Source organism: Panthera leo, chromosome F2 (assembly GCF_018350215.1).
Source record: "Panthera leo isolate Ple1 chromosome F2, P.leo_Ple1_pat1.1, whole genome shotgun sequence".
NCBI lineage: Eukaryota > Metazoa > Chordata > Mammalia > Carnivora > Felidae > Panthera > Panthera leo.
This window is the reverse complement of record NC_056695.1, coordinates 6,456,833-6,570,429: the sequence shown is the minus strand read 5'-3', so window position 1 is coordinate 6,570,429 and position 113,597 is coordinate 6,456,833. Positions and strand designations below refer to the sequence as shown.

General features: G+C 41.9%; 1 protein-coding gene, 1 non-coding gene and 1 pseudogene across 4 annotated transcripts; 2 read left to right on the top strand and 1 right to left on the bottom strand.

Moving 5' to 3' along the window:
- Positions 1-762: 762 nt before the first annotated feature.
- On the top strand, positions 763-111,229 carry ATP6V1H (ATPase H+ transporting V1 subunit H). Of its 3 annotated transcripts, XM_042924201.1 has the most exons (14): positions 765-1,006; positions 2,584-2,732; positions 8,973-9,075; positions 15,347-15,436; positions 20,011-20,124; positions 20,803-20,907; positions 23,995-24,048; positions 37,512-37,609; positions 45,035-45,227; positions 59,931-60,109; positions 62,478-62,603; positions 66,484-66,585; positions 83,232-83,345; positions 110,880-111,229. In XM_042924201.1, the coding sequence occupies exons 2-14, from the start codon at positions 2,620-2,622 to the stop codon at positions 110,938-110,940; spliced, it is 1,452 nt and encodes a 483-aa protein (XP_042780135.1). In that variant the 5' UTR covers positions 765-1,006; positions 2,584-2,619; the 3' UTR covers positions 110,941-111,229. The 3 variants fall into 3 exon arrangements, with proteins under 3 accessions (XP_042780137.1, XP_042780136.1, XP_042780135.1); XM_042924203.1 differs by lacking the exon at positions 83,232-83,345 and having other exon boundaries at positions 763-1,006; XM_042924202.1 differs by lacking the exon at positions 23,995-24,048 and having other exon boundaries at positions 764-1,006.
- On the bottom strand, positions 17,781-18,603 carry LOC122211246 (annotated as a pseudogene).
- Positions 39,803-39,906, top strand: LOC122211364. Its single transcript, XR_006198660.1, has one exon. It is a non-coding gene; the product is annotated as a U6 spliceosomal RNA (small nuclear RNA).
- Positions 111,230-113,597: the final 2,368 nt, after the last annotated feature.

Below are 113,597 nucleotides of genomic sequence, written 5' to 3'. Positions count from 1 at the left end.
TTGTTAAAGCAGCAATAGAAAAATAATACATTATATCCTGTTACTATGTGTTTATTCACAGTGCTTTAAAACTTGGCCGAAATTTAACATTTTTAGTAAAATGTCTTGGTTATACATCCCTCTGAGTGCTAATTACATATAACTGACTCTTTGCAGTACTGAGTAGTATTACTCATTATCTTAAGACAAACAGGGTAGTTGAGGCCCGGACTGGGGCAATCTTGCTCAAGTCAGGATTGTCAAATTTGCATTTTCAGTAAACACAAAGTTTTTAGTATAATTGCAAATACTACGTGAAATATTATTTGCTCAATCTGCAACCCGAGGGCAACGTAACTTTTGTGACCCACGTCTCAGCATCAGTTTCATATTTACAATCCGAATAAGAATGCCTGCTTCATGGAGCTGTTAAATCCACGTGGAAGTCCATCTATTTAAAAGCATTAAAGGAAATATTTCAAAAGAACGGCGGTTAAGATTAAGTTTCGGCCTGATTCTCTGCCTTGGGCTGGGGGCCTCGACCGCCCCCAAACGGGGCTCGGGGTTTCCGGGCGGTGGTCCCCACGTGCCCACCTGCTCCCCTCCCTCTGGAGGGGCCAGCCTGGGCACAAGCTCTGCGTCCCTCCGGGGCCTGTGTCGCCGGTCGCGCGGACTCCGCCAGCCCACCTTGAGCGAGGCCCCCCCGCTAAGCGCAGTGCGGCTCCCTGAGCTGTTTTGGATCCTCCGGGCTTCCGGCTTCCGCCTTCCGGGCTGTCACGTGCCTCCGCTCACGTGACCGGCCCTGCTGTCATTCCGCTGCCGCTCCGGCTTCTTTCCACCTGGGCCGCCCTCAACGTCTGCTGGGTGCGGGGACGTCTGCCCTTGCCGGGGCCGCTCCGGCTGGAAACCCCGCTCGGCTCCGACTCGGCTGGCGCCCCCAGCCGGGCGGCGCCCCCGACGGCCCACACCGCCGCGTCCTCCTCCCTGCCGCCTTCGCGTGCGTTGTCGGGTCCCCTGGATTCGCGAAGTAAGCCCGCAGTCGCGCCGTTTCGTCTCCCGCCCCGGCCGGAGGGAGGCGACCCCCTGCGCTTTCCCCAGCTTCTCTGGCGCCTGCTGCTTTCTCGCCGCGCAGGCCCGTCCGGCCCTCTTGCGGCCCCGGGCTTCCAGGTTTCTGTCCTTCCAGGCCTCAGCTAGGTTTACGGAACTGGAGCTTCTAACCCGCGGGGGCAGGAATGGGGGGGGGGGGGGGAGGACAGGTATACTGTATACTTTCCCCAGGATTGGGCCTCGGCCTCGGCCTGCTGCAGGTTCGAGTTGTTCGGGGACCCAGAGGGCCATCCGGAAGCACCTTCACCTACCCCGGGGGAGGCCGCTGCGCCTGAGTCCGCTCGGTGTTCAGGGTTCCAGCCTGACCCGGCCAGAGCCAGTTTTCCCTCCGTCCTACCTGTGTGTATTGCTTGGGTTGTTTAGGCAGCAAACCCTCAGATGTAGAGATTAAGTTCCAAACTGACTAAGGTTATTGGGATTGCAGAATAGAATTTTGGGTATGGTTTTAGCTTCTTTGTGGCCGTGGCAGCGAACGTCTGTTTTGTGAACCAAAACCTGTATATTTCGTATCGAGAGAAAATCAGGCCTGAGCATTTACGCGTAAATTTGGAAGGGAGAATTACGTGAAAGCTCATTATTGTAGGTGGTTGTCACCAGACCAGAATCCCATTGTTGCTTGTACCTAAATTGTAATTGGTATTTGTTCCAAAACTTCCTCCCCAAATTGATTTTGAAAATACTCTGAACTTTGGTTGAAGAAAGAAAATTACATTCCCACCTTAGGGTTTTTATTTTTATTTTTTTATTAAATTTTTTTTTTAAGTTTATTTATTTTTGAGACAGAGAGAGACAGAGCATGAACAGGGGAGGGGCAGAGAGAGAGGGAGACACAGAATCGGAAGCAGGCTCCAGGCTCTGAGCCATCAGCCCAGAGCCTGACGCGGGGCTCGAACTCACGGACCGCGAGATCGTGACCTGAGCCGAAGTCGGATGCTTAACCGACTGAGCCACCCAGGCGCCCCCCACTTTAGGGTTTTTAATTTGAATGAGTAATTTTACAAGGCACTTGTAGCAGTTTTTTTTTTTTTTTTAAAATAATGATGCTTCAAAATGATGGTTAGTAAATGTAAAAATAAATGGTCTTCTCTCTACCGTACAGGTTCTTATTTTTTTCCGTGTCAGGAGAAACTTGTTCCCAGTCGTATACATTTAATCTGTATTCCTATTTTATTGAAGCCAGACTTCTGATGTTACTTTGAAGAACTTAAAAAGAGTTACTTTGAAAAACCTTGCCGCAAGATTAGTGCCAGTAATTAAAAAACTTTTCCTGGAAAAGTAAAAATCTTTAGAGAACACTTTTATGGAGCAGGGCGTAATTGGACAAGTTTTGAAATCTAATGATTTTCATACTTAGGACATCTAATATATTTAATGTTTGAGTTGAATGGGGAGAATAAGGCGATAACGATGATGTTAATAACAATAATAATGATAGCAGTAGTTGTTAAAAAATGGTAACACCTCGTATTCTCATGTTACTTTGCCTCAAAATTGCAGATCTGCTGAAAAAACATCCAAGATCATAACATTTAGATGACCAAAATGGATATCCGAGGTGCCGTAGATGCTGCCGTTCCGACGAACATTATTGCTGCCAAGGCCGCGGAGGTTCGGGCAAACAAAGTGAACTGGCAGTCCTATCTTCAGTAAGTACGGATTGGCTGTGAATCAGGGATAATCATGTGCTTTTGCATCGGACTTTTTCGTGATCATGCCTCAATGAGAGACATGATGGAAAAATACCACCAGACATGGAAGGAAACACTTCCTCCTTAGAAGTCTTACCTGCCGTAGGGAGACAGGATAGTGTGGTGGAAGGAGCTAGAGGCTCTAGCAGGGGAGCAGAGCCCCTCAGAGCCGTTTTGATCTTCCGTGTCTGGAAAGTTGTACCTTTTGAATGAGCGGGAGAGGTGGGAGGCGTGTTCATGGGATTTGGAGGGGGGAAGGGGATAGCGGGCAAAGCCTGCCAGACTGGCACGTTGTGCCTGGGTGATCAACGTGGGGAAGCCGGTGTTGCAGCGTGGCTCATACAACTAGTAAAGGGTGTAGATGTTTGAATTCCAAGACCTGGGTTTGAAGTCTGCTGCTTCTACTAGTTTGGTAATCTTAGGGGAATCGTTTAACTTCTTTGCGGTTCATTGAAGTAAAATGAAATGGGGAATACGGATCTCGCAGAGTTGTTGCTGAAATAGCATATTTAAAGGATTCGCACAGTTGAATATATGCAATAGTGTGTTGAATGCACTCTCCATAAATTTTAGTTCTTTTCCCTTCTTTCTTTTTTTAAAAATTTAATTAAAAAAATTGTTTTTAATTTACATCCAAATTAGCATCCAAATATAGTGCCACAATGATTTCAGGAGTAGATTCCTTAATGCCCCTTACCCATTTAGCCCATCCCCCCTCCCTCCACCCCTCCAGTACCCTCTGTTTTCCATGTTTAAGAGTCTCTTATGTTTTGTCCCCCTCCCTGTTTTTATATTATTTTTGCTTCCCTTCCCTTGTGTTCATCTGTTCTGTGTGTTAAAGTCCTCATATGAGCGAAGTCATGTGATATTTGTCTTTCTCTGACTAATTTCGCTTAGCATAATACCCTCTAGTTCTATCCACTTCCCTTCTTTCTTATACGTATTAAGATTTAGCATGCTGGTGTCCCGTATTTATCTGTAAAGTAAGGGTTCGTTTTTTCTTGACCATGTTTTATCGTATTGACTTCATATCTGTTTTGGTATATTTATAACAGTGATTTATTAAGGAAATTCAGTTCAGATTTTCAGATACGTTTTGAAAAACAAATCGAGGAATCTTTAGTTTTATATTTAGGAGTCTGCTGTAAGAGGGACATACGGCATACAACGATGATGCACTTATTTCGGTTAATTTAGTCACTCATTAAACATTTATTGTCCACCTTTCAAGTTTGAGGCCTATTTCGAGGCTTTGAGGCTTCAAAAAGATAAACTTATAGTCTGGTAGGGAAGTCAGTTATAGAAACAGATCATTTGGTATGTTAACTGAGAGAGTAGAAAGGTGCACCGGGAATGATGGGTGCACAGAAAAAGGACAGCTAATCCTCCCTCCAGGAAGTTTTTCTGCAGGGAATGTTCAAACATAGGGAATTAAAAGCAGCGTGCTGGGTGGGGAATAATACACGTTTTGGAGGCAGGCAGTGGGGTGGGCTGAGGCCGGAGAGGCAGCCGGGAGCCAATTGTGGAGGCTCCCCAAGGAGCACAGTTTTAAAATCCCTGTTGTAGAAATTGGGGATGACCGATGTTTGTAAGTGGGAGTTGGATGTCAGGTTGCCTTTTGATTGGATTGTTCTACTGAAAAAACGTAGAGGGTGGATTTGTGGAAACAAACCTAGAGCTATGATGAGGCTGTAGCCGTATCCAGGCTGTTGGGATGGATAGGATTGGATAGATTTGAGAAAGTCTTTGCGATCGATTTAATCTATGAGGGTGAAAAAGAATCTAGGATGATTCTGGATTCCCACTTTAAGGGACTAGATTATTGTGGGGCAGGAGGAGGAGGGACTTTCTGATATTCTCTCTGTTCATCTATATCTTTATAATTTAAATTTAAATCCTGTGTGAAATTAGGATTTTGAGCTCTGTTTCCTAGTTTTAGTCCAGAGTGTGTTTGGACTAGAGAACAAGGGGTTTCATGTTTATAAAGCTTGTCCCTGTTTATAACCTAAATAGAATGGTATTATTATTAATCAGAAAGCACTGGCTGACTGGCAGAGGTTCCCTAGCATTGGTATCTGGAACATTTTTAGTTCCAGGGGGATATTTAATTGCTTTCTCTCTGTTCCTCCTTTTCAAAGGCCTCTGTACTACTAAGTTGTAGTCTCTCTCATTCTTTTTTCTGTCCTGTATTCTGCTGTCCGTCTCGTGTGTTTCTTTTATAAAACCCTTTTACTTTGTACGTCTGTGCACAAAGGTTCACCAAGTGTTAACTGTGTGCCTGCTGTTGAGCCCCACCGCCCTGAGACGTACACTTCCGTCTGCAAGTTCCTCCCTAGATCACGTGGCTCATTAACTCCCTTCAAGTGGGTGTCTGCCCGGGTGGCCTCAGAAAGGACTTCACTGTAATCTACCCAAAAGCTATCCTTTCCTCTGTTGTCACTTTCTAGCTCCTTACCCAGCTAAAGTTTTTTTCATAGCATTTAGTGTCCTGGCATTGTGTGCGTGTGTATGTGTGTGTGTGTGTGTGTGTTAAAAAATTACTTATTTTTGTGTTTGTGTGTTTTTTGTTTTCCCCACTGCAGTCCAGGCTCAAAGAGGGATGTTTAATTCACTGCTGTGTCACCTGTTCTCACAGGTGCCTGACACACAGTAGGCTGCCTGTTGATCTTGGCTGGTTACATCATGAGTGAGCAGAGTAAATATTGGGCAGTGGTGGAGACAAGTGTTTGGGAAAGGAGTACCTTACTTGGCTAAGTCACATACTGTGTCATGTTACTTTCATGGCAGCACTGTGACCTAAGGTTTTCTATCCCTGTCTTACGGAAGAGTAGATAGCTATTCAGATAGGTTAAATAACATGTACATACTGATGTAGGTTTTAACTAGTTGATTAAAATGATTTTTCTTTCTTTCTTATTTTTTGTTTTTGTTTTTGTTTTTTTTTTAGAGAAAGAGAGTGTGAGCAGGGGAGAGGGGCATAGGGAGAGAGAGAGAGAGAGAGAGAGAGAGAGAGAGAGAATCTTAAGCAGACTCCACTCTCAGCAAGGAGCCCAGTGCAGGGCTCCATCCCACGACCCTGAGATCTTGACCTGAGATGAAATCAAGAGTTGGGTGCTCAACTGACTGAGCCACCCAGGTGCCCCTAAAATGATTTTTCTTGAATGCCTCTACCTTGGTGCCAGGTAGAACTGCCATTCAAATTTGCAGTGACTGATTTGAAAGGAGTAATGTGGTCAGATGTGTGCTTGAGAAAGCTGGCTGGCACTAGTAAGAGAGGTGTGGAGGAGGGGTGGATTGGAAGCAGGGAAACCTTTGGTGGGTTGTTACCTTAAGGCTGAGCTATTCCAGAGGCAGAGAAGTTGAGAGGAGAGCGGTATTAGGACTGGTGCCTGAGTGGTTGTGGGTCATTAGAAAAGAGACCCCCGTTCCTAACTTGCTAGGTTATGGGACTGTCAAAAGAAGATTCAGAGACAAAAGAATTTAAGCAAGAAAAGAAAAAGGTTACTTACAAAAAAAGAAAGAAATTCAGACCTCGGAAGAAGTGGCTTACTGCAGAAAACCTTATTTAAGTGGCAAAGAAAGCTGTGAAATGATAAGGTCACCAAAGGTAACCTTCATTGTACAGTTTTGTCATGGTAGAACACCACAACTTTTTCTCATGATTATCCTATATACAAAGGTTATAATACGCTTTAATTCATTAGCATGGCAAAATCTGGGGGTGAAACTGTTTTAGCTGGGAAGTTCAGGCTTATGAAAAAGACCGTATGTATTTTGGGGCCAGAACTGGACCTTGTTATCTTGGTCTACCCCAGGGTACAGAGTGCCTTTTTTCCTGCCTGGTGTATGAAGTGCTTAGCCACAGGGGAAACAGAGCAAAGTGTCTTTTTTTTTTTTTTTTTTTTTTTTTTTTAAATTTCATCATCCCATTAGCCAGGCTGGGATGGAATGTGGGTAGGGATATATGTTAGTGACCTCTGCTGTGCCCCTCAGGGTCTAGGGTGCTTGTGTGCTTGCTCTGTGGGAGGAGAGGTCCCCATGTGTAAGTGGGGACCGTGGGAGGTCGGCCTGGGCCGCAGCTCAGACTGGCGCAGCTCAGACTGGGCCTGAACTCAGCGGCACGGAGGGTAGCGGGGAGCACTCAGGGAGGGTTCAGGGAGCGCAAATGAAGACAGCCCCCCACAGGGCCTGAAGCACAGGGTAGGAGACAAGGAATCTGTGAAGAGCACTAATGAGAAGTGGCCTGAGAAGGGCAAGAAGAATCTGGAAGCTCAGGACGAGAGGGTCAAGAAATGGCCACATTGCCACCTGCCTCAGAGATCTGGAAAGATAAGGACTGGAAATTCCCCTTTGGGTTGGTAAGGAAGGGATTGTTGGAAAAATCCAGCAGGTGAGAATAGTTCACACACACACACACACACACACACACACACAGAGCACGTGTGAAAACAAAGTTACAGTGCTTGCAGCTGAAGAACTGAGGGGCAGTAGATTCCAAAGTCCAGAGGCAAGTGAAAAGTATATAAAATAGTGTTTAGTAATAGTATATATAAAACCCAGAAAGGGATAAAGTAAAACGCTGAGATTTTGAATACTCAAAAGTCGAGATCTTCTTTGGAGGAGGGTCGGGTTGTGGGGAGGGGTGTCAGGAAGTATGAAAGTTCAGCTCCCTTGTCTCGGGGAGGGCCCGGCTCTGAGGACCTCACCTTCCCAGACTCCCCTGTGTGCTCAGAAACCCGTTCTCTTCAGGACTTTGCCTGAGTCTGGGCTGGGCTCCTAACCTTTCGAATCCTGTGGCCCCCCCCCCCCCCCCGCCCCATCCCTGGTCTCCCCTGGGAGCGCCGCCTCCATTAATCTCCTGCACCCCAATCTCCGTGTCGAGCCCTGCCACCAGGAAGCTGGCCCAAGACTTCTGAAAAAGGACTCCCATTTCTGTAACTGTGCGTATGGTGAAACCTGCCTCAAATTCAGTGTTCCTTGGTTGGCCTTTTGTGGAACAGTAGCCTCTCAACATCCCCCCGGGGGCAGGGGGTGGGGAAGGGCGGTTTTTTAAACCACTCAGTTGAAAGACATCTATTGATGCTATTTGAACGGCAAAGCGTATTACATTTTTTTAATTTTAAATTTGCATTTCTGTCGCGCTTACGTACGTCAGGTGGTGCTTCTCGCTTTCATAACCGCTCAGTGGATTCGGGCAGGTACCATTACAATGGCCATTTTATCGGTGTGGCGAACATTGGTCAGAGGGATGGCGACCTGCCGAAGTTTCACAAGTGCAGTTGGAACTCTTCCTCAGACTGGCACAAATTCCACACTTTCCCCACCAGACTGATGGTCCGACAAGGTCGGCGTGTGTCCCGAAGTGCCCCGTGTCACACTAACAAGGATGTTTGCTGACGGATCTTTTCACAAGGAAGGGTCAGACGGCGGTTTGCTGTGGCACGTTTGTGTCGTTGACGAGTGTGTCTGTGGCGAGGCTGGGTTGGAAGGGAAGGTGACGATGGCTCCGCGGTGATGATACTGAGTGTATCTCAGTGTGACTCTCTTGATTGGAATCTCACCGAAGGAAAGAAGTTGGGAGAGAAAAGGAAGATTCCAAGGACTGAGCTTGGAGAGAAGTCTTGCGCTGCGAGGAGCCACTGAGGAAGGAACCCCTGAAAGAAGTGGGAGGAAAACCGGGTAGTGTGGGGTGATTGCTGTTAGGACAGCGTGTCAGGAGGGAGAGGTTAGTTTTTGAGAGGGGGGAGGAGCTCGTTTTTCCGAGTCTGGAGGGAACATGAGGAAAGGCCGGAGGCAGTGATCGTAGAAGTTCGTGTAAAGTGGCTTCGGTCCTGATGGAGTGGACAGCCGAGTGAATTGTGTGGCTGGGAGGGGGGTGGGGTGAGACTTCGGACGGCCAGGCGCCGCTCTAACCACCTTATGTGGGTTATTTAATTTCATCCTCAGATCAACCCCTACTGGCAATGTGGACGTTGTTTCCATTTCGCAAGTGAATTCACTCAGGTCCAGAGAGGTTGCGTGTTCCATACCTGGTGGAGCTAAGCTTGCACCCGGGTCTGTGTGATGCGGGGGCCTGTGCGCCCACCCCGGTGGTTAACCACCGAGGAGAGAGGAGAAAGATGGGGAATTCCTGTGTCCCTTCGTCGCAGTGGCAGCTCAACTCTTATTGAAAAAAACCAACTTCCTCTTACTTCCTAGGGGGCAGATGATTTCTGCTGAAGACTGTGAATTCATTCAAAGGTTTGAGATGAAAAGAAGTCTTGAAGAGAAGCAAGAGGTGCTCCAAACTGAAGGCAGTCAGGTGACGGATATGAACATATTACGAACACCTTCCTGTGTCACTGAAAATTCGAGAACAAAATTTTAATGACTTGGTGATATTTCCTTGTAGGTGTGCGTCATGATTTATCTAAAAATCCTTTTTTATCGGAAGACGTTTAAATACTTTCCAAATCCTCTTTTTTGGAAGACATTTAAATACTTTCCAGTTTTGTTTGTTCATTTTGGGAAAATGTTATGTCGGGTGTGTTTATTCAGTTTATTCCTCCACCCTTTTTTACATGTTTTTCATGGCACTTTCCTTATGGTTCCACACATAGGGTTTTTCTTCTTAATTTTTCTTTAAATTTAGTTAACATACAGTGCAATATTGGCTTCAGGAGTAGAATTCAGTGATTCATCACTTACATACAACACCCAGTGCTCATCCCAACGAGTGCCCTTTTTAATACCCATCACCCGGGGCGCCTGGGTGGCTCCTTTGGTTAAGCGTCCGACTTCAGCTCAGGTCATGATCTCATGATCCGTGAGTTCGAGCCCCGCATCGGGCTCTGTGCTGACAGCTCAGAGCCTGGAGCCCGCTTCGGATTCCGTGTCTCCCTCTCTCTCTGACCCTCCCCCATTCATGCTCTCTCTCTGTCTCAAAAATAAATAAACATTAAAAAAAAAATTTTAATACCCATCTGGCCCATTTCCTACCCACCTCCCACCGTTAACCCTCAAGTCTCTATTGTTAACAGTCTCTTGTGGTTTGTTTTCCGCCCTCTTCTCTTTTTTTCCCTTTTTCCCATGTGTTCATTAATTTCACATATGACTGAAATCCTATGGTATTTGTCTTTCTTTGATTGACTTATTTCATTCAGCATAATACATTCTAGGTCCATCCATATCATTGCAAATGGCAAGATTTCCTTCTTTTTTGATGGCTGAGTAATATTCCATTGTGTATATATATCACATCTTCCTTATCCATTCATCAGTGGATGGACATTAGGGCCGTCTCCATAATTTGGCTGTTGTCAGTAGTGCTGCTGTAAACATTAGGGTTCATGTACCCCTTTGAATCTGTGTTTCGTATCCTTTGGGTAAATACCTAATAGTGCAATTGTTGGATCATAGGGTAATTCTATTTTTAGTTTCTTTTTCTTTTAAAAAAAATTTTTTTTTAATGTTTATTTATTTTTGAGACAGAGAGAGACAGAGCATGAACGGGGGAGGGTCAGAGAGAGGGAGACACAGAATCTGAAACAGGCTCCAGGCTCCGAGCTGTCAGCACAGAGCCCGACGCGGGGCTCAAACTCACAGATTGCGAGATCATGACCTGAGCCGAAGTCGGCCGCTTAACCGACTGAGCCACCCAGGTGCCCCTCTTTTTCTTTTTTTTAAAGTTTATTGTGAGAGAGAGAGAGAGCGCGCGCGCGCGCGCACACACACACACACACACACACACACACACACACACTGCGCGTGTGAGTGGGGGAGGGGCAGAGAGAGAGAATCCCAAGCAGGCTCTGTGCCCTGAGGTGGTGTCTCATTGTGTTTTGATTTGTATTTCCCTGATGATGAGTGATGTGGAGCATCTTTTCATGTGTCTGTTGGCCACCTGGCTGTCTTTGGAAAAGTGTTCACGTCTTCTGCCCATTTCTTGACTGGGTTGTTTGTTTTTTGGGTGTTGAGTTTGATAAGTGGATAGATACTGGATACTAACCCTTTATCTGATATGTCATTTGCAAATGTCTTCTCCCATTCTGTCAGTTGCCTTTTAGTTTTGCTGATTGTTTCCTTTGCTGTGCAGCGTTTTTTATCTTGATGAAGTCTTAACAGTTCGTGTTTGCTTTTGTTTTCCTTGCCTTTGGTGATGTGTCTAGTAAGAAGTTGCTGTGGCTGAGGTCAAAGAGGTTGCTGCCTGTTTTCTAGGATTTTGATGGTTTCCTGTCTCACATTTAGGTCTTGCATCCATTCTGAATTTCTTTTTCTGTATGGTATAAGCAAATGGTCCAGGTTCATTCTCCATGATGCTGGCCAGTTTGCCCAACACCATTTGTTGAAGAGACTGTCTTCTTTCCATTGGATATTCTTTTTCTCATTTTGTCAAAGATGAATTGACCGCATAGTTGTGGGTCCATTCCTGGGTTTTCTATTCTGTTCTGTTGATCTGCGTGTCTGTTTTTGTGCCGGTACCATACTGTCCTGGTGACAACAGCTATCTAATGTAGCTTGAAATCCAGAATTGTGATGCCTCCAGTTTTGTTTTTCTTCTTCAGGATTGCTTTGGCTACTCGGGGTCTTTTGTAGTTCCATACAAATTTTATGATTGATTGTTCTAGCTCTGCGAAGAATGCCGGTCATATTTTAATAGGGATTACATTTAAATGTGTAAATTGCTTTGGGTAGGATAGACATTTTAACAATATTTGTTTTTCCAATCCATGAGCATATGGAATGCTTCTCCATGTCTTTGTGTCCTTTTCAATATCTTTCAGAAGTCTTCTATAGTTTTCAGAGTATGGATTTTTCACCCCTTTAGTTAGGTTTATTCCTACATATCTTATTATTTTTGGTGCAGTTGTAAATGGGATCATCAGGGATATTGGCCTATAATTCTCCTTTTTAGTGCGGTCTTTGTCTGGTTTTGGAATCAAGGTAATGCTGGCTTCATAGAATGGGTTTGAAGTTTTCCTTCTATTTGTTTTTTGGAGTGGTTTGAGAAAAATAAGTATTAACTCTCCTTTAAATGTCTGATTGAATTCCCCTGGAAAGCCATCTGGCCCAGGCAGGAATCTTGCTTGTTGGGAGATTTTTAGTTACTGATTCAATTTCTTGCTGGTTATGGGTCTGTTCAAACTTTCTATTTCTTTCTGTTTCAGTTTTGGTAGTTTGTGAGTTTCTAGGAATTTGTCCATTTCTTCCAGATTGCCTAGTTTGTTGGCACATAATTTTTCATAGTATTGTCTTAGAATTGTTTGTATTTCTGTGGTGGTGTTTGTGATGTCTCCTCTTTGATCTCATGATTTTATCCATTTGGGGTCTTTTTTTCTTGATAAGTCTGGCTAGGGGTTTATCAATTTTGTTTATTCTTTCAAGGAACTAGCTCTTAGTTTCCTTGATCTTTTGTACTGGTTTTATTTTTGTTTCTATATCATTTGTTTCTACTCTGATCCTTATAAATTACCCTTCTTCTGCTGGTTTTAAGCTTTATTTGCTGTTCCTTTTCTGGCTCCTTTAGGTGTAAGGTTAGGTTGTGTATTCTGCTTCCTGAGATAGGCCTGAATTGCAGTATACTTTCCTCTGAGGACCGCCTTTGCTGCATTCCAAAGGGTTTGGAGTGTTGTTTTCATTTCCATTGGCTTCCATGTATATTTTAATTTCTTCGTTAATTTGCTGGTTAACCCATTCATTTTTTAGTAGGATGTCTTTAACCTCCATCTATTTGAGGGCTTTCCAAATTTTTTCTTGTGGTTGATTTCAAGTTACATAGTGTTGTGGTCTGAAAATATGGATGGTATGAGCTCAATCTTTTTGTGCTGCTGAGGGCTGATTTGTGACCCAGTATGTGATCTATTCTCAAGAATGTTCCAGGAGTGCCTGGGTGGCTCAGTTGGTTAAGTGTATGACTTCAGCTTGGGTCATGATCTCATGGTTCATGAGTTTGAGCCCTGCATCAGGCTCTGTGATGACAGCTCAGAGCCTGGAGCCTGCTTCAGATTCTGTGTTTCCCTCTGTCTTTGTTTCTCCCTCGCTCATGCTCTGTCTCCCTCTCAAAGATAAATAAATATTTTTTTAAAATTAAAAAAAAAAAAAAAGAATGTTCCGTATGTACTTGGGAAGAATGTGTATTCTGTTGCTATAGGATGAAATGTTTTGAATATACCTGTTAAGTCCATCCGGTCCAGTGTGTCATTCAAAGCCATTGTTTCCTTGTCGGTTTTTCTGCTTAGATGATCTGCCCATTGCTGCAAGCAGGGTGTTAAAGTCCCCTAGTATTATTGTATTATTAATAATGAGTTTGTTTATGTTTGTGATTAATTGATTTGTATATTTGGGTGCTCTCAAGTTGGGGGGCAAAAAATATTTACAATTGTTTGATCTTCTTGATGGATAGACCCCTTAATTATGATATAACGCCCTTCTTCATCTCTTGTTCCAGTCTTTATTTTGAAGTTTAGTTTGTCTGATACAAGTATGGCTAATCCGGCTTTCCTTTGATGTCCATTAGCATGATGGATGGTTCTCTGTCCCTTTACTTTCAATCTGTAGGAGTCTTTAGGTCTAAAATGAGTGTCTTGTAGGCAGCATATAGAGGGTTTTTTTTTTTTTGTTTTTTTTTTTAACCCATTCTGATACCATATGTGTTTTGATTGGAGCAGTTAGTTTATTAAAATTCAGAGTAATTATTGAAAAATATGAACTTAGAGCCATTGTGTTGCCTGTAGAGTTGGTGTTTTTTGATGATGTTCTCTGTTCATTTCTAGTCTTTGTTGCTTTTGGTCTGTTTTGTTTTGTTTTGTTTTTTCTCTATTCAAAGAGTCCCCCTTAGAATTTCTTGCAGGGCTGGTTTAGTGGTCACAGACTTCTTTAGTTTTTCTTTGGCTGAGAAACTCTTTATTTCTCCTTCTATTCTGAATGACAGCCTCGCTGGGTAAAGGATTCTTGGCTGCATGGTTTTCCCATTCAGCACGTTGAATATATCCTGCCACTCTTTTCTGACCACGCTTCTGTGGACAGGTTTGCTGCAAACCTGATCTGTCTTCCCTGTAGGTTAAGGACTTTTTTTCCCTTGCTGCATTGAGGATTCTGTGTATTTTGTGGATTTGATATGTCTTGGCTATGGTCTACTTGTTGAATTTAATTGGGAGTTCTCTGTGCTTCTTGGATTTTGATGTCTGTGTCCTTCCCCAGATTAGGGAAGTTTTGCTCACGTAAACATTCTGCCCCTTTTTCTCTGTCTTCATCTTCTGAGACTTCTATGATACAAATGTTATTCCTCTTTAATAAGTCACTGAGTTCTCTAAGTCTTGTATCGTGATCTTTGGCCTCTGTATCCCTCCTCTCTTCAGCTTCACTATTTTCCATAATTTTGTCTTCTGTATTACTCATCTGCTGATCTGCCTTGTCCATCCTCGCCGTCATGGCATCCATTCGAGATGCATCTCTGTTATAGCATTTTTAATTTTAGCCTGACTAGATTTTAGTTCTTTCCTCTGTAGAAAGGGATTCTCTGGTGTCTTCTATTTTTTTTCAACCCCAGCTAGTATTCTTACAATTGTGGCTTTATTTTTAGTTTATTTTTATTTTTTGAAAGAGGGGGTGCAAGTGAGTGAGGGGGGGAGAGAGAGAGAGAGAGACAGAGACAGAGAGACAGAGAGAGAAGCAGGGCTCATCCAAAGTGGGGCTTGAGCTTATCTGATTCAGGACTAGAACTCAGGAACTGTGAGATCATGACCTGAGCCAGTCAGATGCTTAACCGACTGAGGCACCCAGGCTCCCATAATTGTGGTTTCAAATTCTATTTCAGACTTTGTCTGCATTTCCGAAACATTTTTTAGAATAGATTCCTAGAAGGGCAATTAAGTTTCAAAGTAAGTATTATTTTTAAAGTTGCTTAACTGTTTTGTTTTTGTTTTTTTTTTTTTTTTTTAGAAAAAATTTTCCACTTTGTATTCTTACTAGAATATGATGCAATTCTGCTGTCCCTCAGATTTTCTGATATTGGGTGGGGGGGCTACTGATGACTGAAGGAGCTTATACACAACTCAGCCCGATTCTCACAACAATCCTGGGAAATCTGTGAGGAGACATACTGATGGCTACGTTTTTTGTTGAATTCCAGAGATTGTCACACAGTTGGTAAGATGTAGGATGGGGACAGGTCATAGCCTTCTGATTCTAATCCCTAGTACTCTTGTCGCTGGAGTCTTCTGCTTCCCAGTAAATGCAAAAACAAAACAAAAATAAAAGCCAAAATCAATGATAATTTTTGGTTGTCTTCATAGCTTCATGTTTATGTTATCATGGGCAATCAAGAGTTATCGTTGCTAGGTCTATTTAAAAGTAGTAAACGTTTGGAAATGTATCCCTAAAAATGATCACAACTCTGATGCAAGTCATAGTATGTTCCTCCCCTACTTCATCACAATATTCGTAAAACATGTACATTTTCTATAATTGAAATCTTTTAGTTAATAGCATTTGTGTTATAGTTTGTGCAAGAGAACTATTTTACTGAAATTCCATTAAAATGCTGTGTTTGTAGTTGAAAATGAGAGTTCACATTACTTTCATTTTTTTTCCAGTGTGCTAAAACATTTATAAATTTGATGACTCACATCTCCAAAGAACAGACAGTTCAGTATATACTAACTATGGTGGATGATATGCTGCAGGTAGGTATATTCTTTGTTTAATCCATTTGGTGACTTTGTTGTTTTATATCCTGCGCGGTAACAACATTTTTGTACGGTTTCACTTATACCATGGATTTCTTCTGAGTTGGAATTGCTAGTAGTGTTAAAGATGGGAATGCCTCCACACAGGCTCTTTTTGTTGTTTTTCAGGATGTCCAGTAATTAATTTGTATTTTTTTCATAATACCTCGGAGTTCTTTGTTCAACACCAGTGATATTGGGTAAATCATTTGAGGCTCTCTGGGTGCTCTGTGTCCTTCCAGGCGATGTGGCTTCTTCTCTTTCAGCCATTCAGCAGATTTCGGTGCCCCTGCCGTCCTCCAGGCCAGTGCCAAGCGCTAGGGGTTCAGCGCTGAATGTAGGCAAGGTGCTTCCTCTCAAAGATCCTGTCTCTTTGGAGAGCATTTTGCTTATCATCTGAGACTTTTCCAGTTGTGTAAAGTTCCTATTTACTGTTTTACTGTCCCCGAACACAGAGGGGCCTCCCTTATTCATAGTTTTGTATGTTCCACCAGAGTGTAGTCTAGATTGAAATTGTTGGTGTACAGAGCAGTTCTTTTCGAGAAAGGCCACCTGGGCCGCTAAATCCAGTGCCTGACCACTTCTTCGGGACTTGAGGAACGGTGCCAGTGTGGTTGCTTGTGTGGAGCATTGTTCTGTCAGTTTACAAAGAAACACTTACTGATGGCCTGCTATGTACCAGGCGCTGTACGAATTGTTAGTGAAGGTACACAAGTTAAGAAGAATGGTGCTGTCTACCTAGAGCCCTCGTTTATAGGAATGTAGTGATTTTATAATGTGGGTAAGGGTCAGTGTCCAGCCTGGGCTGATGCAGGCCTGTCTGAGAATGACTTCGGTCTCTCTCAGTGCTTTTTTCTTCCATAAAGTTAAGAAAAATGGGGAATGATGTGGTGTGCCTTGGTTATCCTGCTTACAGGATAGGATTGCACCTAGAATGAGCAGGCTTGAGTTGGCATGCAGGCTTTGCTTTTATTTATATGTGTATACGTATATACAACACACACATGCGTGCACACACAGATATCCTCATTTTTTATACATATATCTGTAAATTAGAAACCAGGAGTTCACACTCTCTCCAGTTTGATTTCAGCTCAACACCAGAGTTCATTCGAGTCTGCCCTTCCCACGTTCGTAACTCTCTTCTGTGACAGTGAGATCGTGAGCTCCTCTTATTCTTTGTGTATTTACTTGTCTGTTCCGCCCTATAGCACAAGGAAAGGAGTTTCAGAATTGCTGACCCATACAACTGTGAAAAATGAGCCCTTTAACTAGAGTTCAGTATTTGTTTGCAGTACTTTTTCTTTAAGCTGAGAATATGTAGTCAGAGTATTGTATTCAGAATAGTTATATTATTTTTCTTGAAATACAGTTAGATTCACTTGTGTTTTTGGGTATTCTACTTATCTTTTTCTCATTCTTGTTGATTTTTATTATTTTTGATTATGTAAAACACCAACATGCTTCCAGAAGTCAAAACTATATAGAAAAGATACAATCAGAGAAATGTCACCAAACCCTAACTCCCCATCCCTGCATTCCCACCTATCTCTTGTTAGGTAACCAGTATCATAGATTTCTGGTTTTATCCTTCCTGGTTCTTTTCTCCCCTTGCAGAAATAGTCAGATACATGTAATACGTTTTTTTTTCCCTTCTCTTTCTTCTTTTTTTTTTTTTTCAAATGTTTATTTTCAAGAGACAGAACATGAGCAGCGGAGGGGCAGAGAGAGAGAGGGAGACACAGAATCCAAAGCAGGCTCCAGGCTCTGAGCTGTCTGCACAGAGCCCGCGTGGGGCTCAAACCCAGGAACTGTTAAGGTCGTGGCCTGAGCAGAATTCGGACGCTTAATGACTGAGCCACCCAGGCGCCCCATATTTGTGTCTCTTTCTTACAGAAAACATGTAGTAAATATAATCTCTTGTATTTTGCTCGTCTCACCTAACAGAATATGCCAGAAATCATTCCATGTCAGTTCATAGATATTTCCCATATTGTCTTTTGGTAGCAACAGAGTACTGTTTTGTTTTGTTTTTCTTTTAAGATTTTATTTTTAAGTAATCTCCACACCCCGTGTGTGGGGCTCAAATTTCCAACCCCAAGACCAAGCGTCACACGCTGACGGCCAGCCAGGTGCCCTGCAACGAAGGACTCTTTTAGTGGATGTACCGTGGTTTACTTAATAATCTCTGATGTGATGGACATTGAGGTTGGCTCATATACATATTTATTTTGGTTTAATAAAGTTTTTATTATTTTTTTCATTTTTATTTTTTTAAGAAAGAGAGAGCAAGTGAGCAGGGGAGGGGGCAGAGGAAGAGAAAGATAATCCCAAGCAGACTCCACTCTCAGTGTGGAGCCCGACACACAGCTTGATCCCACATCCCTGGGATGGTGATCTGAGCCAAAAGCGAGAATCAGATGCTCAACTGACTGAGCCACTCAGGCGCCCCTGAAGTTTTACTTTTCAAAATGTCCATTGGTTTGGGCCACCTCATGAATCTTCACCAGCAGCTGGGACATCTCTGACTTTGGTGTTTCTGGTGTAAATTACTTGGGCTCTGTTTTGAAACCAGTTAAGAAGTGCTTTATAAGGAGCCCTTGAAGGACTTCCCTGGCCAGGGAACCACGAATTTCAGTCTCAGGTAACAACTAGGGTTTATAACCTTTATAGTTGGGAAGTTGTTTGGGGTCTGTCATGTGTCAGACGAGACAAGGTTATTGGGCATGTCCCGAACTTTGCCTTTGGACCACGTCTTTTTGGCTTTGCCTTCAGATTTGTTCACTGGGTCTTTGTCTTTCTTGGCTAACTTTATGGTATCTTCTTCTTCTCATTGTCCTTGGGTGGTATCACAGAGCTGGGGGGAGCACCCTCGCTAAGATGTTGGACGAAAAGTGGTTCCAACGTTTTGTAATTAGAAATAATGAGGCCCAGAATAACCTTGTGCAAATGTATTTTCAGATGGTCAGGAATGTACTTCATGGTAAATGGCTAGAAATAGGATTGCTGGGTAGAAGAGAACTACATACGTAGTTTTGTTAAGATATTGCCGTATAATTCCATTTTGCAGTCCCACCTACGTACGAGAACACCTGTGTCTCTATAGCCTTGCCAACAGAGGGCATAGTCAGACTTTCACATTTTTGCCAGTCAAGATGGATCTAAAGTTGAACACCTTCAGATGTATAGTTTTATTTCTTCTCCTTGTTGGCCTGTTTTTATGAAGTGTATGTGGAGGGATGAGACTTAGGTAGCTGACATTATCCTCGGCTGTTGATTAAGCATATTTTATAAATTGATTTTATTGGTACAATTTTAGTAACCTTGAGAAATTTGCACATGACCCCTATCGTTTGATTTCTTGTGCTGTTTAAAAAATACTGTAATTATAAATTTTATCCTATTTTTAACCAGTCATTTCATTCTTTAATATTTCTGGGTAGAATACTTTCGGACAGAATTGCTTGCTTTTCCTCATGTGTTTAGTGTTGGGCACATAATTTTGAAGGTGACGTTGTTTTCTGTGCTCAGCTATCAACAGGAATTGTTAAATGCCTTTGAGAAGAAGGGCTTTTCCCATATTCTCTTAAAGGTTTGTAACTTGAGTACCTGGAACAGTGATGAATGGAAGATGCATTTTTAAGCAGGAATTGAAACCACAAAGGACTAGTCAAGGGAGATGGGTTTTAAACTTACTTAAAATGTAAAAAATAGTGTCTCTTCTTTCTGTATGTAGGGTCCTTGGTTTATTTGTGTGCCAATGATAATTACTGTTTTAACTTGAGAAATAATCCACTAATGGAGTAAATGATGACTTCTGCAAATTTTGAATCCCTTGATAAAATCATTATCATACCTTGCAATTGTTATTCCAAACTCTGATGACTCATTACTTAAGGAGATATTAGTCTGCTCCCCAAATAGGTAGGTAACTGTAAGCACAGACCAAAATTTAAACCAATGTGTTTAAAAAGAACTAAATGATCTGAAAATTGTTTGTTTTTTTGTGATTTTACCAAATATTGCTACTTGGCAACCATATTCATTTAGTGAATCAGAAAGTATATTTCAGCCAGTGAAACGTACAGAAAACTTAGGTGAGAGGTAGCGTTTGCATGATTTGAACTAAGAATTAATTGTTCCTCAGATCCTGTCTATCTGCCTAGTGTTCCATGCTGTGTTTTGCTGTCTTTATCCGCCCTGCTTTTCTGTTGTGATTGTCAGGAGAACCCCAATTTTATTGGTGTGGAGACAACATTGGGAAGTGCAGGTCAGAGGTTCAGGCTCAGAAGTGTAACTTAAATTGCTTTTCCCCGCATGGGTGCGGTCTGCTAGCTTGGCTCACTTGACTTAAAGCTAATCATGATAATTAAAGGTATTTTGAAGTATCTATGCCTGCCCTGTCACCACCTCCGACCCGTAATAGCAACTGGCAGAAGAAGACACACTGTTGGGACCCAGAACGAAAAGTTGAGAAACAGTGCACAATAGATGCATTCTGATGAGTGATATCATTTCTTTTCTTGTTTCAGGAAAATCACCAGCGGGTCAGCATTTTCTTTGACTATGCTAAGCGCAGCAAGAACACCGCCTGGTCCTACTTTCTGCCCATGCTGAACCGCCAGGATCTCTTTACTGTTCATATGGTAAATTTTGAATTGATTAAATTTCTGATCTGGGGAAGAAACACTCTTGGGCTATTTATGACTTAGTAACCTCCCAGTTCCCCCGAGGAGTAACGGCTGTGATGTTAATTTTTCAAAGCAGTGTTTCCATTGATGTTTAGTAATCTGGGGGTATCGGGAAGACAGAGGAGATGGGGTTGCTCTGAGAGAGTTAAAGTTTCATAGAGTATTTGTCGAGCTCATGAGCATGAAAGCCTTTGGTAATTGCATGAGCAAAGAGCTTTTGATTGTGACAGGATTAACCACATTTTACTACAGAAATTAAATTTTGTTTAGTTGTTTTTTTTAATGTTTATTTTTGAGAGAGAGAGAGAGAGAATATCTTTATTTTTTTTTATTATTATTTTTTAATATCTTAAGCAGGCTCCACGCTCAGCACGGAGCGTGACGAGGGGCTTGATCCCACGACCCTGGGATCGTGACCTGATCTGAAATCAAGAGCTGGACCCTCAACTGACTGAGTCACTGAGGTGCCCCCCAAAATATATTTTCACAAGTGAAATACAAACTTATTTTGGAGGAGTTGGGTATTAAAAAAAAAATCTTGCAGCAGAATGGTTATAAGAGTCCTACTTTTTAAGGTATATGATGTGATTTTTAGAATCAACATGGCATTCAAGTACATTTCTTATTTTTCAGGCAGCAAGAATTATCGCAAAGTTAGCAGCTTGGGGGAAAGAACTGATGGAAGGCAGTGACTTAAATTACTATTTCAATTGGATAAAAACTCAGCTGAGTTCACAGGTAAAAGATACTTTTTCTAGTATCTTTGAAAGGAATGTGACGCCCATATACAGATTCTTATGGTAATTGTATAAATGGTAAATAAAAAAAACGTTATATTAAAATAATGCCATTTTGAACTACTCTTAGGTATGATAGTATGCTTCACTTTTTCTTTCTTTGACCACCTTCAGCTCAAACTTTTCTGTCTTTTCTGCCACTTGGGGTTTTCCATTCATGCTTTTCAGTGGATGAGGAGGATCTTCCTTCCCGGGGGCTAACCAGCATCACACAGGCGGGGGACCGGAAAGGACTTGCGCGGCTCCAGAGGGGGGACTCATGTAAGGCTTGCAGCAAGTGGAAGGAAACAGTGTAGCAGGAGACGGGGTGCAGGCCCCGAGGCTAAGACACTTCAGGTGCAGCTCCCACGTCTGCCGTGGGACCCCAAACCTCTGAGATTTGTGCGGGAAATCTTGGATTTGGGGAGAGCCCTTCATTAGTTTGTAGCTGGGATCGTTTATGTCCTTCTGGTCACAGGGTCAGGGCAAGCTGTCGTCCAGTGACACCAATAAACAGAATGGCGCCGGGTGCCGCCAGGGACTTTTAAACTGCAGACAACCCGTTGCAGATCAGGGGTCAATCCAGTTATTCTAGTCTTGCCCAAGAGTCCATACAAGGCTGCCAGGCGCCCCCGGGTAAGCCTGGAGCTGCCGGGTCTAGCTGCGAGGTAACCGTTACTGTGGCACCTTCCCAGATGCACCGTATCATCGTGGGATTGAACATTTGGGCCTGAGGTTAGACGTGAAGCCTGCTTGTGGCCATCTTGGTTGCTTTCAGACCTTTCTAGCTCTACTTCCCCACGGAGGAAAACAGCTTGCTGGTTGAATGACGGGAAAAATGAAAGGTTTTCTGTTTTTGTCGTCATGGTTCCCTAGAACAGGCAAAAGATAGGACACTTATGGTGGCTCAGTGGTTCTTTCCTTTAGGCTTCAGTGACTGATAGCAGTGATAAGAGGGAGACTGGGAATGGTTCGCAGAAGAGGGGTGAAGCGAAGGTGGGTGGGGGAGGAGTACTGTGGGGAAGAAAGGGTAGAAGAGAACGAGATTTTGGCGTGGGGGTGGCTCCCGTGAAGAATGGGACCAGGAAAGCAATACTGGCAGTGTATTGTCTGTGTTAGAAATAAAGGTCTATTTGAAATAAAGTTTTGGAAAGTTGTAATTCAGATTTCAGGTGACATTTTAATAGATTTTAATTTGAGGCATAAGAGAGAGACACGATGACATTTTCCTTGGGTTTATTTTTTGTCTTATCGTTGTTTGCCTTTTTGGGGAAGTCTAATTAATTGCCTTTTATATTTGGACAGGGATATTTTGGAGTGTCTTGAACACGATTAAGTACTTTTTATATCAGTAGCATAAATTTTAAGTCTCTTTGGCTTAACTTTTAAAAGTATTTTTTCTAAGAGCCACAGATTGGCAGATTTTACTGAATTTGTGAGGTATTTAAAAAACACACTTAGAACACGAAAAATAGGTGTGCAAGGATGAGATTTTAAATTTCTAAGCGTATGGCATTTGGGATCCGAACGCTTAAGCTTCCCCTCTCCCCTCCCTTTTTTTTTTCTTTTTTGAAATTAGTCCTTCCTTTGAACAAACTTTATTTGTTTTAGCGTTAGCTTTATGGTGATGATAGTGAGGCTCTATTGTAACTGGATTCATAAAATGAAAATTGGTAGGAAGAATGTGTACTGCAGTTTGCCACTAACATTTTGGGTTGCTTCATGCTAGATTTTTCCTCGCAGGAATAACATTTATACCGTGCCTCGCAGATGATTTGTCGCTTCTGGAATGATTACGGTTATAACTGCGTCCAGGAAATATCCTTATCATCGCTAGTGGAAGCAAAATATTTCAGTGTCTAGAACAGTTTTCATTAGAACTAAGCTTCTTGGTATTAGATGAATGCTTTTCTTTATCTTTCTGGTTCATTCTTCTTTATCACCTAGTCTTTGGCTTTCTTTGGTTATGGTATCGCGTTTCTGCTTTGCACGTCCTGCTACGAGGTGACTCTTCAGAGTGCCAGGCCCCGTCTGGCTTTGCTTCTCAGAGTCTGGTCACTCCTTCTGCTAGGATCTGAACTGCATTGTCTTTCTTGCCACGGGCAGACACTTCTTCCACAGCCTTCTATCAGGGTCCAATTACCGACTTCTTGTTTAAAGAATGAAACAGGATTATTTGGGATTCTATTTGCTACTTTGCTTAAATGTCATGTGATGGCACTGTATCTGGAAGGTCTCTTCTTTTCTACCATCGTCAGTGTTTTCTCTCTCATAAAAAGGACCACAGTTTCATAATTTTAATAGAAATACATTTTCAAAAGTCCAAAATAGTTGCAAGTTTGGGTTTTTGGTTGACTTCATAGTGACATTTAGGAACTTTTTTCTTTTTTGGTAGTTTAAGCAACGTATGTAGATTGGAGGGCTTCATGCCTGGCATTTAGTACATAATAAATAAAATTAGTTTGAATAAAACTGAATAAAAATATCCTTTCAGAAATTCATTACCACTTTTCTCTTGCACATTTAGCCTTTGACTTTCTACCTTTCCTTTAGTCATTTCTGTAAGTCATTTAGACATTATGTAACGTGTGAATTTCTGATTGTCATTATAAACTTAATAGCATTGCTGTGGATAATCTAATTTTAAGTTCTGTGTAGTATCTTCCCATTAATTAGGCACCTGTTTTGAAAGCATTGCCACAGAAAAGAGTGTAGGTAGTTCAGCTTAAGACAATCATCTTACCTGAAAATCAGTTCAGTAAGTAAATCCTGAGACTTGGAAATTTGCACCAGCTTCACTTAATGAAATTTAGCTGGAGCTTAGTATTCAGTTTATTATTGTTCCTTTTTTAATTATTAAGTTATCTGGGAGAGTGTAATATTTAGAGTATTTCATGTCGCCCCCATGCTTTTTATTAGCTGATGATATTCCATTAAGTAGGGTTAAGAAAAAGAATTATGAAATTTGCTTAGCTCCCTTTTATAAGCTGATAAATTCAGATAAAAATTAAAAACAAAACTAAGTAATAAGTTATTTATTTCATAATAGAAACTGCGTGGTAGCGGTGTCGCTGTTGAAACAGGAACAGTCTCTTCAAGTGATGTAAGTATATTCCTTCTTAATTCACTGGCCTCCTAACACCATGAACATAAGTTATTTTGAGTCATTTAAAATTTTAACGATGTTTTCTAGCTCCGCAAATGTACATCTGTGGATTTGATATCGCCTCCGGTTAGGGTAGTAGCATTGTAAAAATCATATGTGTGTGTGTACATAGGCACACGCACACCATTTATAAATATTTATGGTCTCTTGGGAGACTGGAGACTTGTTCTTCCTTGTTGCTCTTCTTTTCGGGTCGCTTCATCTCAGACCTGAGAATGAAAGCAAGAGTCTGAATTCAGATCCACAACTGGAGTGAATAATTGTAAAGTTGCTGACGTCAAGCTTCAGTTGTCTGATAACCTCTCCAATATCTGTCTAACGGATACGTGAACAGCATGTCAAGCAGTGGAAAACAGTTCAGTGATGGCTTTGAAACTCGTTACTTACACTGTGTTTCTCAAGGCTTTATGTAGGGCTACGTGGTGGCCAGAACCCCCACCCGCCCCCTTGTTTTTTTTGGCCAAACTCGCCCCACATTTTTGTAGAGCCAAAAGGTTAGAGGTTAAAATGAATCCCGTCTCCCCAAGTTTCCTTCTTGATTAGAATTATCTTCCCCACTTGGGAACAGCTTATCTTTGTTGTACTCAGAATAGCTCGAGAACAGGCAATGAGTTTGGACAAGTAAGGGCCGGCCTGAGTAGAGCCGGTTGAGACAAAGGGACAAAGAAACTTAGAAATGTAGGTGAGGTGCGTCTGTCTTCATCTGTTGGAAATATATCTGGGGAATTGGGAAAAATCTTTAGAGGACAGTGTCTACAACCTGCCTATAGTACCTAAATGAAGCTCTGTGGAAGCCATCTAATGTTCCTACTGATTACCAATACGCCCATAATCTGCATGGGATGTGTTTGTGTGCCCTGAGACTGTAGATGGTAGCGGAACCCATCTTCAAAGCCAAGAGCAGGGCTTCTCTTGGGGCATGGGTTGAAGGATTTGACAAGTAGCATGTTAGGCCAGAAAATAGCTGTTAGCCTTCTGAAATGGAATCAGAACGAGGTGAGCAATCTTGTGGTCAGAGTGGGGTAAGCAGGTGCTAGGTTAGAAGTCCAGATATTCTGCCATAAGCGCATGTTTAAATTGAGAGTCTTTATGACTTGAATTTCTACCAGTTTGAACTTTTGAAAAGTTATTTAATTCATGTGTTAGACTTACTGGTAAGTTTTTTTAAAGGTGTTTTCAGAATCACGTATCTTACAAACTTACTTGCTTGTTAATGTGTTTGTAACTTATTAAAGCTTACACAATGAGTTGCAAGCTCCGGTGACATGGCATTCTCATTTTGTTCTTCTCTGTCCAGTGTATTGGGGGAAAAGAACTAATTAATTCAGTTGGCAGCATATTAGTCAAAGTGGTTTACCTGGTAGACTCCTCTCCATCCCTCCCTAACAGAATTAGCATCGGGTAATTGTGAGTGAGGAGAAGAAGGCCTTTGATTTTGACCTTTTTCCCTTTCATACCCTTCAGACTTGAGCACACTTGCTGTCTCTTCCTGAAAGTTCCTACTTTTTCAGATGGCTATCCGCTTGGAAGGCAGACTTTACTAAGTTGAGCATAAGGTGTTGACCTTTCGTCTGCTACTTGCATTTTAATAGGGGAATCTGGGTTGGTAACTAATGTATATTGAGCTCTTACTATGTGTTCAGTACTGTTTTGCTCATTGGGCATTTACATCTCTTTGATATTCACGCTCCCTCTCGGATGTAGGTCTTACCGTAAGCCACACTGTATAGATGTGAACAGTGAGGCCGCACGGAATGGCAGCACCGTCTTGCCCAAAGTCATTCAGCTAATGAGTGACAAAATTAGGAAGAAAGGAATTGCTTGCCAAGGGAATTCCTTTTGAGGCAGTGGAAGGGGAATTGGGTCTGGGGGCATTCTCCACGTTGCAGAGCCTGCTCAGACTTGTAAAAATATGGGTAGTGTATCTTAAAATCCCTTTAGGTTTTGAGCATAGAAAAGGTTTGGGAAATTGCATTACATGATATTGCCACTTGATGTCAGTATAAAACACAAGTTTTACACTTCAAAATGTGAACTCCGAATGATCTAATAGTCTTCTCTCTTAAAATGGCCACGGAAGCCTCATCTTGAGTTATAAGTGGATTATTACAAACATTTTTGTTTAAATGACATCACATAAGTGGGCTTGCCTTAGAATGCATTATGTTGTTTTTGCCCAAATATGAAAATGTTAACCAACATCCGATCTTACACACTCACCTTAAACTGTTCGGTTCTTTACTGGCTCTTGAAAGTGAGTACTCAGTCTTCTGTCCTTCTGAGGGAGCCACACAAGCCATGGAAGTTGGTTGGTGCTGATGTCCTGATAAAAAGGCACATACTGTGATCTGTCACGAACGGCAAGACTTAGAAGGAATCTGGGAATTTCGTGTTTGTTTGCTCGTTTTCTTTTGCCTCTGTCTGCCTTCACTTGCACCCGTGTGTGAGGGAGCAGGGTGACTTCTCATTTGGTTCTGATCTCTGGCTGTTTTGTTGTAGATCCGTTTAGCATTAGTTATTGCTGGATGAACATTGTTTCACTGGTAGGAGTAAGTAACTGCAGGAAGTTGATGTGTTCTCCTTATTCCTTATTTCATCTTGCCTTTTAATGTTCTGGATCCATTCTGTCCACCCGAACTCTCCATGATGATGGAACTGGCCATCGTGGGAGCCACCGTGTGGCTCTCGAGCGCTCGGAAATGCGGCAAGCGCGAGTAAGAAAGTAAATTTGCAATTTCATTTAGTTTGTTAACTTTTTTATCGAAGTATACATCACATACCATAAAATCCACCCATCTGCGCAGTTCAGGAGGTTTTAGTATATTTACAGAGTTGTGCAGCCGTTACCACAATCTAATTTTATAACATTTCAACCCCTCAGAAAGAAACCCTGTACACGTTAACAGTCATTCTTCATTCCTGTTCCTTGCTCCTACCCTCTAGCAAACACCAGTCTACTTTCTGCCTCTCTCTTCCTCTTCTGGCCGTTTCATAAAATTAGAGCGTACAGCCCGCGGTTGTCTGTGACTGTTTCTTTCACTTAGTGTAATGTTTTCAAGATTCATGCATGTTTTAACACATATTTATAATATTTGAGAATGAGAGAGACGAAATTTAGGGTTTTTTTTTCCGGCTTTTGGCAAGATTTCTTAAATTGTCTTCGGTGGCGGTTCTAATATCCTCATTAATATGAAATTCGTCTTACTCTTGTAATTTAATGCTGTGCCCATGTGACACTTTTCAGTCTTCCGCAAGAGGTAGAGTACTCGGTTTAGTTCTTCACCGCTTCGTTGTTGAGCACATCAAGAGTATCCCCGAGTAGCTGGAATGAGTCAGGAATTCCCGTGTCACGAGTTCGTACAGTTTGGGCCTCTTATTTAACTGCGGTCTGCTCTAGCTGGCGAGTCGTGAGGTCTGTGAGGACCCAAAGTAATTCACAAAGGATGTCTGTGTAAGTTTGACCTGAAGCGGATCTTGGAGGATTTTCGTTGTTCAGTTGCCTTTTATCTTCCTGCCACCAAAATAATACATCTCATTACACACTGGGGACCGTTAAACTGTATGCACAGAAGGAACGTTAAGGAGGGAAGATAAGAATCTGGGCGTTTTGTTTCTCTGATCATATTTTGGAAGGATTATCCAGAGGTATATTCTGGCAGTACAGAAGAAAATTGAGTGGTAAGGTATTTCAGTACAAGACTTCCTTGTACAAATCGTTGTCAAAGCATAGCAATGATTATAACAACAAGTAATCTAAACTTGTACGTTAGATGTGTTCTTGGAAGTTGTATACAAAGCAATAATTTATAAAGTAATATTTTCTCAAGTTCATAATGATTTTTCTGCATAGTAAGGAATCTCATTGGATGCCTAAGCAAATTAGGTTGAAAGCAGTGCTTGAAGGACGTTGAGAAACTTGTAAATTAATAGTGAATTGTGTTTTTTTGGTAAAACTTAAGTCTAAGACTAAATTATCTCAATTTGGGCATTAATTTAATCTAGGTATTTTATGAGTATTGACTAGAAGATCTTTTTGCATAAGCCAACTTCAAGAGAATTTTTGCCCTTCTGTATTTTAGTTCCTGCATATGAGGGTAATAAAAATATACCTTACCATTGTTTTGTGCCTTGCAGAACTGATGTGAGTTCAGATTTGAGTAGCAGATGTTTTCCTTTTAATTTGTTAGGGCTGATATTTCCCTTTACTGATGATAAATCAGTTTTGAAGAGTTTAAGTGATTTGCCAAAGATAATTTGGCAAAATTCTTGATAGGCAAAGCCTCTCCCCTTTTCCTTTCCTTCCTTTGTCTTTTTTCTTTTCTTTCTTTCTTTTTTTTGTTTAAATTGTGTCTTAACTTACACAAAGTGAAATACACAGATTTAAAAATTTTTTTTTTTTTTTAACGTTTATTTATTTTTGAGAGAGAGACAGAGCATGAACGGGGGAGGGTCAGAGAGAGGGAGACACATAATCTGAAGCAGGCTCCAGGCTCTGAGATGTCAGCACAGAGCCTGACGCGGGGCTCGAACCCACAGACCGCGAGATCATGACCTGAGTCGCAGTCGGCCGCTTAACTGACTGAGCCACCCAGGCGCCCCTGAAATACACAGATTTTAAATGTTCAGCTAAAAGAATTGAAATGTCACATGTCCTCGTACTCAGCACTTCCCTTTAGCTCAACTCTTACCAAGGTTGTGGTTATCATGGAACCTAGTACCATAGATTAATTTTGCCTAATCTTGAACTCTGTTGTAATGGAATTGTATTCAGTATGAACTCTTACGTATCTGAATTCTCTTGCCAATATTGTGCCAATGAAATTCATTCATATTGCATTTAGCAGTGATTCATTCTTTTTTTTTTTTTAAGTTTATTTATTTTGAGAGGGAGAGGGAGAAAGGAAGAGAGAGAATGAGCAGAGGAGGGGCAGAGAAAGTGGGAGAGAGAGAGAATCCCAAGCAAGCTCTGTGCTCCATACTGAGCCTGATATAGGGCTCGATCCCACGACCCTGAGATCGTTACCTGAGCTGAAATCAAGAGTTGGATGCTTAACAGACTGAGCACCTAGGTGCCCCTAGCAGTGATTCACTCTTTTTATTGCTGTGTAGGAATGTATTAAATGAATATTTTCTATTCTCTTGTTAATGGATATTTGGGTTATTTCTAGTTTTGGGCTGTTGTGAGTAATCTTGCTGTGAACATTCTTGTACATGTTGTAAAGTATATATAAATTTAGTAGATACTGCCAATCCGTTGGGGCGCCTGGGTGGCTCAGTCGGTTAAGCGTCCGACTTCGGCTCAGGTCACGATCTCACAGTCTGTGAGTTCGAGCCCTGCGTCGGGCTCTGGGCTGATGGCTCAGAGCCTGGAGCCTGCTTCCGATTCTGTGTCTCCCTCTCTCTCTGCCCCTCCCCCGTTCATGCTCTGTCTCTCTCTGTCTCAAAAATAAATAAAAACATTAAAAAAAAAATTAAAAAAAAAAAAGATACTGCCAATCCGTGTTCTAAATCAATTTACGTATCTGTCAACAGAGAATGAGAATTCCAGTTGTTCCATTTCCTTACTGACATTTGACATTGTGTTGTGTTATTTCTTAAAGCGAACGTCTGTGATAGAGTTAAAAATCACACACATAGGTGCACGTACTCGTTTTTAGTTCTATGAGGAAGGATTCATGTAATTGTTATGAAGCATTAAATACTTTTCGGACTGTTGAAATGGGCAGTCCTCCATTTCATGTAAAACTGGCTTCTGGAATTTATTTCAGTCAATTTTGTGTTTGAAAAGTTCAACTTAGTGCTTCACCAGGTCTGCTCTGGTGTACGTTTCACTGTCTGTGGGACAGATGCCTTTTACTGCAATACAGATGTGTTATTTCAAGTGCCCATGATTCCAGGATTTAAGTGAATATTATCTTTGCTCTTTCTCATTTAGTCTGTACTTAAATCCCAGCATTATAGGGGGGCACCTGGGTGGCTCAGTTGGTTGAGTGTCCGACTTTGGCTCAGGTCATGATATCGCGGTTTGTAGGTTTGAGCCCCGCGTCAGGCTCTGTACTGACAGCTCAGATCCTGGAGCCTGCTTCGGATTCTGTGTCTCCTTCTCTCTCTGCCCCTCCCCCACTTGTGCTCTGTCTCTCTCTGTCTCTCAAAAATAAATAAACGTAAAAAAAAATAAAAATTAAATCCCAGCATTATGAAGATGAATATTGAAAATGTATCTATAAACATTTTATAACATTAGTTTTACTTGGTACAATCTCACCGTAGTTTTTATGTTTATCTTTTGTTGCCAATTTACTTTGTAATTCCTCAGTTTTCAAATTAGCTTGTAAATCTGCAGAGTATGGATCCCTGAGACCATATTTGCCAGGAAGGTGAATTTTATCAGTTGCTGTTTTCCCTTTGCTGTGATTATTCCACCATGATGTAGGAGAGTTTGCATTTCAGCGACATTGGAAAATTTACCCAAGTGATATTCTCTTAAATGTGTTGAGAAGTAAACCTATTTCTCTATACCAGTGAGGTTTGCTGCAGTGAGAGGGCTTGTTGTGGCCAATTCTCAGCCCGGGATGTCTGGTGTAGCACAGAGAACTCTAGCTTAAGCATAAGAGAGTGGACTCCTAGTGCCAATCCAAGATTAACTCACTATTTTAATTTCAACAAATTATATCACCTTTTTAAGCCTCATCTTGAAAAATTGGTATCATAGTATTTCCCTTTTATTTTTAATTTTAATTTTTGTTTGAAAGGGCTTTGAAAAATACATGGGTTAATAAATTGTTTTTATTAAAAATTCTTAATTTCTTTTTTGACAGTTTTTTTTTTTTAAGTTTACTTATTTATTTTGAGAAAGAAAGAGAGACAGTACAGGGGAGGGCTAGCAAAACCCGACATGGGGCTCGATCCCATGAACTGTGACACCATGACCTGAGCCAAAATTACCTGGCTTAACTGACTAAGCCACCCAGGCGCCCCTACCTTAGCAATTTAAATGGCAACTATTATCTGCTTAAGTGAGTGCTTTTATCATAAATATTTTCTAGTAAAATAGGATGATATAAGGTGCAGCCAGAATTGACTAGCAATTCATATTAGTTCTTAAATTGAGATAAAATACTAGACAATTTCATAAGATCCATACTACCAAACAGATTCAGTTTTGGCTCCAAAAGGAAATAGAATAATAGTGCTATGTTGTATGTATTTCTGCAGTATTGATTGTTATCAGCGTAAGATTTTGGCCAAACTTTCAGTTACTGAACCATCTCTGTTAGAGACCCATTCATTTGGAATTTGTGCAAGATAGGACGTTTGTTTGTATTTCCCGTTTGTTCGTTCAATCCAGAAATAGGTATTGAGGTACCTGGGTGGCTCAGTCGGTTAAGCATCTGACTCTTGATTTCGGCTCAGGTCATGATCTCATGGTTTGTGAGCTCGAGCCCCGTGTTAGGCTTTGTGCTGACAGTGTGGAGCCTGCTTGGGATTCTCTCTCTCCCTCTCTCTTCTGCTTGCTTGCTCTCTCTCTCTCTCTCTCTCAAAATAAATAAACTTAAAACAAAGAACCATGTATTGAGTGCCAACACATACAGTGCATGGTTCTGAAAGAGTAGCACTGAACAGGATGGGCAGGACTCCTGGCTTCACAGGCCTTCATTTTACTCAGGGAGGACAGCATTAGACAAGTTAATTAGGCTCTTTGATTATTTTAGTACCCTTGTGGCAAGGCTTGTAGGAAAGGAGCACGGGTCCACGAGGGTGCGGTGGGGCGGGGGGGGTGGGTGGTGGTCTCATCTGGGGCCAGTTTGCTCAGGCTTCCTGAGGAAGCAGGAGATAGGCCTGCGCCTCCAGCGGAGGGAAGCGTGTGGAGAACATCGCAGGGGAGGGAGAGCAGGCGGGGAGATAAGGCAGGTCCAGGACGTTCAGGGCCTTAGGGATCACAGAGGGCTTTAGAGCTTCTCCTTGACAGAGGAAAGAAGCCATGGAAGCATTTTAAGAGGGGGAGTCACATGGCACAGAGCAGCCATGGGAAGGAGGCCAGCGTGGCACCAGACCTGGTAAGCAGTGCTTACCAGAGCGTCAGCACTGCTCCCTCGATGGCTGCGTGCCTTGCTTGTTTACTTTCCTGGGCTTCTGTCACTTGTCTCCTCAGCATTGGGTGCCTCCAGAGATCCTGTGTAACAGAATGGAATTGCTGGGTTGTAAGGTGTATGTAAATTTAGTAGGTGTCGCCAGTCAGTGTTAAGTCAATGTACAGATCCATCAACAAAGTATGAGAATTTCCACGTCTCCCTCTCTGCATTTCCTGTTTCCTTTTCTTAACAGTATTTTTGTTGCATTGGATTTGTCAGATTCCAGTGCGCTCTGTAATTTACTGTGTGTGTGTGTGTGTGTGTGTGTGTGTGTGTGTGTGTGTGTGTGTACACTTTTCCTCTTTCTGCATTGGACTGTAAACTCCCTGATGGAAGGGATTGCGGTCTGTTTGTTCATGGTCGTGTGTCCAGTGCAAGAACAGTGTCTTGCACATAGAAGGCACTCAGTAAATATCTGTTGAATGAATATTGAGTATAGACCTGTAGAGTCTTTCTGGGGAATAGTTGAGAACTTAGAAAGATGGAGGCCTTATGTCCCTTACTGGTTTCTGACCGTGCAGGCAATCTGAGGTTGTAGCTGTCAAGCAGTTTTTCTACAGCTGCAAGGGCAAATGGGCTTCTTCGTCTTTGGTTGGATTCTAAGGACAAATACATGTGAAAATAAAGTGGAATCCCTTCTGCTTATCAGATAATATAAGCAACCAAATAGACGCTGTTGAATTAGGGAATACTTCTTCAAAGTTGAGAGAGCACAGGGGGGTTAAAATCTTTATGTAAATGGTTAAAAATGCAGTAGATCTCTATGTATAAGATTAAATGGAAGAAGAAAATTACAAGTGAAAGTTATAGTATAATCTTATTTTTTTTTTTCAAAAAAGAACGTATAATGCATAGAAACTTTCTACAGTATTACACAGAATATCTACTAACTGATTACATCGTAGGAATGGTACTGAGGGGTGAGAAGAGGGATGTTTTATTTCATGCTTATTCTGTATTGAATTTTTAATCATAAATATGTACAAAGAATTTCATGTAAAATTCAGGTCGATACAAGTCATATTAATACACAAATATTAATGAGATTCTGTACTATTTGTCTAGTTTATAGCTGTACCTAGTACCCGGAAGCAGCTCACATAGTGATGGTGCCTGTTACCCTTGGGTGTTCCAAGCATGGGGTCAGGGAAGGTCAGCTGGAAAAGCGAGGCTCTGGTACTGCTCCAAGGGACGGCACGGAGATCTCTTCCTCGTTTGATTCTCTCTTGTGGCATTTCTGTGTGGAAGGAGCAATCTTTGATTACCTCAAACACTGCTTCATCAGTGTCTGTGATGGTGGTTTGTGATATCGTTCTGCGAGATAGACTGTTTCTCTGACTTTCGCTTCTTGTTCAGTTTGTCTTTGTTTGAAATCTTTTGACATTTCAGGGTTTTCTAATTAGCAACTGCAGCTTTTTCAAGAATACTTTTTATTTATTTATTTTTAAGTTTACTTATTTATTTTGAGAGGCAGGGAGGAGCAGAGAGAGGGGAGGGGAAGGAGAGAATGAATCCCAAGCAGGCTCTGCGCTGTTAGCATGGAGCCTGATGTGGGACTTGATCCCACGAACCATGAGATCGATCGTGATCTGAGCTGGAATCAGGAGTCAGATGTTTAATTACTGAGCCGCTCAGGTGCCCTGAGAATACTTTTTAAAGTCCTGATAGAATAGGAAATGCCAGCAGAAAGAAAAATATATACAGCAGGAAGGTCAAGATTGTGTTCACATTGAACCGTATGGAGGACAGTAGTACATTTCTATAATTATCACAGAAATCAGCTTAAGGGAAATGACAGTATGGAATTTGGGGGCTTCTATATTTTGTCCTTTTTTAAAGAAACAGTATCTTGGTAGGCAGAAAACTAAAAATCACTTCACTTGGACAAAATATATGTTAAAACTTCAGGTTCTTGGGTGCCTGGGTGGCTCGGTCGGTTAAGCGTCCGACTTCGGCTCAGGTCATGATCTCATAGTTCATGGGTTCGACCCCGCGTCAGGCTCTGTGCTGACAGCTCAGAGCCTGGAGCCTGCTTCGGATGCTGTGTCTCCCTCTCTCGGCCCCTCCCCAGCTTGCGTTCTGTCTCTCTGTCTCTCAAAAATAAACATTGAAGAAAAAAATTTTTTTTAAACTTCACGTTCTGCTTTTTTCCTCTTAAAGCCAAATGGTGTGCATGTGCGCCCCCCCCCCCCCATACTCACACAAAGGGCAAGAATAGAGTTTTATGTGTGGCACAAGGAAGCAATTAATTCCATCTGGAGAAATGAGAATACAGTAGTAGATGCAGAAGCAGACACGTATTGAATATTGAATGACAGATACCACCGAAAACTCTTTCGTACATGAACTAATGAAATTATACCCACATTCCATGGGATTTGTCCTATTACCACCATTTTATAGGTAGGAAGCTCATTCAAGGTCACGTGGCTTGTAAGTGGCTGAGTGTGATGGGCTGGCGCGAGAGCCTTTGTTCCTAACGCTCACGCTGTGTGTTACCGCCTTCCGTTCATGGCGGAGGAGTTAACAGTTGGTCTGAGACTTGGCAGCAGGTGAGCCAATGCAGACGGAGAAGAGAATGGGGAGAGAGCTGTGCAGTCAGTAGTCAGAGGTAGAGGTCTGGTTCTCAGGTGAAAGTAACTGTAGAAACTCTTAAGGTCACTGGTGATCCGAGCATTATTATTGTCATTATTAGTGGGTGATAAGATACAAAAGTAAAAATTTGGTGACGATTCTTTTAAGAAACGTTTCTGTATTGGGAGATAGATGCAGAGGTTGGTACAAAGTTTAGAGACTTTAAGGTGGGAAAGGATTGAGTATATTTAGAGGCTGAGGAGAGGAAACCAATCCGAGAGACCGAAGGTGTAGGAGAGGGGTCTGATGGACGACACATCACGTGGGAGGAATGGGATGTACATGTTGGCTGGGGCTGAGGGTCATGGACAGGAAGTTTTCCCGTCTCCTAGGCGAGAGAGGGGCAAGAATGGCTGTAAGTATAGTTCAGTTTTTGGGGTGAGATGTTGGCAGCTGGTGAATCTCTAAGTAATGGTCCATATATTTTCTCATACTGCTGAGAGTGAGGGAAGAGAGTGGGACAGGATAGCGGTGAGTGTGTGAGTGGCAGAGAGAACAGTCTAGAATTGCACGACGGCTTTGCAGGATTGTATGATTTTCTTTAGCAGTATTGAATTACCTTTGTCTGGGACTAGAGACGGTGATTTGTTGGCTTGATCGAAGCCTTATTTAGAAAAAAAATGGTTGAGTAATTTTTATACATGAGAGTAATAGGACAGTGTAAGTGACAGATAAGGAAGTGATATAATTTACTTTGTTTAATTGAAGGCAATAATTCAATCATCTGCCAATGTTGCCTTGACTGTATACTTTGAAAGTGATTTCGGGACTGGCATTTGGACTCCCTCATTATGTGTAATAGGCGTGAGTACAGTTTTAGAGCCAGGATCTTTAATATGCGCATTTATAATGTGAATCCGGAAGCTGTATGACAATGAAGAATCCATATTTGAAATGTATCATGTATTTCAATGTAGCATAGTAAATGGACAGGAAAATAGGCTTACAGTGAACCAAGAAATTTTTGTGTTGAGGGGCGCCTGGGTGACTCAGCTGATTAAGCGTCCCGCTTCGGCTCAGGTCATGATGTCACGGTCCGTGAGTTCGAGCCCCGCATCGGGCTCTGTGCTGACAGCTCAGAGCCCGGAGCCTGCTTCAGATTCTGTGTCTCCCTCTCTCTGACCCTCCCCTACTCATGCTCTGTCTCTGTCTGTCTCTCTCTCTCTCTCTCTCTCTCTCTCTCAAAAAAAAACAAAAGCCAAAAACCAAAAAAAACATTAAAAAAAAATTTTGTGCTGAGAGGAAGTTGATGATAAATGGAAGAGGAGAGAGTGCCCTAGGTTGCATTTTTATTCACTATATGTGGAAACCTTGCTTAGGCTATCCCTCTAAACAAGAAAAATGGAATTCATCTTTCAAAAAGGATTACTACCTGCTGACTAAATTGGAAAAATAACATTTTTTTCCCATTATGGAAGATTATTTTAGAACTGAAAATTCACATTTTTTTTTTTTTTTTTTTTTGGTCATTTCTGTTAATGTTTTGAGTTTTCAGGCAAATTGTATTAATGGATATATCGTGCTTTTGGGAAACTGTTCACTACTTTTAAAATCTAAGATAACATTTTCTTGATATCCTTTGGTACTTCCGCCAAATGTACTTATATCGTTGTGTTTTTGTGATCGAATGCCTGGAATTTCTTTGAAGTGTTAGGTTTTAATGGACTTTGTTTGAAAACACAGAGCCTAGTAGCAGCGTGTATATTAGGTTTTGTGAATTTCTATAACATCCGTGATTCTCTCCATTTTCTTTTTTATTAGCATGTTCTTTAAGGCTAGAGTCTGCAGTTTCCTCTGCTCTCTCTGTTCTTCTAGATGGGGGGCGGGAGGTTCATGGTAAAAATTTGGACAAGAACCCAGGCCGGGTGTTGCTATTAGCTTTACTAAAATGGAGGTGCCTGCATTGTTCCTGGGGGTATTATTCCTGTCTATTTCAAGTTCCAGATTTAACCTCAGTTTTTCTAGAACAGTGCTGTGGAACTGATAGCTGTTAGAAATGATAGAGCACCTTTTTCAAACGTTTCGACTTCTTATGTGCTGTATGGTGGTTGTTTTTTTGAAGTCCCCATTTATTGCATTTCTGTGCAATGCCTGGCTCTATGCTAAAGGCATTACTTAAGTTAGTCCTAACAACACTCCTTCGGGATGTGTGGGGTGTCATCCTCATTAAGGACAAAGGTATCGAGTATTGGGAAGGTTCAGTGACTTACGTCCGTTTAAGTACAGGCCCATCTCCGAGCGTAGAGTTTTATCTTTTTAACCTTATTCGACATTTCTACGGTTATGAAGAGCAGTATCGTCTCTACGGTGCCCCGTTCAGGGCTGAGTGAGACATCGCGAGATAACACTTACCAAACCATAACAAGGAAAGGGTTACTTCTTTCCTTGATTTCCCTGTGTGCTGAGTAATCTTGAGCTATGTAGGTTTAACCTGGCAGAGAAAAACAGCCTCATCTCTAGGAGGTAGAAAAGCAAAAACGAAGGTTGGTTTTTGAAGATATGTTAGGGACATTTGGATGTTCTGATGATAAGAACCTCTAGCTAAAAAAAAAAAAAATCCGGACTTTCCGTGTATGCACGATCCACGCCTTTAAGTGCTTGTCAACCTGAAACCTTGTCCTTCTGCTTGTGTAGAGTTCTCAGTACGTGCAGTGTGTCGCCGGGTGTCTGCAGCTGATGCTTCGGGTCAATGAGTACCGCTTTGCCTGGGTAGAAGCGGATGGGGTGAGCTGGTGAGTGCCCTTTTGCTTTTAACGAGTAACATTTAAAAGCTTCCCTCCTTGACATTTGCAAAGAAATTAATGCACTGAATCATCTAAAGGGAGTTTTTTGTTTTTTTTTTTAAGGCTGTTTAGCAGTGGATTATGCTAACCTTCATGGAAGTCCGTAACTCCTAAATGAAATGTTTCCCCTCTCCCTCACTTGGTCTGTGCTATTTGTAAGAGGTTAAGGACTCTTAAAAGCCTGATGCTTGACAGAACAAATTCTAGGTACTCAGAATAGGAAAAAAAAAAAAAAAAAAATTATAAAATATCTTGTGGTAAATGCAGGCAAAAATCAGCAAGAAAAGGTCTTATCCAGAAAAATGAATGTGACCCATTCTTTGTAATGCTGTGTAATTAGCCCATTCTCTGTGGGGTCCTAATTTGCAGGCTCAGAAACCTGGAGGGGCCGCCCTTTCAGGTTAGCAAATGTACTTATATGAGAACTCCCCCCAACACCAAAACAAACAATGCTCTTTTACTACCAGAAAGTCCATTTATTTATTCATTATGGGAGATCTCATGCTTTTTTTTTTTTTTTTCTTTAACGTTTATTTATTCTTGAGAGAGAGAGAGAGAGAGAGAGAGAGAGAATCCCAAGCAGGCTCCATTCTCCGCATGGAGCTCGATGCGGGACTCAGTCTCACGAACTGTGGGATCATGACCTGAGTGGAAATCAAGAGGGGGACACTTAACTGCCTGAGCCACCTGGTGCCCTAACAAATTAGTAATCTTATATTAACATGTAAAATTTCAATCTTTTTATACTTTTTTAGCCTTCAGTATGTCAGGAAAAACAGTCATCACAATTTGCCATGTGGACAATTTTCAAAAATATATATATTTGGTCATTTTATGGATAATTGGTAGACTTATGAATAAAGCAATAGTGAAAAACAACCATTTGAAATTCTGTAAGAATTTTTTCATGGTAAGTCTTTTTGTAGTAAGTGAATTTTGGTGCACCAACGTCGTAAAAGATGAAAGAAAACCATCACATATCCTTTTAGCAAAATGGAATGGTGCAGGCTCTTGTTGCAAAATATCGTTGGAGCCTTTCACGTTGAACAGCTAAATAGGTGAGAATACCCTATTTCCTTTCTTTGTCCTTAGAAATATATTTTCACTTATTGCCTCTTGAGTTTGAGAAAATGCATTTATGATACAGTCAGCTGAAAACTCACAGTTTGAGGTTTCACGTATGTGACCAATTTTATCATCGTTGTTAATAGAATGCCGTCTGTCTCTGCTTTCAACTTCTGATTCATCTAATAATTACGAGACGCCTTCCTCAGGTAACTGCCATTATGGATGGAAAATAAAAAGTTCTGAATTCTTTGAATTTGCAGTGTTCACACAGTGTCAGGAGACTCAGCGGAAGGACTCAAGGGACCCAGCATGTAGTCATTCTCACGGCTGGGATTTATTTTTAGAGACACAGTGGATCAGGCCGCGTCTGGAGGAATCCATGTTAGGCTTCCGTATGTTCTCTCCCCGCAGTAGTGGGGGGTCGCACGGCCTACTTTTTCCCCAGTGGTGAAAATGTAGCAACATTTGTGTGACGTTTCTGCCCAGGAACCCCTGTAGAGACTAAGCACCTGTGGTTTTCAAATTTTTTTTAATGTTTATGAGAGAGAGAGAGAGAGAGAGAGAGAGAGAGCGCGTGCACACAACAGAGCATGAGCTGTGGGGGGGAGGAGGGGGTCAGAGAGAGAGGGAGACACAGAATCCGAAGCAGGCTCCAGGCTCTGAGCTGTCAGCACATAGACGCGGGGCTCCAGCCCACAAACCACGAGATCATGACCTGAGCCGAAGTTGGACACTTACCGGACTGAGCCACCCAGGCACCCCAAGCACCCATGGCTTTTATTGGAGGTTTATCAGACACCCTCTGCCTACCACGCAGCAAAATTCCAGACTCCAGAATATATTGTTTAGGTGCAGTGAGCCATCTCTGTCATTTAGGGAGAGTTTTGTATCAGTGTAGGAAGTTGTTTACCACTAAAGTTCCTGGAAGCCAGCCGAAGGCTGACTGTGGACGCGGACTTTCCTAAGAATAGCAGTTTCAGGACTACGATGTTGCTTTTTTTATTGCGCAGAAACCTAAAGGTAGACTACGGAGACGGTATTTCCAGCCTTTTTACCTTCGTTACGAACGATGCAGTGCTCGCCTCAGCAGCACACATACTAACATAGGAGCGACACAGAGATCAGCTTGTCCCCTGTGCAGGGATGACATATAAAGTTGGAAGAAGGATGCAATATTCGGGGCAATGCAGTAGAAAGGATAATTTCGTTATTATTATATCATCTTCCTAGGTGATTGCATCATTCTCCGATTTTCTTTTTTTTTTTTAATTTTTTTAACGTTTATTTATTTTTGAGACAGAGACAGAGCATGAACGGGGGAGGATCAGAGAGAGAGGGAGACACAGAATCCGAAACAGGCTCCAGGCTCTGAGCTGTCAGCACAGAGCCCGACGCGGGGCTTGAACTCACAGACTGTGAGATCATGACCCAAGCTGAAGTCGGACACTCAACCGACTGAGCCACCCAGGCGCCCCTCTCCGATTTTCTTATATTTTAGTCTTTAATTTATTTTTAAGCATAGTTGGGAATAATGAATGTATAATGATGCAATAATATTTAGGATAATAAAATACTGTAATTGTTCAAATTATGGGCAACATAAAAGCACTGAGATCCCGTAAGCGCATCTTAGGTTTATGAATGGATCCAACAGACCTGTATAGTGATTGAAGAATAAATTGAATTTCATTCTGTTACATACAAAATAGATTTTTTTGTTCCCTGGAAGATCTGGAAAACAGAATAAAAGTCGTGAAACAGCAACTTCTACACATAGTTAGAATTGCTCAGAAAATAAACCCAAATACCGAAGTTAACCAAATGTGGCTGTTCTAATTACTGCAGTATTTCGGAGGACAGTAAGCAGTGTTATTAACTGTTTCCGTTAGCAACAAGCACAGGGACACATACAGTGTAGAATACTCTGTGTTCAGCATGTCCAGTTTGACATACTAATGACTGCTAATTAGATTTAAAGTAATCAAAAATAATAGAGACCTTTAGGTTGAGAGCGGGCGTTAATCAAGGTATAACATGTTAACTTGCTGATAGTGTAGCAATCTAAAAAAGTCATTTAATCTTTTCACCTTTAAAGAAACAAACCATGTACTTTCTACTTGTCCATTTCTTTTGTTTAGAATTGAAAGGTTTCTTTGTTTCTTTTCTTGTTTTTGGAATTCCTCAGATCACAATTAGGAGTCATGTGAGGAGAAAACCTCAAGTATAGCCTTTCTGGAAGAACGAACCATAAGAGACTCTTAATTATAGGGGACAAACTGAGGGTTGCTGTAGGGGAGGTGGGTGGGGGTTGGGCTAGATGGGTGGTGGGTGTTCAGGAGGGCACTTGTGCTGGGCGCTGTGTGTTACCTATAATTGATGAATCATTACATTTTACTTCTGAAACCAGTATTACTCTATATGTTAACTATTTAAATAAAAAGTTGAAACAAAACAGAACTCCAGAACATTTTTTTCTATATAATTTTTTTTTATTTTTTTGTTAAAAAGCCTATTATGTGAATGATACAACACTATTTCTGGCTATTTATATTCCTATGTAAGACCAAAAATATACTTTGCATTATCTTGCATATTGACTTCACTAGAAAGTCTGAAGGTTACTATTGATTTTTTAAATACTGGAGCTAAAAGAGGGCTTTTCTAGGACAATTGCCTCCACAGATTCAACTGGAGTTGAAGTATTTTGTAAGTGTAAAGTAGTATATAAGAAAGAATGACATAAAGGAAGGTAATTTTTATTTTTTTTTACTTTTTTAGGATTAAAAAAAATTTTTTTTAATTAAAAATTTTTTTAACATTTATTTTTGAGAGACAGAGACAGAGCGTGAGTGGGGGAGGGGCAGAGAGAGAGGGAGACACAGAATCTGAAGCAGGTTCCAGCCTCGGAGCTGTCAGCACAGAGCCCAACGCGGGGCTCGAACTCACGGACCGAGAGATCATGAGCTGAAGTCGGACGCTCAGCTGACTGAGCCACCCAGGCACCCCTAAGATTTTTTTTTTTTAAACATCAGAACATTATTAGGTGATGCTGTGTGATAAGGTGTGAGGTGCTCGTGGGAGTAAAGAGCATCAGCCAGCTAAAAGTGCACAAGTCAGCCAGTAAATCAGCTGTTCGGTCTCCCTAGCCCTGCACTGGCTTGATTTGTTTTTTAAGCCTTAATTGAAAACACAGGATACTAAATAATAATTTTGGCCTCATGGACCTTGGCCTTCTATTTTGGATTTGACAGTAATTTGTATTTTTTGGACTCTCTGCGTAATGGTGCACTGTATATTATAGGGAATACAAAGAAACGTATGTGGTCTCTTTCCTTAAAAAAAAATTATAATCTAGTTGGAAAATATTAAATAGCAAACCAAGGTAGCATTTAGGATCCTATAGCATCATTGAGTAACTTTTTCAGTGACTTTAAAAATAATATTAAGCTCCTCGGTTTGAGAGGGGTAGTTGAGAGATGGGGATTTGTACCTATCCATTCTTCAGGCCTCTGCTCAAGGGAGAATCCTTCCCTTGAATCCACTCTGGGAATCCTGCCTCCCCACTGGACTCTGAGCTCCTTGAAAGCATGGGTAGGGTCTGTTTTTGCCCCCCATTATGTCTCCCACGCCTTGCACTGTACCTGCCACGTAGATTTTCAACAGATGTTTGTGAAATTACTGTATTCAGGTTTATCTTGGGCCTTTGTGTCCTTGGAGTCCCCTTAGCATGCTCTTGGACCTCCGTTGTCTTTGGAGTTAGGGTTCCCTGCCCCTAAGGGAAACCCTTCCTTACTCTGGTAAATAGGAACTTTATTTTGCTTCATTGGAGTTCTTTTGGTGGTTACTATTTGGATGTAGAAGACTTACTTATTTCTTCAACACAATCATATACAGTGTAGACACATGTTGAATTCTGAAATTTCTCTGCAGCATTCATCATTGTTGATTGCTCCTTCCTTTGAAAGCTTTCTGTCTTTATTTCAGCGACAATGCGAGCTGTTTTTAAGCCCTCTGGTCACTTACAATTTTTTTTTTTTTTGAGATAATTTAATATCAAGAACTTGTTAATTAGTTACAAACTTGTTAACTAGGTTTCTGAAAACAAATAAAAGAACTCTCAAGTGTCAGAGACAGTGGAAGGTACAGACACAACCCCTAAAGTTGGGGAACAGATAAGAGATTGGAATTCCTAAAATTTATATGCTTCAAGGAGTCTGTGTAAACTGAAGTTTAAACCAGGGCTTATGTCCCTGAGCGCAGAGGAAGGGCCTCATAGGTCAGGGACCTAAATGGCTGGTGTTGGTATCGCTGAGGGTGTGCAGTGAGGCTGTGCGGCCAGCGCTGTTGCAAAAGGAATTCAGCCGGTGCCACGGAAAAAAAAAACGGCTGCCGCTGCCCCGGTGAAGAAATGTAGCTGGAGTGTTACCCCCCCGGGAGCAGGGAGCCAACAGGACAAAGCCTCTTCTTCCTCTGTCCTGGCGGTCAGCCCCTAGCGGCTCTTGCTGGCAGACCCAGCTGGCAAAGCAGAACTGTGGCTTCAGGTTCCAGCCACAGCGTCACGGAGCAAAGTGTGGAAGGCTTCCTTTCATCAGTGGAATAATCAGAGGGCCAAAGGAAGCCGGGTACTGGGGTACTGATGGGATAAAATGACTTATTTTACGTAAGATATTTTATGTGATGTATACCACTGACATCAGTATTAAACAAAAGCAAGTCTTAAATAACAACTCAAAGTAGAAAAGATGTGAGGGATAAATCACGCATGAGAAAATGAAGGGCAGTTCAGCGAATTTCTAACTGTATAGGAATCATAAAGATGGGAAAATGGCACAAATACAAGCCTTCCACTAAGCTAGCAGTTGTAGATTGTAAAGTCAGATTTTAAACATTTATTTATTTATTTTAATCGACTTTTTGGAGCACTTTTATGTTTACAGAAAAATTGAAAGTGCAGAATTTTCTTATCTACCTGCCCCATAGTTTTCACCGTTAAGAACGTCTTACATTAGTATGGTACGTTTCCTTCAGTTGACGAGCCGATATTAATATACTCTTATTAACTAAGGTCCCTGTTTACATTACGGTTCAGTCTTTGTGCTGTACGTTCGGTAGGTTTTCCTCTTCACCCCTTAAGGAGTTCCCCTTAACCCCTCTGGTCATTTTTTAATGATCTAATCTGGTAGTTTCTCTTCTTTCTTGTTTAAATGTAGGCATTTCCTGTGGAAATTTCCTTAGTTGTTTTCCTCGATGTAATCTCTTTCATTTCCATATAGCTTTCCCAATTTCCTTATCAGTAAAATGGGAGGTTGAATTAGAAGCTTCTGAGGTTTGGGGCACCTGGATGGCTCAGTTGGTTAAGCTTATCAGACTCTTGATTTCGGCTCAGGTCATGATCTCACGGTTTGTGAATTTGAGCCCCTCATCGGGCTCTGTGGTGACAGTGTGGAGCCTGCTTGGGATTCTCGTTCTCTCCCTTTCTTTTCACCCCTCCCCTATTCACACCTCACTCTCAAAATAAATAAACTTAAGAAAAAAAAAAAGAAGCTTCTGAAGTTTTACCCCCAATTGGCTGTGTCCTATTCAGGCTCATGACCGTTTTTTTTCCCAAAATCATCCTGTTTTCTCTGTATGAGTCTCTTAAATATTTTTAAAGCTAAAAATGAACCTCTTGGTTATCCAGACTCAAAATCTTGGTATACCTTATGACTTCACCAAGATGTACAGCTATTTGTGTTACCAAGTCCTTTTGATTTTAACTTCTTTAATGTCTGTCCGTCGGTTTTACCATTTCCTCTGCTGTATTATTGCAAATTTATGTTTCATTTCTTATTGCTTTCCAGCAGCGAGTGCTGCTGAATGCTGAAATCTTCAGAAAAAAATTTTTTTTTTTTTTAATTTTCGAGAGAGTGAGTGTGTGCAAGCAGGGGAGAGGAACAGAGAGAGAGAGAGAGAGAGAGAGAGAGAAAATCCCAAGCAGGATCCAATCCCGAGCCTGATGTGGGGCATGATCCTGCAACCCGGGGGTTGTTACCTGAGCCGAAATCAAGAGTTGGACACTCAACTGACTGAACCACTGAGGTGCTCCGGAAATCTCGTGACCTTAGGGAAGACTTAAGTGAGGCTGTGCTGGAAGTGTCCGTCTATAAGTAGGCGCCTAACTTGCTTGTTATTTCTGGCAGAAAAGAAAACGAGGCCATAATTCAGAAGGACTTGTTCCATTAGTGCAAAAAAGAGAATAGGCGATTATTTCTTCTCTCTTGTTGCACTGTTGCAGTAAATGTTTTCTTAATATGTGTTCCTTTTCAGCATAATGGGAGTTTTGAGTAACAAGTGTGGCTTTCAACTCCAGTATCAAATGATTTTTTCAATATGGCTCCTGGCATTCAGTCCCCAAATGTGTGAACACCTGCGGCGCTATAATATCATTCCTGTCCTGTCTGATATCCTTCAAGAATCTGTCAAAGAGAAGGTGACAAGAATCATTCTCGCAGCATTCCGTGTAAGTGTTTTGTGGGGTTTTTTTTTTTATGGTGTGTGTGTGTGTGTGTGTGTGTGTGTGTGTGTGTGTACGTGTGAGGCATTTTCCCTGTGGAGTATATATTTGAGGGCTTTTAGCAGGTGGGAAAAAACTGATTGTTCTCTGTGTAGTTATCAAACTATGGGTGTTGGTGAACATAGAGGCAAACCTCACTAATGTATATATATTGTGGGATTGAGGCAAAGCCATATAATAGGATGGGGTTGGGGAGAAGCCATTTAAATGGATACAATATATGAGATATAAAAAGCTCGTGGGAAATGTAATTGTATGATGTTCATGTGGACGAAATCCTCTTTGGTTGCAGTGTGTTCCAAGAGACCGTTGAGGAAGTTTTTTTCTCTTAAAGGGCCCTTATTTTAGTATAGAGTTGTAGTTCAGATTCTGGATATAATTATATATATATGTATATAAAACTCCCTTGAACAGATGAGGGAGTTGAGAACGAGATGGGGAGCTGAGCCAGACTCTGAAAGCTAGGTCTTCTGGCGGCCAGGCAACTTAACACTGAAATAACGTATTGTTAATTGCTTGCCCAGACCCAGTGCATTTGCTGTCGTAGTTGTGTGTTGATTATTTTGTTGGTCACCTTAGGATTTGTTGGGCTTCTGAGGGATAGCTTGGCCAGGCCTAGCGTCTTTTAAGGATGCCACTGGAGAGTAATAATAATGGGCTGTTCAGAGACTGCTTACTCTGGGCCATGCATCATTCTAAGACTTTCCATTTGTTAGCTCATTTAGTGCTTCCTACTGCCCTGGAACATGGCGATTATAGTTTTTATTGTTAGTATGTTGGTCTTCTCATTTTACAAATGGGGATACTGAGACAGAGAAGGCACATTGCTGGTGGACATGCAAATCCAAATTAGCTTCGCGATCTGCTTTTAACTAATATTTGCTCTTATGTTTTCCTTAAATAAACAACAACAAACCAAAAATAAAAAAGGAGTACAGATGTATTACATACACTTAAAAATAGCATACACATTACATTTGCCAAACATAGTTACTAACATCTTTCAGATTTTTCTAAGCACACAGAGAGAAATACATAATTAGGTGTGTAATTTTGTTTTATATTTAAAAATAAAATGGCATCGTATTATAAATATTGTTCTGTGACTTTATTCTTGACCATCTGTGATGAATATGTGTTCATTTTCATACACATGGTTCTCCAGTAACTTTTAATGTCTGTATTCTGTGTTGATGTAAAGTGGTTTCTTTAACCAGTGTCCTATCGACGGGCATTTGAGGTGCTTCCAGTTTCTTTTACGTGTCTGTCCACTTCTGTTGGATATAGTTCATTTTTTTTGTTTTAAACGTTTATTTTTGAGAGACAGCGAGGGGCAGACAGAGAGAATCCCAAGCAGACTCCACACGGCCAGTACAGAGTCTGGTGCAGGGCTTGAACCCACAAACCCAGGTCACGTGAGATCATGACTGGAGCTGAAATCAAGAGTCAGATGTTGAACCAACTGAGTCATGAGTCACCCAGAGGTCCCTCTGTTGGATATATAGCTCTCTAGGTGGAATTACTGAATCTAATAATAAACGTTTACAGTCTTGATAGGTAACATCAAATCACCTTTCATAAATTTGCAAGTTTACATTTCCATCAACTGTATCTTGAGGGTGCCTGTTTTTCCATTCTTCCACTGGCATTTAATATGATCTTTCTTTTCATTGTTACCAAAGATGAGGTGAAAAGTGAAATCATTTAAAGTTTGTATTTTGTTAACAATGAAGCTGAGCATTGTTTAATACTTTTTATTAGTTATTGATCTTCCTCCTATAAATTGCTTACTGATAGCATTGGTCACCTTTAAAATTTTTAAACCTGATGTGTAGTAACCCTTTTCTAGGTGTTTGTAGTTAATAATAATAATAACTAATGTTTATCGAGAGCTTATTTTGTATCAGGGGCTGTTCTAATTGCTTTCAGTGTGTTGCTCATTTAATCTCCCAAGAACTCCATGCAGTGGGCGTTAGGCCACAAGTGGTTAAGGAATTTGCCAGAAAAGCTAGGACGCGGCAGAGCGGGACTTCAGTCTCAGGCAGTAGGACTCATGCTCTTAACCGTCGTGCTAACCTGTCTTTGATGCTGAGGATAATAAATGTTACAAGTTATTGGGTGATTTGCATGCGTTGACTTATTTAATCTTCATTATTATCCAATTATTTTATTACATGTGAGGAAACCAAGGCTTAGCAAGTAAGTAAGCCTCAGTTAGTAAGCATTACGATTGGAATTCCAGCGAGTGCTGTCTGGCTCCAGAGTCACTAACCACTCTGTCATCTCCTTTTTCTCTTTCTTGGCGCATTTTCTCAGGAATCTTTAGCATTAAAAGAAAGGGAAACCACAAAAAGGAGAACTGTAGGTCCCACGAGAGAGGAATTGTTTCCCTATTTGAAAATACATTCTTTAAAAAAAAAAATTTTTTTTTTTAACATTTATTTATTTTTGACAGAGCACGAGCAGGGGAGGGGCAGAGGGTGGGGGAGACACAGAATCCGAAGCAGGTTTCAGGCTCCGAGCTGTCAGCACAGAGCCCGACGCGGGGCTCGAACTCACGAACTGTGAGATCGTGACCTGAGCCGAAGTCGAACGCTTAACCGACTGAGCCACCCAGGCGCCCCCAGAATACATTCTTTTTAATGTAGGAACTGTTCTGTGGCCCTTGAGAATTTACTCTTAAGAAACGGGAATGTGGTGCCTCACATTGGCTGTGCCATTAGGTTTTCTAGCAAACTGTTTATGTGAGTGGTCACGTCCAGATACGGTAATAATTCTTCAGTCAGAGCAGGTTGTATTAATGAGACTCTACTTTGAGGTGTTTTAGTAGCTGAGTTGAATGTACCTTTTCTGCTGCTTGAGTGTTTCATCATCCATATTCTTATTTCTCTAGTAAAGATGAAAAATTCTAGAATTAGGATCTTCCAACAGTCTTCTGTTGGAGGTGGAGGGTGAGAACAGGAGGTTTTAGGAGAAGCTTCAGAGAGGAGAAGGCTTGAAGAGATTTTGGAAGGATGCCTAGGAGTGTTTTAGTACAAAGCTGGAAAGAGGTTGATAAATGTTAACAAATAAAGAAACTGACTTCTGGAATTGTCAGTAATTTGTTCTTGTAGGTTGATTATTGCCCCCTGCTCCCACCCTGAAGTGAATGTTAAAGGAATAAATGGAGTACGTAAGTCTGGCTCTTTTTTTTTTCTTTTTTCTTTTTTCTTTTCCTGTGTGAGAGAGTGTGCTTAAGCTGGGGAGGGGCAGAGGGAGAGGGAAAGGAAGCATCTTAAGCAGGCTTCATGCCCAGTGTGGAGCCCCACGCTGGGCTCGATCTCACAAGTGTGAGTGAGATCATGACCTGAGCCGAAATCAAGAGTCGGTGGCTTGACCTCCTGAGCCACGCAGGCTCTCACAGTCTGGCTCTCGAAGATACGATCCTGGTTTGTGGCCACCGGCTCTCCGAAAGGACAGACCTGCTCTGTAAAACGGAGCGTTTGCTCTGCTGCTCTGTAGTACCCTTCTAGGCACCGGCCTGGTGGGGCCAGCACAGACCCTTCGGCCCCTGTCACTGACTCACCCTAACGTGTGTTCATACTCTGGGGGCGTCAGCCACCAAAGCCCAGGGCCTCTGAACGAGACTCCTTGAGATCTGCTTGTGCTACTTTATTGTGCGCTGTGCCTCCTTGGATGGACGTGAGGCAGGGCTGGCTGCTCTTTTAAATTCTGTTCATTTTGGTCGAATATGAATTACATCCTTTCAACTCAATATATTTATTTTTTGGAAAGCTTAAAGCTCCTCCTATTTGATTTGTCTTTGTTTTGATCTTCTCCCTCGTTTTTCCTTCTTCTAGTTCTGCTGTAGTTACAGGAATCTTTGTTTTATTAAACTTCCCTATTCCAAATTAAGCACCTGCCATGTAATAAGCAAATGGAAAAAATTTGATCTTTTTCCTGTTTATAAAAATAATACGGTGTTATGGTTAAAAAAGATGCTATGGAAAAATATTAAGAAAAAAGTGTAAATTAAACATAGTTTCACTCTCAGATATGGAAGCCTCTTGTTAATACCCGTAACTTACGACCTTTGTTCCCTTCCCACATCGGGGAGCAACCCTGGATGCATTGCAGTGGGCACCCAAAACCCGAATGGTTGGAGGGGCCCGGATTCTCCTCTCTTCACGGTTTGGGCAGATCGCGCTTGGCACCAATTTCTGCAGAGAGTGCGTGCACTCAGGTTGGTGGTAGTGTGTGTGCCCAGCATGCACAGTGGAGGCCGAGTTTGCTGGGCCGTCGGGCCGGCCTCTCTGCCTTTGGGAAGTTCGCTTCGCGTCTCCATGCTTCCGCTTTGTTCGTGTGTCTGGTGAGAGTGATACCATCTGTCTCCAGTCTCTCCTCGGGCTTTATGCTCATATGATAATGTCCTTTGAAAAAATAAATGTGGGCTAAAGAGCAGGCCCTCAGTAAGTATTGTGACCATATGACGGACCGAACAAAACACTGAGGTAGAAGTAGAAGAGCCTTCTATAGGAGTAGATGGGTGGTATTGAATTCAGTGATCTTTTTATGGGTTTCTTTATGGACTGAGAAATTCCTTTTAAAGGTTTTGGCTGCTTTGCTTGGTTCCCATATTTAAAAGTATAACAATAAAATTCTACAAGAGAATATCTGCTTGCACCTAATTCTGCATTGACAATGAACTCACCCTAGAGTGTCCTACATTTCGTCTTCATGAGTGTGTTAAGATTACTGATTATATTAGGATTTCATTTAAATAATCCGCTTAACAAAACGCTGTGGGAAGCAAGACTACAGGGAGAGAGTCCCAATTTTCTGTTAGTGCACGGGCTTTTTTCTAAATTGGAAGCTGTTCCTAAACTTGTCATGAAAAAAGTCTTTTTAGAAAGTAAGATATATTTGGTGTTGCTAGATTGTTAGGAAAGTTAGTACCCTGACTCAATGTCTTTGCAATTACATTGTCAGAAAGATGTCTTGGATTATTATCATTATTATTTTTCTTTGTGTGACTTTCTTTTATGTGAAATGGGTCAACAGCTGGCTAAGTAATTAACATGGAAGTGAATAGTATTTTTCAGTTTATATCTACCTATCCTTTTTTGTATATTTTCTTAAGTTAAAATATTTACTGTTCCAAATGTTGATGATCGTAAACATTTATCCTAAATTATTTCTTCTGATCATTTGGGGATAAGGGTGCTTGTCTCTTTAAGGTAAAATACAGGTGTGGGAGAGAGAGCTGCTGTAGAGGTCAGGGTCTTATTTTAGCTGCTCTGTTCCACAGAATAGATTTCTATATTGATTTTCATTTTAGACCATTATTGTGTAAGATAAAAGGGTCATTGGAAGCAGCAACCGTTAATATTGTTATGTCTTAGAAGAGAGGTGTTAGTTGACGTTAGTTGAATCCTACCTTTGAGCTCCTCCCTCTGTCTCCTTGTCCCTCTCCTTCTCCCACCTGCTCTCCTGTCTCTTCCATGAATTATTTATTCACCTATCAAATGTTTACTAAAGGCGATTATGTAATAGGCAGTGTGTTGTTAGTTACCGAGTGTATAGAAGGATGAGTAACGTAAGATGCGTTTTCTCATGATTTCGTTTTGTATTTAAACGCTCATCTTTATGGAGTGACTTCATGAAGTCACCATGAAGAATGTTTACAACATAAAAAGCTCAAAAAGTCCCAGAGAACTAGAGAGCCAGACTGAGTTTCTCAGTTTTGTTTTGTTTTGTTTGTGTGTGTGTGTGTGTGTGTGTTTAAACCTAATTTGGGACTTCGGTAGACTGATTATCTGCTTTTTATGGAAATTGGAAAAGTACAATAGTGTAGCCCTTTTTCTGATTTTCCTTTCAGTATGGTGTATTAGGGAGAGTGTATGCTCTGGGGTGGATGGATGTAGGCATGAATTTGGCACTACGCTGTTGGGAGAGTGGCTTGAACTCTTCGAGCGGATTTCTCCATCTGTGAAAGAGTAATACTTAACTCACTTCAAGATTAGGTAAGGATTCAGTGAGATAACAGGAGCCCGGCAGTAGTAAGCATAAAGTTTTGTATTTATTTCCCTGCCTTTTCTGCCGAGGAAAACATAGAGTGATAGCAGTTTGCCTGTTTAAATCATCTACCTCTATAAATTGCATTCTTGCTAAGTTAGTGTTGACCGTGGGCAAAGATCCAGTGCTGACCTGTTTGATTTAGAAGAAGCGGCATGGGGGCACCTGGGTGGCTCAGTCGGGTAAGTGTCCAACTTCGGCTCAGGTCGCGATCTCACAGTTCGTGAATTTGAGCCCCACGTCGGGCTTTGTGCTGACAGCCCGGAGCCTGGAGCCTACTTTGGATTCTGGGTCTCCCTCTCTCTCTGCCCCTCCCCTGCTCATGCTCTGTCTCTCTCTCTCTCTCTCTCTCTCTCTCAAAAATAAACAAACATTTAAAAAAAGCGGCATGAATATTTTATTGATATGTAACACGATTTAAAAATTTTATTTAAATTATATTTACAGTTTCAATTTTGTACCCACAGCATATGGAACTAATTACAAGGGTGATTTCGGGGCTCTGTCTGATTTTAGTTTCAGATTATGTAAACTAGACCCAATCTGTTGGCAGGACTATTAGATTTTTGGTATATGTGCTGCCGAAGCGAGCACAGGACTATTAGATTTTTAGACCCTGCTGTGCTAAATTTGGGACGGTACAGTCATTAGGAGAATATGCAGAGGGCTGGAAATCAGAAGAATGTCTTTAGATATCCAGAACTTTAATGTACACAACTGAGTTAAAATTAAGTCACTAGAAAGGACATAGTAAACCCATTTGACTTAGACCATCAGCAGGTGAAAAAATGACGTGTCCTTTTTTCTTTATCATTCTCAAATTCATAAAACCTTTAGTCATGTATTTTTTTCCCACATCTTGAAACCCAGGCAGGACATTTTCGTGCTGAAGGCTTTAGGAAGCTTGCCGAGCTGCTGTGAGCTGAAAAAGTCTAGCAGCTGCTAATTATTTTGTTTCCCATTTGGCTCGGTGGATTTTATTTTTGAAAATGTCAGTCTCACTTATTCATAGTAGGTGCTGGACTTCAGGTCTCTGCAAATGTTATTCTATTGGTTAAGTTGATTTGTCAATCTTTAGTTCCTAAAATAAATCAGTATGTTTTGAGCTAGTAACTGAAAAGACACCGAAGATCATATTTGTGGTCTAGAGTTCTACATATATTGTGAGTTTTATTTCTCTTTTTGGCTCTGCTTAGTCAAGAGTCTACGTAGTGTGTCAGATAGTAAGAGAATTTATATTTTTACTTACCTTCCTGTGCAGGCGGTTCATAGTTGGAACCCTTTCGGGGAGGTCCACCCTAGTTTGAGTGTGTGGGGTGCTGTTTCGCCCACAGCTTTGGCGTGGAGGTATCGCTATCAAGAAATCTTATTCCCTTGGGGCGCCTGGGTGGCTCAGTCGGTTAAGCAGCCGACTTCGGCTCAGGTCATGATCTCACGGTCCGTGAGTTCAAGCCCCGCATCGGGCTCTGTGCTGACAGCTCAGAGCCTGGAGCCTGTTTCGGATTCTGTGTCCCCCTCTCTCTGACCCTCCTCTGTTCATGCTCTGTCTCTCCCTGTCTCAAAAATAAATAAAACGTTAAAAAAAATAAAAAATAAAAAAATAAAAAGAAATCTTATTCCCAAGTCTGTACCTCATTCCCTGTCTCAGGAACTTACGTGTTACTCAATAGATACCAGGTCTGGTGAGGTATAGTAAGATTGAGTCATTTTTTCATCTTGGGCTGAATCTTTATGCAGTGATACTTCAAATATGGTGTGCGTGTGAACCGTTGGGTAGCTGCGTACAGAAAGGAAGAGTAAGCAGGCAGAAGCTTACAGTACCTTGACGGAATAGTTGCATACCTGTCGAATTTAATAATACAAAATTTGAGATTGCGTTGTGCATGTCTTTTTAAATTCATTTTTCTGGAGATTCATTTTTGTGTTTTATACAAGTATTTGCACTTCCATGGCTGGAAGGTCAAAAGCAAACGTAACTGGCCTTCCCCAGTTTGAGATGGTTTGAGAAACCCTGCTTTAACATACAATTTCACAAGGCTAGCGGTTGTGGCGAAGGAAAGATCTGAGTTGTCACGTGATTCCACTGCACTCTTAGTGAGGACGAGATTTCTGCACCGTTGCTTGGACAATGGCAGAAATTACATTTGCGCTTTTGATTTTGTGGAGGTGAAGATGCCATTGAATTTTAGGGCTTTTTAAAAAAATGTTTATTTTGAGAGAGAGAGAGAGAGAACACGCATGCCTGCATGCTTGAGGGAGAGGGAGAGAGAGAATCCCTGACACGGGGCTCAGTCTCACAACTGTGAGATCATGACCTGAGCTGAAGTCAAGAGTCAGCTGCTTAACTGACTGAGCTACCCAGGTGCCCTGAGTTTTGGGGCCTTTAAAGAATAAGCTGCTGCCAGATTGTCTAGGTTTGTTTGGGAAAATTCGTTTTTTGGTTTTTTTTTTTTAGTGTTAATTTATTTTGAGAGAGAGAGAACAAGAGCCAGGGAGGGGCAGAGAGCGGGGGAGAGAGAGAGGGAATCCCAAGCAGGCTCTGCACTGTCAGTGCAGAGCCCAACATGGGGCTCAATCTCTTGAACCTTGAGACCACAACCCAAGCTGAAATCAAGAGTTGGACGCTCAACCGACTGAGCCACCGAGGTGCCCCACAAATTCAGTTTCTTATTTCATGATCCATTCGTTCGTTTTCATTCTTTATTAATGAAATGGAAATGAAATTAAACCATGTTTTGAAGGGAAAATGATCAGGCTCATTGATTTGACTCAGGATTGAAGAAAAGGGGAGAATCAACTATGACCTAAGTTCCAAAGTTCTGTTATCTTGGAGAACTGAGAGGAAAGGTGGTATTAGAAGAACACAGTAGTGCTGCTGTTAGTTATTATATTGATTGTGTTGAAGTTATTGTTGAAATCGCGAGTTACGATGATACCTTCATTAAGAAGCTTAATTCTTTAGTCAGCAAATATACAGTGAAATAACAAAGGATCATATGAGCAAAAGTGTTTTGATATGTTTCTTTTTTTAAAATTATTTTTAAGATTTATTTTTATTTTTGAAAGAGAGAGAGAGAGAGCACACATGTGTGAGGGAGGGGCAGAGAGAGAGGGAGACAGAGGATCCGAAGTGGGCTCGGAGCTCAGGGCAAAGAGCACGATGCGAGGCTTGAACTCACGAACGGCGAGATCATGACCTGAGCCGAACGAAGTTGGATGCTTAAGTCCCGTGTTTTGATGTGTTTCTGAAGTTAGAAGAGATAGTAAGAAAAATAACTAGAAAAAGCAACAGAAAACTTTGTAAAATAATAAAGTCTTTAAAAAGCAAAGGAAGAAGGGAAGAGTATCATAAAGGAAGAGGTTATCAGAACTTAGGTCTCCCCAGAGCTTAAGGTCTTTAACTGAATTTCATTATGGTCAGGGAACATATTCTAATAAGTTTCAATTCTTTGAAATTTGAGACTTGTTTTAAACAAGACTTATGGTCTGTCATGGTGAATGTGCCATGTGTGCTTTAAAAGAATGTATATTTTGCAGATGTATAGTGTTCTGTAAAATGTAAATTAAAGCAGGGTGGTTAAGAGTGTTTTTCAGCTCCTCTATGCACTGATGTTTTGTTTAGTGGTTCTATCAATTGCCAAGAGTGGGAGTTGTTAAAATCTCCAGCTATTATTTATGGATTTGTCTGTTTTTCCCTTCAGTTTTGCCAATTTTTGCTTTATGTATTTTGAAGCTCTGTTATTAATACATTTGTGTATGTTACATTTTCCTGATGTAACAGGAAAATTTCCTTGAATCGTTATGAAATGTCCTTTATTATTGGTGATGCTTTTTCTCTTGATAAGTACTTTATTTGGAATTAATATAGACAGGCCAGCTTTCTTGTCTTTTCTTTCAGTTTCTTTTCTTTCTTTTTGACGTGCCAGCTTTCTTATGCTTATGGCTTTCCATCTTTTGATTTCAGCCTATCTATGTCTTATATTTAAAGTTTGTCTCTTTTAGACCACATATACTTGAGTCTTGAATTTTAATCCCCAAATCCTCTGCCTCTTAACTGGAGCATTCAGTTCACTGGCATTTAAAATAATTATTGGTACAGTTGAATTTAGGCCTACCGTTGTACTATTTCTGTTGGTCTTAATCTGTTTTTTGTTCTTCTTTCATTCTTGCCTTCTCTTGAGGTAACTGAATCCCTTTTAGAATTTCATTTTAATTTTTCATTTTAACATTTCTTTAAATGTTCTTTGTAGTGTTTCCTTTTTTTAATTAAATTTTTTTATTAAAAAATTTTAAAATATTTTTATTTTTGAGAGAGAGAGACAGAGAGAGAGAGTGCGCAAGTAGGGGAGGGACAGAGAGAGAGGGAGACACAGAATCTGAAGCAGGCTCCGGGCTCCGAGCTGTCAGCACAGAGCCTGACGCGGGGCTCGAACTCACAGACTGTGAGATCATGACCTGAGCTGAAGTCGGACCCTTAACTGACCGAGCCACCCAGGTGCCCCTGTAGTGTTTATTTCTTAGAGCTTGTTTTGGTAGCACAGTATATGCATCCTTAACTTTTCCCATTAAAGTTAACATTGTACTCTTTTATGTAAAATGTAAGAACTTGAAATCATACAGGTCTATTCTCTCTTTTTTATTCTGTAGTTGACATATAAATATATTTACATAGGTAAGAAAAAAAACCTGTATTACAGTCTAACTTTTCCTTTAAACAGTCTTATTTGTATTACAGAAGAGGGAAAAATAGTCTTTTGTATTCATTCAACTATTTACCGTATCTGTTGTTTTTCCTTGTGTCCTGAAGGTTCAGCTTTCCATTTGGCAGTCTCACTTCTGTCACCTGCAGAATTCCCTTTAGCTCAGGGCTCATCAGTCTGTAGTAGCTCATGGGTCAGTTCTGGCCCACCATCAGTTTTTGTAAATAAAGCTTTATTGGAACACTGCTGTGCTTTTTTTTTTTTTTTTCTGTATTTTGTATGCCAGCTTTTGCATTATAATGGCAGAATTGAATAGCTATGATGGAACCCTCAAAGCCTAAAGTATTCATTATTTGGCCCATTTTAGAAAGTTTGCCCACCCATGCTTTCGCATGCCTTCTACCACAGGTCTGGTGGTGACCAATTAATTTCAGTATCTGAAAATTGGTTGTTTACCTTTATTAAAAAAATCGAGATATAATTGACATACAACGTTTTGTTAGTTTCAGGTATCCAGCATAACACTTTGATATTTGCATATATTGTGAAATAATCACCCCAGTATGTCTAATTAACATCCATCACCACACATAGTTACAAATTTTGTCTTGTGATTACACCTTGTAAGATCTACTTTCTTAGCACCTTTCAGATATACATATAGTGCTATTAACTGTAGTCATCATGCTGTACATTGTATCCCTAGGACTCCCTTATTTTATAACTGGAAACTTGTACCTTTTGGTCCCCTTCACCCATTTTGCCCACCCCTCATCCACTGCATCTGGCAACCACCAGTCTGTTCTCTATATTTATGAGTGTGTTTTTTTTTAATTTCAGTTTTTTGAAGATTCCACATATAAATGCGTTCATACAGCATTTGTTTTTCTCTACCATTTCACTTAGCATAATGCCCTGAAAGTCTATCTGTGTTGTCATAAATGGCAAGATTTCCTTTTTTTAAATGGCTGAATAATATACCATTGTGTATATATACTCCCATTTTCTTCCTTTTTTTTTAAAAAATATTTTTAATGTGTATTTATTTTTGAGAGAGAGAGATAGAGAGAGAGAGAGAGAGAGCGCAAATGGGGGAGGGGCAGAGAGAGAGGGAGACACAGAATCCAAAGCAGGCTCCAGGCTCTGAGCTGTCAACACAGAACCCAATGCAGGGCTTGAACTCCTGAGGCATGAGATCATGACCTGAGCTGGAGTTGGTCGCTTAACTGACTGAGCCGCCCAGGCACCCCTATGCCCCATTTTCCTTATCCATTCATCCTTTGTTGGACACTTAGATTATTCCTATGTCTTGGCTGTTGTGAATAATGCTGCAATAAATATGGGAGTGCAGATAATCTCATTGATACTCTGTTTTCATTTCCTTTGGATAAATACCTAGAAGTGGAATGGCTGAATCATATGGCAGTTCTATTTTTAATTTTTTGAGGAACCTTCATAGTGTTTTCCATACTGACTGCACCAATTTATGTTCTCATCAGTAGTGAACAAGTGTGCACTTTTCTCCATAACCTTGAAACCACTTGTTATCTTTTGTTTTTTGAGGTGATATTCCATTGTGGTTTTGATTTGTATTTCTCTGATGAGTCGTGATATTTTTATGTACCTGTTAGTCGTTTGTATGTCTTTGGAAAAATGTCATTTCAGATCCTCTGCCCATTTTTAAATCACTTTGTTGTGGTTGTTATTGAGTTGTATGAGTTCTTCATATATTTTGGATATTAACCCCTTATCAGATACATGCTTTGCAAATATATTCTTTCATCCACCAGGATACCTTTCATTTTCAAATTTAATTTATTTTATTTTATTTATCTTATTTTATTTTAGTTATTTTTGCTGTGCAGAAGCTTTTTAGTTTGATGTCACCCCACTTGCAAGTTTTTGCTTTTCTTCCTTGTACTTTGGTGTCATATACAAAAGATCATTGCCAAGATCAAGGTCAGGGAACTTTTTCCCTATTTTTTTTTTTTTTTTTTTTTTTTTTTAGGAGGTTGACAGCTTCAGTATGTGTAAGTCTTCAATCCATTTTGAGCTGATTTTTGTGAGTGGTGTAAGATAGGGCTCCAGTTTCATTTTTCTGAATGTGATTATACAGTTTTCCTAACGTCATATATTGAAAAGACTATCCTTTCTGTGTATTGAGTACTCTTTTATGTGTGTATATATTTTTGAGAGAGAGAGAAAGAGGTAGAGAGAGAGCAAGCGAGGGAGAGAGAGAGCGCACATGTGCATGAGCAGGGGAGGGGCAGAGAGAGAGGGGGAGAGAGAATTCTAAGGCTCCAGCACTGTCAGTGAGGAGCCCCATGCGGGGCTTGATCTCATGACCTGTGAGATTATGACCTGGGCTGAAATCAAGAGTTGGACACTTAACCGACTGAGCCACCCAGACAGCCCCTCCATTGAGTATTCTTGGCTCCTTTGTCAAATATGAGTTGATTGTATATGTGGGGTTTTATGTCTGGGCTCTCTATTTTGTTCCATTGGTCTGTGTGTCTGTTTTATGCCAGTGCCATACTGTTTTGATTAATAAAGCTTTGTAGTGTAGTTAAACCAGGAAATGTGTTTGTTCTTCTTCCAGCTTTGTTCTTCTTTCTCAGGATTCCTTTGGCTACTCAGGGTCTTTTATGGTTCCATACAAAGTTTAGGATTGTTTTTTCTACTCCTGTGAAAAATGCCATTGGAATTTTGATGGGGATTGATCTCTCATTTACATATGCTAAGCTAACTCTCTTAATGTGTTTGTTTAGCATAATTATTAGGAATATAGTTTGCTTGCAAAAATAAATTTAAAAATTTCATATTTTGGTACAGTTGACTTGGAATTGTCATTACAGGATTTGTGTGTGTGGGGGTGGGTGTGTGTGTGGAGGGGAGGCATTTGACAGGCCGCCTTTACCATCTTGGTGAAGGTAGCTTTCTTGAGAGCTTGTCTGTTTCTGTCCCTAAGCCTGAGCATAGTCTTTGCTTAGAAATACTGGTTCATTCAACGAACAGTTTATTTTTATAAATAGAGTTGAACAGTGTAGGGGTTAGGGGAGCTGACCCCCTGTGCTGTCCGAAATCCATGTATATCTTTGGACTCCCCCAAAACTTAATTATGAGTAGCATACTGTTGACTAGAAGCCTTCCTGATAAACAGACGATTAACACGTATTTTGTATGTCATGTATCTTATGCTGTATTCTTACAATAAAGTAAGCTAGAAAAAAAATTTTTAAGAAAATCCTAAGGAATAAAAATGCATTTCCAGTACTGTACCATAATTATCAAAAAAAATCTGCAGAAGAGTGAACCTGCACAGTTCAAATCCGTATTAAGGGCCCAGTATATTTAGGATTCCTTTGCTCTTTTCATAAGTATTCTTCTAAGTAGAAAAATTACAGAAGAAAACTAGAGAATTTGCCAGAATGTCACAAAACTTTTTTGGTAATTGTTCAGGCAATGTCCTTTGTGCATTTGCAGGTTGGTGAGAGGGGAAAGGGTGACTGACTGAGAAACTCTAGAGATACTTGAAGAAACATTCTTCCTTAGCATCCCAAGTACTAGGTGGCTAACAGATGAGAAGTTCACTGGGTGTGCTCAGAAGCAGGGCTGTGAGAAAGGATTTGATGGACTTAATTGTAAACATGTCCAGTGTTTTGAGGCCCGACTGGTTCAATGATTTTAAATGTGTGGTTAAGCCAGTAAGTAAGCGAGGAATAAGAAATACGCTTTTGATATGGGACAGGTGCTCAGGAAAGAGATAAGGATTTGTGATATAGTCTTCGCTTAACCCGAGAATAGAGGAGGAGAGAGGGCGCAGGAGGTAGTGCAGGGGTCTAAGAATATCACATAAAGAAATTATACGGTTTTCTCACGTGTGTGTCTAACTCAGAACTTTTTGGAGAAATCGACTGAAAGAGAAACTCGCCAAGAATATGCCCTGGCTATGATCCAGTGCAAAGTTCTGAAACAGTTGGAGAATTTGGAACAGCAGAAGTACGACGATGAAGATATCAGTGAAGATATAAAATTTCTTTTGGAAAAACTTGGTGAGAGTGTCCAAGACCTTAGGTATGTTATTTTAAAAAAACTCTCACAGGCTGGATATATTGGGCCTTGTTGGACTTTCCTAGTATTTTCAGAAAGTCTAAGTTTGTTACTAACTATAAACTCAAAAGATTTCACTAAAACATTATGTCTTCTGTTAAGAATTGGGGATATGGGGGGTGGGGGACAACCGGCTCATCACCATGGTAACAGTTGGCTAGAGCCTTGTGTTACGTCTTCTCTTTTGGGGAGGTTCCCACCCTTCTCTTGTCTGAAATCTGACTTAATCCCACAGGATGTTGGTGTCACTCTGGAACCCCTTAAGAATCTCCCCCTGGTTTAGAATCTTTTTAAACAGTACTCGTTAATTTTTGAAGGATGTTTGGCCATAAACGGAAAGAGTATTTTTTTCCCTGCTTTTTTGAAGTTCCTATTGTGTTCTTTATTTTTGATATTAAAAATTACACAAATGATGTACAATGCAGTAAGAGAAAAAAGAATCCTTACATAGTTCTAGAAGGGACTCCACACCTCTTCCACCTAGTCATCCCGCCCCCACTTTTGTGTTTGCTTCCAGAAAAACCTTCCTAGCCCTGCTCCCCTGACACGTGTGTCCATGCACACACACAAACGCATATACAGATGGGGTTCTGCATATTCTTCTGGAACTGTTCATTTTTGTTTAATAATGTATTGATGATCTTTCCCATAACGTATATATCCTTTGTTTTTAAACTACTGATACATTTTTAAAAGGGAATTACTGTGTAGAAGTAGATCTTTCTGTGTAGGTGGTTTGGGTTTGGGAGCCAGGCTGAACCCAGGCTGGCTGAATTGTCTGGCCACTTTGTCCACACTTGGCCTTGACAAGCTTCTTGACTTTGTGAAGCCTCAGTTTTCCTTTTGCTAAAATAGCAATAAAAATTCTAACCTGGTAGGATTTGTTGTGAGGTTTCAACTATCCAGCAAATGCCTTCGGTGTAGTATGTGTTCTAGAAATGCATTTACCAGATAATTCAGTGCAGCTCTTAATCCCAAGGCCCAAGTGCTGCTATAGAGATGGGATGTGTCACCGAGATCAGTGGTCTATCATGGGCGTTGTAGAGGGAGGCAAATGAGTTTTGTCCTTCTGTAATTTCAAATGTGACTAACTGCATTGTAATAAACTAGCCTGGCTGGCAGTAGACTTGAAGTTTTTACAAATTTTACTAAGTTCATTTTTATAAATCTATTATCAGTTCTTCTGTAATAATGATTTGAGATCTCTTAAAAATGAATAAGATTAGTGATACTTAGCTTTCTAAATTATTTAATCCATGTTAGCCAATTATTATTATGTATTGATTTTTCATGTTGAGTTTGGTAATTTGAAAAATCCTGCTCTTTACATTAAAGCCAGTCAGGTGATGGGTATAGGTAAAAGAGCTTTGTCTCTGTTTTTGCTGTTAAAGGTTTAGGATATTCATGTTAAACAGCATTAGTTTACTTCTTACACTGATTGGCCTTACATTAAAGTAAATTAGTACTTTATTTAATAGAACACTCTATTCAACTTAACCAGTAAAATTCTGGTTATATTGAATTACCAGTCAGTATTTAAATGGCTAAATCTTTTTCAACTTTTCACTTGGAAGGATGTCCAGCCATGTCCTTTTAAGTTTTCACTTTTCACTTAGAAGGAAAACCATTGGCTGACAACACTAAACACTTTTTATAGAATGAAGCTTTGAATAATTAAGTTACTTGATACATAGTGAATGATTTTTTTAATTGCATTGCATTGCAGTTTGTTTTATGCAGAAGTTTTTGTTTTTGATTTATAATGTTAACTTAGTGAATTACCTTTACAGTGTTTGTAATCATGTTGTGCAATATTATACCCGTATGTGTATTTTTCATTGCATAATACAGTATAGTGGTTTATGACATATATAGTATTGGAATATGCTATTTAAGTAACATACTTTTATATAGATTCACATTAACGCATCTAGTGGTCTGGCAAATACAGTATTTTAAGTGGGATGGTGGAAACTCTGCTAGATTATCAGATATTATACTGATTATACTTTATTTATTAGGACGAAGATTTTGAAAGCAAATGCTCCTTTCAGTAAACTTCATTTTGAGCACTCCAATTTGGCAGGAGTATTGGACCTTAGGACCTTGAATAAATTTCACATGGTTTATTAAAGATTATTTAAGCTGTTTAAACTTTGTTTAGTGGTAGTTTGTTAATGTACAAAGGATGGTCAGTCTTTGCAGTTAAATCATCGGTGAAGAATATTTTCTTCTCTTGAGGTATGATTAACATGGTAAAAATGTTTTGCTTAATTTTGGAGCAACGCTTAGATTTTTCTTCACTTTGAGATCCTTAAAATTTTTTTTGTAGCTCATTTGATGAATATAGCTCAGAGCTTAAATCTGGAAGACTGGAGTGGAGTCCTGTGCACAAATCTGAGAAATTTTGGAGAGAAAATGCTGTGAGATTAAATGAGAAGAATTATGAGCTCTTAAAGTAAGTTTTAAATTTCACTTCACACTTCACACTCTTAATACCTGTTGTTCCACCTCCTTGCCAATGTACTTTTGTCACTAGTGATAATAAATTTTAAAAAATAATAAAAAATTTTAGTTATTTCATGATTTTAATTTGTATTTTCTTCCTTCCTTATGTGGTTGAATACCTTTTCATCTGCTTATCAGTCATTTGGATATCTATTTTTCCAGAATTGGTTGTTCAGGCATTTAAAAAAAATTTTTAATAGGAGATCTGTATGTATTCTGAACAAGAGGTCTTATATCTGTTCATCTCCACTGTTTTCTTCTACTCTTTCACATACCATTTCACTCTTTGGTTTTAGTGTGGCTCCATTGATTAATTTTTTCCTTTATGGCTAGTATTTTTTTTTAGTGTCTGGTTAAGAAGTTTTTCCCCATATGGGGTCATGAAGATGTATTTCCAGGTCATCTGCTGGAAGATTTACTGTTTGAACCTTTCACAACTAGATCTCTATTCCATCTAGAATTGGTTTTGGGTAAGGTACAAAGTAGGGGTCAAGATGCAGTTATTTTCATTACGTAGATGTCTAATTGAACCAACACCATTTTTAATAAAAATTTTTTAAATGTTTATTTATTTTTGAGAGAGAGAGAGAGAGAGAGAGAGAGAGAGAGAGCGCGCACAAGTGGGGGAGGGGCAGAGAGAGAGGGAGACACAGAAGCTGAAGCAGGCTCCGGGCCCTGAGCTGTCAGCACAGAGCCCAACTTGGGGCTCGAACCCATGACCCTCGCATCATGACCTGAGCTGAAATCAAGAGTCAGATGCTCAACATACTAAGGCAGCCAGGTGCCCCATTTTTTGGGTTATCTTACCACTTTCTTGATAGAGTCCTTGGAAGCACATTTAAAAATTTTGATAAAGTCCAGTTTATTTATTTTTTTGTTTCTCCTGCTCTTGGTGTCCTACTGAAGAATCCATTGCCAAAACCAAGGTTTTGAAGATTTACTCCTCTGTATTCTGTAATATTTTTATAGTTTTAGCACGTACATTTAAGTCTTAAAAAAAATTTTTTTTTATGTTTATTTTTGAGAGAGAGAGAGACAGAGTATGAGTGGGGGAGGGCCAGAGAGAGAGGGAGACCCAGAATCCGAAGCAGGCTCCAGGCTCTGAGCTGTCAGCACAGAGCCCGATGCGGGGCTCGAACTCACGAACCGTGAGATCCTGACCTGAGCCGAGGGTTGGACGCTTAACTGACTGAGCCACCCAGGCGCCCCACATCTAAGTCTTTGATCCTTTCGAATTTTATTGTACATGATGTGAAGTAAGGGTCCAACTTCATTCTTTTGCATGTAGCTATCCAGTTATCCCAGGAACATTTGTTGAAAAGACTATTTTTCCCCATTGCATTGTCTTGGTATCCTTATTGAAATTCAGTTGGCCTGTGGACACATGGGTTTATTTTTGGACGTTCGGTTTTGTTCTGTTGATCTACATGACTATTCTGATACCAGTATCCTACTGTCTTGATTACTTTTACTTTGTAGTGTGTTTTGAAATTCAGAAATGTGAGTCTTTTGCCTTCTTCTTTTTTCTGTATTGTGTTTAATCAGTCTCCCATTGATGGATATTTAATACTATTGCCAGATTTTGCTGTTAGAAACAATGCAAGAATTACTCTGTCTCCCCTACACACACACACACACACACACACACACACACACACACTGTACTGTAACTTTTAAAATGAATAGATTTAAATTTTTAGAATAATGTTAGGTTTACAGAAAGATTGAGGGGAATGTACAGAGAGTTTTCATATATTCTCTCTTCCCCTATTATTAACATCTTGCAATAGTGTGGTACGTTTGTTATAACTGATGAACCAATATTTATACATTATTTTTCACTGAAGTCTGTAAGTTACATTAGGGCTCACTTTTTTCTGTTGTCTAGTTCACTCTGGTTACATGCTCTGTAGGTTTTGACTGATACCACATGTCCCCTATTACCGTGTCACGCAGAATAGTTTCACTGCCCTAAAAATTTCCCACGTTCCACCTACTCGCTCTGCTCTTCCTCCCTCTCCCTGAACCTCTGGCAACCACTGGTCTTATTTCTATCCTGTAGTTTCTCCTTTTCCACAATGTCCTAGAGTTGGAATTAGATAGTATATAACCTTTTCAGACCGGCTTCTTTCCCTTAGCCATGCACATTGAGAGTTCCTTTATCTTTTTTTGTGGCTCGGTAGCTCATTGCTTTTTATTTTTTCTTTTCTTTTTATTGCTGACTGTCCCATTGTACGGCTGTACCATGGTTTCTGCATCAAAGGACGTCTTGGTTGCTTCACGGTTTTGGCAATCACTGTAGATAAAGTTGCTCTAAAGGTCCACGTGCAGGATCTTATGTGGACATAAGCTTTCAACTCACTGGGGTGAATCTGAAGGGAGTATGGATGGCATGGTAAGACTCAGGTTTGGTTTTATAAGAAAGTGCCAAACTGCCTTTCAGGGTGGCTGGACTTTTCGGCATCCCCGTGAGCGGTGAATCAGCATACCTGTTGCTGTACGTCCTTGCCGGCATCTGGTGGTGCCAGTGTTCAGGGTTTTGCCATTTTCACAATGAAGGTGGATAGTGTTATCTCCTTGTTTTCCAGTGATGCGTGATGTTGGTCATCTTTTTGTTTGCTTATTTGCCAGCTGTTTTCTTTGGTGAGATGTCTGTTCAGGTCTTTTAACCATTTTTAAATTGAGTTGTTTTTATTATTGTTGAATTTTAAGAGTGCTTCATGTACGGCTCAGCTGTTTGTGCGTCTGACTTTGATTTAGGCTCAGGTTTTGATCTCACAGTTCGGCGGTGCTCTCTCTCTCTCTCTCTCTCTCTCTCTCTCTCTCAAAATAAATAAATAAACCTTTAAAGAAAAGTACTCATTCCGATTGGTTGTCCCAGTTATGCTCTGTTTGTGGAATGAGTTGAGAAGTTTTCTTCCTATTTCTGTGCCCTTGAGCAGTGCCAGTAACACGAGTCACCTGTTCCTTGAATGGTCTCCCCTCACGTTCGCTCCGAAGTAGATGAAGGAGGTCTCTCCCAGTGGATTGGATTCTGGGGGGGGTGCACCCCCCGCTTCACTGCGGAGGACACATGCGCCCCTGGGGGCGATGAGTCCTCCCTGCAGGTCCTCGAGGAGGCAGAAATCTGCTCCAGCTCCCGGCAGAGGGGAGCCTTCTGTGTGTCTGGTTGGCTCCCGTTGTCACAAGCACTGTCGGGCTCCGGCAGTGGTGACACTCTGCCCGTGTGGTTGCTGTGGAGAAAGTAGGAGGACGGCAAGGGAGCCGGGGGTGTGAATCTGGGCTGCCGTCTTCTCCGAAGACGTTCGCTTGCTATTTTGCATTTAGTTTTACCTGTGAAGTTCAGGTTCAGATCCTTCGTGGGACTTGGAGAGAGAGGGAGAGAGGGGATGTGTGTGCTCAGGGCGCACGTTCTGTCTTGATCGCGGCTTCGAGTAACTTCTTCATACCGACGAAAGGCTTACAGATGTTTAACTTTCAAAATATAATTGTCAAGGATTCAGTGGTTGTCGTGTATTAACTCACCATTAACTCAGTGTAGTTGTCTCTCTTGAGAGAGCAGGGGAGGGAGTTCCTGATATTTTAGGAATTGCGTGAGGTATACATCGTGAATCTGAAAGTAACCTGTTACATATGTATAAAAGCTGAAACTGCAAACTTACGTGTGATTTATTATGTGTAGTGCATTATGCATAATAGTAAGATCTGTAGAAAATACGACTATATTTATAAATGCCTGTTTTCAGGAGATACTTGCATTATACCTGTGCTCTGTTGTGCTGTATGGAACAGCTAGAAGTCAATCTCTCTTTGGATTACATGTATTTCAGAATTTTGACAAAACTTCTGGAGGTGTCCGATGACCCACAAGTCTTAGCTGTCGCTGCTCATGATGTTGGAGAATATGTGCGGCATTATCCACGAGGCAAACGGTAAGGGAAAAGCCATTAGCTAGTGTTTCCTGCAACATTCAGCTTAAAATCCTAACTAATGTGCTTACCTTGAAGTAGACTAGTTTAGCAGAGGTGCTAAAGGAGTAAGGGAAATCAAGATGGCCATAATATGGGGCATCGTGATAAACCTTGTTAAAAACGGGTAGTATAAAACTATCCGTACAACTGTAATACTACTGTGTAGTGGCCAGCAGAGGTCACATTAGAAATTTTATGTTCAGGATTTTCTTTGGTTTTTGTAATTAAAAAATTTTTTTACGTTTATTTATTATTGAGAGACCTAGAGACACAGAGCATGAGCAAGGGAGGGGTAGAGAGAGAGGGAGACACAGAATCCGAAGCAGGCTCCAGGCTCCGAGCTGTCAGCACAGAGCCCGACGTGGGGCTGGAACTCACGAACCGGGAGATCATGACCTGAGCCGAAGTCGGACGCTTAACCGACTGAGCCACCCAGGCGCCCCGGTGTGTATAATTTTAATTCAGTAGCCATTTTGTGTCTGCTGGTTATTTTTCGACTACTCCCAGTAGTTGCAGAGCTGATGAGACATTATTATTGAACTTATCAGATTCACAGTGTTGAAGAAAATATAACAGCCGTGAAGAAAAGTTATAATAGATGTTATAGAAGTATGTTTTCCAGAGTATTGAAAAGAGAGGAATTCATGTGGGAGGAGACAGATAAGGCTTTACAGAGGAGATGATGCTGGCTACATAATTTAAGATCACTTAGACACATTAACAAAGAAAAGACAGGCTTTTGGGGGGAATGTGAGAAATTAAGGTACCAATATTATATCAAGGGAGAAAACTTTAAACGATATACGAGGGCTGTTTGATGTTATTTGGAAAAGCAGAGATGCGTAGGCCTTGGTTTGAATTATTGCTCTTTTGCTTGCGAATTGGTATCCTAATCTATAAAATTGGGGTGGTAGTCATATTTGTTTCTCATGAGGCTGATGTGAGGACTGAATGAGTTAACCCAATACAGAGATGAGTAGTGCCAGTAGCTACATGGTCAGTACTCAGTAAGTATTAGCTACTTTCATTACTGTTAATGTTAGCATTTTACATTCCTCAAAGCTATCTATAATGAGACATAGAACAGTACTTATCTTATTTATCACAAAACAGTGTCCTGTGAGCCCAGAACATCTTAGAATGGGAGCAGAAATTGACAGGAGCCACAGATGTGATTGCATACCTTAACATTCCGCAATTACTTCTCAGCTTCCTCTTTTTCCTTGTAGTGCATAAATATTTAAATCTTTTTTCTAAAATAATTTTTTTAAGTTTATACGTTTTGAGAGAGACAGAGTGGGGGAGGGGCAGAGAGCGAGGGGGAGAGAGAGAACCCCAAGCTCTTCTGGAAGGTAAATGAGAGAAGAATTAGGCGTGTGTGTGGCAACGCCTCAGGATATTGGTACTTACTCTAGGGAAAGTGGGACATTATTTAGTGTAGCTCCTGGAGTACTCGGCGTTTGAACTGCAGAATGTTTTCCTTGTGACCCAGCAAACCCTTGTGACTGGTCTTGCGTAGGACTTGATTTCAGGCGGACTTCAGAGGCAGACGGCATAGGTGCAGAAGTCTGTGCGGTAGAGCTGTCCGTTGCATTTGTCAGTTGTGTGATTGTATTCTTCAGCTCCAGGGTCGCTGCTTGGTTCCGTTTATAAGTTCTGTTTCTTTATTGTCCTTCTGTTCATCTGTTATTTTCCTAGTCTTGTTCCGTTGTCTGTGTTCTCTTTCATTTCATTCAGCTTCTGTAAGATGATTATTTTGATCCTTTGTCAGGCAAATTTTAGATATATCTTTCTATGGGATTAGAAACTGTTCGTTGCCTTTGGTAGTGTTAGACTTACCTAATTCTTCGTGGTCTGTGTAGCCTTGCATCGATGTCTGTGCATTTGAAGGAGCTAATACCTCTTCCAGTCTTTAAAGACCATTTTCAGCAGTTAATGGCCTCCTCTCTGTCGTCTGGGTTAACGGATGGGATTACCTCCGGAATCACATTCGTGCTGGGTTAGAGCGGGTTATGCGCGGTTGATGGGTCTGCAGCGGGGTCCACGGTTGGCAGGTTGGTTGGTCTTCAGGTGTCTGGGACTGTCTCCAGTCCCTTGTTCAGTTGGGTAGTGCTGGGACAAGGTCCACTTCAGCCTCCGTGGCTGCGTCCGTAGTCAGCTGTCCTCTCACCAGGTGTGTGGATGGGTGCACCTCCTGCCAGGTCCCAGGAGGGGACCAGTCCCTGGTCACTGGTGGGTCCCTGGGTGGGCAGGGTAGGCCCGGGGCCGTGGCTGAGAGGGGCTAGAACCAAGCTCCAGGGCTATTTCCGGTCTCCTGGCTGCGACTGAAGTCTGCGTACTTGGCGTCGGAGGCACGGAGGGGCGTTTGTGCCACCAGGTCCCTCGGGTGGGTTGGACTACTCCCTGACTTTGGCTGGAGGAACTGGGGCCGAGTTTAGGACCGTTTCAGGATCTCCTGAGGCACAGATGTGAGTGTCCCCCCACCGGGTCCCTATGTCGGCAGGACTGCTTGTGACTGCAGCTTGGAGGGAATCGAACCTAGTTTAGGACCCTTTCAGGATCTCGGGGGTGCAGGTGGGTTACTGCTCACGGACTGGCTGGGAAGGGCTGGAGCTGCGTCTAGGCCTTTTCAGGACCTCTGGGAGCACTGTCAGACGTCTCCTGCTGGGTCCCTGAGACTGGCTGGCCTGCTGGTAGACTACTTCTGTGATAGGGATAAAGCCACCTATAGGACCCTTCAGAATCTTTAGGGGTGCAGCCTGCAGTCTCCTGCTGGGTCTGTGTGCCAGCACGGATGTTTGGGGACTGGCCAGGATGGGCTGGAGACCAGTTACCGTGCCCTTTCAGAATTCGACAGAATCCGTTGGGCTTACCTCCAGCGGGTCCCAGACCTCAGCAGAGAGGGGCTGAAGCCTGTTGAAGAGCTATTTCAGATCCACACAAGTGGGACTGAGGTTTGCGTGCCTGTTAGCTGACGGACGGGTACGTGTGAGTCCTCCAGGGTCCCTTGGCGTATTTTGTGGGTGGCAGAACCAAAGCCAGTGGGACCGTAGCAGAATTTTCAGGGTACAGAGCTGTTTCTGGGCCTGTGGCTAGGACGACAGTCAGTGAGTGAGCTGCCTGGGTGTGAGCCTGCCTTCTCGGAATGTCTTTCCTGAGTTGGAGAGCGCACCAGATAGCATCCCGAAGTTCCCGTGAAGGTGCTTTTTCCGTGGTCGGATGCCAAATTGTTGCTGTTGAAGAGGGGAGATGCATTTGAAGGATGTCTTTTATTCAGCCGTCTTGCAGACGTCATTCCTGTAGCCCATCTCTGCAAGTTTTACAGCAGTGCTCTTGTCCTTCTTGTCACGTGACCCTTCTAGACCAAAGCTTTGCGTGCATTTAGTCACTGATTGGAAAGTGGTGAAGTTATAGCTGCTGGACTGGGACACATGGATTTGGTAGCAGTGGAAGGGTGACAACCTTAGCACCTGCAAACAGAAAAATACCTCATTCCCCAGAGACACAGGGGAGGGAGAATATTAATCTTTATTTTTCAGTGAATTTTCCCTAGAGCTTTCCTCCTGAAGATCTATGAACCGTTGCACACTTTATGTTTAATTGACTGCTGCGTCTGTCATCTGCCTCCAGGGAGCGCTGTCACGATTTGATGGCCATTCCCTTTAACCTTATTGAGAAACCTATTGGAAACGAAAGGGATAATAAGAGGTTTTGCACCTCCCAAGCAAAATACCTGTCAGTAGCTCTTTATGTCTATCCCTCAGCCTCCCTCAGCCATTCCAAGGGGCAGATAAATGTCACCCATCTGCTACCAGAGATAAGTAGGTCAGTCTTTCCTAAAACCAGGAGTAGACTCAGTCATTTGACTTGAACTGAGACCCCTAAGGTTTATCATCCATCTGGGAAGCCACCCGAGGGCACCATCAACTTCTGCCTTCACCTGGTCCCCGCCTCACCACCACCGCTGATGAAGATCTCATTTGGGTGGCCCAACAATTGTAAACACTTTCTTTGCAGAGGCCATGAGTATCAACCCCTGGTGTTATACTTCCTGTATGAAGGCCAGGCATTAACTTGCTTCCCTTCCCACAACTTATACATTAGGGGTAGTCATAAGGAGCTTTTTATTTAAGGAAACACTACCAGTTGATCCTGTGGTCCTTATATGAATGTGGAGATTTCTATTAAAAGGAGCTACCTTTGCTGATTCAGTGGAGTTTCCCAAAAAGAAGTGATCAGTGATACTGTATGCCTTAACACTGGAAGACACTCAGGTTACCTTCAACTCACTGGCCAAGTTAGGTGACAGAATTGCTCTAGACTTCCTTCTTGAGCCAAAGAAGAATCTGCACATTTTTAATGTATCCATTTGTACCTGGTTTAATGCCAAGTATAAAGGTCAATACAGAAACTTAAGGGGAAAGCCATTGAATTTTAAGTAGACCTTGGTGCTTTATGGTATTTTTTCAGCTGGTTAGGCCTAGGACCTTGGGGGACATGGATAAGATCAGGACTGCAAGGTTGGCTTTTTTCTGGTGCTATTTGATCTCTGCTTGCATCAGCCGGATTATTCACAGTGACCAGTGGAGTGACGTATTCAGGTAAACTTGCCAGAAAACAAGATAATGTAGAAATAAGGGTATATGCGGGGAGATATTTATCTCACCTTTCTGCCCTTCTTGCATATCGAGGCACTGAATGCCCTTGTCAAATAGATGTCTTCCTAGGAACAAAGGATGCTTACTGTCCATTATGAGAGTTGTGGGTTCCCTAAGTTCAAGGTTCTTCTTCTTTATACTGTGTGTGCAGGGCTCATTTAGCTCTCTTCGTGTTTTCCTATGGAAATTGTGGCTTGAGGAACCAGCACAAAGTGCTAATATTCTTACTGCTGCTGTTACCTTGAGTAACAAACTATCAGTCTCTGACCCAGGAGTCTCATGTCTTCTACCCGCATTTATGAAACTGTGGCAGCTTTACTTGCTTGCAAGTAGGATGAAAGCCAAGACCTTTTGTAGTTCTTAACACTGTGATATTAAGAACTATTTAACATTAATACCATTTAAAAATAGCCTATTATGAAAAAATTGAGGATCTTTAGATAAGATAAAGACAAATATAGATATCTATATCTATATCTATATCTATATCTATATCTATATCTATATATCTATATCTAATAGCCAAGGTCCCTAGCCCATCTAAGATATGTTTTATATGAAAAACAGATGATAGATGGATCCTTCCTAGATATGTAACTGGGCTTATTTATAGTACTCTTGGAAAGGGAAGCTAAAAAGCAAATCTAGATATATCCTCATTCTAAAATCATAAAGGTGGTGAAAAACTTAAGAACTTAACCTTCTTACAGTCGCAAGTTATTACCACCAGCTAGTGTTTCAAATGTGTCTTATGGATACACTGTTTTTACACAACATCTGCTGCTGCTCCCAAGCCTGTTATGCCTTCACATAATCCATCGCTGCCATATCCCTTCTTTCTCCCTTTCCTACTGTCTTCCTGGTGAGGGATTATCTCGCTCTCCAGGCTTTACCTTCTTCAGGCTGCGTTATTGCTGGTGGTATCACTGTATCCATCCTCGGTGCTGAAACGCTACCTAAGTGTCTTTTTTTTTTTTTTTTGCCTGAAACTCTGGCATGCTGCTGTTTTTCTCTATCCTTCCAGTGGCTTACATGGACCCATGGACTAGTATATTCTTTTTTGAAGCCCCTCACCAGTATATCTCAGAGTAACTTCATTTCTGTACGGTTTTCTGCTCCCTCTTCTTTGAGATATATTTTCAAAATATTTTCTTCTTATCACATAGCTCCTGAAGACTCTCATTCTCTTTGAATCTGCTTGAAAAAATGTAGCATTCTCTCTCCGTGAAGTCATTCCCGCATCTTCCTACATGGGAGTGTTTCTCAAACTTAATAAATAGTCAGTGGGTTAGCAGACCTATAATTTGAAACAAATATTTTAAAAATTAATCATTACTCAAAAAATCTAATTCACGTTTAAATTACTGATAACTCTTTGGTGCCAGTTATAGACATGATTTTGTGTGTGATCTTTTTACTGAGGTATCGATAACAATGCTTGAATCATACACACTTTCTCTATGCACTTTCTTATTTTTTATTGCTACTAAATTTGAAAAACTTAACTCACTGCAGTAAGTTGGCAGGAATGGCTTCAACAGTTTGAAGTCTCTTGAAGATAGTTCTGGATATTCAGATCGTATGTGGATTCAGACTTCTCCCTGAAGTCTGCTTTAATAGTTCGTGTACCAAGTTGACCGGCCCATCCCGTGTAAAAGCAGGGAAATGGAATGTTGCTATGTGTGAGACAGAGACAAAACAACTTTGTGGCTGCATTTGGCCATATAAAAGTATTGCTTTAAACTCAGTTGCAGCTTGTGGATGTGGTTTTTAACTGTAGTTCTCATTGTTTTCCTCCATGAATAAAATAAAAACATTAAGATTTGTAAAAATATTCAAACTTTCAGGGATGTATCCATTTTTACCACAATGCAGTCACCCTGAAAAGTTACCTTGGTATCTCAGATTTGACGTTGATATTTTTATTCGCGTTTTTAACCTATTCAAGATGACGGCTGCATTGCTAAGTTACTTAGAATAATGGAAAAGGATCTTTACTGGTGTCGTCGCTAAAAATACTGTCTTATGCGTCACATACTGAGGAAACCAATGGTGATCATTCCCTACTACGTAAGGAAAAATCATGCCAGCAAGGAAATTGAATAAGTTCCTTCCAAAATACAAAAGACATGCTTCCGTTTAGAAAGGCAGTCTTAAGCACCCCGTGTTTTTCTTCACTCAGTGGTTGTAACTTGATCAAATTCACACTTGTTCTTTTTAACACTAACAAGATCAGTAGGCACGTTGTTGTTCCAAGTCAGTAGTCAAATCTCTTTCTCCATGCAGCAATAACTCTCCCTGCTGCACATAACTAGTCCTCTGTCAGTGGTGAGCCCATGAACTTCGTGTCCCGATTATGCCCTCCAAAGATATCTTTGGAGTATCTCCTCTGTACATGCATGGTACCCGTGCTGAGCTAATGGGCACCACAGACATCAGCACAGAATTACACAGTGGTTAAGTGCACAGACTAAACTTGTGTGCTTAGGTTCAAGTCCCAGCTCTGCCACGTAATAACTCTGCAACTGTGGTATGTCATACAGCCTCCGTGTGCCTCAGTTTCCTTATCTGTAAATGTGAAGACCAAATGAGTACATAGGTAATGCACTTAGAACAGCACTCAGCACATAGTAATAAGTACTGTTTAGGTGTTTGATAAAGTAGTGAAATGGGTAATTTTGTCCAGTTGTTAAAAGCATCTGCTGTCCTGCATGATAGCAGTTTCAACTGACTCTTGAACAACACTGGTTTGAATTCTGTGGGTCCGCTTAAATGTATTTTATCTTATGATTTTCTTAACATTTCCTTTTCTTTAACTTTGTTGTAAGAATACAGCATATGATATAACATACAAAATATGTGCTCATTGACTGTTATAAGTAAGACTTCCAGTCAACCATAGGCCATGAGTAGTTACGTTATGGGGAATCAAAAGTGGTATGTTGACTTTTAACTGTGTGGGGCGTTGGTGTGCAAACCTCCCCCGGCCCCGTGTTTCAAGGCTCAGCTGTACTCTTCTCCACTATATGTTTTTGACATCATGTGATTTTAAACATTACAAAGAAAGGAAATGTGGCTTTCTCTAAGAACAGGATGTTCTTTGTGGTGGACTTTTTTCCTTTGGCGGGTTTCTTAGGAATGATTTGTACCCTTCATCACACAGCAGGAATGTCAGAATGTTGTCTCATTTGGAACTTTGGCCCTTTCTCCATCTCACACAGTAAAATCAGTCAGTTGACAAGGTTTCATATCGGAAATGTTTTGGAGGCGACAGGTGAATGTACTGCTGGTCCAGTGATAAGTATTTCGGTACTAAATACCCTATTTCCTGCCTGTCGTTTTCTTTCATCACACTCAGATTTGTCTTTCCAAGCACATTTACAGACGATATTCAAAACGGGGTCCTGTTCGCTGTTGTTTTACATATTTGTTGTTATTTTCACGACTCCTTTTTGTAGTCTAAAGAAACCCTTTTGATTCGATAGCTTGTTTTTGTGAATTTGGGTGGAGAGCACAACGTAACAGCAATTCCCCTCTCCAGCTGCAGAGTTAATAACTGTTGTCGATAAATGGAAATAGCATGAAAAATAAGGGCCCAAATGAATTTGCCCTGTCAACTGTGCCTGCCAGTTCAGTTCTTGTAAAGGGTCCACAGAAACAAACACGGCTTCTTAACCTTATTTTTCAAATGTGTATGATGGGGTGCGAGTAAAACTGTTCCAGTGCTTTGTCCTCAGAGGGCACCAGACCACCGGTGGCCCTGACAGATGCCCAGAAATCACACTTCGATGACTAGAGCCCGAGAGTTGCTCCCGGGAGAGCGTGCCCCTTTGCCTGCAGAACTCGGTGGCACGAGTGGGGGCCAGTGCGATTGCTCCGACCAGCAGAACGTCGCACAGCACGCCCTCCTAGGGCTTGTGCCAGCGCACCCACCCCCCCACCCCACCCGGCATGCCGCAGCGAACACGTCTCTTTCTTTTCCTTTAAGGAGTACGGCATCTGAACGGTCTTCCTAGGGGCGCCTGGGTGGCTCAGTCGGTTGGGCATCCGACTTCGGCTCAGGTCACGATCTCGCGGTCCGTGAGTTCGAGCCCCGCGTCGGGCTCTGGGCTGACGGCTAGGAGCCTGGAGCCTGCTTCCGATTCTGTGTCTCCCTCTCTCTCTGCCCCTCCCCCGCTCGTGCTCTGTCTCTCTCCCTCTGTCAAAAATAAATAAACGTTAAAAAATAAATAAACAGTCTTCCTATATCCGAGGAAGTTCCCGCCGTCCAAGGCACGTGCTCCCCTTCACTGTAGAGGATAAAGGTGCCAGCAGTGTGCTCTCCTAAACTCCTTTGCTTCCGGCCACATGCTTCCGGCCTAGCTCAGCCGACCCGAGCCCCCTGCCCCGGACTTCCGGCAGGAGTGAGGGCTGGAGGGCAGTGGGGATAAGCAGGCATCGCCTCCGGGCAGCCGCCGTGGCCAGGCCCCACGAGGAGGGAGGCAGCAGCACCCGGTGTCCGGGCGCCCGCGGTGTGAACGTAGGCTCCTGCGCCTCGCCCGGGCGGCACACTTGCCGGGCTGCTGCTTTGGTAGCCTGATTGCGATTCGGTGTGGACGAGCCTTCACGCTTGGCTCCCCAGCCTTCCGAGCCGTGGCGGCCTCTCCGGGAATTCTTTCACCGTTTTAACTAGGTAGTCAAGTTTCTGTGTCTGCAGGTAGAAGTACCGACTGACGGAGGAGTTCTTTTTTTAATCTGGCGAACCAGCACACTGCCATTAAAACAGAGCACAGAAACGTGTCCGATTTTCTGTGCACGGACCAGTGTCCCACACGTGTACTCAGTCTGTGGCATCATCCGCTGTGTGCACAGAGATGACCTGGTTGTGTCCCCCCGCCCCACCGGGCTGTGAACTCGGAAAAAGAGAAACTCCGTCCGACGAGGCATATTGTTCAGCACGCAGTAGGGCGTAATAAATTGGAGAGGAAGAGCTACCAAAAGCATTCCTTATTCTTTTAAAATGCACACTTCTGTATGAGGTAAATATCTCTATTTTTCTTCGTACAAAGCCTAACATGGCACATACGAATAAAAATTAGTAGCTTGTTCTGAGGGTGGCATTAACTTTTTACCAGTAAAACCCGATTAATTTTTCTCTTCTAAATGAGAATTATCACGAAAAGTAACATTCTTCCTATAGGAAACTTGAAAAAGACAGAAAAGAATAATAAAGAAAACACAGTACTGCAGCCCTGAGGTAAAAATAATGGTTTATTTATTTTTGCTTTTTTTTCCCTCTATGCATACATTTTTCTCCCAAAATGTTGATTATAATATCTCTCGTGACCTATTTTTGTTCATTTTTTCGTATTTCCCATCGACAAATTTTTAAAAATATAAGTAATGCTACCTATAGATAAAAGTATTCCAATTTGTTCAAATCTTAGTAGTGGCTATTTGATATGTTTCCCGCTTTTCATTATTATGAAAACACAGCGAACGTCTTTGCAAACATTTCTGATTATTTCCTTTTTTTCTGGTCCCTTAAATACATTCCATGAGAGAAAGTATATAAGTACTTCTGAGATTTTTTTTTTTTTTTCCAACGTTTTTTATTTAATTTTTGGGACAGAGAGAGACAGAGCATGAACGGGGGAGGGGCAGAGAGAGAGGGAGACACAGAATCGGAAGCAGGCTCCAGGCTCTGAGCCGTCAGCCCAGAGCCCGACGCGGGGCTCGAACTCACGGCTCGAACTCACGGACCGCGAGATCGTGACCTGGCTGAAGCCGGACGCTTGACCGACTGCGCCACCCAGGCGCCCCAAGTACTTCTGAGATCTGAAAAACATTATTAAATGTAGGGCAATTCAGGCTCCAAGCAGCCGCATGTGACAATAGTGTCTTTACCACCCTCTCAGCAGCAATGAATGTATTCATTTCTCTTTAAACTCTCACAGGGGAAACTGGTACCTGGTGCTTTTCAATTTGTATTTTGATTGCTTATGTGATTTATAGGGAATTTAGTTGCCACATTTAAGGCAGACATCTTAAAAGTTTGCTGTCTACAGTATTATTCTATTCATAAGATTTTTATCATGTACGTTTCATTTACCATATATTGAAATTCATTAATTCACTAGGCATTAATGTTTTACATTCCAGTGAAAACCTTTGTGGTTTCTCTCACTACTTTTATGCTTAGAAAGAACTTGCCCATTCAGAAGTCTGGTAAATATTTTCCTGTATTATTTTAGTTTTTAAAAATGTTAAGGGGAACAAACTAGAATAATACAAAACAGTGAACAGAATAGTGATTTCTGTGCCATTAAACTTGTAGACTCTAGAGGGTGTATTGTTACACGGACATGAGAGTACCTGCTTGCGTGTAAATGAAATCATACATGCAACTTAACCATTTTTAGCAATATGTTGTGGAATCATAATATGTTATAATGTGTTACAGTGTGATATGATTTCATTAGCCACGAATTGAATGCTAAACAGTAGAATCCTTACCAGGGTCTTTTATGTGACTATGTGACTGTATATATATAAATATATATATATGTGACTGTAATATATAAATATTACAGGATTACATTGAGAGGACAAAGACCTTTACAACAAACAAAAATGCGTCTGTGCTTTTTAGGATTTTTAAAGCTTACTCTAAAATTGCGTTTCTGTGTTTCACCGGCTGGTACATTCCTTAAAAGTTCTTAACCAGTACTGAGCTTGTTAACCATGTATTCTAGGTCTTTAAAGCCTAACATGCTACCAACTCAACTTGTTTTGAAATACAGTTAGCAAGTTTTTCCCTATTAGGCAATAGCTTATAAACAAAGTGCTCGGATCTAGTTCTAAATCAAATCATTTAAATACCCTGTCTTTTTAATGATGTCTTGTGTTAATATATTAACTGGAAATCCTCTTTTCTCACCATTTTTTCACACATCAGTGATTTTGGACATCCTGTATAATCTGAAATGAATTGGTGTTTCAATTAAATTTAGAAGATGGGAAATGTCTGTCTCTTTTATAGCAGTGAGTTTCAGTGGAGTGGAGGTTGTCTGTCCACTCCGTGAGACCTGTTGGAATTTCTGGAGTGGAGGGCAGTAATGTTTATGGTTTGAAAATGATATAATATAATAATATAATGCGAATACTTAATATATATGCTTAATAATATAATATGAATACTATGAAATAATATAATAAATGTAATAATGTACATTATTAAAAGCCAAAGTCTTCAAAATTTACTTGCTACTGGTAATGAGAAGATAGTATAAAGGGGCAAGGGTTTAAAATGTCAAAAAACCACTTTATAGAGGAGTAGGCAGCACATTTGCTGTGAGGATTACATGAAGTAAAAACTATGAAGCTATATGTTGTATGTATAACATATGTTATATGTAAAAACTATAGCTGACACCTATAAAAATGTTACCGTTGTTGTTATAAATGGTATATGATCTCTGTTTTTTAAATCCATCATATTTCACATACAATATGGCAGCTTTCTGAGATTGTATTTACTCACATACAGTTGATCCTCGTTGTTTATGCATTCTATATTTGTGAATTTGCCTATTGGTTAAAATTTATTGATAATCCCCAAATACTCATGCTTTCGAGATCATCTGTGGACGTGTGCAGAGCAGAGGAACGAACGTTTGAGTTGCTGGACGCACAGCTAGGCAAACAAGGCGATACTCTGCCTTCTTGTCTTAGCTCTTGTGCTGTAAGCCGGTGTCCTTCTTGGGATTCGTTTAGTGTCATGTATTTTGCATTTTCGTGCTTTTTGTTGGTGATTTCACTGTGTGAAATGGCCCCCGAGCATCGTGCTGACGTGCTGTTCAGTGTTGCTAAGTACAAGAAGGCTGTGATGTGCCTTATGGAGGAAGTACATACGTTAGATAAGCTTCATTCAGGCAGTTCTAGCGCTGTTGGCCGTGAGTTCAATGTTAATGAGTCAACAACGTAGGTTAAATCAGTTGTCTTCAAACAGAAACATGTAAAACAAGGCTTTGTATCGACAGGTTGATAAGAATGTCGTGACCAGAGGCTTGCAGGAACGTAATCCTGTATTTCCCCTAGGAGTCTCAGTATTCACTAAATCAGGGTTCATGGTGACTTTAAGAGAACACAACTACCATAAATAATGAGAGTCGGCTGTATTTTCTGTGTTGGAGGTATCCAGAGGGGGCCCGGTAAAGAATTCCTTTCCTACTTGCCTGAATTCCAAGCTATTTGAAATACTTGACAACGGAGATAACAGATAGAAGCCAAACTAGAATCTTCACCGATAAAGTCACTTTTGGGGAATGTGCTGTGCCTTCCTGGTACCGAACCCATTAACCCCGGGGGGCACTGGACAGCGTGGAAGAGAAAAGAGGGAGCGGATGAGTGTCTCAGAGTCCTGCTTCCAAACTCTCGAAGCACGGAAGTCCCTCTGAGAGGGGTAGGCAAGGGCAGGGGGAGACGGGGCTGTTGGGTTAAACAGCAGGACACAGAAGCCGGCCCTGCCAGCCCCCCCCCAAAGTGGCTCATCCGTACCCACACAGATCGGGCAGCTGAGTAGGCAGTTTGCAGTGAAGTAAGAATGGCTTTGGATCTGTCCCCCCAAACCCTTCTGAAACTTATTCTGTGATGATAATCTTTCCATGCCTTTGGATGAAAGCCTAGGTGGGTTGCAGTCCTTTCCCCCTCAGGCCGAGATGACAGCCCCGTGGTCGTTTTAAATCACGGAAAGCGTTTGGTTGAAGACATTTAGCAGTCCTTCTCGCTGCGTACTCACAGGAAGGACGTCTCTCTTTGCGATGCCCTCGGCAGGTACAGGCCCACAGTCCCTCCTCTTCCTGGCTCTGTTTCCCTGAGCTTACCTGCCGTTGCCTCAGTCTTCCTGAGGCCGGTGAGCGGAGAAGGTGGAGGCGACGGGGAGGAGCAGGGGGGTTTCTTCCTTGCTGTTATGGATGGCTGCTTTATGTTCTCCCCCCTGCTGGATGTCTGAAGCTGGTAATTTCTCTTGGGAGCACTTTTCTGGGTTCGTCGGAGGCCCCTTTTCTGGGCCACCCACCGCAGCCCCTGTGGTTGGGCCGAGCCGCCGTGTGCTTCGTCCGGCTCGTGGTGCCACTCAAACTTCTTGACACCCCAGGCTCTGGGAACGTCGGCCGATCCTGACGCAGCCCCCTCTTCTTTGCTGCTGTGGGTTACTGTGACCTCTCAGTCTCATGCCGCTGTCGGGCACCAGGCCACTGTCCTCCCTGCCTCTGTGTGTGGCTTGCTTGGCGTGGGGTTGGAAGCCGTCAGCACCTTTTTCTTTTCTGCAGGGCAGGGACCTACCTCGGGGCCCGTCACGTTCTACAGAACACTCAGAAACCGTCCTTCCCCTCCTTGGATCCTTTAATGTTGGAAATAGAATTTAATCCCTAAGGGGATTAAAAATCACTAGAGTCCTTTATAAATTCTGTATGTGACGTGCTCTCACGGTTTCCCGTTAGTGTCTCATATCTGTGGATTTGGCATCTCCGTAGGTACTGAGGCAGAGGAGCTCATATTATTATTGTCATCTCATACATGTATACGTATCAGTTTCAGCAGTTCCAAAAAATTAGCCTGGTTACAAAGACGTCAGGTAAACTCATGCCCGGTCAAGTCATCAGAGTAGGCAGGTCCATATTTTGCAGCGCGGCAGTGGGGGAGTCTTGCGCATATGTGAGAAGAAGGCACGTTGGGCCTTGTGACTCTCTTCTTCTTCAGTGTTACCCTGGACTTGCGTATTTCTCTTTTAAATCTCCGTTCTCTATTGTTTATCCTGATGGCCAGCCTAGACCCCTCACAGCTCTTGGAAGAGTTCATCATGGGAGGTGCAGAGATGGCAGGCCGGCAGGTAGTGAGTGCTGTGTAAATGTTTGCTATCACAATTATTTGGAATTCTAGTAATAGTGTGCTAGAGCAGTTGAGGGAGGGTTATCTTCAGGCACTTTGGCTGCAGTAAAGGCCTCTGTTTTTTGAAGGCTTACCGGTCCTTCAGTGATGTCATTTGGAGAAAAATAAACTGGGTGATAATAGACATTGTTATTAATGTACATATTAATAAAATGTAATAATATGGCTAATAGATGTTTGACGAGGGCCTTCTGTCTTGAGCCCTTTGGAACAGAGGGTAAGCAAAACCACGCATAGATTTGCCTTTCATGGATCTTCTTGTATAATGAGGGAGACACATGTAATATTTTAAAAAGCCATTCAGGTACAAAATTGCAGCTCATGAATACAATGAAAGGAAGATACAAAGTGCCACGAAAAGGGCATATTTGGGGGATTAAAGTGGAGAAAGAGAAGGCTTCTTTGAGGAAGGAACAGTTGAGGCAAGATCTGAAAGATGAATAGAAGTTATGTGTCATATGAAGTGGGAAAACTTCTGGGAGAGAAAGCAGCATGTGCTAAGGCCCTGTGACTGAAGGACCTGAAAGAAGGTCAAGGGAGTCCGCGCAGAGAGCACAGGTAGGTGACCGTGCTCTGTGAGGCGCTTGGACAGGAAGTCCAGCCCAGGCTGTGAAGAACCCAGTCAGCCATCGTTTTGTTTTTAGTCAGGGCAAGTGACAATTTAGATTTTTGGCAAGGTCACTTTGACCACAGTGAGGAGAATAGGTTGAAGGGGAACAGCCCCTGCGTCCTCATCACCCTCACCGTGATCACTCTCATCATCATCATAGCAGCAGACATGGGCTTACCGTATTGCGGGGACCTGGGCTCTACGGCCTTTGGGCTTAATACCATACCGTGAAGGAAGTGTCCGGGCTCCCTTCATTTGCCAGGAAGGGATTGACTAGATTAAATGACTCAGTGGAACATATCTGAGAAAGGGCAGAGCTGATGTTAAAGTGATGTGTTAAAGCAGAGGACCTGACACATGGCAAGCGATTAATGTTATAATTATACTGTTCTTTCCCCCTCGATGTCAGTACATTTTTCAAAAGAGGTGTTTTGAAAAGGAAGTATAAAAAGGTATACAGATAAAAGCCGCTCTCTCACGCTTGCCCCATCTGCCCATCCTCGGGACCGTCTTCCTCTGCCAGAGTTCCTAGTGCCTTATCGCCGGCTGTGTGTGGAGGTGCTGCTGTCCACCGACGGTGAGGCTGCGGGCTCCACGTTGCCGTGTGGACGTAGGAGCCCCCACAGCTGTCGCCGCACCCTCGCAACAGCACACAGAACCTCTTTCTGTTCGCGAAGCGAATCGCATCTTCACTTCATTTGTGCATCTGTGGTGACGGGGGTTTTCATGGTGGTAGGGGACACAGCGACAGAAAGCGGTGTCGGCTGGCAGTCATCTGGGTGCCCTTGACAGTCGGAATTTCCTCCTCTGTTTCACTGGCCAGGACATCACGTGGCATATCGCATCATTGCAAGAGAGGGCGGCTGTCTTAAAGATCGAGTCTTTCTCAGGAAATTAACATGGCTTCCACCAGGTGCTTTTTAACCCTGTGTCCCCTGCTGTCTGCGTCTGAGCTGTCTCCCAGCACGGCAGCCGGTGGACTGGATACTGATCTGATACGGGTGCAGACATTAGATGGTGTTTAGTATACCGGTTTTAAGCAAGCCACGAATACCGGCAATGAAGAAGTTGTAACACTCGGCAGCTTAGAAAACGGTGATCGAGAACAGGATCCAGAAGACTGCAGCAGGCTGTGAGATACCCAGGTAGATGAGATGTGCCTGGATTAGGCAACGAGACTGACAGCCAGATTCACCAGTGGGAGTTTAAGAGAGAATATCTTGGAATACGTTAAATCTGTGATTCAGAAAAAAAAAAAATGTTTTAAAGACGCGTGTCGGTTTACTTACCACATTGTAACTTTCGTCTTTAAAGTCCCATGTCACTTTGCTACACGGGCCTTCTGCTGGCTGACAGCGGGAGCTGGGAAGTAATTGCCGCATCTTCACAAAGTGCCTTCTGTTCCGCAGGGTTATTGAGCAGCTTGGCGGGAAGCAGCTGGTAATGAACCACATGCACCATGAGGACCAGCAGGTTCGCTACAATGCTCTTCTGGCCGTGCAGAAACTCATGGTGCACAACTGGTACGTGCTGGCTTTTCTTCCCCCTCCCCCACCGAGCTGCAACATCTCGCTTGCACCTTGCAAAAGTTCTTATGCGAACGCTCTGATGAATGATGGCTTTTTAAATCAGCAGTTTTGATCAGATACCTAGAAATGTGTTTCGGCCATCGAGGGCAACGACGTCATTTTTAAGAGAGCAACTGCGTTGATGTTCTCAAAAAATGAGTATTCAAAGTACTAATATCAAAAACACTTGCAGAAGTAACTAAAAGGACATTCTTGGCTTGAGGGAATCAGTCTTTTTTGGAGTTGAGGGGAATCCGGTTGGATTACTGATCAGAGGCTTTACAATTTTAACTCTTTAGAATATGGTTAACCTGAACAGTTTTACGTTCACGTGAAAACACTAAGATTCAGCTCTCACATTTCATTCCTTATAGCCTTTTGCTTTTGAAATAACCACAGTCATGTTTTTCTCTCATTAGTTTTTACTTTTCAAATAAAAATTGTTGACCGTTTTGTACCCACTTAAGATACACTGAAGAGTGACTGTTAAGATAGAACAGTGAGCCATTCGTGTCTGTGATGGAACCTACCAGAATTCCCTTTGCCATGGCTAATTTTAGCTGCGGGTTGGGTGTTTAGTGCCTTCAATGCTCTACTGAACAGTTCACATACCTCTCTGTTCTCCACCATTTGGAAGGATGCTCTGGTGGTAGACTGTTCTGTTAAGGCGCTGTGAACACATACACGTTCCCTGTTACTGAAGGTAATGCTACGAGTATGTTCAAAGGAAAGCATGAAAGGTACATTGGTAGGTGTGCATTTGAGAGATGCAGGGAAACACAGTATAGGGGACCGTCCGGGAGCACTGCTGTGGCATCTTATTTTACATACTATGATCTTGCCACTGAAGCACTTTTCTCATAAATACTGACAACACATGTATGCATTCTTTCAACCATTCTTTTGAGCATTTACTTTGTACCCTGTTACGTTAAATGCCGGGCTACAGATATGATGGAGGTAGGTGCAAGTTTACATAGGATGGATAGAGAAGGCCTCTGGGAGTAGGCCAGAACAACCAGGCTGACACCGTCGTGACAAGGAACCAGCCGTGCAAGCCAAGTTATTAGGGGTAAGCACTTCAGGTAGAGGGAATGAGAGGGGAACCAGCCCTCGGCTTCTTTAAAAGCAGTGCCTGGAGACGTCCTTGGTTGTCTGGAGACAAAACAGAGGTACTGATGCTACTTGTACAAGTTGCTAGAGGCCAGCCGTGCCGCTAAACGTCCTGTGATGCACCGACAGGCCCCCGCAGCCAAGAAGCGTCCTGCCTGCCGTGTTAACAGCGCCAAGCTGGAGAGACTGTGACTGCGAGTGGTATGAGGGCCGGCATGGGAAAAGACGGGCAAGGCGACATTGCCAGGGAACCGGTCATGTAGGGGCCTGTAGGCCGCCATTTGACTCTTTCATAAGACGAGTTGAAAGCCATTGATGACAGTATTGGATTTATGTTTTAAAAAGATCTCTGAGGCTACTCTCTAGTGAATGGATTGTGGAGGGGTAAGTGTTGAAAGCAAAGAACCGTTTTAGTGGTTCTCACCGCGGTGGAGAGTAGAGATGGCCGGTGGCTTGGATCGGAGCGCTGAAAGTTGAGATGACCAGTAGTAGATGACCTTGGATAGATGTCAGAGCCCGTGCTGGCGGCACTTGATGGACTGGAAGCATTTTTACTTGTTTTTATATCCTCGGCTCAAGAAGAAAGGGATCAAAGCAGAGGGCAACCAGAAATGGTTTTTATCTAATATTTAGCAGGAGGAAAACACTTTGCAAGTCTGTCAGTAAAAAACAGAATATTAGACTGATTTTCTCTCCTTGTTTCACTTTACCATGAGCCCCGTTTTCAACGCAAATGAATTACTTAGTAGCTTTGTATCTCTTGGTTGGCACCTCTTTCTCGAAATTGAAGAATGTTGGCGTTTAGTAGAGTTCGAGGCTGTTGCATCCAGCACACTTACATTTGTCTTGTGTGAAACACGCTTTCATTTTCCCTTTTTGTTGATATTAGGGTTGCTGAAGTATAATTCCTGTTTTGTTAATAAAAAAATTCATTAAAATTTATTTTTAATGTTTCTTCATTTTTGAGAGAGAGAGACAGAGCATGAGCGGGGGAGGGGTACAGAGAGAGGGAGACATGGAATCCGAAGCAGGCTCCAGGCTCCGAGCCATCAGCACAGAGCCTGATGCGGGGCTCAAACTCACAAACTGCAAGATCATTACCTGAGCCAAAGTCGGACACTTAACTGAATAAGCCACCAGGCGCCCCTAAAAGAATTTCGTTGTAATAGTTCTTCCTGATGAAGTATTTATTGTTGGGTTTAGCTTTTTTTTTTTTTTTTTTTTTTTTAATGTGTACTTCTGATGCAGGAGAAAAGAGGGGTGTGAGATAAAATGACCTTTTTTCTTTGCCAGTGGAGGAAATTTTTTGGTTGAGAATTTTTGTTGTTTCAGTGTTCATGCATTGAAGGTGATTCGTTTGCAATTGGAATATTTCCTTGAGTTTAGGAACTTGATTTAGTTTCTTGTTACATTTTTCAACGCATGATTAAAAAGAAAAAGTAAAACATCTTTATCGTTAGACACTGGTTTCTTAGCTCTCTGACTAGCTGATGAGCAGATATCCTTTCCCCCCCTAATTATGTGCTAAGCTCTTGTAACTTTGTTTTAATTATGGTAAATCTCCTTGAACGGAGAAGCTTAATGTCAATATTTTCTTACACTTTCTCTTTAAAGAAATTTCCATATGAAGAGAAATTTTGTTGTGACATGTGTATCTCCATGTCTCTTTGTGCTAGAGAATGAAAATTGCTCAAGTAAATAGCAGTTTATTTAGAATATCAGATTAACGTGAGATAGAATGCAATTTGGAAAGTAAATCTTCTGCAGGGGGTGCCTTCAAATGTGAAAAGGATTTTGAATCTGTATCTTTATGCGGGTATATCCAGTTTGTCTTATTAAGTCGTGCTGGCAGAGACTGCCTTTCAACTTGCCTAAAGTAGACGCTCCCCGCCCCCCCCCCCCCCCCCAATATGGTACTCGTGTGCTAAAGATGTCTGCTGATTGAATCTTACAAAATTTTCTTGGAATTGTTTATTCTCACATCAAAGACAAACATGAAAACAATTGACTTTGTTTCCTCTTAGCATTTTGTTGGTTTTACTTAAAATGAATTTCTGTAAATGATTATGTTGGTACTATATAGTGAAATAAACTAGCTGAAAATATTTAAAATATAATCATAGATTTAAAAGTGGGAGAAAAGTCTGCCTCAATGGTAACAGCAGCAGCCTCTCATGCCATTTTCGCATGCTTATCTGGACTTGTTGTTTTGTTCCTGGGCCACACTTTGAGATTTCCAGCACACTCTGGATTTTCTTGTACTCGTCTACCCGAAATGATTTTTAGATTTCTTAAATACTGCATTACTCCGTAAAGCTTCTGTTTATGAGTCTAAGTCATAATTTTGGATACAGTAAAGTTAATATTTTACTATTTTTTTGTTTTAAACATAAGTTTAAAATTACATTTAAGTATAAATCGGATACTCGTGAAATGATAGAGCTGGGCTGTCAGTGGATCTTGATTTTGATTCTGTTTTAGGGAGTTACATGTTAAGTTTTTGATAATGTAGAGGTGGGTTTGAGCTTATGTAACGAAGGAGTATAGAGTTGTGTATCGTGTGAAAATACTCAATTCTTTTCCACGATTGTGTGGTTGATTTCTCAGTCGCATCATGAATTTTGCAGGTCTTGGAATGGCTGGGGTTTCTCCCCTTCCCCTTGACACCTGCATTTACATGGAAAATGTAGTATGGAAATGGGTATGGGAATGGGTATGGAATGGGTATGGGAATGGGTATGGGAATGGGTATGGAATGGGTATGGGAATGGGAATGGGTATGGGAATGGGTATGGGAATGGGTGTGGAATGGGTGTGGAATGGGTATGGGAATGGGAATGGGAATGGGTATGGGAATGGGTATGGGAATGGGTGTGGAATGGGTATGGGAATGGGTATGGAATGGGTATGGAATGGGTATGGAATGGGTATGGGAATGGGTATGGAATGGGTATGGGAATGGGTATGGAATGGGTATGGAATGGGTATGGAATGGGTGTGGGAATGGGTGTGGGAATGGGTATGGGAATGGGCATGGGAATGGGTATGGAATGGGTATGGGAATGGGTATGGAATGGGTATGGAATGGGTATGGGAATGGGTATGGAATGGGTATGGAATGGGTATGGGAATGGGAATGGGTATGGGAATGGGTATGGGAATGGGAATGGGTATGGGAATGGGTATGGGTATGGGTATGGGTATGGAATGGGAATGGGTATGGGAATGGGTATGGAATGGGAATGGGTATGGAATGGGTATGGGAATGGGTATGGGAATGGGTATGGGATGGGTATGGGATGGGGATGGGGATGGGATGGGGATGCGGATGGGGATGGGAATGGGTATGGAATGGGTATGGAAAATCCTCCTCGATGCGGATGGGGAGCAGAATGGTGGGGGGCTGGAGTGGAGCTTCCAGGGAGGGAGGGGACACTTGGCACACCCTTGGCGTCTCCTCAGTTCAGGGGGTCTGGAGCGGGTCAGTCGCACTTACAGCCCTGCTTCCAAACGGCGGGCAGCTCTCTGACCTTCCCGTACCCGCTGTGTATTTGTGGTGTGCTCCTGTTCTTTGAGCAGCGCTGAACTTGTATGTTAATAAACTTGCCAAAATATATATAAACAGTGACAATGTACTCTACAGAACTTTTATACGTACCCTCGGGTTCTACTTTATAACTTAACATCATAAAATATCATCATTTTCTCCTACAGAATGATCTTAAATGTAATCAGCCTCTAATTCAGAAGCCACAGTATGTGCATATGGACAGCTCAGGACTTCAGGAAAGAAACACTGAATTTTGTAGGTAGAGGATCTTGTGTAGAATTTTCTATTGTTCCTAGGTTATTTTTCAAATTTTTTTTTAAAGCAGAGTAATAAGTTATAAGTGGTGTTCTCCCCAGATACTTTATGTATAGGTAAACAATGTTACAGAGGACTCACCAAGCCAAGTGTATGACTGATACTACTTTGTTCTCTGATGTTTATGTCTGCTTAGAATATTTTAGTTATTCGGTAAGTATATAGCCATAAATACGGTGATTAAAAAGCTACTTATGAAGTGAACTGAAGGAAAAAACCCTTATGTGCATTAGCCTTTTAGCATTAATTGTCATGTTACTAAAACATTCCATGTGATTTTTAATAAACATACAACATTTCCAGGTTTAACATTTTCCAGGTTTAATTTAGAAATTTGTGGTCAATCATTGGGTGCCTGGAATTTTCCATATTATTCTTACATTTTTGGTGGAAGAACCTTTGCAAATGTCTTTGGTATCATATGTTTTGTGTATTTTTTGGAAAGAAATATAACTCAATTAAAAAGTATATCAAAACTGGTTCCAAGAAAAGAGGAATTCTTTATAGCCCATTGTCTCGCCATCAGATGGAATAGCTCCCAGTCTGCCAGGTAACGTTGCTTCTACTTTGCTAGTTACATGGAGCTATTTTGAGGCTGTATCAATTTGTCTGGACACTATGTACCACTTAATTGCAATTGATTTGGAGATGCTAGCAGGACATAAATCTGAAATTGTTGCAAAGTACCAGCCTAAATAAACATTTGGGAAGGTCAATAGTAAGCATTTACACAGTAAAGAATATAAAAACACTGATGGGTAATGGAGTCTGTGTACTTTATAATTAAGTATAAAATCAAATGCAGATTTCACACATAAATGCATGTGACTAGTGTAAGTATCTGTGGATCAAATTCATGTTGTGGTTTTATTTGATTAGGATTAAAACAGACAAACAGCTGGTTGGGGTTTTGAAGGGTCAGTTAAACATGAACAAAAGAAAAGTCTTGGAAGGGAAGGCAGAGAAAAATCAACTAAATCAACTGCTTTACTTTTAAGTGCTTTTTCTCCTTTCAGTGGGTGGGACAGTTACTTTTGTGGTCACATGAATATTTCATTTCATGGGCTATGTGTGTGTATGTGAAATAATCAAATAAAGCTCAATAGAATACATTATGCTAAAAACTAATTAAATAATAGGGGTGCCTGGGTGGCTCAGTCAGTTAAGCATCTGACTTTGGCTCAGGTCATGATCATGGTTCATAGGTTCGAGCCCCATGGTGGGTTCCGTGCTGACAGCTCAGAGCCTGGAGCCTGCTTTGGATTCTGTGTGTGTGTGTGTGTGTGTGTGTGTGTCTCTGCCCCTCTTTTAATTAAAAAAAGAAAAAAGAAAGAAAGATTAAGCAAACTTTCTATTTACTCATCTAAGAGATTTAATGACTTTTTTGAATTATTTTATTGGTTTCCTTTTAAGTGTGTTATCCAGATGTTGCATCTTGATGGGGGGGGGGGGGTGGGAATCTCATGGATAACAGAAATGAATTGATAGGTTTTCTTACCACTGAAATTTTGAGGAATTGACTAAAAAAAAAAAATGATGATAAGCCTGTCATCTTAACAAAGATTTAGATGTAAATATCCTTTAATTACATTTTTTAATTTTTTAATTTTTTAATTTTAATTTATTTTTTTTCAATATATGAAATTTATTGTCAAATTGGTTTCCATACAACACCCAGTGCTCATCCCAAAAGGTGCCCTCCTCAATACCCATCACCTACCCTCCCCAATTACATTTTTTTTTAATTCAAAGAAATTTTAATGTTTTATTTATTTTTGAGATAGAGACAGAGCATGAGTGGGGAAGGGGCAGAGAGAGAGGGAGACACAGAATCCGAAGCAGGCTCCAGGCTCCGAGCTGTCAGCACAGAGCCAGACGCGGGGCTTGAACTTACAAACCATGAGATCATGACCTGAGCTGAAGTCGGACTCTTAACCCGCTGAGCCACCCGGACGCCCTACATTTTATTAAATTTGCATTTTAAAAGAATTACGCAGTGATGCATTGGGTCCCTACTAATATATCTAACCCTCATATGAATTAAATAATGTTCATCACCAGTCCTTACTTGTATTTTTAAAAGCGAGTTCAGAGGAAAGCTACCAAGGTGTCAGTACAGGGCTCAGAGGTGGTCCCAAAAGATCAGGTTTCTTACACCTACACACCATCAAAGCTCTAGCACGTGTCCCTGGACTTCTCTGTACCTTCAGAAGATTCTTGCCCCACTTTCCTTAAGGGCGGGTATTGGCAGATGCCTGAGCGAAAATGGTGTTTTGGAGGACGGTGTTCCCTACCTTGCCACACAGCCCAGAGATATCTTGCGAGGAAACATTTTAGCATTTGGTTACACCGTGCCGTTCGTTGTCCGGTGGAGGGGGTCTTTGCTGGTATCCCTGTAACCATTACTCTCGTCTCTAACTTAGGCGTGGACGAGATGCCTGTTAGATGAGCGAATATGTGCTAGGATAGATACGAAGTAGAAAACCCTGGCACCGCCATGAGGGCTGTGACGGAGGCGTGAGCGCGTGTCACAGGAGCCTGGGGACCGTGCCTCATCCTCCCGGGCCTTCGCAGGGGACGTCTCCTGAGGAGGCGACGCCTGGGGTGAGCCTGAGGGTGACGAAGGAGTCAGTTGGCGAAGCTGAGGCTGCAGTGTAGGGAGGGCTCGTAAAGAGACACCCTGGCGTGGGAGGTCCCAGCGGGGTCCCCGGGACGGAAATCGGGGGCCTGGAGGGCCTGACCTATGGCTCAAGGCCACCTCTGAAGTCGCGCGCCTGGCCTTAGCATTTCAGGGAGACTCAACACAGCCACGGTCATGTGAACACCGGTGTTATTCCTTCTCGGCTTCTCTTTATGGCGCAAGGGGCTTAGCCTCACGTGCCGTGAACCGTACTTGTTGGCAAGTCCCGAGCTGGTACAGCGGCTCACGAGGTCCCGACGGACCTGGCAGCGCTCAGCTTCCTGCTCTGTGGCTTTGGGATGTGGTTCCCACCCTTCCGGTGGCAGAGGAGAAGGCAGGTAGGAAAGGAACCAACGCTTTCTTTTCTTTCTTTTTTGTGACTTTTTAATTGGAAAGAATGTAGTGAAAGGTTGCAGGAGCAGAACAACGAACCTCTGCGTGTTTCACCCGGTTTTGCCACTTGTTGAAGTTTTGCTGCATTGGTGTGTTTCTCCCTCCCTCCCTCTCTCCCTCTCCCTCTCCCTCTCCCTCTCCCTCTCCCTCTCTCCCTCCCTCTCTCTCTCTCCCTCCCTCTCTCTCTCCCCCTCCCTCTCTCTCTCCCTCTCCCTCTCCCTCTCCCTCTGCCTCTGCCTCTGCCTCTGCCTCTGCCTCTGCCTCTGCCTCTCTCTCTTTAAACTGTTTGAGAGTAAGGGGCAGACATTACACTGTGGCCCTAAGTACTTCAGCACCTGACTCCCAGGAACTGGCTTCCTCCTGTCACCATAGCACAGTGACACGCTGCTGTCCCCACAGCTCACACTGCCCCGTCCACTGTTTACACTGGTGTCTGTAGCAAATACGTTGTGTCCAGTCCAGGACCATACACTGCATTTTGTTACTGAGTCTCTTTCGTCTCATTTAAATAGAACAGTGCTTTGGTGTTTCTTTGTCTTCTTTTTAGCAGCGGTATTTTTAAAGCCTACAGGCCAGTTGCTTTGTAGAATGTTCCTCACTTTCAGTCTGTCTTCGTTTGCTTCCCGATTAGCTTTAGGGTATGCATTTTGGCAGGAACGCCACAGAGGTGATGTCATGTTCTTCTTAGGGTCTTTATCAGGAAGCTCTTGAGTGGGTTTAATAATAACCCTATTATTAGCGGTGGCAGTTTTCACCTAAAGTGGCAGTAGGGTTCTCTGCTGTAATGAACTTCTTTTCCTTCCCCTTAGTAATTAGTAAGTAATCTGTGCGGAGGTACTTGGAGACGGTAAGCACTGGTTGTGTTTACCAACAAACTTTCACTCATTTTTAGCATCCAGTGGCGTTTCTTGCAAGAATCAATTATTACTGTAAATGATTGCAAAATACCTTTTGGGATTTTTTTTTTTTAATGTTTATTTTTGAGAAAGAGAGAGAGAGAGAGAGAGAGAGAGACAGAGCATGAGCAGGGGAAGGGCAGAGAGAGAGGGAGATGCAGAACTTGAAGCAGGCTCCAGGCTCCGAGCTGTGAGCACAGAGCCCAGTGCAGGTCTCGAACTCGCGAAACACGAGATCATGACCTGAGCGAAGTCAGACGCTTAACCAACCGAGCCACCCAGGGGCCCCTGGGATTCTAGTTGTTATAGGTGTAATGCCTTTGGAGGCAGCAGTCTGTACTCACCAGTGTGTAGGAAACTGAATCTGCAGAAGAAATAACTAACAATCAGTGAAGGATCTTATGTGGGTTGTACCGGCCACCGGAGGAGGAGGAGGAGGGAAGGGCCAGGCACTTGACGTGCCCGAACTCCTGAGCCAGGAGGATTTTGTCTTACATCCAGTGCTTCTTTCCTTCTAGCATCTAGCTACTGTTTGATAAGTTTCATTGCAGGTAGTGAGCTTCAGAGGATTGTGACTTGGTATCAGCTTCCTATCTCAGTTATTATTTTCTGAAAATGGCATATCTTTGATCTCTTCTTGAGTGTTTTTATGATAGCACTATACAGCCATTAAAACAATATCTCCAAACCACGCCTTTCATCAGACATTAGTAATAGAGGTTTTATGTGGCACACCAAGAGTGAATGTGCTCCAACATTAATAGTTTTAAGAAGGTTTACTCATAAGGTATTTAGAAAACAGATATCTGTTTTCATATAAATGAATGAGATGTCTTATTTTGGTGAGTGGTTATGTGCTCATGGTTAGTGTGTTAGTAATGTTAGGAAAGTATAATTTTGAGACTACTTTTCCATTTGCCTAATTTTTTTTTGCCCACATAAGAGAATTTCATGTTTATGTATGTGTGTATACGTGTGTATACATGTGTATATATACCTATCTTCTAAGATACCTTTTGCATATTCTGCGTGTTCAGAATCAAATATATCCAGTTTATCATGTTCTGACAACCTACGACAATTTTGCTATTTTTCTTTCGACTGTAAGTTATTTTAGGTAAGAATATGTGTCCTAATTATTGTTAACTTATATTTTTGATAAAATTGAAGGGTGGTAAACATTTATACTTAGATGACAATAAAAAATCTTTGTAGTGTTTTTGTAGGTTGTCAGTAGAAGCCGCATGTTTAAATAGAAGCTGCCCACGAAATAGTATCAGTGATAAAATTGTAGAAACAAATAAGCCACTAGAAGGTTCTGCCAGAGCATAACAGGAACGCGATTGGTTCTAGTATACTAGTGAAAGATCTTCATACACTAAGATCTGAACTTCTGTGCGTGCTTTACTTCACCAGACATGGTTTGTTTGCAGTCAATAAAAACCTACTTAAGCCAGCTTAAATCTAAGAAACTCTCTTAGAAGGATGTCAGCGTAGCTCACAGAACCCCACGATGGGGGAAGTCACACAGTTTCACCGAAACCGGGATCCGGAAAGCTGGCCAGAAGCAAGGCCACAACATTTTCCACCTCCCTTTCCTTGTGGCCACACGGTTTCTCCCGGCTGCAGCTGCCTGCTTCGTTATTTTCTGTAGACTGGCTTTTCCGCCCAAGGTCCTGTCGGGGTTGCCCCTCGGTTGCCAGCTAACCTTCCAGTTGAGTTTTCTACAGCGAGCTGGCGCAGGGTGCCTCTGCCGAATCCCTTGCTTCCTGCTGGGCGTGTTCCTTGGCCACTTGTCTCTTCCTCACCTGACGAAGAAAGAACAGGGTTCGGATGGCAGGGAGGAGTTCTTTTTTGTGGATCCGTGAGTTTGATGTCTCTGCGTTGCATCCAAGAAGGAGTCCAAAAGGTAGAAATACAGGTTTGGAGTTCCAGAGCAAGGTGGGAGCTAGAGTGATAGAGCTGAGTCATCAGGAGACAAGGGATTGAGTCGCGGCAGTAGATGAGATTACCCCCCGAAAGCATGTGTAGAGCCGGACCTCTTCACCTAGGAGGTGTTTCGGTTAGCTCTCTGCAATTGGATGCCAAAACGTGTAGAAGTGTTGTCTGTGGGGAGAAGTCCACACTGTTCGTCAAATCTGCAAAGGGGTCTGTGATAAAGAGGAGGGTAAGAACCACTGTTAGAGAATGAGACGAAAATAATAAGGGATCGACAGAAGAGGAGTAGAATTTTACACGAGGGTGGGGGTGGGGGAAAGATTCTAAGGAGAAATGGCTACAGGATTAGGAGAAAACCAGAAACACATATGTTAGGGAAGCAAATGGAAGAGAGTGTATTTCAAGCAGGATTGAGTCAGGGGTGGGTGGTGTAAAACACGGCCGAGGGGACCAGGAAGAGGAGGAGCAGATAGTTCCCTTGGATGTGGCTGCAGGAAGACCTCTGGAGCCCAGGGCTGGGGCTCTTGGTGGCCTCCAACAGGCAGATTGCCCCAGGGATGGTGAAGAAGTAAAGAAAGTCACGGTGGTTGTTCCCTCTAGAGGGTTCTTTAGGAGAGGGAGGCGGGAGGACAGTGCTTAGTGGGGGCCTGAGGCAGACATCGGCTGTTTGTTGTCATCATTTGCTTTAGCCTAAAAACGTTTTAAATGCAGTCAGAAGGGAGTTCGAGTGGGAGAAAGTGACGAAGGGAGGGCCCTGAAGAGGCAGGGTGGAGTCGTTCCTTGGAAAGGTAACTCGGTGGGCATTGTCAGGCCTCCCTTCCGATAGCCCCTCTCAGGATGAGATTAAAACTCTCGTCGGTATGGCTTATTTCACTTAGCATCACACTCTCCAGTTCCATCCATGTTGCTACAAAAGGCCATATTTCATTTTTTCTCATTGCCACGTAGTATTCCATTGTGTATATAAACCACAAGGTTGATGGGGGGTGGGAGGGAGGGCAGGGTGGGAGGGAGGGCAGGGTGGGTGATGGGTATTGAGGAGGGCACCTTTTGGGATGAGCACTGGGTGTTGTATGGAAACCAATTTGACAGTAAATTTCATATATTAAAAAAAAAAAAAAAAAAAAAAAAAAAACTCTCGTCGGAGCCTGTTTAGCAAATAAATCTTTATTGAATTGTTAATTGGGGAGTGTAGGTATCCAGTTTGTGCCGAATGCATGTTTTCCCCATTGCTAAAGATTTAACTTTTTATTTCCAGACTTTTGAACTTGAGGGTGTGGTGAGGTACTGGTTAGGAAGCAGTGCCACTCTTTTTACTTTTTGTTTTAGAGACAGAGTGCGTGAGCAGGGCAGAGGGGCGGAGGGGGAGAGAGAGAGAGAAATGTATACTTTTTAATGTTTATATGAGAGAGCGAGTGAGTGTGCAAATGGGGGAGGGGCATACAGAGGGGGAGGACTGAAGATCTAAAGCAGGCTCTGTGCTGGCAGCGGAGAGCCTGTTGCGAGGCTCAAACTCATAAACCGTGAGATCATGACCTGAGCCGAAGTCGGATGTTTCACCGACTGAGCCACCCAGGCGCTGTGTGTGTGTGTGTGTGTGTGTGTGTGTGTGTGTGTGTGAGAGAGAGAGAGAGAGAGAGAGACTCTTAAGCAGGCTCCACACTCAGCACGGAGCCTGACATGGGGCTCCGTTCCATGACTCTGGATCATGACCTGAGCCTAAATCAAAAGTCGGGTGCTCAACCAACTGAGCCACCCGGGTGCGCGCCCCCCACCCCACCCCTGGAAGCAATGGAAGTCTTTAAAAGCGTTCAAAGTATTCCACACTGTTATCAGTTATTGGGTGTGCTGTATAGATAACAGATGGAGGAGAATTAACATTTTTTGAGGCAGTAGCCAGACGGACATTATCTTTTAAGTCTTCACACATCTCTCTGCAAGATGGACATTACTGTTCTCGGTTTTATAGACATGAAGTCCGGAGCATAAGGATGGTTACGTGACTGCCCAAGTTTTCCCATTTATGGGAGTTCGATTTGAATATGCGTCTGTGTAACTCCAGATTCCAAGTTTGTTGTCACTCTGTCGTGCTACTGAGTAGAGCGTCCTTGGGGGCCCCATGAGTGTGTTCTTTCCCATCACACCTGCACAATAGGGCACCTCCTAACCAGACATCTGGTAGTGCTTTGCTTTGGTGTTCAGGTGACACTGCCGTACCACTAGCTCACCTTCTGTCTCCTCTACGCCTGTTTTCATTGTCAGTGTCAGTATCGATCACTGCCCGCCCCCTCCAGCTCCTTGCTGTTTTGTCTCTGTTGCTTCCTCAATGCTTGGGGACGAGTTGTGTTTGCTGACTGAATTAATTAAAACAATTTTCTTTCCTTTCGTTCCTTCCACACCCTGGCTTTTGTGCAGGAAGGTTGGTAGTGTGTAGATCTTACCCAGCAATCAGATGCTCCTTTCCTACACACAGGAACTTGTGGATCAGTCCCAGGAGGTTGATTGCCTGGCCTTCGCCTTTTTCTTGCTTCATTTGATCTCTGTCTGCTGCCTCTGGCTCTTTGATGGTGAAAAGAGACTCCTTTTCATCCTCATTTCCCGACTTGATGTGATTTTAGGGTGATGATTCTGTTGCTACTGAAAGGGCATCTTCCCAGATCTTTATAGTAGTAGCCTGGATATGGGTTATAAGTATTTTTTAAAAAATTTTTTAATGTTTGTTTATTTTTGAGAAAGAGAGGGAGACAGAGCGCAAGCAGGGGAGGGGCAGAGAGAGAGGGAGACACAGAATCCGAAGCAGGCTCCAGGCTCCGAGCTGTCAGCACAGAGCCTGACGCGGGGCTTGAACTCACGGACTGTGAGATCATGACCTGAGCCGAAGTCGGTTGCTTAACCAACTGAGCCACCCAGGTGCTCCAAGGGTTATAAATATTTTAATAAGGTAAATATAGCTCTCATCACAGCCTTCAAATTTTAAAGACTAAATTAACACTCTTTGCTTCTTTTGGGGTATCTTGGCTCCTTAAAAGTCACGTGGGTGATTTCCTCTTTTGGTTAACCATTTTGTTTGTTGTGCCCATTTAATGGCAAAGTCAAGAAAATGAATTGTATAACTTATATTAAATAGGGTAGTTTAAAAACCTATATTAAATATCCATTAAAACTTTTTTACAAATAGTTGGGGTGCCTGAGTGGCTCAGTCAGTTGAGCGTCCGACTCTTGATTTCAGCACATGTCATGATCTCACAGTTCCTGAGTTCGAGCCCCGTGTTGGGCTCTGTGCTCGCTGTGCAGAGCCTACTTGGGATTCTCTGTTTCCCTCTTTCCAGTCCTCTCCCGCTCTAGCTCTCACTCTCTCACTCTCTCTTTCTCTCTCTCAAAAATAAATAATAAACGTTAAAAAAACTAAAAAAGTATTTTTACAAGTAATTATTTTTAACCTGTCCATTTCAAGACCTGTTTTTAATTCCCCCAAGTAACTATATATGTTTTGTATTTTATCATTTATCAGCATACATTTTTAAAATACCTTTTTTTCATTTATAGTCGCTTTGAAGTAATGTTTCTCATACTTCTCATTATTGGTTTTGGGGCTTTAGGATTTCAAGTAGACAGCAGTTATTTGTTGGATGATAGCAGAATATGTTCGTTGTTTGGGCCTTTGTTCTCCAAATAATATTCTGAAGTTCCTCTGGGCAGCATGGTAGAATAATATCTATTCACAATTTGGTAGTCACGGTTTACTATAACCTTATTGATTTGTTGTCTCTGTAGAAATAAAAAAAAATTAACTACCTTGGATGTATAATATTAAATATATACTTAAAAAAATGGGGGCTGTAAGAATAGACTTTTTATATTGTGACAAATAGAGACCAGTTTCCTGAAATCAATTGTTCATTTGAAGCTTTAGGACAAAAACATGGCACACCCAACTTGGAGAAAATTACTAGGAGAAATTATTTTACCTTATTATCATGTGACATAAATGATCGTATTTAGCAAATATGATAAATTATAGGCATATAGATGGATTATTAAATATAAAAGCAAATGTATAGAATATTTACTATCCAAAGTGTTTGTGTTTGCAGCATAACACTAGAAAATAGACAGCTATCAGAGTACTCTTTTTTTTTTTCTTGGATGATTTTTGGCATAGTTTTGAGTATAAGTAGTGGGCCGAAATGTTTAAAACAGAATTTTGATTTACTCTGCATTTTGCTAATGGAAAATTTCACCTTGTGTTTTCTCCGCTACATGATTTCTTATCAGTGGTTAATGCTCTTCAGACCAGATTGTTCACAATATCATGCTTCCCAGCTGTTTTTGTTTTCTGCTCTCCTGTCTCTTTGCTTAACTAGTCTTGAATAATGTGCTAGTTTCTCGGTTGGAATAGATGATAGTGTTACATGGTCACAATTTGCTGTTTTCCGAGGTGCTCAAGGTTTTCTGTCTTGTTGGTTGTTAAACCTGATTGTGTTAGTTCTGGCTTGACATCTCAGTCAGCCTTTCTGCTCCTCTCTGCATGGGTGAGAATTAGAAAAGGCAGTACTTAAATGCTGAGCTGTCAGGTTGAGATGGTGACAGAGACTGCCACATATTGAAGCAAGACATTGAGGAAGGTTTCAGCATTTCAGTATTTGGAAAAAATTTGAGTTCTGCCCTCTGTCTGGATTTATTTAAGTTTGTAGGTTAACTGTTAGCATATTTTACATGCTGGGCTAATTGAGCCAGTCACATACCCTTGTGTTAAAGCCAGTGTATATCTCCTATCTAGTATAGATACTGAGGGTTTTTTTCAAGAGGAGACACAATGGAAGGATAGGTTCTGCTAATGATGTAACATACCCAAAATAACAGTGGTCGAGACACAACAGATGTTTGTTCTGAACAGTGTCTCGTGAAAGGATGGGGGTAGGCAGTCCTGAACCCTAAGTACCAAGGGATCCAGTCTTCTTCCAGCTCAGGATGCTGCCATTCCTAGGGTGTAGCCCTCGTCCTCATGACTGTGGGTGGTGGTGGATGGACCAAGCAACTGAAAGCCTCCTGGAATGTGCCCCCCAGCACTTCTCCACACAACAACTTCTCCAACAGCAACAACTCCCTGTTGGCCAGTACTGTTATGCGGCTGCAAAGGAACTGGAAAATGAAGGCTTGACTAAAATCGCGTGTCCTACTATAAAGTTCAGCGGTTCTATTATTGAGGAAGAAGGAGAGAAAAAGGATACTGGAGACTGAGTAGAAGTTAAATCTGCTATATAATCTTATGTCTTAAAATTATCAGTATTTGCATTGATTTTGATTGTTGTTTTGGGACCCGTATGACCTACCTCCACTGGCATAGATAATTGAGGAGGCTGTGATTATGTTTGGGGTTCATGTTCTCTTCAAATCCCTTCTTCCTTTTAAGAGTTTTAGAAAAATTATTTGTAATCCCTTGAAAGCTGATATTTGGTAATTCTTATGGCACAGGAATTGCCAGTGCTTTTGATGTTTTGAGGTTTGAAATGTTTATGAACTAAAACCAGTAAAATAGTTATACTACTATTACTGATTTATTAGCTGAACAAATAGCCAATTATAGATTTTATTTAAATGAAATGTATCTTAATTTCAAAACTAATTTTTGGCCGCGAAGGTTGACGATGATAATTGGCAACTCCATTCATCATGTACTTAAAAGATGTATATTGGACTTCGAAATTTGAACAAAGCTAACTTTACTGGTTGCTTTTTGGGAGGAAAGCTAGACTGTTCATCGAACAGGAAGTAATTTAGTGCCACTCCTGTAGCAGAGTGTGACAAGCACATGCTTCACTGTAACACCGTGGGGAAGGGCTATATGGCCTTGTGGAGAGTGGGCCCAGTCAGGCCTGGGAAGGGATATAGGAGCTCTTGGCAGATTAGGAGACAGTAACCAGAGAAGGGGAGGGGGAGAGTGGGGAGAGGGTGGGAAGATTCCAGTGAGAGAGTTATGTATGCACATATATTGAGGTCAGAGAGATCCCGACCCATTGGGGGAATTACCACTGGTTCCGGACAGCGGGAGTCTGGTTACGAAGCTGAAAATACGGTTGGAGACATCATAGTGGCCGGGTCATGACAACCGTCTTTGCTGTGCTAGGTTTGAACTCCTTCCTGAAGACTGTGGAAAACTACAGAGATTAGTAAAGATAATCGCAGTGTCATTTTAGGAGGACCATTTTGGAGACAATGGGGGCTGGTGGATTTGGAGGCTGGAGGGAAAAACACCAGTGAGGAGACTGCAGATTCAGGCCAGGCGGTAGGTTATGAGGATGTCCACTTAGAGAGGCAGGGTCAGGGGTTGGAGAGAAGAGAATCTGTAAAACCTGGAGATAAGTTGCATGTGAGGGGAATATAAGAGGGAGGAGGCCAGTGACCCCCCCCCCCCAAGGTTTATGGTTGATGGTCTTAGTTACAAAACAGAACGAGACAAGCAAACCAAAAACCTCTTACGTCCTTGCATGCTGTATTCCAAATTTCCATCGTCTACTTGATGTTCTACATAGCTCTAAGATCCATTTCCGGTGATTATAAATTCACATTGGAGGAACAACTGGCCCACATGTTTTGGTTTATTTTAGTCTCTGCATATGTTACGGAGAAATGGTTCTCTAAAGAATAATTCCGTAGGCTTAGGAGATCTTTTAAGCTTAATTATAAAGCTAATTTAATACACTTTCCACTACATATCATTAAAATGTTGAATTTGCCTTCTAAAATATTGTTTCTTTACTGTGGATTTAGTTGAGCCTTCTTGTGTTATAAGGAGACTCTAATTTGAAATTTAAAATAATTTTAAATTTTGAGCATTCTGCTAGTAATGAACTGGTTTAGATTATGAAGTATTTGGTAGGTTTAATTGCTGGCCTCTTTGTCTCATCTGGTGTTTCAGAACATTTCTTGTTAGGAGAAAAAGGCATTCTCTTTCGGGGTCTAACTTTCCTGTAGTGTAGGGTTCTCCAGCTACTTTTCATTCAGCAATTACTGACATCTTAGAATATGCCAGGCACTGACCTAGTACTTGAAGAAGGTAAATTGACATTCTGTCTACTCTCATGCACTTAAAAGTCTTAATATTCCAAATATAATTCAAGACAAAGGAGTCTGTAATAAGCCTTAAATATGGACTTGGCTTATATACTATTCATAACTAATATAAAATAAATTTTCTTCTTAAAAGTCCTTGTAACAACACAGACCTTTCTCCCACACTGCGTGGTGCATAACTAGATTTGTATGTGATGTGGTCATTTAGGATGACTTCTGGTTTGTGGTTTCTGCATGAAGGAGCTTGGAAGGTCCCACTGCATCCTGACAACAAGTAAAGAGCTCAACAGACTGAAAAATCAACAACTCTTTTTGGATCCATAGGAGAGAGAAGGACATAGGGCTAACGGCAGCTCCCGAGATTGGAGAGACAGAGAGGCACGCACAGGGAGTTTAGGCATACTGGGGCAGACCCGTAAGCAGAAACCAGTGAGAGAGCCAGCACCTGGGTAGGAAAACCTGGACTCTGCTGAATTTCAGGAGGCTCAATGTGGACAAGTCTGAGAGTTAAAAACCCCAGGGAGACCCAGTCATAGTGAGTCCTTACCATACAGTGAGGTTTATCTTCAAAAGCTAGACCAGGATCCCACAGTAAATATCTGAGAAAAGTCCCCTCAGGCTTTTGGCAGGGACAGAGGAAAGGGAACCATCTCAAAATATGCCAGAGCACTTTGTACTTAATAAGGCCTACCCTCAAGGGAAACTGGCTAACTAGAACCTTACCTGCTGGGATATTATCAGTGTCTAGCTGGCCTGGGGAAGGGAGGTAACCAGCTCTGTGTAGCTCACTCTGGCCATCCTGTCCCACCCAAGGGGGTAGAAGAAACCTTGAGAAACGCTTGTGAAGTTCACAGTCCAGAGACCATAGCTCACTAAAAGACTTAGATCTAATCACAGGATGATAGAATGCTTCCCCTTCCTGCACCTTACCACCACATTACCAAAGGCTTATTTACAGGAGCTCTTTTCACCTAGTACATCATGTCCAACTTTGAAGAAAATATGACAAGGCATACCAAAAGGCAAAAGGCACAGTTCGAAGAGACAAAGTAAGCATCAGGATCGGCCTGGCAGTGATGTTGAGATGATCAGACTGGGAATTTTAAACAGCTATGATTACTATGCTAAGGACTGTAATGGATACAATAGCATGCCAGAACAGGTGAATAATGTAAGCAGAGAGATAGGAATCCTAAGAAAGAACCACAAAGAAATGCTGGAGTTGAGAAACACTATGATAGAAATGAAGAATGCCTTTGATGGGTTTATTGATAGACTGGATGTGGCTGAGGAGAGAATCTCTGAGCTCAAAGAAATATCAATAGAAACCTCCAATACCTAAAGCAAAGAGAACAAAGACTGAAAAACCCAGAATAACCAAGGACTGTGGGACTTCTACGAAAGGTTTGATCTATAGATTGATCAATAGAATCAACTTGATCTGTAGAGTCAATGCAACCCAAATTAAAATCCCAACAAGTTATTTTGTGGCTATCAACAAACGTATACCAAAGCTTATATGCAGAACAAAAGACCTAGAATAGCCAACACAGTAGTGAAGGAGAAGGACAAGAGGATTGACGTTACTTGACTTTAGGACGTAACTACAAAGCTACAGTATTCAAGACAGTGTGGTATTGGTGAAAGAATAGACAAATAGGGCAATGGAACAGAGTAGAGAATCTAGACATAGACCCCCCCAACTATAGTCAACTGATCTTTGACAAAGGAGCAAAGGCAATACAGTGGAGCAAAGATAGTCTCTTCAGCATATGGTACCGGGCCAACTAGACATCCACATGCAGAAATGAATCTGGCGTAGACCTTACACCCTTCACAAAAATTGACTCAACATGAATCATAGACCTGAATGTAAAACGCAAAACTATAAAACTCCTTGAAGATAATATAGGAGGAAACCTAGATGACCTTGGGCACGGTGATGCCTTTTCAGATACAATGAAAGAAATAACTGAGAAGTTGGACGTAAGTTAAAAATTTACGCTCTGTGAAAAACATCAAGAGAATTAGAAGATGAGACACAGACTGGGAGAAGATATTTGCAAAAGACACATCTATTACCTGAAATGTACAAAGAACTCTTAAAACTCAACAATAAGAAAACAACCTGAGAAATAAATGAGCCAAAGATCTTAATAGACACCTCACCAAAGGAAATACACTGATGGTAAATAAATCTATGAAAAGATGCTACACATCCTATGTCATCAGGGAAATGCAAATTAAAACAAAAATGAGATGCCACTACACACCTATTAGATTAGTCAAAATCTGGAACATTGGCAACACCAAATGCTGGCCAGGGTGTGCAGTGACAGGAACCCCCATGTGGTGTTGGTGGGGATGCAAAACAGCGCAGCCACTTTGGAAGACTGTTTGATGGTTTCTTATAAAACTAAATATATTCTTACCATATGATCCAGCAATTGTACCTCTTGGTATTTACCCAAAGGGGCTGAAAACTCATGTCCTTACAAAGACCTGCACAGGGAGAGTTATAGCAGCTTTATACATAAAATTTTTTAATTTTTTAATGTTTATTTTTGAGAGGGAGACAGAGTGTGAGCAGGCAAGGGGCAGAGAGAGAGGGAGACACAGAGTCTGAAGCGGGCTCCAGGCTCCGAGCTGTCGGCACAGAGCCCGACACAGGGCTCGAACCCACGAACTGTGAGATCATGACCTGAGCCAAAGTCGGACACTCAACCAACTGAGCCACCCAGGCGCCCCTAGAAAAACAAACCTTAAAAAAAAAAGATACAAGGTCATGATTTTCAGGTCACGATCTCACGGTTTCTGAGTTCGAGCCCACATCGGGCTCTCTGTACTCAGCACGAAGCCCTCTCAGGGTCCCTTGTCCCCTTCCCTCTCTGCCTCTCCCCTGCTCGCCTGCGCATGCTTGCTCTCAAAAATAAGTAAACGTAAAAAAAAAAAAAAAAAAAGATGAAAGGTGTGTCTGCTGCCACTGCTGATGTTTTGAGAGCTCACTGCATTGCATATCATGACCATTTGTTAGAAAAATGAGAAAGTGTGTAAGACACTGCTGATCTAATGATAAAGCAAGCTGCTGGTAATAGGTAAGGAGGGACTATTCTTGAAAATAAGCTAGAGATAAAGAAACTCTGGGTATTTAGATTTTATAGCTGGTTTAAATGATTTGATTGTTGGAATTCCTGTGTGAAAAATACCTTTGTTACTGCAAATTTTGCCTAAATTGCTTTTATAATAGACTCTAAGGCAGTTGCTTTTAAAATGCACATTTTTGTTTCTTAGGGCCAGAACTCACATAAATAGATTCTACTCTTAGAATCACTGACCTCTTTAGAGATACTGCGAATCTATTGATCTTTGAATTTAGATGCCATTAGAAAATGAAGTGGCGAGTGGTCATGCAAATACATTTGAGAAATAAGCTGAGGACTGGCATTGTGATGTCCTTAAGCTTTTTATTCTCACGTCTACACAGTAACATGTCCTCAGCTAGTGGGAGGTCGGATAGTGTACCGTGAGGCGGTATTATATAGCGATTAAGACTCTTGAGTTTTTAAATCAGATGGACTTGTGTACAAACACCCTCCTGCCAATCACTGGTTAACCTGACATTACAGTATGTCATTTTCATCGCTAAACTCCAGCTCCTTTTCTATAAACATGGGGCTCATCTGTAGCTTTTATGAATCTTATCGTGGAGAATAAATAAGAAAATATATGTCAAGCAGTGAGGGCCGTGCTTAGTACTAAACAGCAGGCACTGGGAAATGGTACGTGTTGTGGAGATCACTGCTCAATCACTGGTTGAGATTTTTAAAGTATTGTGGGAACATTTGTATGTTCTTAAGTTTGGAATTTGACCATGTTTCTGTGTTTCTAACTGTGTAAATTAGATGCAGATGGCAGAGGGCACGGTGAGTTTTACATAGTTCTGAAGTTACATAGGAAAACCAGTTCATAAAAACGGAATTTGCTTTGTGTGCGATCATGATAAAGCTGGGAGAATGAATAACTTAGAACTGTAGTGAGCTGGCATTAAAAAAATAATTACAACAGGCTGGTACAGAATATATTTAGATTTTATTTTTTCTCTTTACCAAATAGAAATCTGTTGCAAGCCAGTATAAAGTTCGTATTTTCAAAAAAAAAAAAAAAAAACTTTTCATACATTCAGAGAAGGATATTTCATTTATGATTTATATTATACCCACTAGTTTTCCGACAGGATAGGCAAAAGTTAAGAGAAATACAATTATGACTCAGTTGTAGGTTTAATAATTATTCTAATAAACTCACAGAAAGATGTGATATATAGAATTCTAGGTCCTTTATCATTTTAATTATGAAAATTTATACACCAAAGGAGAGTAAAGAAAATAATACACAAATGATAGTAACAGTGGATTTTCTACTAAGCTTTTTGGCAGCCAAGGGAAAAAGGAAAATAAGGGTGATTGTAGTTTTCGTAGGTTAAGATGTTTGTCAGGAGAAAATTCACTTTTTTCCTGGCACTAAATTATATAGATGAAGTTGCCATGTGTTTATTTTTTTTTTTAATTTTTTTTTAACATTTATTTATTTTTGAGACAGAGAGAGACAGAGCATGAACGGGGGAGGGTCAGAGAGAGGGAGACACAGAATCCGAAACAGGCTCCAGGCTCTGAGCTGTCAGCACAGAGCCCGACGCGGGGCTCGAACTCACGGACCGTGAGATCATGACCTGAGCCGAAGTCGGACGCTTAACCGACTGAACCACCCAGGCGCCCCTTCCATGTGTTTAAATTATATAGGCAAAGCATGTTGAATATCACAGTGTCTTCAACTATGTTTTTTTCTTCTTCTTTGTAACTACAGTTTTAGAGAAAGAATAAAAATGTTTGCTTAAACAGCCCTAAATATAGTGAAGGTCGGACACTCCATTGTAATACAGTGAAGGGCGTTCTCTTCTAAGGGTTCATGTATGCCAGGGGATGCCCCCCGGTGCCCGGCTACCCATAGCTGGGAGCCCAGACACGAATGCCCTCTCCAGACTGCCTCTTTCAGGCAGGTTCCTTCTCAGGAACCAGAAAACAGTTTTTCAGTGTTACGACGACGGATGCCAAAGTGCAGACCTTTTATGGTCATTGACAAGAGGATGAAACAGGTCTCTCTTAAGCAAGTGTCAGCATGCAACATGATCTCTTTTGTGAGCTGTTTTGTACTTGGATTTTTAAAAAGGGGAGTGGGTCTTGAGACCATTTCTTTTGTCCGTTTCAGAGATTTGGACTCCCAAATGGTTTAAGTTGTGGTTGAAGTTAAAGAGGAGAAAATATCACACTTCTCAGATTTTGCTTCCTAGGTAGTAAAAGCAAAGATTTAACGTCAAAGTCCTGTGGATTTCTGGTACACACTGGGCACTTTCTGAGTGAATTAGAAGTGGAATTTTTATTCTTGTATCGATCTTCACGTACAGAATGACTCAATACTTAGATTAATTCATTTACAATAATTCTTCTTGAATCTTTTGTTATAGATACACTGCAAGCCCTTGAAGTAAAATCTGTAATTGTTTTTCCTTTTGCCTGACGGTAATGGCACCTGAATCTGAAGAAATTATGTATATCCTCTTAGTACTTTCTAATCTGTAAAATTAGGAACAGTGGCTGCTTTTTGTACTTTTTAGGGCTCTTACTGGGTTGGGCGTCAGTCAGCTTCACAGCATGGAGAGAAAGGGATCTGAGCCCTGGCCAGGCCGTTTGCCCACTTTGTGCCTAAGCACGTTATTGGAAGTTTTCTGAGGCTCCTTTCCCTCCCCCGTCAATGGAGGCAACTCACCTCGCAGGGATGCAGCGAACTAGGAGGATAGCGTGGGCACACGGCAAGCAGGTTTCCCTGTTGGCTGGTAACAGCGTGTGGGGTGTAGCCACCTGCTCTGTGTTTCCAGCCCCAGGCGCTTGGTGCCTGGACTGGGCTACGGCTGGGGCCACACGGAGTTCGAGGCAGGCTTGGGTGAATCTTGGGAAGATTTTAATTGGCTACGTGTTACCATTAGCCATAGGGAGATAGACTGTATCGTTTTACAAGCCACAGACGTTCTCCAAAGCTTTGTGCACGTTCGGTCCTTTTTCTGCAGTTAGTATCTTTTTCAGTTGAGCCTCAGTTCGGCTCTCTCTGGTATTTTCACAACTCACGTGCCACACTGCAAACATCGCAATTTCAAGAAAGCCCGAGGGGGAGATTTAATTCTTCTTTCCATGGGTCCCATCTGGGCTCTTCTCCGGCTAGACTTTTGGCATTCTGTGACCTATAATTCAGGCTTTCAGAGTTCCATCTGGGTTTTTGATGTGCACGCTCTCAGTTGAACCCTTTATGTGTTCTTGTCCTGCATCTAAGTCTTAAATTGCATAAATCCTAGTGAGCAGACGCAAAGGAGGCCCTGAGTCCTCTGCATTCCAGGCACTGAGGTGGACGGCCTCGGGGCCACTTTGGATGTGACAAAAATGAGAGTACCGGGGAGCATGCCATCCATAATAGAGACCTTCGACCAGGAGACACCAGGCAGCAGAAGACCGTTGGGGTGGAGCCATGGTTGGACATGCTTTTATTTATTTGTATGTGGTTTTTAAGTTTATTTAGTTTGGGAGAAAGCCAGAGAGCACAAGGCTGCGAGCAGGGGAGGGGTAGAGAGAGAGGACGAGCAGGCTCCGCACGGGGCTCCGTCCCACGAACCGGGAGCTGGAGTCAAGCCTCCGACGCTCGACTTACAGGGTCGCCCAGGCGCCCCAGACGTGATTCTAAATTCTCTGCCAGAAAAAACGCATCTTTGCCGGTTTACTATCTGACTCTGACCCTTAATGCAGTGATGTCTTTTTTATGAAGAAATCAGTTATCTTTTTCACCTCCAAGTGTTCACTCTTGTCCCCTGAATATCACTTAAATCTGATATGGGAATGGAGCACCCTGCATGTCTCTGAAAGGGGTGGAGCGGACGGGAGCCTCCGTGTGTGACCAGATCCAGCCAGACCCTTTCGGCCACTTGGCGGTTCAGAGCACTGAACTCTGGAAGGCTTTGCTATGTGACCTCGCGTCATTTCTCTTGGAAACTTAAATTTAGAACGTGGTCCTTCACGTTGGTCTTTACTGAAAGAACCACAGCTTACTATAATTGGCACGGTGTCTTTAGGTATACTTTTAAAATGTTTTCTAAGAAATCACTCTCAGAGGGGAGGAAAAATGATTTCCCTTCTACCTTTCTGAGTTCTTAGCTGAGACCCTGTAATAAATAACGGATTAACACGAGAAAAACAGTCGATTAACATATATTATCTCATGTATACATGGGGGACACGCAGGAAAAATGGGCAACTTAAAGATGTAGCTTTAAAATTTAGGATTAAATCCCATCTTCACAGGGAAAAAGGAGTGTGTGTGGGGGCGGTTAGGCCTGTTAGGGAGAGTAAGTGATTGATGGATGGACCGTCGGAAGAATTAGTGCAAAGTATCACAGATTGTGACAGGGTCTGTCTGGGCGTGATATGGACTTCTGTTCTCTTGTGATAAGAGTCCCTCCTCCCTGGTTGCTGAAACTCCAGGGGAGGGGACTGAAGAATTGAGTTCCTTCTGGAGGACCCGTGTTTAAGGAGATAAGGGCAGGTCAGAGAAAGCCTCTCCCTGCACTTGCTGTTTTCAAGTGTCTACAGCTCAAAATCATCAGTACCCCAAAGGGGCGTATTTGGGGGTGGCATAATCTGCTGACCCTTTGCGCTAAACAGTCTCACTTTTAGAATTGGAATATTTGAGGGCCCAATGAAGCATGCCTCATTTTAGGCTTAATTCCTTAGGTACATGCAGGAAAATACATAAGATCTGGACATCTTGTAATAAATATTATATTGTACCCCTCATCTCTCCCTCCCCCCACAACACAACACAACCCAGCCCACTTATGCAGTCATACGTGGTTCCTAGTTACAGGCCTCCCCAGAAGGGCACCATTGATAGTGACCATAAACTCCTGCTTTGTTTCCTGTCTAGTGAAATGTATAGGTGGTTTCCCTTTTTTCCCTTGCATGACTTAGAACTACCGACTTGATGGTTGGTTGAGCGTAAGGTCCCCATTGTCCACGTTATGTCAGGGTAGCTCCTGGTGGACACAGGAATATGTTATATGCCTTAATATGACACGCAGAATTGGTAAGTCAGTGATGAGAACTTTCACGAAGGATAAGAAAGGCACATAAACCGTCTTGACACCGTAGGAAGTTTCAGTCTGCCCGTAGTATTTTCAGTCCTCCTTCACCTTGGTGAGACTTCTGGGGGTCCCTGACACCTCACCTGCACCGGTCCGCAGGACTCGCGCTGGTCCATGCCCTGAATGCTGCTGCTTGTTCTCAGTCCTGCTTCACAGCTCCGCTAGCTTTGGGCTAAGGCCGCGACAGCGGCCTGTGGCCTGCGGCCGTGACTGTGCAAACCCCGCCTCTCTCCCCTCTCTCTAGCTCTGTGGAGAAAGGCAGGCTCACATTTGTGGGAGACGCTGGTGGCCCCCGTAGGTCGTTTCCCGGAGGTGCTTGGACAGGGAGACGTTGGGTGCCAGCCGATGGGATGAGGAGATGACACTAGGCCTGTGTGTGCCCGCGGCTCGTCCCCGGCAGGTGCCCGCATCCCACAGCCCCTGGAACCAGCACGTCCCTGAGGGGGTGCGGCCGGAACGTAGGCCCAGGCCTCTATCCAAAAGTCACGCTGTTTCCTTTTCATGGCAGGGACTCTTTTAAATGTTCTTTACAAAATGTCTTCTGTTCAAAAACAACAGTTTGGGCACGTCGTTCACAGGAAAGTGGGAAAGAAATTGTTTCTGTCCTGGAATTAACAGTGACGCCTGTATGTAACGAAGAGCTAAATATACACCTGCTGTGGGTGTGGATTCAGCTCATTTTCTGAAGGAGAATGTGATCCAAATAGCTCAGCCACCACTGCTCTAAGCCGCAGTGCCCCCCTGTAAAATGAGAATACTCCTTCTCTGTTCCCGTGGCGACTCTGAGGACCCAGCGTGACCATCGCTGTGAAGGTTCTAGACTATGTTGGTGCAGAGACAGTAGCTGTGTTACAAGTTGTGAATCTTGACGTTGTTTTCACCCCTGGGTGTCGATACTTGTATTCAGCAATACGAGGACATCTGTTGTCGGTGTATCGGTACACTTACATGGAGTCATACTTCAGTGGGTTTTGAGCTTTGCAGATTGCGAATGTGGCCGAGCTCGGAAACAGGCCTCGTACCCAGACGGGGAAGGAGGCACCGCCTTGTAAGTGTGTGCACAGCCACTGGGCGTGCCTGACGACTTGTGCATGGTAAACAGAGTGCTTAAAATTCATACAGTACGGGCACTTTTCAAATCTGGAAAGGATTCGTTTTCGGGAGCTCTTTTATTAATTTGTAGTTATTAAAGGAAGTATAGATGAGATTGTATACTATGCTTCGATTTTGAAAGAGATTCTCTGTCATTTAAATTCTAATTGACCTTGTCCTTTTATTCCTGCTGTTTTAGGGAATATCTTGGTAAACAGCTCCAATCCGAGCAACCTCAGACCGCTGCTGCCCGGAGCTGAGCATGCCCTCCTGCCTCAGAATCTCCTGCCTTCCCGCTCTACCTGGGGTATGAATCTCAGTAGTTAGGGGCAGAAACAAATAATTTTTCATTTTACTTGCGATTTTCTTCTGTTGCGTAGCTTTTCCCAATGCTGATTTTCGTTAGACATGTTTGCCCATGAAGCTGTATAAAAGTAGGTGTTGTCTGTAGCTAAGGAAAAGATTACCGTTACCCGTACTGCTTGTAATTTCTGTATTTATTGTTTTCTGGAAATGAGTATAGTTATTAAAGGACTCTCGCTTCAAAAATGTTTTCCTCTTGTTCCTTACTTGGACTTTAACAAAAATCACCTGTTGTCCCAGCCAAATTGAGAGAATTGTTGTTGCAAAGTAGTGAATGGTAAGTAAATGTTTTGAACTTCTATGTATTTGTCTGTCCATCCGTCCACCCATCCACCTTCCTACCTAATCATCCATCCGTCCCTCCAGCCACCCGTCCATACATCTCTCCGTCCATCCGTGCACACACACACGTTGCAGCAATCCTCTGCTAATATTTAAAGAACTTTACAATTTTAAACACATTTTTTAACATAATGCTGTGGTCCAAAAGATTTGCCTGTGGAGCTCAGTGAAGAGTTTTAGCTTTTGGCTTTTAGTTTTAGAATATTTCATTGATTTCCTGTACCTTCATTCTTGGGTTTTAGTACCACAAGTCTGTTTTGTTTTAATACTTTTTGGCTTAAATGTTGCCAGTAGATATTTATTTCTGTTCCCCTCTCTCTTTACCCTGGAACTGCAGGCCTTCAGCAGCCCTCCCTCCCCAAATCTGAGACTTTTGCCTTTAAATCTCTCTCTGCATCTCATTTTTCATTCATTTCAATTGTGTATTCGCAGCAGTTCTCTGAATGCCAAGGTGTTTGGTAAATGTAGGAAGGCTAATAAACTATTTTGATAGCTTTTTCCTCTTGAGGAAAGATACTCATAGGACCCATCTCCTGTGTGAAGATTGAATATTATTTTATTTTCAGCATAGGGGTCCTATCGAAAAAGTTAGTTAAGATAATGGATGTCTTTCCTGGTTAGTGAGTTCATGTGACTTGACCTCATATTTCCAAGAAAATAGGTAATCTGAATCCAACCAATTTTTTCTTGACTGAAAGTTTTTTTTGTAAGTTTTTTTTTAAAGTTTATTCATCTCTCGAGAGAGAGAGACAGAGAGAGAGAGAGAGAGAGAGAGAGAGAATGAATGCATGGGGGGGAGGGGCAGAGAGAGGAGGAGAGAGAGGCTGTCAGCCCGGAGCCCAGTGGAGCCCAAAGCAGGGCTTGATCCTACGAGCCTCGAGATCATGACCTGAGCCAAAATCAAGAGTCAGATGCTTAACCAAATGAGCCACCCAGGCACCCCTTGACTGAAAGTTTTTCAAATTGCTTAGACCTAGATATTTTTACTTCCCCAAGTATGGAAAAACCAGAGACAGAACTTCTCTCTGGTGGTAATTACAGATTCTGCATTAGCAAAGGATCAGTTTTTGTGTTAATAACATTATTAACACAGTGGTCTATAAAGCTATTAGGTTTTTTAAGACATTCAGTTTCCTGAAATTCTGGTAATGAGACGTTGCAGTTTTCTTAATTTCTTAAGAATACATTGATTGTGGGCCGCCTGGGTGGCTCAGTCGGTTAAGCGTCTGACTTCGGCTCAGGTCGTGATCTCACGGTTTGTGAGTTCAAGCCCCACGTCGGGCTCTGTGCTGACAGCTCAGAGCCTGGAGCCTGCTTCGGATTCTGTGTCTCCCTCTCTCTCTGCCCCTCCCCTGCTTGTGCTCTTTCTCTGTCTCTTAAAAATGAATAAATGTAAAAAAAATTTTTTTAAAGAATACATTGATTGATGTCATACATTCAGATTTTAGCTTCATTTTGCATAGGTCTTTGGTTCTAATGTAGATTCAGTGACAGTCATTCAGATGGAAATTGTTAATGCTTTAATTCCCAAGAAATGCTTTTGGACATGGGAGGCATTACTCACATGTCCTTGTGTTTGAATTATTATCCCATATGTTAAGATGATCTCTAAGCATCTTTTTCTCCTTCAAATTTTTACATTCAGCTCATAGAAGTTATTTCTAAGAATTGTAAAAACAATCACTTTCTTTTTGCTTAATGATTTTGATTAATATCCGATGATTAAATCTGCCTAAAAATTTAATACCACTTGTCTGTTCAACTACACTGCCAGCACCTGACAGAGTAGACTTACATATCTGACAAATAAATCTTAGTAGTTAATGCTTGTAAGTCTAATCAGGCATACATTTAGTGGAGCAAGTTTTGTTAAGAATTTTTAAACATCTTTAAAAATAGCCTAAACAAAGAGCACAGTGACTACAAAATTTGTTACTGCATCTAAATAAACACTATTTACACAATGTCAGTTACAGGATTGAATCATTTCATCATTTTCTTTGTACTTATTTTTACGTATTAATCTTTTAAAATACTTTCGTGTCTCATTGACTATTAGTCTGTTCTCAATTTGTGAGAAATAATTTCACTAAAAGTTGAATATTTTAGAAAAAAATTGGTGTAGAATTCAGGTATTGGATTTTTTAAAAACTTTTTTTAATGTTTATTTTTGAGAGAGAGAGACAGAGACAGAGTGTGAGTGGGGGAGGGA

Excerpts from the sequence above, each read along its gene's own strand:
- ATP6V1H (XM_042924201.1), top strand. The coding sequence starts at position 2,620 with ATGACCAAAATGGATATCCGAGGTGCCGTAGATGCTGCCGTTCCGACG. Across the intron at positions 20,908-23,994 it reads AAACTCAGCTGAGTTCACAG|AAACTGCGTGGTAGCGGTGT; the intron begins GTAAAAGATACT and ends ATTTCATAATAG. Across the intron at positions 24,049-37,511 it reads GAACAGTCTCTTCAAGTGAT|AGTTCTCAGTACGTGCAGTG; the intron begins GTAAGTATATTC and ends CTGCTTGTGTAG.